At 41.5% G+C, this 111,478-nt stretch overlaps 2 protein-coding genes across 2 annotated transcripts; both read right to left on the reverse strand.

The window, feature by feature from the left end:
* Positions 1–13,985: 13,985 nt before the first annotated feature.
* Positions 13,986–52,345, reverse strand: LOC149323321 (stimulated by retinoic acid gene 6 protein-like). The gene is made up of 18 exons (XM_089510932.1): positions 52,278–52,345; positions 47,603–47,675; positions 47,410–47,510; positions 41,482–41,615; positions 38,638–38,758; positions 38,025–38,070; positions 32,592–32,720; positions 30,511–30,581; positions 28,229–28,340; positions 27,016–27,178; positions 25,582–25,657; positions 25,260–25,341; positions 22,984–23,032; positions 22,777–22,894; positions 21,287–21,406; positions 18,308–18,471; positions 16,121–16,267; positions 13,986–14,605 (listed from the first exon to the last, which is right to left on the reverse strand). Exons 1-18 carry the CDS (start codon positions 52,295–52,297, stop codon positions 14,511–14,513), a joined length of 1,821 nt encoding a protein of 606 aa, XP_089367058.1. The 5' UTR covers positions 52,298–52,345; the 3' UTR covers positions 13,986–14,510.
* A 2,927-nt stretch (positions 52,346–55,272) lies between these two features.
* LOC149323322 (stimulated by retinoic acid gene 6 protein-like) lies at positions 55,273–109,348 on the reverse strand. The gene is made up of 18 exons (XM_089510946.1): positions 109,288–109,348; positions 92,461–92,542; positions 91,490–91,590; positions 86,826–86,956; positions 83,012–83,132; positions 81,707–81,752; positions 74,954–75,082; positions 71,947–72,017; positions 70,320–70,431; positions 69,289–69,427; positions 65,835–65,910; positions 64,404–64,485; positions 62,696–62,744; positions 62,484–62,601; positions 61,373–61,492; positions 59,069–59,232; positions 58,742–58,894; positions 55,273–57,567 (listed from the first exon to the last, which is right to left on the reverse strand). The coding sequence occupies exons 1-18, from the start codon at positions 109,335–109,337 to the stop codon at positions 57,428–57,430; spliced, it is 1,884 nt and encodes a 627-aa protein (XP_089367072.1). The 5' UTR covers positions 109,338–109,348; the 3' UTR covers positions 55,273–57,427.
* Positions 109,349–111,478: the final 2,130 nt, after the last annotated feature.

A 111,478-nucleotide genomic window follows, 5' to 3' on the forward strand; every position in this document is an offset into this window, starting at 1 on the left:
AAACCATCTCTTACACCGTAATGCCCACTTGTGGCTGTCTACATTAATACAACCTTAGAATATTTTTCAAGGGATTGAGGAGGATACAGAGAATTACCCAGACCCATGACAAGTGTGGCATGTATATTAAATATTTGCAATTTTGTGGAACAGATCTCCATCTCACAGATTCAGAGAAGCATACAGGAGACTTTTCTGAGTTTTGATTTTCCCACTGTTTGAAAACAAACCCCAATGATCCAACACAACAGTGTACACAGCAGCCAAGTTTTAAATAGCCCTGTTCTGATGCCCTTGATAGCAAAAATTAAAATACCTGGAGCTAAACCTTATGCTTTCAATGGATCCATTCAGAACAGTGGGGCAAATCAGTGATTATTTCAGTCCTACTCAAACAAGTTGTCTGCTCTAAGCATAACTAAGGCCCATTACAGACGGGCCTTAAACTACGGACTCAGTCCGTACTAGGGTTAAAAAGGGGAGTTGCTTCAGGATGCCCCTAACCCTAGTACGGACTGAGTCCGTACAAAATGGCGGCACCCCTTCCACATGGGGGCCGCCATGACGACGTCACGAACGCGCCGCCTCCAAACGGGGCGGCACAGACATGACATCGTTGCGCTGTGCGAGGGCACTTAGTGCACCCTTTCGGCAAAGCAGGAAGGAGCTCCGAAATGGAGCTCCTTCCTGGTTTGCATCGCTGGCGCAGCCGTGTGAAGGCTGCACCAGCGACGCAAATCAGAAAGGGGCCGAGCGGCCCCTTTCTGAGAGTCCCCGCCGCCGTTGGCTTCAAGCCCCAAGGACACCTCTTTCCAGGCCGCTGGGAAGCGGCCTTTTGCAGCTTCCCCACGGCCTGGAAAGTGGTGGATCGGGGCCTCAGAGGCTGCTGTTCTGGCAGCTGAGGCTCCGATCCGGCAGGGAAAGGGCCGGTTACAGGCCGCCCCAAATGGGCAGTCTGTAACACGCCTAAGAGAGCATCTGAGGAAGTAGACTGAAGCCTATGAAAGCTCATGCTGCCAATTTCTTTCTTTCAGTTAGTCCCCAAAGTGCTATAAGATCTCTCTACGCACTGATGCTGCAGACTAACATGGCTAGAGCATCTGCGAAAGCAGGTGGTGTTCTGGGAGGCTAATACACATGCAAATCACTCCTGCATGCCCAGGCTCACACAGTATATATACACCCAATTTTTCCAAGCAAAGCATTCTCTGAAGATGCCAGCCACAGATGCTGGTGAAACGTCAGAAAGAAACTCTGCTAGAACATGGCCACATAGCCCAAAAAAACCACAAAAAACTATGGATGCCGGCCATGAAAGCCTTCGACTTTAAAATTGTGAATGTTTACCTCTCCTTTCCCCCATCATTACAGGTGTCTGCTATTATGAATGAAAGAATGTCCCCGTTGAGTTGGACTGCCAAACAAAATTTTGAAAAAAAGGAGCATGTTTTTTGATAGCCTCGGTTGCCCTTCCCCAGCATCTGCCATGAATAATGCACAATGGCAGTCACAGCAATCATTTGCTGTTTCTTGCTTTTGTGAACTGGAAAGGGAGGACAGGAGAAACTGGATAATCATATATGTTTGTTCTCAGAGACAATATTTTGTAGAGCTGTTAAGATATTCTAAATATCTCCAAGAGAAAAATGGATCTTTACTGCCCCCAAGTGGGCTGATGCAGTTTCCAGCAAGAGAAGACCTTTGATTCACAGCCTCTTCTGGATGGAAAGTCTCTTCATGTCAGAAAGTCCATTAACATGTTTCAGTGGCTGCATCTGCACTGCAGAATTAATGCAGTTTGACACCGCTTTAACTGTCATGGCTCCATGAGATGGAATTCTAGGGTTTGTAGTTTTACAAGATATTTCGCCTTCTGTGTCAGAGAGCTCTGAGGCCACAACAAACTACAAATCCCAAGATTCCATAGGATGGGACCATGACAGTTAAAGCAGTATCAAACGGCATTAATTCTGCAGTGTGGCAGCAGCCCAAGACATTACTGAAAGTGTTTGTAACAAAGGCCTGTTACAGACTGCCAAAATAAAGCTGCTTCGGGTCTCTTTGAAGGTATGCTATTTAAATGATGCATGGGTCCTAAGAGTCTGGAGGTCACGCCAAAGTCACACTCCATTCCTAAGCACTGGAGTGCAGCTTTGGTGAAGCTTCCGGATTCTTAGGATGCATGCATCATTTAAACAGCATTCCTCCAAAGAGACCCAAAGCAGATTTATTTTGGCAGTCTGTAACAGGCCAAAGTCAGCTTCAAATGAGAAGCAGGCTGAGTGACACTGAGAGATGCTTTCCTCTTTATCAGGGAGTCATTTTGCAGTTCATAGTTTCATAACTACTACTACTACTACTACTACTATCTTACCTGCCTCTCCCCATGGATGGAGATGGAGAACAACAACAATTAACAAACACACAACATCATTTTAAACACACATCAATTTAAAAGTACAAATAAAATATACACACATTAAAACAATCTGCATTTAAAACCAATCATTTAAATTAAAATAACATTTAAAAATAACATGGATAAGCCTGCCAGAAGAGACTGATCTATAATGCTATGTTAAATTCAGACAGCGTATTCAGCTGTTGAATCTCTTCTGGAAGGTCATGCCACAGTCTCAGGGCAGCCGAAGAAAAATGTAGGCCTTCAGCTACTCTCCATCACATGTGGCAGATATGGGGAACCTATGGCCTGTTACAGACAGGCCAAAATAAAGCTGCTTCGAGTCACTTTGGAGGTATGGTATTTCAATGATGCATGCATCCTAAGAGTCCAAACGCCGCACCAAAGCCACGCTCTGGTCCTAAGGACTGGAGTGCAGCTTTGGTGTGGCTTTTGGACTCTTAGGACTCATGCATCATTGAAATACCATACCTCCAAACTGACTCGAAGCAGCTTTATTTTGGCCTGTCTGTAACAGGCCTATAATTCTTAAATTGCTGGATTACAACTCCCATCATCCAAGTCATTTTTTTAAAACAATCCAAACATTAATGTGATCCTTAAGTAAAAATCAAAATCTGGGATGGATAATACCTTTTGTTAGAAGTATTAAAATCATGCCTAAGTGACCAGCAGATGTGTGTGTGCATTGTGTGCCTTCAAGTCATTTTTGACTTATGGAGACCTGAAGATGAAGTTAGCCATTAGGTTAGTTAGGCCTAGCAAAACAGTTGTTGTTGTTGTGTTCCCTCATGTCATTTCCCTCATGTCATATGGAGACCCTAAGGTTACCTGATCCTGGAGTCTTCTTGGCAAAATTGGTTCAGAGGAGCTTTGCCATAGCCTTTCTCTGAGGCTGAGAAGATGCGACTTGCCCAAGGTCACCCAGTGAGTTTCATGGCTGAGCCGAGAATTGGATCCTGGTCTCCAAAGTCATAATCCTGAACTCAAACCACTATGACACACTGTCTCACTAGATGTATGGAGTTTTTTAAATATAAGTTTTAACTATGTATGTTTTTCCCCTTTTATCTTGTATTCTTTGAAATGGTCTGGAGACTTATTCAATAAAGATGTACGTATGTACACACTAGATGTGATGAAACAACAATTAGGACATAATGAAACAAACAAAATTATTAAAAATCAAGAAGCAGGGACTGTAACACTGCTCTCCTTGCTTACTTTTAGACACCACAAACTTATATGCAACATGACTGTCCAAAACCCATGGATACCTGCTTAGACGTCAGTCCCATCAGGGCTTACCTACATGTGGGTAACCTAGAATTTCAGCCTTACATTGACATATGGAAGTTGCTAACCCAGAGCTTGGGATAGCTACCTTTTGGACTGCAGGTCCCCGAAACCCTGTGGGCCATGTCAGCCGAGGAATTCTTGGAAGTAGAAATTTTAAAAACCACAACTTTCCCATGCTTGAGGCAATCCATCATACATTGCTAAACAGCAGAAGGTGGAAACATTCCTATGTCAAAGGTAATGTATTTAAAGAAGGAGGGGACAGCTGTTCTGCCAGTGATATACCTGTAGCCTCCCATTTATTGCAGCAATATACCTGTTTGTTATATGGCAGCGTGACCCTTTAAAATTGCAGCATTGTGAGTCACACTGGCTACAGGTTTTACAGCACAAGCTTAGATTGCATGGCTGACATCTTTACTGCATAACACAAGGATTAGACAATCTCTCTGTTAGGGGACTCAGGGGTGGGAATCATATCACCCTCCAGATGCAGATGAACTGTAACCCCCATCAGTCCCAGTCAGCATAGCCAATAATGAGGAATCATGGGAATCACAATCCAATAACATTTGGACAAGAGTCATTCCCATCGCTTTTTAGCACACTCTGGAGCTTTTTTTTAAAAGGTTATTGCAATTAATCATAGTGGTCACAAATGCCAGATTTTGTATCAGAACGTCCTTTGTTCACAACTGGAACTTCAAATATAATTTTTGGGAAAATTCTTGTTTTGTTTTCCTGGGATCAGTTTGTTGTTGTAGTTTCTTTCTTTTATCTGGATTATGTAGGTATTTTGACAAAGGCAGAACTTGGAAAAGTAAATAAAAGTAAACAAAACAATTATTCTGTGTTAAAATTTCCATGTTCACCGAGAAATATAAATAAAATTTATTATCATCATCATCATCATCATCATCATCTTTTTGGTAAAACTTAGAAAAATAGCTTTACTTACACATTATTTATTCATACCAGGAGAGATAGAAGAGAGGCTTTAGAGTAGAGTCTTTGCATGAGTCTGCAAAGGTTGCCAACTCCAACAAGAGGAGGACCACAGTATTTAGTCAAACTGTTTTGTCAATGAAGCATGCATATTCAGGGAAGCCCAGTTGCCCAAACAGCAAAATAAACCAAAATCCAAAATCCAACAAAAGATGTAACACTCCTTTGTGTATTTTGGATCGTGTTTTATTTTGGAGTTAAGGGGATATGTGATCCTTCTGCATTTCAACCAGAGAGCATTATAAAAATGTTAACTCTGTTTGACTTTTAAGGAAGAACAGTCAGCCTAAAACCCAGTAACTACTAGCTGGTTATACTGTACCATCTGCTCTGCACTAGTGCTTGAAGACTGCCAAAACAAGTATGATATCCCCTCCAACTGTTCCAGTTTGGCAAGGAGAGTCCCGATTAATCTTCCATTGTCTCACTTTTATAGCTGTTTTTAAAATGCCCCAATTCCTGTGTAATTTTCACACTTTCTCCCCTCTGTCCTCATTTTACTTCATTGCTGTAAAGTGAGTTCAAAGTGGAAAAGTAATTTGCATTCAACTCTGGGCAAGCAGAGGAGGGGGCAAAATTTTGCCCTTCCAAGTAGGCTCTGGCAAAAACAAATTGCTACAGCCTTTCTTCTATCTTGTGTGTTCTTCCTCATGTATAACTTTTGCCATCCTGGCCACATTTTGAGGTTGCTGGGACGATCGATGTTCTGGTTTTCATCTGTGAAATGTCAGAGAGTATGATATAGAACAGAAATGGCCAATCATGGCTTATGAGATGCACACATCTCTTTTGACATATAATGTACGACTTGTGGAAATACGTTGGCTGAGCTCTTTTTTGCATTAAAGTTCTTTAAAAAGATACATAAAACATTTCAAGCTTTATCATTATTTACTGGGTCTAAATGGAGAGTCCACTGAATTAAATGTTCATTGCAACTAAATATATTTAAGAATTTAAATCCTAATTTCAATGCTAGATTTGAGTCTGGGATTAAAGAAATTTTGAATTAGCACGGATGACAGAGGAATTGCGCTAGAGAATCAGTAACTGTACAAGCCAGTGCTGACAATGCTAGTTTTAGCGGACATGGTTTGCAATCTCACGGCTATGGCAAGTGTAGTAGTGTTGCATGCAGTGAAATGAGTGGGGTGTAATAAAGTTTGTGAAGCCGACGCATTGTGCAACCCTTATAAATCAATATCTGATGGAGCCAATTTGTACAGCCTTAACAACATATCAGCCAGAATTTAAATGACTTGCAGCCAAGATGGAGGCCCACAAGACCTGTGCCAGCAGGAAACAGCCTGATAGTTGTAGAATGTGTTGTTGTGTCATAGACTACATAAGACTACAATTTTGTAAGGTGGTATCTGATTAAAATATCTCTAATTTTATTGGTTCACATATTCTTTCCTCTGTTTTGACCAGAAATTTACTCAACCAAATAAATATCATTTAAAATATATTTGAAAGAACCAAAAATTAGAAGAAATAAATCATAAAATAAAACTAAAAGAAGAAGAATTGAGGAAATACCCAAAAAGAAAAGGAATCTATGAAGAAATAAAAATTTTACAAACAGATTTAGCGGAAATAACATCTGAAGAAATACAAAGGAGAATAAAATATATGAAACAGAAATATTTTGAATCAGGAAATAAGATTGGAAAATTGTTATCCTACCAAACAAGGAAATTTAAAGAAAGTAAATCAGTATTAGAAATGAAAAAAGGTGATGAAATTATCACAAAACCTAAAGAAATTCAAACAATATTTCAAAAATATTTTCACTCTATATTTAATGAGGATCAAAAAGGAAGAAATTTCATAGAGGATTTACGAAAATATGTTAAAAATCAAGACCTTAAGAAATTAAACAAAATGCAATATGATATGTTAAATGCAAATATCACAATGGCGGAGATAGTGGAAGGCATAAAAGAAATGAAAACAGGAAAATCCCCCAGCCCCGACGGTTTCACATCAATATATTATAAAAAGTGCAGTGATGAAATAAGCCCTGTATTTCATACTTTAGTAAACACGATAAATCAAACGGGTATCCCCCTAAGTTGGACAAAAGCTTTCATTACAATAATTCCTAAACCAAATAAAACTCCTAACGAACCACAAAATTTCCGACCTATCTCTCTGCTAAATGTAGAGTATAAATTATACGCAGCAATTTTAGCAAAACGATTTTTAAAAGTCTTGAAAGAATTTATACATGAAGACCAATGTGGATTTTTACCACAAAGGAATTTGAGACAAAATATAAGAAATATGATTGATTTAATAGAATATTATGAGAAACACCCCAGTAAAATGCTATAATCATTTTCCTTGACGCTGAAAAAACGTTCGATGTTGTAAACTGGAAATTTATTGTACAAATAATGGAAGAAATGGAAATGGGCAACACTTTTATAAACTGGATATCTGCTATTTACAAAGTACAATCTGCACAAATAATGATAAATGGTGAAAAAACAAAGGAATTCCCTATTACACGAGGCACAAGACAAAGTTGTCCTTTATCTCCTTTGTTATTTATCCTGATTTTTTAAATTCTACTCAACAGAATAAGAGAAAACAAACAGATCAAAGGTACAACAATCAAAGGACAAGAATATAAAATCTGTGCATATGCGGATGACTTAGCCATAAATCTAGAAACCCCCAAGGACAGTATAAACATTTTATTAACAGAAATAAACGAATTTGGGAAATATGCAGGATTCAAAATTAACAACTGTAAAACAAATATACTGCCCATAAACTTGTGTAAAAAAGATGAAGAAGAGATTCAAAATACTACTGGCTTTTTAATCAGTAAAAGAATAAAATACTTAGGACTTACAATATTCAGGAAAAATTCGGAACTATTCAATAATAATTACATGCAAACATGGAACAAAATAAAAGAAGACTTAGATAGATGGAAAAATTTGAAATTGTCTATGCTAGGAAGAAAATCACTTATCAAGATGTCCACTCTACCAAAATTATTCTTCCTATTCCAAAATTTACCTATTATATACAACGAAAAAATATTCAAACAATGGGAAGCAGAACTGTCAAAATTTATATGGGAAAGGAAAAAACACAGAATTAAATGGAAAGTAATGAAAGATTCAAAGGAAAGAGGCGGTTTGGGAGTCCCAGATCTAAAGATTTATTATTATGCCTGTGCAACTGAATGGATCAGATCCTGGGTGAAATTAGAAGATAAGAAGATATTACATTTAGAAGGATTCAACGCAATTTATGGATGGCATGGCTACATGTGGTACAGACGAGCAGAAGTCAACAAAGAATTCAAGAACCACATAATAAGAAGATCATTATTAACAATTTGGGGAAAAATAAGATTTAAATTTTATAATAAGATTCCTAATTGGCTTTCTCCCAAGAAGCCTGGAAATTTAACTTAGCAACAAATTCAAAAGCACCTCTAAAATACAAAGACTTGATAAAATGGGTCAAAATGGAACCCATATTGAAATCCATTACTGAATTAGAGAAAGGATTCATTTGTTATTGGTTTCCGTTTAGACAAATCAGCAAAAGATTTAAACAAGACAAACTACAAGAAAGAAGATATGAAAGAAGATAATGAATTAGATAAAATTCTCATGATGTCAGAAAAATCAACGATATCTAAATTATATAAAATTTTCCTAAAAAGAGAATTTGAGCAAGAAATGATAAAAGAAAGTACCATTAGATGGGCCAAAAATTTTGGATATATCATCTTGCTGGTAAAATGGGAGAAATCTTGGGGACAAGACTTAAAATTTACACTTTCGGCTGACATAAAAGAAAATTACTACAAGATGTTACACAGGTGGTACCTCTCACCAAATAAATTGGCTAAAATGAGAAAAGACAAAGAAGGTAAATGTTGGAAATGTGGAAAAGAAATTGGCACTTTATATCATATATGGTGGACATGCTGTGAAGCAAATAAATATTGGAAAACAATACACAAAAATAAACAAAATATCTTACAAATACAGATCAGCTTCAGACCAGAAAGTTTTCTATTAAATATAATCGATGGAGAAGGAGAAAGGAAACATTTAAAATTTATTCTATATTTAATTACGGCTTCCAGAATGGTATACGCACATAAGTGAAAACTTAACGAAACACCAAAGGTGCAAGATTGGTTAAGGAAAAGTGTGGAGATGATCGAACTGGATAGAATGATGTTGATGTTAAAGGGTTGGAAAGAAGGTTGGAATAAAGATTGGAAATTATTAATAAATTTCATTGAAAGGAGAGAATAGTAAACATTTGTATGATAATGCGTAAGAAATATAAAGAGAAATGACAGCAGAAGTAAATACAACTCTCTGTGTCTTCCTTCCCTGGCACTGTTATCATACGCTTTTATTAATTTTATAAAAAATTAAAACTGTTATTAAAATGATCAAGAAATTAATACTATGTATAGGACAAACTCTTAGATAATCAGTTGGAAAGGTTAAGTGTAGGTATGTATGCATAATTTCATAACAAAATGATTATATTGCATGAATCTTGATAAGTAGTGATAAGTAAAGGTAAAGTTTGGATGCAGCAAGAGAATCTAATGCACATATGAAACGGTCTATGAAATGTAACGATAATTTTGATTATGGGAATAAGAATATTCTGAATATTAGTTCAAATATAAATTAAACCGGAGTAGAATAATAATGTATTTTATGATATGATAGTAGAGGGTTTGTTTACAGAAAGCATTTTTGAACAACAGAACTGTATTAATGTATGACACTATGTAACAATCCCTTCTCAAAATAAAAATAATAACCCCCCCCCCCCCCCAAATGAAAAACCTTCAAGAGCTGTGTTATCAGTTGTCCTGCTTAGGTCTTGCTGACTCAAGGCAGCTGTGGCTTCCTTGACTGAATCAATCCACCAAAGTAGAAGGCAGCCTTCCTTTTTCTCTACTGCCTTCTACTTTGCCAAGCATTTTAATCCTTTCCAGTATGTCAGGTTATCTTGTCATTTGTCCAAACTTAAGCCATCTTGGCTTCTAGTGAAAATTCAGGTTTGTTTTGTTCTAAAACCCATTAATATGTCTTTTTAGCAGCCCATGGCATTCATAAGTACTCTTTTCCATCACCATATTTCAAATGTGTTGATTTTCTTGCTTCCACCTTTCTTCAGTGTCCATTTTTCATAGCCATTGTTGTTGTGTGCCTTCAAATTGTTTCTGACTTACGGTGACCCTAAAGCTAACCTGTCATGGGATATTATCATGCTTTGTATTTTTTTTTAATTCAGTCAATGCTGGTCATTGACCGAATAAAATATGTATGTATGTATGTCATGGGGTTTTCTTGGCAAGAGTTGTTCAGAGAAGGTTTACCATTGCCTTCCCCTGAGGCTGAGAGAGTGTGACTTACCCAAGGTCACCCAGTGGATTTCATGGCTGAGCAAGGAATCAAATCTTGGTCTCCAGAATCATAGTCTGACACTCAAACCACTATGGCATGCTGGTTTTCTTTCGTAGCCATACTACTGAGTAAAATGTACAGCCCAAACCTATGCAGTAAATTCAGTGTCACTTGCTCTCAGATAAACATGCATAGAACTATCGTCATAATAGGCTTTATGACATAAAATGGATGAAAATTCCATAGGGAACACTATGTAGACTAAGGCCCCAATCCTGGATATAACCAGAGCTTGGAAATCTATCATTATTGCATTATAGTTCAAACAGGAACACTAACAACTTATTTTGTTACAGTTTTTAAAACTAAAAAGTTCTTGCCTATATCTCAAAAGTATTTAAAATACTAACTTTTAGTTACTGTTTAAAAATTTGAATGCAGCTGCATCAGACACAGCATAATAAGCCAACATTTGAGCTATTATCTTCTTCCATCATTTAATGAGGTCACACCTTTGCAACTATGCCAGTAACAAAAGCATCCCAATTAAAAGTTATCCCCATTAGGTTACTATCATAATGTAAATTAGTTACACCTTGACTACTTCAATAAAGAACTAATCACTCATCATGGCACTGCTTTTCCATGGTGGTGGGACTGTGTGTTCCTCTGAAGCAAGAGGCTATGCTGGTGCTACTGGCAGAGTCTAATGCCACTGTATTTATAACAGTGGAAGCTGGACAGTGAAGAAAGGTAATAGGAAGAGAAGGCATTTGAAATGTGATGCTGGAGGAGAGTTCTGGGAATCCCCTGGACTGTGAAAAGACAAAGCCTAGATGATTAAATTGAGACTGCCATAGTTTGAAGTATCATGAGAAGAATGTGTGTGAATGCCTTTAAATCACCCGTTGACTTATGATGACCCCATAAATTTCATACGAGTTTCTTAGGCAAGGAATATTAAGGGATGACTTTGCCATTTCCTTCCTCTGAAATATACCACCCTACAGCAACTGGTATTCATTGGCAGCCTCCCATCTCAGTACTAACTAGGGACAACCCTGCTTAGTTCCCATGTCAGATGGGATCTGGTGCCTTTAGAGTACAACTCACTAGAAAAGATAATAATGCATGCAAAGGTAGAAGGCAATAGGAAAATAGAAAGACCAGATTAAAGGTGAATAGACTCAATCAAGGAAGACACGGCCCTAAGTTTGCAAGATCTGAGCAGGGCTATAGTTTTTCGTGGGTTTTTCAAGCCATGAGGCCATTTGCTAGAACAGTTTATTCCTGACATTTCGCCAGCAGCTGTGGCTGGCATCTGAGCAGGGCTATTCAGCGGGGTGCCATAAGTTGACATTGACTTGACAGCAGTTAACAAACAACAAAAAGGAACTCCCTGCAAGTAATACATTGGCTGTAGGATGTCATGTCCATGTTTTTGATCTGTCCATGTTTATTCCTAGAATTCATTGAAACTTACAGGTAAGCATAAAACTACAGCTCTGTATGCTTCCAAAATCTCTCCCAAACCCAAGAATTAAGTGGTTCAAAACTACTATCTATAAGAACTTATAGATAATTCTGGATAATAGGTATATAGACGATAATTAAGCTCAAAAATTGAAGTGAATGGGAATGGACAAAAACAGATAAATAAGGATTAACAATCAAGTATATTGACTATATAATTAAGCTTCTGATGATAACAAGTTAGACAATGTTAAGAGTTTTTAAGTCTGAAATAGGCTCGTTGAGAATCATTTGTATAGTTTAGGAAGTTTTGATGTTTTGATGTGGTCTGTACAATTGTTCTGTGTGTGTTTGTATGATATGTGTTTTACTGAATTGTTAATAAAAAAAAATTATTTTTTAAACCTGCAGCCTGTAATCTTGGGCCACTTGAAATTAAGATTGTACCTGGAAATTTATGGTGATTCTTCAAACTGCTATTATTCCTAACCCAAGTGGGGCCTGCAGTGGTAGGATACTCCTCTTTCAGGTGCAGAATTATGTAGTGTGGGATGCTGCTGTTGCCAGGATGCTCCATTCCCCCCACATCACAAACACCCCAGTTTTCCATTTGTTCTGCAACAAACAACATTCTGTGGCCACTGATCATGCTATCATCACCACCATGATGTTTTCCCCTTCTTAGAATACTGATGCCTCCCACATGTATACGGATGGTACCAATTTGGCTATGTATATGCTGATGCCTGAAGACTTGAGATTGCTATTAACATACATGATTTCCAATAAGTAGAGGTTTATTACCACCAGCTGCAGACTACATGACAAACATCTGCAATGCCTATGTAAAACTGAGGCCAGAAATCAAGGCTGTGGGACAGGCTTCTCCCATCAGGCACCACTGTCCATGTCGACTGGGTCAAAACTAGGCCATCTTTAGTTTGCAGCTCTGTTGAGTTTTCCTATTGCTTCCTCCACTTTTCTTACTAGAGAACATCTGGGGGAAAGGTGGAATAAGTGCACAATGCCTTTTACTTGCAAATCATAAGGCAACTCTTTGACAGCACCCCACTATCTGCTTCAGATAACTGCTCTGCCCATAGATTAAAATTATAATCAGTGTTGACTGTCAAGATGTGTAGCCTTCCAGCTTTTCAGTTTCAGGACCTGCCTTTTATCTCAAATTTCAGCAAGAGCTCCCTTCCCTGACAGCTTTTAGGAAGGGGCTAGTGGGAATGTACAAGCCCTAAGATCTTTCGCCCTGTAGAGCAAAGACTGTGTAAGGAGTAATTTTGATTGGGGGGAAAAATAGCAGCAAGAACGGGAGTTAAACATATTTCTTCACCCATCCTCCCTCTGCTAACTGCAGCACTGAGAGCTTTTTTTCCTCCTCCCAAAAGTCTAGTATAAGAATTGTTCAGGACTCCATTTTATTAGTTATAAGGGCATATCATGAGAAGACATGGCTCATTAGAAATGATTACTATTCTTGGAAAGACAGCAGCAGAAAGAGAGGATGACCACATGCCAGATGAATAGACTTGATCATAGAGGACATGACCCTAAGTCTGCAGGGACTGAGCAGGGATGTTGAGGATAAGGTCTTTTGGAGATGCCTCATTCACAGAAACTGAAGTCAGCTTGCGGGCAGTTACCAACAACAACCCTAAATGCACCAGATCCCATCTGGTCTTAGAAACTAAGCAGGGCCAGCCCTCCTTAATATTTGGATAGAAGATCACCAACTAGGTGCTGTAGGCTATATTTCAGAGAAAGGAACTGGCAGAAACAGCATCTGAGAATTCCTTGCCTAAGAAAACCCTATGAAATTCATGGGTTGCCATACATGAACAGGTGACTTACATCCCATGCCAGTTTTAGTATAGTCCCAAGGGCTGATCCATGTATGAACAAGGACACAGCGACCAGGGACGTAGCTAGGATATTGGGAAGGGGGGGGGGGGGGTCCAGACTAAGTGCCACCATTATAATGGGGCTTGAGTGTGGCAGCGCAGCAGCACACACCATTCATTTTTCTAATGGAAGGGGGGGTCTGGACCCCAAGAACCCCCCCCCCTTGGCTACGTCCCTGCAGCAACAACAACCAATCCAGCAAAAGTATTATACAGAGATCTTCATCAGCATGCGCCCCATGGACTGGTACATCTCTAGTTCATTCTGTGTAGTGTAGAAATGTTTAGAAAATACATCAGTATTTTTATTTTATTTTAATTTTATGTCTATAAAGAGAGTTGCAATGATTTCTGGTTCTCTATTGTTTAATAATAGAAACAACAAATTGCTCTCACTCTCATTAAATTATTCTGCCAAATGGATAAAGCTTGGAAGGAAGTCAGAGTGGATTCTTCTTTGAAATGTATTTATTTATTATGGTATTTATACCCCGCCCTTCAGCCCTGTGAGCGGTTTACAATTATTATTTTTAATAAGACAGTTCCCTGCCCTCAGGCTTACAATCTAAAAAGACACGACACGAAAGGAGAAGGGAATGGTGGTGGAGAAGGGGATCAGGTCCAAAGGTTCTTCTTTCCCTCTGAGGCCTGGACCATGGCAGATGGACTGGAGGGAGGACTCTGAAATGCTTTGAAAGCCCTGTGAACTCTATTCAGTTCTGCTGTGCTAAACAAATTCCTGGGATCAGGTGTTGTTTTTTTAATAGTAAATATATATGATCCTTTGCACCAAGCTCCACCAGACAGTGAAGAGTGCTGGAAACTGCCATCCAACAACATTTGAAGGGAGACATTAGGTAAGTTAGATAATTGCATTCATATGATGGACGCTACAGTATCATCTCCAGGATTTTTATTTTGTTTCCAGTAAATCTGTAGAACTTTGCAGGCAACGTGACTCAGTGGTGCATCTATAGAGTAAAACCATCACTTTGGCTTCCTGAGTGCTGAGAGGCTAGGGTTATTTAGAAGGGTATATAGCAGCAGCCATCTTGTCCTGGCTTTATTTGATACTCTGAAATCTAAAAGAATGGAAGAAAGAAGAGGTTAATTTCCAGAATGTTTTACATCAGTATCCTCCAAATCTCTGTTCCCTTGATGGCACAGGCAACAGACAATCATCTGTTAAAATAATCTAGCCGTTGACTCCAGCTATGGGCTGAGCCAAGCACTCTTGGCACCATTATCCTTTCGCCCCCCTCCCCCCAGCACAATCTCTTACTTGTGACGCAACACACACACTCCCACACATCCTCTAATGTACATTTTAAAGATAGGACATTTCTTGATGCTGACATCTGCACAGGATGAAGCACCACACAGGACAAAATTTGATCACTTACCAAAAGCACTCACCTAGTTTGAAGGATTTACAGTAAATGATAGAATATTCTGACATTTCCTACTGCCAGCTTAAAACACTTAAACATTACTAGTAAATGTACATCTTTCATTTGTAATATTTGCTATCACATATGCATTAGGGATAAAAAGAATATTTAAAAATATTCAGATCATGCTCAAGAGGAACCAGATCCCAGCTGATCTTGGAAGCTAAGCAGGGTCACTCTTTGGTAGTACTTGGATGGGTGACCATCAATGAATACCAGGTGTTGTAGGCTATATAACCACTTCTGAGTATTCCTTGCCTAAGAAACCCCTATGAAATTCATGGGGTCACCATAATTCAACAGGCTACTAGAAGGCACACACACACAGGCGGGATACAAACCGCCGCTTTGCGGCGCTTCCCTGCCGGCGCCATTTGCTCCGCGCGGGAGCTGCAGCAGCCAAACCGCGCGGCTCCCGCGCGGAGCAAAAAAGAAGCTCCATTTCGGAGCTTCTTCTTGCAGCGCACTGATGATATCGCGAAGCGCCGCTGGCGCATTCACGACGTCATAGGCACCGCGACACGTCTGGACGCTATGCGTCCAGTACGTAAAGATGGCAGCGCCCATGTAGAAGGGGCGCCGCCATCTTGTACGTATTGTATACGTACTAGGGTTAGGGGGGTGCGGAAGCACCGCCCCTTCCTAACCCTAGTACGTATACAATACGTACTATATGGCGGTGTGTATCCCGCCACAGAGACTAAAAAAGAAGAGAATCCTGGATAGATGAGAATTTTTCCAAATTAAAACTTATTACATATACAATATGCATATGGACTTTTTTATACAAGAATCTGTATTTGCACAGAAAATGTATACAGCTTCCTGAACAGAAAATAATAATAATAATAATAATAATAATAATAATAATAATAATAATAATAATAATAAAGTTTTATTTATATGCCACCCTTCCAGTAGGATCAAGGCAGCTCACATCAGATAAAACACAACATGTGATTTTCTGTCTAACCCCGTCCTTGAAAAAAACCCAACACGTGTTGTTTGCATAAAGTCTTGATCTGTTCTTGAAAATTGAGCAGCTTTTAAAGGATTTTCTCACTGTGTGGAGAAAAACAGTTAAATTATTCATTATAAATGTACAAAGAGTTGCATCTCCAGTATGAATCAAATGCTAAGATCTACCTGTTAAATTATTGAAATGACAATAAGAGGTGCCTCTTTGTTGCTGCCTCCCTCTGGTTTTGGTCAGGAGGACATGGCAAAAGCAGATAATAGTAGGATTTGTGTGATAGTGGTCCATAAAGAGCATCCCAATCCATGTCTTGAATCCTGCAGTGACATAATAATTCTACTTGTTATCCTAGGTAGAACCAGAAATGGTCAACCCTACCTGTTCTTTTCAGAAAAGTGTCAGTACTTTCTGGAGTACATATGAACATTATTTTGAAAAGCTAACATTGACATTAATTTATATATAAGTAATACATTAATCATTACTTTCCTAATATGTTACTGGTATGTCCTATTCAATTACTTTAAAAAAATCTGAAAATATAAAAATGTCTACCAACTCATGCCCATTGATGCCCAAAACGACATTCAGAAAATTGCTTCTAAATTATGAATAAATTGTGAATCAACCTTACACCCCAAAACTGAACATTAAAATTAATGTGAAATATGTGAAAAGAGAACATTGTCAGGTCTTCATTACCCCAGAGCCACATTTTACAGATAACGCTATGCATTACTTCCAAGCAGTACCCATGTCAGTGGGTGTGATGAATCCATTCCAGGTTTTACTCCAAATTTTAAAAGAAGTATCCAATGTGCTGAACTCTGTACCTAAAATAGGCCCAGTCCCTTAAATAACTCCCTTTAATCTTCCAGGTATTTTGGACTTCACCTCCCAGAAGTGCCATACAGCTCGGCTGAAGTTCAAGGATTCTGAGAGCTAAAGTCCAAATCACCCGGAGGAATAAAGGGCCTGAACAGACAGGCCAAAATAAAGCTGCTTTGGGTCACTTTGGAGATATGCTGTTTAAATGATGCGTGCATCATAATTCTGGAAGCCACACCAAAGCCACGTTCCAGTCCTAAAGGACTGGAGCACAGCTTTGGCGCAGCTTCTGGATTCTTAAGATGTGTGTGTCGTTTAAACAGCATACCTCCAAAGTGACTCTAAGCAGCTTTATTTTGGCCTGTCTGTTCGGGCCCAAAGTTTGGAAACCACTACCTTAGATTAAAACCCAGAGTTGATTTAATATGCAATTTACATGGGAGAGTTCTCTAGAAAGCGAATGTACTATAGTATTTTAGGGTACTGACTTGGGTTGGGGGGAATTGAACACTGCAATTAGAAACCTGCTCTGTACAAACTTGCCAAGAAAGCCCCATGATAGGTTTGTCTTAGGATTGTCATAAGTGGGAAATGAATTGAAGGCACACAACAACAACAGCAATGAAGAAAAATAATTAAAACATTTGCAAGGGAGCAGGCAGTGCGGCCGCACTGAAGTGGTGCGCGCAGCAGCAAAGCGCGCGGAGGCACAGGAGGAGGTGCAGGAGGAGGAGCTGGCTGGCTGGCTGGCCGGCCGGCCACCCAGCCGGCCACATCAGCAGCTGGAGCGCCCAGCCAGCCACATCAGCAGGCCAGGCCCTGGAGCCAGCCCCAAACCCGGGAGTTGGCGGCAATCGGGACGGGACCGTCCTGGTGCTGCTAAAACCGTGAATGTCCCACCTGCTGGCAGGACATAACAACCCTACTTTGACTGAGAGTTCCTGCATGGCAGAATGGGGTTGGACTAGATGGCCCTTATGATCTCTTCAAACTCTGTGATTCTATCATTCTATGACATTGTAATTGAAATGTATAATTTTAGTGTAGCTAGTTGTTCATGCCACAACTATTGCCGTATCATTCTCTGATATACAGAAATTACGATTTATGAGTAATTTTAGTATACTGAACATTACTAACATTTCTGTATGGTGTGGGATGGAAGGAGGTAAATGTGTGGGGTGGCACCATGAGTTACCGCACCAGCTGTCTCCAACCCAAGTGATTGCCACTGGCACTCATCAGCAGTATTAAAGAAAAAAATAATTCAGTTGGCTTGAAGAGATAAGATGGAGTAGGGAGAAAATATCTTACTATTTGCCTCTGACAGCAATATTTTTACATCAAATCGGGGCCTCTTTCATTAGTCTGGTAAAGTGTTATGTGACTGTTCTTATCTATCAAATGGATAGAAGTGTGCAGCCATAGCTTTTTTCTTGTGTTTGTTTATGGGTCTACTCACTTACTCATTTACTTGTTTAATCAAGCATGTCTGAGAATCTTGGATCCTGAGGACCCTGGGCCCTTACCCATGTCAGCTGCTTCATAGCCTTTGGGCATGATTGTCCTGTCTATCCGTGCCACCAGCCAGGCTCCCACAGTGGCACTGCACAGCAGACGGAACAGGCAGGCACCCAGACCCAGCATCACATTGTAGAAGAACAGAAAGTAGTTGAAATTGTGGAACACTTTCCTGAAAACAATCAGTCCATCAATCAATGGTCAAACGCCACGGAGAGCTTAACATCAGTATACAAGCTTCAAGAAACAGGATGTAGTGTTGCAGTTTTAAATTCAATCAAATTGCTTCTAGTTTTCATGTGTACAATTAAATCCAGCTTGGGGGAATCAAGAGTGCCTCTTTAGCCAAACTTACATGGATTCCCCTCATGTAGCCATCATGTAAGGTACCTGCCTGACCTTATATAGGAGATACTGCTCCACCCCTCTCACTATGATTGTTTTGTAATCTTATTACTGTAGCTATTAATGATATTAGAGTTGATTTTCCAACTAAAATTTTTATTGTTGTCATGTTTTATTAATTGTTTTGGGATGTATTTTAGGCTGTAATCCCGCCTCGATCCAACTGGGAGAGGCAGGAAATATAAATAAACTATTTATTTTATTATTTTATTATTTAGCTCTACCAGTTCTTGATACTGTATGTGATCTAGGGTAAAATAAAATTAACAACATCCTAAATTCACTAGATACTCATTATTTTTTGTATCATCTTAAAAAAATTCTTTGAAAGTTTAGGGAACAGGATCACAGTTTGCATCTTTGTATATCTTATTACACACTGATCCCACCACTATAGCTATGTAATTTTGCAAATGCACTGCAGAAACAATGTAGTTTGACCATTTTAACTGCCATGGCTTAGTGCTATGGAATCCTGGGATATGTAGTCTTGTGAAATATTTAGCATTCCCTGTCACAAAGCTCTGGTGCGCTCTGGTGCCACAACAAACGACAAATCTCAAAATTCTATAGCATTGAGACATGGCAGTTAAAGTTGTGCCATACTGCATTATTTCTGCAGTGTAGATGTAGCCTCAGTCTGCTCTTGGAAGCACCAGCTAAACACATCCAGCTTTGCTCCCCTGCACTTTGCCTGTGCAACACACCTCTCTGTATCACAATGTCATCAGTCTGAGTGCTTCCAGGGAAAAGTAGAACATCAAAGCATCACAACATAGGTAAGTAAGTTTAAATGTCACCACAAAGGGAGGAGAAGTCTGTACAGGACTGCCATTTTCAGTAGCAATAGCTGGATTGAGTTAATGATCTAGTTTTATCACTGAGAGTCTACCAGACAACAAACACTTGTTGTAAGCCACTTTGAGTCCCATGCCAGGAAAGAGGGAGGACATGAATAAATATAAATAAACCTACTCTGATACCAGCAAACTGTATTTCAAAGGGCATTTCTAGTATGGAATTATAAGTGGGTTCGGTTATAAATCTGAACTAATCACAAAGCTGTTTAGATCAGGGCTACTAAAAGTGGTGATCACTGGCCTCAAGTGTATTGATTGCCAGTGCATTTCCTTCAGAACAGGTGTTACATGAAAAGAATCCCAGTGAACAATTTAGCTGCTGCATTTTCTAGCATTAGTCTCCTGTGGACATTCGGTGGACATTTTGCAGCATCTTGATCCCTTGGACAGCCAAAAAGACAAACAAATGGGCCGTAGAACAGATCAAGCCAGAAATCTCCCTGAAAGCCAAGATGATTAAACTGAGGTTGTCATACTTTGGCCACATCATGAGAAGGTACAACACATTGGAAAAAACAGTAATGCTAGAAAAGGTAAAAGGAAGCAGAAAGAGAGGAAGGTTGCATGCTAGATGAATCGACTCTATTAAGGACGCCATGGGTATGAATTCGCAGGAACTAAGTAGAACAGTGGAGGACAGGGAGTGTTGAAGATGTCTCATCCATGGGGTCACCAAAGGTCAGGATCGGCTCAAGGGTGGTAACCACCACCAACAACAATTTGCACTAGCTGAAGTTTCTGAGTCATTTTCAAGAGCAGTCCCATGTAGAGTATATTGCAGTAGTCTAATTGGGAGGTTACCAGTAAATGTGGCTAAGTTATCCCTGTCCAATAAAGTCCGTAGTTGGTGGAATAGTCGAAGTTTTGACCCCTAGCACTCTGAGCCACCAAGTCTATCTGCGTATCAGGTGACAAGAATGGATCTAGGAATACTCCCAGACTATGCACCTTCAGGGGCAGTGTAACCTCATCCGGGGCAGGCAACCTACCCAATTCCCAGATGCAAGAACCACCAATCCACAGAGTCTCCATCTTCTCAAGATTCAGTTTGTTTATCCACCCTCATTCAGTGCACTGCAGCATCCAGGCACTGCTCCAGCACCTACTTACCCCAGACAATTTCAATAACAAGGAGAAATAAGGGCTGGATGTCATCAGTATACGGATAACACCCAACACCCAAATTCCTAATGGCCTCTTCCAGCAGCCTCATATAGGTGCTGAACAACAAGGGAGACAAGACTGGATGCAGTGGCACCCTCCCAAGCATAACAGAGAAAAGAAAGGAAGGAAGAGTTATAGCTAATGTACTAGTCCTTGGCACATTAGGGGGAAAATGTAAGTCCCCCTCATCACATTGCATGATAAGCACTCGCTTAGAGACTAAATTAATCTTCAGTGTTATGTCTCCTTTCCCTCCCAACAGCAACAAAAACCCTTTCTATCTTCCATTTGAACATACGTTTTGCTATGGATCAAAACTTTAATTTGTCTCTTGTAGAAATAGCAACATTTTCTTTAGCATAGCGCTACAGTATATAGGCAGGAAGTCCTCAATAGAACTCAGAAAAACATACACACAGAGAGACAGACATAAAGGTACTGTACAGGGTTGAGAACAATTTCTCCTGCTTGTTTATGCAAGTTGAAAAAATGTGGAGTCTTTATGGAAAAATGGTGATACAACTTCCTGGTAAATAAAATAAACTAATAAATACTGACCTGTTATCAAGAGCCAGAGGTTTTTCCTTGTCATTCAGTAAAATCTTTGGCTGAAGGAAGAAGATGCTAGCGGTGGCAATCTGCAGTAGCATGAGCCCCACAACTATGCCAAGTGTGAGACTGAGACAGAAAAAGGAAGGGAAGTTAGCATTTTAAAAGACTAAATTGACAAAAATAAAGGCAACTGGAGACAAAGACTTGTCTTGAGTCAAAAGGGCTTCAGATATCTATATATTTCCTTCTGTTCCTCAGCTTCTCAGATAGAGTGCAGAAGCCTGCATAGCCAAAAGCAGCATGACACAGGCACAAGAGCATGTTCTACCCAAAGATTCACAGAAGTATAAATAAGGAGAATGAAATCTCAAAAGGGTAAATTCCTATCCAAACACACTGACAGAACTGCATGTGCATGAAAACCTTTTCAGTGAAATTTGCACAAGGTGCAATCGATACTCCAGAAAAGAAAAGAAAAAAGAAAAGAAACTGGACTTTTAGTCACCTGACAAAAATCCCCAAGAACATAATTCAGGCCAACACCTCACCTGGAAATGCCTTAAAATAGCCAATTGTACTCCTAGAGATTTTTGAGGACACAGTTGGACAGTTTTACGCCCCTCTAAAATGGGAGCTGGCCTCAATGGGCCACAAAAATGGCGTTAGGACTGTATATGACTCATGGGCTGAGCAATGGTACTCTTTTGGGCAACCCAGTGTATACTATTCCCATATCTGCCTCAACCTGCCCCTATTACCTGGCCTTCCATTCCTGCACTGTGTTGGCTATCTGCATGGGTGTCCTGCTGGGCCATCCCACGCATCTGCCGTTGCCACAGGTTGCCCACTTCTGAGGTCAGATCAAGGCACCTACCAGCAAGTACAAGGCTGGGTAGCTCATTCTGAACTCAGACATGAGTGACCTGTGGTGGCAGTGGATGTGCCGGGTGGCCCAGCAAGATGCCCATGCAAAAAGCCACCACAGAATGAGAATGAAGGGCTCCAAATCCGGAACATTAGGTACATTTTAAGGTTGTAATGCTCTGGTTCTGGTGTGGAACATGCTGGACATCATCCAGAATCAGTTTGGAAGATGTGTCATCCAAACAGGACAACACCAGTACCAAGGGAGAAACGGGCCTTTTGGCGCATGCAGACAAGGCCTAACATAGAAAGATTCACCATCAACCTTGGAGTGATAACTTTCAAGACAGCAAAGGCTCGGGGAGGGAGTCAAGCAAGAAAATATGATATGGAGGTGATCTGAATCAGTACATGAATAAAGTCATTTGTGTTCAAGATCAGGCAGATTCCAAACAGTGGCTCTTTCTAACAATAAAGCTTTCTACAGCACTATAAGCATTTCACCCATTGCAGGCTAAACAATACTGGTTTATCTAAAGCCCCCTAGAAAATTCACAGCTGAACAACATGCTGCTTCACAGCTCAACCACTAAAAGCCACTCAATAATTCAGCTAAAATGGAAGGCACTTACATCACCATTCCCCAGCTTTTTACCATTTTTATCCCCTGACCATTCATGATGGGCAAAACGAAACTGTACATGAGCATCACCCCCAAAAGGCACTGCACTGTGTGGATGATCAGGTACCCTAGAAATAAATCATGCAGCCAATTAAAAAGGAAATAAAAGGGCAACTCCAAGAGTGAATGATTGTTCACAACATAGATTGACACTTACCCCATAGGATGTATGCAATTTGCCAGCCAGAGTATCTTGCTATTGATGCCTGTTAGTGTTTCAAAAAAATAAAAAAGGAGAGACATTTATATATGATAGTTTCTCACCTGTGTAATGGCTAAGAAGAGCATATTGATAGCCTGACCTGCATTTCTAATGGAAATTCTTCATTGGGCCAATGTTGTTGTTTTTTAACTGAAGGCCCTAATAACAATGCTAAGCAATCATTAAAAAACTGATGTTTGAAATCCATGTATGTAAAAGCCTGTGCTGGCCAAATGGCTGTAATAAAGTTATTATTATTATATGTATGTAAAATCCAACAATTAACATTTCATCTCATTTTTCCAACATACTGTCATATTCCAGTTTGATCATAAAATCTGACAATTGTCTCCACTCCTGTGTGGAGGTAGGCAGAAAGAAGCTAACATTATTCTTTGCAATGACCAAACTCACTAGTATACAGAGCAAGGTCAGCCCCTATGCCAGTCTCATTCTCAATTTCACCCCTTTGTTTTCTGCAGTAGAAGTGAATAAAATAAAGGTAAAGGTTTTCCCTTTGACAAGGTTGTCAAATCATCGTTTTTTGTGGGTTTTTCGGGCTATGTGGCCATCTTCTAGAAGAGTTTCTTCCTGATGTTTCTCCAGCATCTGTGGATGGCATCTTCAGAGAGCCATCAAGTCTATCTGTGTATCAGGTGAAGATGCCAGCCACAGATGCTGGCAAAACGTCAGGAAGAAACTCTTCTAGAACATGGCCACATAGCCCCCAAAACCCACAAAAAACTATGAATGCTGGCCATGAAAGCCTTTGACTTCACATTGTCAAGTCATGTTTGACTGTAGGGGGTGGTAGAATTCAAAGATATAGCTGTGTTAGTCTCTGGAATCAGTATGTAGAGAAATTTTGTAGCACCTTTGAGACTAACTGAAAGAAGTAAGTTGGCAGCATGAGTTTTTGCAGACTTAGGTCTATTTCCAAAGAATGCATCTGAGAAAGTAGACCGAAGTCTACAAAAGTCCATGCTGCCAATTTCTTTCTTTCAGCTAGTCTCAAAGGTGCTACAAGATCTCTCTACATACTGTAGGAGGTGGTGCTCATCTCTGTTACTAAGCCAAAGGAGTCAGCATCGTCAAAGATGATCCCATGGTCATGTGACCAGCATGACTGCATGGAATGCTGTTACCTTCCCACCAAGGTGGTACCTATTTATCCACTTGCACTTTTACATGCTTTTGAACTGCTAGGTTGACAGAAGCTGGAAGAAGTGATGGGTGCTCACTCCGTCATGTGGTGCTTGGGTCTTGAACTGCTGACCTGCTGACCTTGTGATCATCAGAGTCAGCATCTGAACTGCTGAGCCACCATGTTTATGTTTTATTCCCTTGAGGAAAAGTAAAGCTCTTCATTTTAGGAATACAATTGCAAAGAAATACAGCCTTTCTGCACTCCTGGTACTTGGTGACAAGAAAGCTTAACAGATCCTCCTACATTGTTGCCGTGCCAGGTGTTAGGGTTAGATAAACAATATCTAACCATATTTAGTACAATGTGCCACCACCTATACTGCCTATACAGCAAGGATATGTCTATTCAGTGATTGTTGGACTCCAGTTCCCATCAGCTATAGCCAGCAGGCAGAGATGATGGATATTGTAGTCCAGCATCTGCAGGGCCACAGGTTCTCCACCCTACTATATATATCAGGCACCCAAAGATGTCAACTTATTAAAAACATATGGGTTGATAAATCAACTGGATTTTAGCTAATCAGTCAGTCAGTCAGTCAGTCAGTCAAGTGCACTGAAATAAAACTGTGTTTTACCAATGGAACATCCAAGTTAAGTGCCTTTCTGATACACTAAATGCGACAATGTAAAAAGGAAAGCTACCATCCCTATCCAAAAGGACACACACACACACACATTTGTTTGAATATTTTCTTTCCTTTTCTCAATCCATTGTATCAGAATGTGTGCTTTTAATTTATAGCCCAGTGAACTGAAATATTTCTTCACGAGTTAAAAGTTTCTTTCGGTCTTTTTCTCTCACACACACCCAAACACGCACACAAACATTTCAATCTATACTAGGTGTAGCAACAATTATGATATATTCAAAAATTCTTAACAATGAATTATACAAATGGGAGAGGAGAGGAGAGGAGAGTCAGGTAGCAGCAGAACAGTTATGATGAGATTACAAAGGCTGGTCCAAGGCATAGTTTCCTTACAGAAGTGAATCTTGAGGATCAGACAGAGTAAGGACTCACCACACTTTGAGAAGATGAAAGTTTTCTGAATACCAGTGGAAGGAATTCCTTCTGCCCTGCCCACAGTCGCTTCATGTGTTTTCTAGAAAAAGGGATTATTGTGCTTTGAAAATTGAGTCAGAATTTCAGCATTTCAAAAAAGTAAGCCTCCAGTCCTCATATCTGCAGAGACATGCACTATTTAGTGGAGTCATGTAAATGGAGGAAGGCTGGTTTGCAAACTGTTCTCAGATCATCCAGAAATTTGAACCCTCTTCCCCCCATGTCTATGCTCCAGCAGAAGTAAGGACTGTCACAAATACAGGCCTGAGTACATGCATACCTGTAGCAGGCTAAGATGTGGAACACATAGCTGATACATGTGAGACAGGCCGTGAAGGTGGTGAAAATCCAAACACCTATGGGACAAGGAACCATCATCTTTAGCCTCATCCTTTCCACAGAGTCCTAGTCCAAAGCTCAAACCACTACAGCACACTGAATCTTGGCCATTTCATTGCTCACCCCAATTTCATATCACTTCTGAACAACAGGGAGAGTTTCTCAAAGGAAAATTCCATTTAAACTCCACAACTTGCAAAAGTTACATTTTTACTACAATTCTCAGAATCTCCAAACAGCATGGAATGGCAATGCTGGCTCAGGGAAGTCTGAGAGTTTCAGACCAAAAAATGACGTTTCAAAACTCTGAACAACATCAGAAGAAAAGTGATTTCTCCCAGATTTAGCCCTGCAGTAACAAGAATTTGTATATCCTTTGTATATACAGTTTTGCATATAGCTCCAGCATCTAATCTGCCAATAAATAGGGAAAGACAAGTCGCCTTGACCAAAGTTCCAGACTCCTATCTCCTCAAGTGATATGCTCTTGTTATTCTTTTGTCACTACAGGAGTTTTTCTACATGGGAGTGACACAATGTCATGGGATGTGTGAACACATAAGATGGATACTAGTTGGAGGAAAGGAGGCAGTTTTAAGTGGAAGTACATTGTAGCACTTGTATCTCAATGACATACTATGGCCTCAATCCAACATCCCCTCTGGGTGAGATAAATATCTGTATGCAAAACCATGCTACATAGAGTCATGTGGCCCTTATTGTAAAGCCCCAGAGCCACCTCACATTGTCATTTCTTACTTCATGGCAAACAGGCAAGATTGGAGAAGCATCTGGCTACCTTCTCATGTGAGTGTGTGCTGTGTGCCTTCAAGTCATTTCCGACTTATGGTGACCCTAAAGCAAACCCATCATGGGATTTTCTTGCCAAGATTTGTTCAGAGGAGGTTTGCCTGTGCCTTCCCCTGATGCTACGAACCTGTGACTTGCCCAAGATCACCCAGTGGGTTTCATGGCTGTGCTGGGAATCAAATCCTGGTCTCCAGAGTCAAATTCCAACATTCAAATAACTGTGCCATGCTGGCTCTTACCTTCCCATAGCTGGATGCAAAATGATGACAGCAGAACTGATATTGGCCAGGGTCTTCCAGAGGTCTCAGCAGCACTATGATCATTGTACATCTGGCTATGGGAAGAATAGATCTGGGATTGTACAATAAATTGGGAGGATCGGCACTTCACAGAAAGGGAATACCAACCCATGCAGCAACCAAAAAAGGATACCCACACGTGTAAAAGACAGTTACGTGTACACATGTAATGGTCAGTTTGTTTGTATTCTTTTTTGTGGCCAATATCCATATATTCAGTACATCAGAAACTGGATTTAGAACTGGGAATCCCCCCAAACTGGTACCTTCTGTGGTGGCAATAAATTCTTTCAAATGTTGGACACTTGAAACTACTTCTGATGCATTGCTGGATGAGTTGCTGGAAGCAGTAAGTGCCTCAAAATCCAACTCCAAGGTTTCCAGTACATGTGAAACTTGCATGTAAACATAATGTTCCATCACAACAAACTGGAGGGAAAGTAGATTTAAAAAGGTTCTTAATTACCTTGCAGATAGCATGAGCTCTAAAATATTGCATGCTGCTAGTCCATCCATGAGTAGCTGATTGTGGTACAGTTTTTATTTGCTATGAAAATGACTTCCATTACCTGGTTGGAATAGATTTATCCACCAGAGGAAGAAGACTATCAGCATTCAAAAGGCCTGCACCAGAGTAATGATCCCAACAATCTCAGACCACTAGATAATGCCAATAATTTGGCTTCAATTCGCTTTTTCTAATTAGACTCCAGGCTTTGCATATGATATTGCTCTGTGCTTCTACTCTAAGCAGTTTCTGGGGTCTCTGGGCTTTAAAAAAAGGCAACTAACAATTCTCAGGGGATATGTCATCTCTGTGGTTGATGGAGATTGTAAAAAACCATTACCTGTACTTCCCAGCAAACTAAGAGCTGATACTTTAACACTTCTTCCCTTCTCTTAGGATACTGCCACACTGCAGAATTAAAGAATTTTGACAGTCCTTTAACTGCCATAGGCTCAATGCTATGGAATCCCAGGATTTGTAGTTTATTGTGGCACCAGAGGTCTCTGACAAAGAAGGTTAGATTTCTCACAAAACTACAAATCCCAGAATTCCATAGCATTGAGCCATGGCAATTAAAGTGGTATCAAACTGCATTACTTCTGCAGTGTAAGTGTGGCCACAGTCTGCAGTAACCATCATGCAGCAGAGACATACACAATGGCTACCAACCCAATAGACCAAATTTCTGGACTCTTCCTTGATGACATGGCAGATGCAACTGGGAATTACATCTGCATATGTACATTTTTATTATTATTTTGCAGAAGCAGGCATCAGTGGTCCTAATGAAAGATATTGCTCAATCCTTATTAAAAATATATTGCTGTTGAGACACATTAAACTGTCTTTCCCTGCCTTGGAGATATCATTTTTCTCCTAAAAGTTCTTGGATATATTGTACAGACAACAGAATCATCTTGAAAAAATGATGAAAACAAAAATCCCAAATAATATGCAGGCTCTCAGCTTACCATGTAAAGGCATATTATGGCCAGCACAGCCATGCTGATCATTCTGCTGGGAAACTGAAAGTAAGGGTCCCATTCATACACCTTCCGCTGGATCCAGGATTTCTCAGGCTGTCTGTTGGGTAGAAATAACACATAAACAACATGGAAGAGATGGGTCTCAATGGAAATAAGAAAGGAAGAGTGGTTTATGGTCTGGAAATGTTTTGTAGAAAACACTCTTTTAATCCCTAATTTTACTTCTGATAATGGGGTGTGGATCCAAATACAGGCATTTTCATCAGGTGCCTTCTCTCCATCGTGAACATTGGCCTGAAATCTATTATTAGTCTCAATTAGAGGAGATGCCTTGAATGAGTGGGATTTACCTACCAGTCTACTCATCATTCAACAATTGAATCAAATAATCTTCACTAGTTGGAAATAGCCAACAGGATTCAGGCCTATATCTCCTCATTGACCACTTGTTAAAGTTGACTATTAGTCAATGAATACTGTTTGCACCAGCTGGCCTACCAGTAAACACAAGTTTATTCATGAGTTCAGAAGCAAAGTCAAGGGGCACTGTCGATACAATCTGAGTTATGTTTCATCACTTCAGGACTAAAAGGCCTGTGGCAACTTGCCAACTATGGGTATAACACCTTTATCTAGGCATTTTTCTATGATGAGAGCATTTGATACTCCAGGTTTTCCCAGAGCAAAACAAACAATATATATACTTCTTCATGCCATGGATTGATGCTTTCCCTAATCTTCTTGACTTCCAGTATGCAATATGTATAATTCACATCAATCGCTGTTGCCTCCCCTGCCTTTTGAAACAGTATCTGTTTATAACTTTTTATAACCTTTTAAGAAGGTTAACTTCATAAAGTTAAACGTTAAGTTAGAGCATAATCATATCTTTGTGTGTGCTCTGTACTGCCAAGTTTATTTCTAGTTATAATGGCCTATGAATTTGTGATCTCCAAACTACCATATTGTTTAGCTCAGGATTATATTTTCCTTTATTAAAGTAAATCTATGTGTAATATGGAACAGGATCTTTTAGCATCCTTGAGACTGGCTGAAAGAAAGAAGCTTACCATGAGCTTTTGTAAACATGAGCCTACTTTAGTCTCCACCCCATGCAGCTTTGGAAGAAGGCTCAAGTCTACAAAAGCTCATACTACCAGCTTCCTTCTTTCAGTTAGTATTAAAGTGCTACAGGATTCATTGGAATACTGACTTTCCAGACTAATATAGCTATGTCTTTGAAGTCTACTACCCTTTTCTGTGGCCTTCAATTTTGCTCAGCATTATTGTCTTTTCCAGTGTGCCATGGTGTGTCCAAATTTCCCAGGGCATATCCAAAGTATGATCACCTTAATTTAGGTCATTTTTTTTCTTCTAGTGAAAATTCAGGGTTTTGTCCTCTAAAAAGCCATTTATTTGTACCTGCTTAATCATCAAATCATCTAATCATAGAGTTGGAAGAGACCTCAAGGGGCATTCATTTCAACCCCATTCTGCCATGCAGAAAGACACAGTCAAAGCATCCCCCCACACCCAACATCTGTTTAAAAACCTCCAAAGGAGACTCCACCACTATCTGAGGGAGTGTGTTCCACTATCAAACAGCTCTTACTGTCGGGAAGTTCTTCCCAATGTTGAGGTGGAATCTCTTTTCATGTGGTTTGCATCCATTGCTCCATGTCTAATCTTGGAAGTCACAGAAAACAAGCTTGCTATAATAGTAAATCCTACTGTGTTTAGGGGGATCTAGTTCTGGGTAATTGTGCTCAGACTTAATCACAGAAAGGATCTTCCTTCCAAGATGGCTTTATGCATCTCAGTCATACTGTGTGGACAGAAGGGATGGCAGATAAGTGGTAAACCAGAACTTCATGCCCATGGGCATTCATTTTCACACAGGCACAGTAGCATTGAGGTCAGTGCAGCAGTGAATTCATTCTGGGGTTTACCCTGAAAAGTACTAAACCTGTTTGGATTCAGCACTTTGGACAGCCCCATTAAAACCTAAACTGGATTAATCTTCCAACTGACAATGGAACTACCAGCCACCACTGCTAGCCAGCATTTGAAAGTCCTCCCCAAAGTGTAAAATACAGACAAAGTAGGTAGTTACAGTGGTTTACCAAGACAGAGACATATGAAAATAGGGAATGACACTGGAATCTAAGAATAGCAAGAATTTATGGCATGCTGTGAAGAAGATTCTGCAATTTTCTGTTCCAGTTTGAAAAATGAAAATGCCCCCAAATCAGAATGACCATCCTCACTGCAGTGGAGGCTTCCTCATCAATTGTTGGACATACTGAGCCTGATGTACCTCCAGGAAAGATGTCTCCTCCTGCAAGGAAGAAAGAGTGAGCTCCTGATTATTCCAGATTCCAGTTTTCAGCAGGCAGACTGAAATATATATATATATATATATATATATGCGCATACTACCATATTTTCTGGTGTATAAGAATACTTTTTAACCCAGGAAAATCTTCTCAAAAGTCGGGTTCATCTTATATGCCAGGTGTCGTCTTATGGGACAGGTGCTGAAACTTCTGAGCCAAGCTGGAGAATCTACGGTCGCCGCATATGGTGGGGGGAGCTCAAAAACGGCCATGGCCACATCCCCGCCATATGCGGCGACCGTATGAAAACAGCAAGGGTGGTGCTGTACAAGTACGATAGAAGATAATTCACTCACAAGGATTCGTGGAAAGAAGTGACTTGACGCAGCTCCAATGATGAGGTGAGAGGACGCCTCACCGGGAAGGTGTAAGTGAAGGGCAGAGCAAGCTGCAGGCGTCCGGGACGCCTGGGATATGGAAAAAAGAGCCGTGTTTGCAATACTGCTCTGATAGTCTTGGAGACAGGGAGGGCTGGGCAGACAGGGAGAGCTGATCAATCCAAGCAGGCTTTGTATACAACAAGTTTTCCTGCTAAGTACCTGCATGTCATAAGCATTTGAATTAAAATGACCATATTGAAATCAAATCTGATGGGTTTTTTTAATTTTTATTTGGTGTGCGTTGGAAGAGGGGTAGTCTTATACAGTGAGTATATCCCAAACTCTATATTTTAACTGGAAAAGTTGGCGGTCATCTTATATGCCCAGTCGTCTTATAAGGTGGAAAATACGATATATATATATATATATATATATATATATATATATATATGAGAGAGAGAGAGAAAGGGTTGATTCTCTGAACAATGATGAGTTTGGGAGATCATGTCCTGAAATCTAGAACACAATGATGCTTCATAGAACTAAGCAAATGTCTATTCATAGAGACATATGTGGCCCTTTTTTCATTGCAGAACTCTGTGGGAGAACATTTAAAAATTTTGAACGGTGTCTCCAAACTTATCAAACTTGAAGAAGCCTTGTTTCCAAGATAATGGGCACATATTTATAGAAGTGTCCAATATTTTCGTCTATTAACCCACTAGGATCCCTGAAGTACAACAGGTAAAAATATTTAAAACTTTAAATAGAACAGAAACGTTTAGAAGTGGACTAAACTCTTTTTTAAATTAGCTTTAAAAATATACATGTACCTAGCCCCCCAGGGTGGTGTAACATTCAATGGAGCCTCCAAATGAGGATCTTGAATTGCAAACAGGTTGATTTAGATAGAGGTAATCTTTCAGTTACACTGAACCCAAGCCATTTAGGTCTATTGTAGGCCAAACTCAGCACTTGAACGGAGCTCAGAAGCAAACCAGAAGCCAATGAAGCTCTTGCAGCATACCCAGAAACAGTTTGAATTCTCTTTTTGGACTAAATTTGACTTCTGAACACTTTTCAAGGGTAGTCTTACACAAAGCACTTTACCAATCACCAATGGTAAACTCCCATTTTTTTTTCTATAAGCACTTTTGCAAATAATTTTCCCCTAATAATAAATTAAATCAGAGGTTTCATCTATATATCTATATAAAAAAAGAGTGTGTGTGCATGCACATGCATTAAAAGAGAGTTCCTTGGGCAAGTCACATGCTCTCAGCCTCAGGGGAAGGCAATGACAAACTTTCTCTGAACAAATCTTGCCAAGAAAATCCCATAATAGGATCACCTTAAGTTCACCACAAGCTAGAAATGACTTGAATGCACACAACACACACACATTCCTGAAGCACAAAGGATAGACGAAGAGCTGATCCAACGGTCAGCTCACATGTATCTTCAAGGCAAACAGGAAAGCCAAAAGTATAGGCAAAGAATTTGCTATAAGCAATTAAGAATGTTGCACCTGTCTTCTGCCACACTTAGGTATAGGAAATGAGTACATGAAGACAGGTTGGAAATTTTCAACATGTGCAACAAAGGAAATATACGGTCAGCAAGAAAACTCACATTTCGATAAGCCGCCTGGAATTGGAAGCATGATACTTTCACAAATGTATGGGCAAATCTGCCTAGCAGAAATAATTGGCAGAGTAGCGAGGGCCAGTAAAAAATGATATTTTCATAGACTCCAACATTCTGTACAGGGAAAAAAAATGGATTTAAACAGTTACCAACTGGTGTAATTACTAGTAATTTCTATACCTCAGGCAGACTGTCAACTATTCCTCCCCCAAACTTCAGCACCACATAGCTTTCTCACAAAAAGAGTGATATGTACAAGTAAAAACTTAAAATGTTAAATCAAATTGTTGGGTCTCAGCCAACTGATAGTCCCAACTTGAGTAGACCCACTGAATCAGTGGGATTTACTTGTGTCTTGATGCACCAGTTAACAAATTGTGTCTACTCTAACCAGAGGACATTCATTAAATTAATAGGATTTACAAAGGTAGTAATTTAACAAGTCCTGTTGGAGTAGAGAGCAAGCATGGTGTAGTGGTTTGGATTTTGGACTAGGGACTTTATCACATGAGGAAAGTCAGGGGGTTAAATAGTCAATTATCCCATACAAAACACAATATCACATTTATGATTTTCACACACATCGTTATTAAAGAGGCAATAAAGAAGCAATAAACAGCAACAAAATCTTTTTGGGATTTCCCTGTGAATGATTTGTTGCTGTTTATTGCTTCTTTATTGTCTCTTTAATATTGATTTGAACATCTTAAATGCGATATCTCATTTTGCACTGGATAACTGGCTGTTTAAACCCTGATTTTGCCCAATTTCCTCTGTGTGGTAAAGTCCTAGGACTCTGGAGACCAGGAGTTTTTAAAAAAGGATTTTATATGTTTATTTTACATTTCTACAACAGAGTTAATTTAGTCTAAAATGCTACGAACAATACATGCTTTTCAGTTTTATCTTAAATGTGCAAAAGAAAAAAAATCTTGTGATTGCATTTAATATGGGACTGATTTCTTGCAAACAAATACCTTTATACTGTCATCACTGATACATTTAGCACAACAATGTATTACACATATATACACATCTATCACCAAGCAGAACTTTCAAACAATCCTTGAACAATGGAAAAGTGTAAGCTTCTTTGTTGTCTACATTTTATTGTACTTTACATAGTAAGTGTTCACTGAAAAAAATATTGCTTTATGAAAAATACAGAATTCATGTAGCCCTTTCATTTCCTTTTTTTTATAATTGAAATACATTTACTACAGTGATACTATCTTCCTGTATTCCTTACCAGGTGCTTTGGTATTAGTAAATGGATATAATATTGTCTACCATGACACAAAGCATTATGGTGCCGAATGTTGAGTTAGGACCTTACTAAGATTTAATCTGTAGAACTACAAAATTATCTTGGAGGGCAGGCTGTTACTGACAAAACAGAAATTACTAAATTGTCAAGTAGCCAAGCAAAAGAGGAAAAGGTCATTTCAAAATACATCTCCAGGTGCAGTATCAAAATTCAGTAATAGAAAATGGCTTAAATGACTGGTCACAGCATGGAGAAAATAGGATACATACTTAATGCAAACCAAGCATTATTCACATACTCGCACTGTTCAAACCCAACAAATCATAAGTGTACATTTTATGTTAGTTCAATATGCCATTTATCCTCAGTTGTAATACATGTACTATGTGTATCTGCACTAAATATAATCTAAGGACTGGCAATGGTAACATTCTTTCTTTAGGAAAGCACACGACTGATAACCCCCTGGCCACTGTGGGTAAACTGGTAACTTTTCGTATCATGGAGTACCTGCTTGTCTTTCAACAGCCCACCTATGATCATTTTGAAAGGGACTATAGATTTTCTGCAATCTAAGACAGTTATTCCCAGACTCTGGGCCTCCAGGTGCTTTTGATTTCAGCTCCCAGAAGCCTCAGCCATCTTGGCCAATGCTCTGGGGTTCTGAGAGCTGAAGTCCAAAACACGTGGAAGACTAGAGTTTGGGAACCACTGAACTAAGATACCCAGATGACAACATACTATTAGCAGAAAACAACAAAGACATGGAACAATTACTTTAAAAAAGTTTAAAAAGAACAAGCTCAAAGGCAGGCTTAATGGTGAACATTTAAAAAACCCAAAATAATGACCACAGAGGAATTACATAAATTCAATCTAGACAACAAAGAAATAGAAATGGTCAAAGATTTCTCATACATTAGATCCGTCATTGAACAAAACCGACTTTTATTTACAAATGTTTACCCCATGGCCAACCTATTTTACTGAGTTGACAACAAAATTTCCAAGGTAATAAATGCAGCATGGCTTATGTGCCCATGAGATGTTGTCACACACTGTATGCACACATGTTCAGATATCTGTGACTATCTGTATACTTGGGTTCATTCCTGAACTGTAGCTGGGTATAAAAATCCTCTTTAATGTAAACAGTTTTTTTGTACCAAGATACAAGTCAGGAATGGGTACATCTGAACATGTGCAAACACAGCATAATGTATAACTACTGCTCAGAAAATTACTCCACAAATGTAAAATGAGATTGGGCATAGTGCAGGCCTCCAGATGTTGCTAGATTACAACTCATAGCAGTATAGCCAGTAGTGAGGAATCCTGGATGATACAGTCCAACAATGCCTGGAAGGCTGCTCTTTACCCATCCCAGGCTACATTTGTTATTATATCATGGCAAGAGTAGGAGAGAAAGTACCCTTGTGTCCTACTTCATACAGGAAAGTCCTCTCTTTAAAGACCTCCATTGTTTGAATGGAACTGTTGAAGTTAGCCATCAGCACCTGGTCTGGAGGAAAGCAGACCAAGTGCTGAACTACAGACGAAGGTCCGAGACAGACGGGCAGGAAGCACCATGCCGGCACTGATTCTAGGATTCAGGAGTACGTACCAACTACACGCTCCCAAACCCTAGCACGTAACAGCAGTGCCATGATGGTGGCCTCCCGTCCACACGGGGGCCGCCATCATGACATAAGCAATGTGTAGCGTACAGATGCCACCGCATGTCGCTTACATCACTGATGCGCCACAGTGCACCAATGGTACACTCATGACATCCGCCGCGTGGACTTAAAAGAACCCAGTTTTTCCAGGTCCTTTTTGGGGCAGAGGGATGCCCCACAGTTTGGCATACAAACTGTATGAGAAATCTTTGACCATTTCTATTTATTTGTTGTCTAGATTGAATTTATGTAATGCAATTATTTCTAAATGTGCATCAGTACTCATAAATTAGCATATGCAAATTTTGTGCGATGGCACATTTCCTATTTTCTTATGACATGTAAGCAGCCATCATAAAATACATTAAGAGAAAATAATAGGTTTTAATTTCAATTGCCCTTAGTTTTCAAGATCCAAGTATTGAAGTTTAAATGACAGTCATCTTGGACCATCAAAAACAATCTGCAGTTCATCAGTATGCAAGAATTACGAGAATAAAGCTGGAAACAATATATGAAAGAGCTATGTAAAAGAGATGATACAAGGAATGACAAATAGGAAGAGAAATTATATGAAGATGAACTCCAAGTCTTGGAAAGTGAGTAAAAGCTGCCCTTAATGAATTTGAAAAGAATAAGTCACCAAGAACAGATGACATTCCATTAGAGCTGCTACAAGCCACACAGACAGGTTCAACTTTAATCCTCACTAAAATTTGCCAAAAAAATATGGAAAACAAAACAATGGCCCACAGTGGAAAAAATCAATATATATCCCAATTCACAAAAAAGAAGACATAGCATTATCTCCCATGCAAGCATAGTCATGCTCAAAATTCTGCAGCAGAGATTCCTACCAAATATGGGGTGAGAAATTCCAAATTTACAAGCTGGATTCAGAAAAAGATGAGGCACTAGGGATCAAATTGTAAAGACATTTTGGTTAATAGAGCACAAATGGAGAATTTCAGATTTACACATTACAGTAAAGCCTTTGATTGCATAGATCATGAAAAGTTATGGAATGCTCTCAAAGAAATGAGCGTGTCACTACACTCGATTGTCCTGATGAGAAACCTGGGCTCAGGACAAGACGCTACTGTTAGAACAGAATCTGGAAAAACACAGTGATTCCTAATCTGCAAAGGATTCAGACAAGGTTGTATTGACTCATCCTACTTGTTTGCTATGTATGCAGAAAACATCACAAACAGAGGAAGGTGGAGTAAAGATCAGAGGAAGGAATATTGGCAATCTAAGGTATGCTGATGGCATCATTCTATGAGCAGAAAACAAGGAAGACTTGGGACGATTACTAAAGAAGAAAGTACTAAGGCATGCTTAAAGTTGAACATTTAGGGGGGGAAATATGACTATGAGAAATTTACATAAATTCAATTTAGATGACAAAGAAATAGAAATAGTAAAAGAGTCCCCCTACCTTGAATCAATCATTGATCGGAATGGAGACTGCAGTCAAGAGATAAGAAGAAGACTAGGAGTGGGAAGGGCAACTATGAAGGAACTAGAGAAGATCCAACACTAAAGTTAGGATTGTCCAAGCCATTGTATTTCCCCATCGTCATGTACAGTTGTGAGAGCTGGACAGTGAAAAAGGCTGACAGAATAAACTCATTTGAGATGTGGTGCTAGAGAAGAGTGCTGATGATACTGTGGATAGCCAAAAAGACAAACAAATGGGTCCTAGAACAGATTAGGCTTGAACATTTCCTGGAAGCCAAGATGTCTAAATTGTTGTAGGGAAGGCAAGGCTCATTGGAAAAGCCAATAATGCCAGGAAAGGTAGAAGGCAGTAAAAAGAGAGGAAGACCTCATGCCAGATGGTTAGACTTAATTAGGGAGGTCACAGGTATGAAGTTGCAGGACCTAAGCAAAGCAGTGGAGGATAGGGAGTCTCGAATATGTCTCAGACATAGGGTTGCCAAGAATCAAAGTTGAGTTGCGTCTAAGAACAACAACCACACAGCCAGAAGGAGGATGCATGAATGTTCCTCCACACCACCTAACCTGTATGCATGAATGTTCCTCCACACCATCTAAACTGAGAACAGCTACATCTTGGCAGACGTGTAACTCACATGATCATAATTTTCTTTCTCCTATATAATTTGAGAGAGGAAAATCACATATTAGGCGGGGGATACACTCAATCAAGTCAGCCACAGCCCTGGGCCTGCAGGACCTAAGCAGTGAGGTTGAGGACAGGTGGATCTTGGAGATGTCTCACTCATGGCATTGCCATGAGTAAACTTAAGGACAGTTAACTACAAGGGGGCTCTTCCTTGCCCAAATCAATCTGTATTGATTACAGTGTCAGAAAGGCACTTTTGCATGTACACACAGAACATTTTTCGTATACAAATGAATTCCTGGAAAAGGGCTAAAGGTGTATCCTAGATAAATATACACAACATCATACATTTTAGCATTATTACCCAAGAATACACTCACTTGTCCATGGGGACACATTGTAATGTGCAGGAACATGACCACAAACCTGAAAAAAGAGGAAGAGAAGCAGAGGTTATACAATAGCCGTAGAAGCCCAGAGGTTAGTTATGAAAAGTCAATTATAATTCAGTTATAATGGCCTAAGTCTTAGCAGCCCAGAGTTTTGCAATTGCATCCAATATGGGTGTTCATTTGGACTATGCAGTGCAGTGCAATGGGAGGACCCATGTTCTACAGGAATTCACTAGCCCCAGCCAGATGGCTGCATCCCTTAAGCCTTGATAGAGGTATCTTTGATGCTCCATCCAAAGAGCAGGTTAGCTTTTTCAGATATAATGGTTTGTTTCACTTTTGTCCTCTCTTTGTGCAGCCCATCATTTTAGCAACGTCAGAAGGATGCCAAGTCGAGTTGCCCTTGAGCCCCTGGCTGGTATTGAACTCAGAACCTTGTGGTTTGTGAGTAATTGGCTGCAATACAGGCATTTAACCACTGCACTACTAGGGCTCTTTAGGAGAATATAGGAGAACCTTTGAGCAACACAGCTTATCTCGGGTTTTCTTCATCCCATCGTTCCCATGAATGCCACTGAGGCCCATTTCTCAGGCTGCTCACCAAGTTGCTGTGTAAAGAAATCCAAGTGTGGCCCCTACAATCCGGGAATGAGTTGAAAGGCAAGCAAAGTGAGGATACGAAGAAAGACCAATTTCCAGGGCACCTATAAGAACCGCAATGGCTGCAAAAAAGAAAGAAAGAAAGAAAGAAAGAAAGAAAGAAAGAAAGAAAGAAAGTTCATCCTGAACTCCTCAGATTCATCATTTTGGTTTTCTGAAGTCTTCTCTATATAAGCAAAGTTATTTCATAATTTATTGTGACCTTCAACTGAGAAGGTTAGGTAAACCATGGAAGTAATTTCTTTATTTTTATTATTATAGAGAGTGTGTGTGTGTGTGTGTGTGTGTGTGTGTGTGTGTGTGTGTGTATATATCCTCGCAACATGTGGCAAATGACAAAAATACATGTATATATTTCTTTTTAATAAATCTCAATTTTTACAATGATAATTATGGTTTTGTTCTACTGGAGGGAGGTCTGAGGCCATATGCTTAGGGAGGATCCCAGAATCAATTCATCACATTCTGAGGTTACAGTTCAGTTCAACAACAGGGGACTTGAATCTCTCTCACACACACATCCCTTTTATCTTCCATCTTGCAAAGGAGGCATAAAACTTTGGGGACTCCTTATAGAAAGCTGCGCAATTACAGCATACTGTATCTGAGAGAACACACATTTCTACCTTGCAGTGTTCCAGGAGCTGCACAGACTCTGGTCCTCCTGCCAATAAATCCTAGAGGTGGCCAGAAATCCATTTTTTTGGTTTTTGCAAAACTGGTATTGTTACACTGAACAGTGCAAGGCAACCCTGCAACCTATTGAAAATGTGAACTGCCCTTCCAGGAGGTTTCAAGGGGAGGCAATTCACTACCTGTACCCATGGGAAAATGGCAGATAAAAAGCAGTCAGGATAGTCAGGAAAGACTGAGGGCCACAAAAACAGCCATGTGGACTTATATCTGCATTGTGCACACCTCTAACTTCCAGAGAAGAGGACCACAGAGTTTTACTTCTTATTTCTAAAGCAATAGTTTTAAAATTTGGAGTCAATGTAGGATAATGGCTTGAATATTCAACTAGGACTATGGGAGGGAGACCAGGGTTCAAATTCCCCTCCATCATGGAAACTACTCAGTCATGGTAGCCTTGGAAAAATCTCTCTCTCTCTCTCTCTCTCTCTCTCTCTCTGTTTCAGCCTCAGGGAAAGGCCCTCTCTCCACAAACGTTGCCTAGAAAACGACCTTATCACACATGGTAGGGGTTGCAGCTCAGATCCACAGTCACTCCTGTTCTAGCAATGCAAAGCGTGAATTTTTTTACACCAGATCCAGAGTCACTCCTCTCTAGCAATGCGGATTGAGGTTAAAACGTCATGTTTTTCCACACCTGGTTGCCTTTCTGTTGTCCTTCCGAAGTGAGGTGCAAGGGAAGTCAGATCGATTCCAAGCATGTCACGTGATGCGGACTCAAGCAAAGGGGAGTGAGTGCACATTGTATTACCACACCAGAGCATACTTTGAGGGCTGAACAATTCGAATCGGCACCCTTACACATGCTCAGTGGGGCTATGGACGCTGTCCTCCTTCCCTGCACCCTCCTTAGCTGTCATCCTTCATCGAGGCAAAGGAGGAGGCAGGGGATGATGGGATCGGTGGCAGGTTGAAGGAGAGGAGCAGATCGGGGTCTAGGAGAAAGCAGGGGATGATGAGATAGGTCGCTATGGGTCCCTGGGACAAGGATCGGGATGCAGGAGCAATCAGGGGATGATGGGTTAGCTCACTGGGGGTCCCTGGGGCCAGGATCGGGATGCAGGAGCAGTCAGGGGATGATGGGTTAGCTCACTGGGGTCTCTGGGGCCAGGATCAGGATGCAGGAGCAGTCAGGGGATGATGCGTTAGCTTGCTGGGGTCCCTGGGGCCAGGATCAGGATGCAGGAGTAGTCAGAGGATGATGGGATTGGTGGCAGGCTGAAGGAGGGGATCAGATCAGGGTCTAGGAGGACGCAGGGGATGATGGGATCAGCTGGTTGGCAGAGAGGAGGAGATGGCATGAAGGAGGAGGAGGGGGATGACAGAGCAGAACGCAGAGGCCAAGGGGGGTGGCATTGGAGTGCTTTTCCACACCAGACCAAATCGCAGTGCAATCAAAGGGAGCCTGGAAGCGATTTCTGTGAAGTCACTTTTTTCCCGTTTTTACCAAAATGAGGGGTGACTTCACAAACACTGCTGAAGCAATTCGCAAGCAGCTCCCATAGAAATCAATGGCGTCTGATAAAACAGTTTATGACATGAAACCACATCATGGGAAGTGCAGTCACTTCGGAAGTGAGCTGGAACTGAGCCACAAAACCACCGAAAAGCTCCGTGTGATATACTCCTAGGATAGGGTCATCCTATGTCAGAGTGAACTTGAAGGCACATAACAACAAGAAAGATTATAAGTTGGGGTGGCAGCAACAAGCAAAGCAAGAGAGGTTCTATACCTTAGGGAAGTCATACCCAAGTCTCAGAAACCAAAAATCAAAGTTGGAAGGTTTTTAAGACCTCTCACCCAGCTTCTGCACCCAGAGAGCATACTGGGGAATTAGACTTAAGGATATCCCCCCCAAAAAAAAACCTCTTCCACCCTGCCAAAAAAACAAAAAACAACAACACTAAAACCATCATTCTACCTAATACTCACTCTTTCCAAGACGGAAAAAAAATAGCTAAAAGCACATACACATTCCTCCATTTGCACTATTCCTTACTGTTTAAACCCAGCTCCTGTGTGAACTGGAGACTCCCTCAGGGTCAGGCCTGATTCATTCACTAGACTGAAGTTTCTGACTGAGCAATTTACCTCGAGCCCATTGGGGCACTACTTGCAGTAGAAAATAGCCCTCAGAAAACAGAATCATGACTTTGTTGGCTGTCGCTCCAAAGGCAAAGGCTAGTGACCAACGGTTACTGAATGCTCCTGCAAAATCCATGGGTCTGAGAGAAGGGGGGAAAGACATTTAGAGTCTATGGAATCAAGATATAAGAAAAGAATTTGTGATTAAACATTAGGAAGAACATTCTTTTCTTTTTTAAAAATCTTTTCATTTACTTTAATGCAGAGATAAAAATACAGAAAGCCCAGTCGACAAATACATCCCTTCATTACAGAATTCATATTGTACTATACATTCCTTATTGGTCGGATATGCTTTGAGTGAAAGTTCCTGCATGGCAGGGGGTTGGACTGGATGGCCCTTGTGGTCTCTTCCAACTCTGTGATCCTATGATTCTATTGTATTATATATTATATTATATTATTTTTGTAATATTACTAAGTTTTTAAAGTCTTCCCCTTGTATACTTTCTTTCTTTTCTTTAATTTTCTAAATTGAAATTATACAAAATCCATCTTTTCATCTTTTCATGTTTTATCTTCTTATCTTGTTTCCCCACAATTTTGACACTCCTTTCCATTTATCTAGATATTGTTGAGTTGTTCTTTTATTTTCGTACATTGAAAAATTAGCTACTATGGCTTGATCATTATGGTATATTTTATAATCCACTCGTCTATGATGGTACTGTGTTTGATTTCCAATGTTTTGCATAAGTCATATGGACAGCAGTTACCATATAGAGTAATGTAGTTATCTCATCCTGTACAAGATTATCTGCTATTATATCAGTTATATTTAGCAATTACAGTTCTGGTCTCAGTGGGATGTTTTTCTTTAACACTTCTTTAATCTTTTTATGAATTTCTTCCCAGAATTTTTTGGCTTTTTTACACTGCCACCGCATATGATATAGCATTCCCATTCTATCATCATATTTCCATCAGTTACTTTTCTCTTGTTTGTTTATTTTTGCTAGTTTTGTTAGGGTCATGTACAATCTGTAAATAGCTTTGTAGTCATTTTCTTTTAAAATACTACATTTTGTGAACTTTAAGTTTTTCTTCCATACATTTTCCCCACCATGTTAGAGATATTTCGTTTCCAATGCGCCCACTTAATCATGTTAGTTTTAACTTTGTGCCCACTTAATCATGTTAGTTTTAACTTTGTGCCCACTTAATCATGTTAGTTTTAACTTTGTGCCCACTTAATCATGTTAGTTTTAACTTTGTGCCCACTTAATCATGTTAGTTTTAACTTTGTGCCCACTTAATCATGTTAGTTTTAACTTTGTGCCCACTTAATCATGTTAGTTTTAATTGGTTTTTTGTGGGGTTTTCGAGCTATGCGGCCATGTTCTAGAAGAGTTTCTTCCTGACGTTTCACCAGCATCTGTGGCTGGCATCTAGAAGACGGAGGAGGAGGAGGAGGATGAAGGAACCATGGGAAGAAGGGAGCCATGGAGGGCATTCTATAATGGAGCAGGAGGAGGAGGATGAAGAAGCCAAGGCAGCTCAGTGGGAGGGGAGAGTTGGAAGGAAGGAGGAGGAGGAGGATTACCAAGGGAAATTGGGCTGTGGGGCCAAGCCGGAGGAGGGATGTAGGGAAATCTTTTGATTTTTGACAGTCTATGCGCATGATTTTTTGGGTGACATAGAATGTGTGTGTGCTTGCTTGTGCTACTTTCATTTCTTCTTGTTCCTGGAACTTAAGAGCCTTTATTATTATTATTATTATTATTATTATTATTATTTGTGTTATATGTGGGTGCTACAATCAGAATGCCTCCGCTGCGTTTCCCTTTTATTCCCAATTGATTCCATGGGTCTACTTTAGTTGGAACTGACGGGTCACTCTCTCTCAGCCTCAGTGGAAGGCAATGGCAAACCTCCTCTGAAGAGAATGTAAGCAGGAGGAAAAGGGTCAGGTCAGGTCAGAGGCACGAACAGAGTTCGCATCAGGCACCTTCCCCCCCCTTTTTTTTATTTTTTTAAAATTATTTTTGGCGAAAAAATGCGCACGTTTTTTGCTTGAGGTAGAGGTATAGATAGATAGGACGTGGCTAGCTGCTTATTCCCTTTCCCTTTCATTTCCCCGCTTCCAGCAAAGGGAAAATGTTGCAGAGTACTTTGCAGCAAAAAACTTTTTTTCTTTTGCGAATGAATGCTACAATTCAAATGTTACAAAAGTTTCTCTTTCCAATTTGGGCAAATTGGCAAATTGATACATGCTACTGTCTCTAAGGAATTCAGGGGTAGCCTAAAGAATGTATGGCATGACATCTTTTTCATGCATTCCGAGGTGAGGAATTTATTATTATTATTATTATTATTATTATCATTATCATTATTACATGTGTATGAGGTATTCTGGGGTGGCAAGGAGGGGGGATACAGGATGCAGAGATGGCATTAGCTTGCATTTTGGGGTTGAAAATAGAGCCAAGAGCAGATCATAACCTGCACTGACCCAAATGCCCACAACACACACACAAACACAGGAGGTTTTTAAATTTGACAAGTGGTGCCTGGTCCTTTAAAAAAAAAGGAGGGGAGAAGCACACTTCCAATGTCCCAATGAGTGGTGGAAACGTCACCTATGATGATCGCTTGATTGACAGCAGGCGCCTTCATGTTAAACCCGATTTCCCCAAGAGGGCATTCGGGTTAAAATGCCCCTGATTTGTAGTGGGCACTTGCTAACGGAGAGATTCGGGAGGGGGCCCCCCAAATCTGCCCAGTTCCTTCCTGGGCAAATCCACCAGTGGGAATGGGGCCTGAATCAATTGTTTACTCCCTCCATTTATTATTTATCAAAGTCCGTCCTTTCTTTTTCTATTCCACACATATCCATATCTTTTTAAAAGTCTTCTCTTCATTGCCAATATTTTAGCCAATTAATTCTCAAATCTTCCTGTTTGATTTCTTCCCTTGTTTTAAGTTTATCTACTCCTTCTGATCTTAATAAGATTTCCTCATATCTTAACCATTTTCTTGTTTCCACTTTTTCTTTCTTATGAAATGCCTCTTGTGTAGATGGCCACCTTGGAACCTTATTATAAAGATATTTTTTGTATTTATTTTCGGAAGAACATTCTTATGGTACAGACTGTTTGACACTAGAACGTGGTGCTTCAGAAGGCAGTGGGCTCTCCTTTGCTAAGAGCTTTGAAAAGAGAATGGACAGGTACCTTGCAGAGATGTTGTAGCAGGGGTTTCCTACATCTTCAAGAAGTTGGAGTAGATTATCTGTAAGAATGTTTCTACTGGTAATCTATGTTTCTAGCAAGCCAAGGTGTACGCTATCTTCAGGATAGTTGAAACAGTTTACTTTAGAAAGGTGAAAATAGAATAAATTGCCCAGCAGTGAATTCAAGATGGTGAAACCATAAGTCAGAGGGGAGATCGGTGTTTGTTCTAGGTAATACACTGGGGTTCTGGGAATGGAAAATCTATGTTCTGATTTGCATACATACATCCAGGTGAAAAGATGTATACAGCAGAAATCTGAGGACCATACGTTAGCTTATATAAAACAGTGTGGTTCTCAATGGTGCTCAGTTAAGTTACTGAATAAAATGGAAAATATAAAGTCAATGGTTTGGTTTACATTTCATGATGGTCCAAGGCATGATGGCACATGATGCAGCCACCTTGCAGAAACTGAAGCTGCAAGACCTGAGCAAGGCTGTTGATAGCAGAGAGCTTTAGAGGTCTCTCCTTTGTAGGGTCACTGTAAGTCTAAGGACCTTATCACACGTGGGGGGGGGGGGGGGTTGCAGCTCAGATCCACAGTCACTCCTGTTCTAGCAATGTAAAGTGTGATGTTTTTTTATACCAGATCCAGAGTCACTCCTGTCTAGCAATGCAAATTAAGGTTAAAATGTGATGTTTTACCACACCTGGTTGCCTTTCTGTTGCCCTTCTGAATGGAGGGGGAAGCTAAGTCAGTTGTATTCCAAGCAAGTCACGTGATGCGGATTCAAGCAAAGCAGAGTGAGTGCACATTGTATTACCATACTGGAGGGTTCAACAATTCGAATCGGCACCCACATGCTCAGTGGGGCTCTGGATGCTGTCCTCCTTCCCTACCCCCTCCTTAGCTGTCATCCTTCATCAGGGTGAAGAAGCAGTCAGGAGATGATGGGATAGGTGGCAGGTTGGCAGAGAGGGTGAAATGGGGATGCAGGAGCAGTCGGAGGATGATGGGATGGGTGGCAGGGGGTCACTGGGGCCAGGATCAGGATGCAGGAGAAGGCAGGGGATGATGGGATAGGTCACTGGGGGTCACTGAAGCCAGGATTGGGATGCAGGAGAAGGCAGGGGATGATGGGATGGGCAGCAGGGTGGCAGAGGAGGTGAGATGGGGTGAAGGAGGAGGAGGGGAATGACAGAGCAGGATGCAGGGGGCCAAGGGGGGCGACATCAGAGTGGTTTTCCACACCAGACCAATTCAAAGTGACATTGAAGTGAGCTTGAATGCGAATTCTGTGAATTCACTTTTTTTCTGAATTCATCAAAATGGGGAGTCACTTTGGAATCACTGTGGAAGCGCCACAGAAGGAGTGCCTATAGAAAGGAATGGCGTCTGATAACACATTCACATTGTGACATGAATCCGCATCATTGGATCCGCAGTCACATCGGATCTGAGCTGCAAAAGCTCTAAAAATCTCTGTGTGATAAACCTCTAAGTCAATTTTATATCAAGTAACAACAATCGTTTCTAAACAAGTATCTATCCAGGGATAGGCAACCTTTTTGAGCCAGGGGCCGGGTTGCTGACCCTCAGACAACTGGTGGGCCGAAGCCAAAAAATAAATAATTAAATTGGAGGGAGGAGGCCGCCGGCAATCGCAGCAATCTCTGGTGGCCCCGTGCGCTCCTTCTCGGCCACTGCAGAGGCTTCGGCCTCCACAGAGGCTGAGACGGAGGGAGGAGGCTGCCGGCGGAGGCCCCGCGTGCCCCTTCTCAGCCTCTGCGGAGGCTTCAGCCTCCACAGAGGCTGAGAAGGAGGGAGGAGGCCGCGGGGAGGCGGGGAGGGTGGAGCAGCCGCGTGCAGGAGACGCCACCTCTACCTTCACCTCCTCTGCCCCAGGCCTCGCTGCCCTCCTCTTCCTCTGCCTCCTCTGTGCGGCCATGCACGGTGGAGAAGGAGGAGGGCAGCGAGGCCCCGCGGGCGCCCAGAGCGGCGCGGAAGCTGTGGCGGGGGCGGCAATCAGTGGCAGGACCAGGCCGGGGCCGGTCCCAAGGCCTCGGCGGGCCGGATCCGGCCTGTGGGCTGTAGGTTGCCGACCCCTGATCTATACAAATAAGTCGGTATATGCAAATGTTATGCAAACCCAGTGTTCTCTCTTCTCTTTGGTGGGGGGGGGGATGTCAAGGTAGCTACATTCTTTAAAAGCCTTTTTCATAAGCTCTGCAAAAGCATCTGGCTAGCCAATGTTGAAAACAGGATGCTGGAGGAGATATTAGACAAGTTACTATTTAAAACTCCCATGCTGCCGTTCTGAGGCTTGTAGTCTCAAAAAGTGACTTGTCCCAGCTCTCTGCTAGACTACATTAATTTCTGGGCTGATCCAGCAAGCCAGCCCTACAATTTTTGATATTCTGGAACATGGAATATACCTTAGCAGACATCTCTATACTATTGGATAATTTGTTACATGGCTCCAATTCATTCCAGAACTGACATATACATCTATCCCAATGCACAATGTCTTCCCCAATATGTTATGTAAGAATGAGCTGGAGGGTGGCTCATCTATTTCATTAAAACATTCTCCTGACAGGCATACTGTACTCATGGGTTCTCCTCCAGTCAAAAGCCTAGTACTAGAAACCAAGGATCAAAGGAATAGAGGCTACAAGAAGGCAGCTGTCACAACTCACATCACAACCCCAAACCTTCTGTTGAGAAGAGGCCATTTTTCATCCACTGGACTTTTACTGGCTCTTCTTTCCAAGCAGGACAGTATCATAACTATGCCAACCTACAGGAAGATGAGAAAAGGGTTGAATGCAGACACATCAAGCAATATCCCTCTCAGCCATGACAAGCTATCTATCAAATCAGTCTACTTACTGAGGGCAGAAGTGAATAATGCAGAAAATGTTCCAGCTGTATGGACCCAGTGCAGGTTTCATTTTTTGACAGCCTGTTCAGGAAACATGAATGCAGATAAACATATTTATCTGAACACTGTATGAAAATTTCCAGTTCTCTAAAGGCTGCCTCAGAATAAAACTCGGTGTGTCAGCTCACATCACTGCTTTTGGAAAAGTCTGGAAAATGGCTCTGTGAGACAAATTAATAAAAACATTGTATATTACAAACACTACCAAATCATACTTGTGGCAGTTTCTCTGAGTTGCAGCTCAGTAGCAGAGAACCTTTTCTGCATGTAGACAGCCACAGGCATCTCCATGCAGGGCAGAAAAACACCAACGTTGGAAAATGAGAGCAGCAGCCAGTCAGGCATAGGCAATAATGAGCTAGAGACAGAGTGAATATAAGACAGATTTCTTTCAAAAAGACAAAAAGGAATCCAGCAGCACCTTTGGGACTGACTGTTTTTGGCATTAAGAAGATGTTTACCGGTACTTCTTGATTTTATGGAGTGAGTCCATGAAAGCTTATGCCAGAAATTACTTCTTCCTATCCAGTCTGTTAAGTCTTTTTATGCTAAAACAGACTAACACTTCTATTGCTTTCAATACTGCCTATGCAAGTTCAGTGTGTTGCTTTGGACAGTTGCCTAAAACAGTTTACAGAAGTATTCCAGAAGAGCCTCCACTGGGGGGGGGGGGGTCCAAAGAGAGACAGTGTGGTGTGCTAAAGGGATAGGGAGTTCAAGGGCTGTACACACCGGCTTGAAGCGCTGGCGTGGGGGGGGGGGGGACTTGGTGTTTGGATGAAGCATGCCCCCATGCTGGCATCATGCCATCCGCCCAACCACACAGTGGGCAGCATCACAGCACTCTTTTGGCATGGCGTTTATACGTCGCATGCCAAAAGTGTCACCACAGTGGCAAAGGCATCTTTTTACTGGCTCTAAAAGGAGTGGCATTTTAACATTTCTTTTACAGCTGGCAAAACGCCAGATTGGGGCCACGACATACAGTTGCCACGGCTCCAATCCGGTGCTGAAAGCGGCAGCATCAAACCGCCACTTCAGAGCCATCTGTTTTATCTCTAAATCTCCCTCCAGACATTGTTAACTCATTCTAAATAAGCTAAATGCACCAGATCCCAATTGATCTTGGAAGCTAAGCAGGGTTAGCCCTGGCTAGTACTTGAATGGAAGACTGCCATAGAATACCATCCCATGGGCTGTATTTCAGAGGAAGAAACTGCCAAAACCATCTCTAAGTATTCATTGCCTAAGAAAACCTGAAATTCATGGGGTCATCATAAGTCAACAGGCAACTTGAAGGCACATATATAGACACCAGATGTTGTTGGACCAAATTGCCATCAGCTCTAACAGCATAGCAAATAGTGAGGGATGGTGGGGATACTGTCCAACATCTGGTGTACAGGATAAGGACTTCATGCTGTAGAAACCTAAATTCAAATATTCAACTGAGTTATTCAGTTCATGATGTTACTTTGGACTTGAGCATTATCATTTTTAAGTCCTACCTACCTCAAAGGCAGTAGTGTAATATGATGTACATTATTCAGAACTAGGAAGCTAATTTGATCTGCTACTACCTGAAGTGTTGTTTTTTTAAAGTAACTCATTATCATTACACATTACAATGTTGAAGGCAAGTAGTTGGCTATATTACTTGTTGCACTGCTTGTAACTTTGCCATTATTTTCTGTCAGGATTCTTAAACTCAAAATGAGTAAAGATTGGTAAAAGAATGCCATAAAACTTTGAAAATTAATGTCAAAATGCTTTTAAAGATGCCTGTAAAATAACACTTGAAAGTAACAAGAAATGATTACCTGTTACACTAATGCAACAATTTTGCTATTTCTTGTTATGCTAGTTTTGGACTGTGGCTTCAGTAATCATAGAATCATAGAATCCTAGAGTTGGAAGAGACCACAAGGGCCATCCAGTCCAAACCCATTCTGCTATGCAGGAAATCTCAATCAAAGCATCCCCGTCAGATGGCCATCTAGCCTCTGCTTAAAGACCTCCAAAGAAGGAGATTCCACTACTTTCTGAGGGAGTTTGTTCCACTGTCGAACAGCCCTTACTCTCAGGAGGTTCCTCCTAAAGTTGAGTTGGAATCTCTTTTCCTGCAGCTTGCATCCATTGTTCCAGGTCCGGTTTTCATCTTTCTGAGAATACACCCCCATTACCCCCAAAAAAGTTGCTACTTGCATGTAATGATGTAACTTGTCAATTCAAAAGTATCTAATGTCTGCAAAGTACCTCTGTTACTGCCATTAATCCCCAATAAATATTTCATATTAATGTAGCTGACTATCCAGACATTTATAATAGTGGAAAGTCAAGCCTTCATAATAGAAGTTACGCCCTTTCAACAAGCAAACTGAAGCAGTTGCTTCAGGCAGCAGATACTAGCAGGCCTCATCAAGGCATAATCTTGGGTCATAAGACTGCAGCCTGAGATTGCCATCTGTGTCCAACCCCAGAATATCCTAAATTTCTGGCTATGAAAGGCAGAGAACATGGTATTCTATAATGGTCCTGCCCTCTCATTTAATAACATGATTATTTTTCCCTTTCTCTAAGAAACTCAGAGTAGTATGCATGGGGTCATCTGGTTTTGTCTTTGAGGCAACCCTTGAGCCGGTTAGGCTGATAGGTATTGTCTCATTCAAAGCTACCTGTTAAGTTTCATGACTGAACAGTGATTTATTCTCTGATCTACCAGGTGTTTTGCATTTTCCGCTCCCAGAATGCCTAACCATCAGCCACACGAGCTGAAGCTTCTGGATGCTGATGTCCAAAATATCTGAAGGATCGAACATAGGGAGATCTTGTAGCACCTTTGAGACTAACTGAAAGAAGTTGGCAGCACAAGCTTTCGTAGACTCTAGCGTACTTCCTCAGATGCCTTTGGTGGAGTGGACGTTTGAGAAGACTGACCTAGCTGATCATTGTGTCTTCTACCCCACCCCACCCCCACCCCATGTATTTTATAATTTTACTTTAAAAAAGAAACTTCTGTGAACTGTTTGCATCTTTTTTCCTCTTCTGTCATCTCTTTCACCAAGTCAGCCATTATTTTATACATATATGTTCATGTTAATGATGCCACACCAACATTTCTATATAGCTGAACAGCTGCAAAATGTACAGCAGAGACAAGCAGAGGTCATGCTAATAAAACGATAATTTTATTGACAGTATTCACAAAGGTACCTGGCACCATTGTGTTCACCCAGAATTAGGTCCAATGTTCTCTGTACCTGGGCAGCTTCTATTTCATTTCACCCTTGCATAGTATGGAAGGATCAACAGATGTTGCTGTGTATGGAGAATAACCCAGATCCATGAAAGGCAATGCAGCTCCAGACAAGACATGGGATGGAGGGATGTTTTTCCTGGCTAGCCCAGAGCAAACATGGTGCAGTAGTTTGAGCATGACTATAAGTAAGCAACCTGAGAAATGGGCCTGAATGGTATTCATAGGAATGATGAGGCAAAGATAACCTGAAATAACTTGGGTTGTGCAAAGTGTGCATTGTGTAGTGGTTTGAGCACTGGCCATTGCTTAAGTGTGTAAATAAGTAAGTAAATAAGTACCAGCAGCTTAAGTGAGCAGTGGTAGAGCAGTGGTAGAGCAGTGAGTAGTGCAATGGTTTGAGCACTGGACTAGGACTTTGGAGACCAGGGTTTGGATTCCCCTTTGTCTATGGAAACCCAGTGGATGACCTTAGACAAGTCACATTCTCTGAGAAGAAGGACAAGGCAAAGCCCTACTGAACAAATCTTGCCAAGAAAACCTAGTAATAAGTATGCGTTAGGGTCATCATAAGTTGGAAATGACTTCAAGGCACACAGCAACAACAACATCAGGAGGTGGATTTGAGAGTGGATAGGGAGCAATGTAGAACAGAAATGGTGGCGGGGGGGAGGGTCATAGCATTCCCTTTTGCTTTGTCTGTGGCAATGACAGCTGCCTCCTCTTCTCCCCAAACCTATGGCTGGCTTCCACCAGCAGCCATCTCATTCAGCCTAATGGTAAGGATGGAAAAGGTCTTGGTGCTCACCCTTCCTTTCTTTGCCTTCTGCCACACCCATCAGACTAGTCAAGCCCTCAACTGCTTGAAAATGGAAAGGGTCTTAGTGTTGTGGATGTGTCATTCAAGAGCTACAACATGCTTAGAACAACCTGTTGAGGGGTCCTAGATGTAGACTTTCAACAATCCCTGGCAACACCAGTAGATACAAGACATCGTAAAGCAGTCTCATCAAATCAATGTGATTCTTAAAGCAAAACCGAAGCTTACCTTTCCAGAGTAACAAAAGTATGGCAAGACAATCAACAGTGAAGGATTGCCTTTCAAATGACCCACACCTCAATTTGTTCTCTGTCTCAGTTAATTGTGGGGAAAATGGGAGGGGGAGGAAAAGTAAGTGCCCAGCTCCACCAGCTACTAGTTGCAAAAGATTAGGCACACCATGGTTACGTTTAGGAACAACACAATTACACCCTTACTTCCATAGTGAGCTTTTGATTCAGTTAAATAAGGAAATCCAGATTGGATTGTACAATAACCTTCCCAATGAAAGTCTCCCATGTGTTGCAGCTTCACTGTTTAAACTTACCACATCTTGTAGAAGGCCATTGGTTTAAATGCTTAGTGGGAATGAGCCCATAGTCATGTCGAGAAAGTCTTCACCAGTTAGATAGAAGTCCATGCACACCAAGGCAGCAATGAACATGCCGGAGATTTGAGGGTCTTTATGTCTCTTTGTTCCCTGTTGAGAGTTCCGCATTTTTATCTTTTACCTTTGACCATTTGGGATTGCAAAGGTAAATGTGTGGCATTTCTCAGCTTCCACAGAGCAAACCATGAACAGCAAGCAAACATTTGGTTAATTATTCACCTCAGCCATAGGAATGTAAAGAGGAAACTAAGCATTGATTGGGAGGTTTCCTGGTTATTTACAGATGTATCTGCAATAAAGAATTATTAATGAAGAGCCCTCTCCAAGAAACTATCATGAAAATGAAATGACAACAGGACAAGGTTAAGGGAAAAGTGTTCACAAAATGCAAAGCTCTGTGGCTTAAATTGCAAAGGTAGTTGCGTTTGCAACAACAAATGATTATGCGTGAACAGATTATTTACAGAAAGAATATCCTTATTATCTTCAGAACCTTCAAATTAGTGAAGCCAATTTATTGTACACAGCCAACGACAATGAAATCCATTAAATGTATGGTGAAAAATTTGCACATGAGAAAAAGAATGAGGAGCCTTACCCTTTCCATGGTATACCTGTGTCAAGGACAACACTTCTAGATTTGGCTGTATATCTATTTCAAGGTTTCCCAGATTTCCAGATTTTGGTCTGTCTTTGTTGTCTAACCAAAGTTGGAGGTTCACTTTACTCTTGGTGATAAAGTATACAGGGAGAAAATGGTAAACCAAGAAGTAAACCAGTATGAGATATCAATAGAAAATCCCATGCCAATAGAATAGAATAGAAAATTGAATGCAGCAAGAGGGGTTATAGAGCTGATAAAACTACAAGGCCTAATGCAAACATGGTTGATAAAGGGACACATAGCTATGCCTAGTTATGGCTGATGCCTGCACAGCTTGGATGCTTTCCGGGGTCATAGAGTTCTTGAACTCTGGGTGCTTTATTGATGTCACAAGCCCTAAAACACACCTTCCTGCCCAAACATTTTTGTTGTTGTTAACTACCTTCGAGTTGATCTTGATCCATGGCAACCCTGTGGATGAGACATATCCAAGACTTCCTATCCTCCATTACTCTGCTTAGCTCCTCTAAATTCATACCCTGACCTCTTTAGCAGAGTTTATTCACCTGACATGTGGGCTTCCTCTCTTTCTACTACTTTCTACATTTCCTAGCATTATGGTATTTTCTAATGAGTCGTGACTTCTCATGTTGTGGCCAAAGAATGAGAGCTTCAGTTTAATCATCTTGCTTCCAGAGAAATTTCAGGTTTGAACTGTTCTAGGACCCAAAGGGTACCCTCCTCTATTTTTGAGTTGTCAGGTAATGTAGAGGTATTTATGGGACAGTCGTATGTGATCTGTTTAATATACTGTACATGCTCTAGAAATGTGACTTGCTAATTAATGACGCTATAGCTATATAGCTATGTAGAGTTAGGATGCTCTGTAATTATCATATGGAAAAGTATATATGCATGAATATATGAATCTTTCTGTTGTCTCAGGCACTAAACAGACCAACACTTTGTGCCGCCCTAGGCCCAAAAGTAGAGCTAGATAGGCCTGAGCAGTTACATGAGCCGATCGCTACTTTTGCTGCCCATGCACCATCTTGGCACACGCATATCCATACGGGGTGCACCATGACACATGGGCATCAGAGCGCCTAAACAGCTCTGGCTAGAAGGGGCATCATCATGACGTGTGGGCGCCATAATGCCACCCTTTACAGGAAGCTGCTTATAGCAGCTTGTTTTTGCTCCCGAGAGGGAGCGGATCGTTGCCGTGGTGTGCGTTTGCCATGGCAACGATCCGGGACAGAAAGGGGCTTCCTGCCCATCTGTCAAGCCCCTTTGCCTTTTGGGTCACGAGACATCTATTCACTATAGCAAATAAAACTACAAATTCTCCTTCTCCCTGTGTGGACATTGGCTTAATCACCCTAGGGAAAGGAACTCATATTTTACAGACATCATTAGTTCACCTCAAAATAGTTATCTGTTAGATACCTCCATCCAAATCCAGTTACATTAAGTTATAGATTACTAGTTTTGCCAGAACATGGAAAGCAATAAGTAACACTTGCAAATTGTTGCTATTCATTGTTGAAGAAAGATCATCTTCTAGACTTCTTCATGCTCTCCCATTCCCCCTCCCCTCTGCCCCATTTCATGTCTCTTCTGCACCTACCATAATGTCAGGACCACGTGGCACACTTGGCCTGGAAATGACATGGATGTGGCCACTAGGTGGAACTGGAATAGAGGTAACCACAGTTCAAGTGGCAGATGTGCATGAGTCAGCATTTGGAAACTGTGCATCATGGGACATCTCATGCAACATGCACAGCAGTTGAAGTCAGTCAAGGGTTGCATCATGGGAAATGGTATGATGCAACTGGCACTGGGGATGAAACCAGCAAGGTTTCATTGGTGGAAAGACACCACATGACTTCACACAAGACACAAAAGGGAGAAGATGTTTATCTCCGATGTTGGGTTGTTGTGGTTGGTAACTGGCGGTGCACTTTGTCTATTTGTATATAGAGATGCAAGTATCCAGACGGCTGTTTGGTACTCTGTGCAATCCTGTAAATAGTTTGTAACAAGTGAATTAAAGCCCTCTTGTTTGAGTGAGAGCCTTGCTGTTCATGTTTATTTCTGCAAGCCGGGAGCTCAAAGCTGAAGCCTGCATGGGAGGAATTTTTCCTTCTCTGCCTGAAGCCTTTGCAGACGTCTCTCCAAGAGCCTTCTCGTAGCATCCTGCCTGCTTGGATCAACTCTGCACGTGGTTGTAGTGGACACTGCATGTTTCTCTATGCCCCAACACATATAATGTCCTGTGGCTAGTGAAGATGCTCAGTCTTTAGTGGGCCGTTGGGGCTCATCTAGATTATTTATTTATTCATCACTTACAGACAAATATTTCAAAGCAGTATACAACATTGTGAAACATCCAATGTAAAACACTCAATATACAATATTTACCCAATCTTCATGAGCAAAATATATGGTAGATTGAAATATACCAGGAAGGCTTCAATTTTTTGCTTAAAGACTGGTCAGGGCATTACTGAAAAGAGTATTCTCTATGGTGGGTGCCCCCATGCTAAACATCAGACTCTAAACGACTGTGGGGCAGACCTCAAGGCTATGTGGCACCAATTTTTTAAAAAGCAGCCAAATGGAAGGATCAGAAGTCCCAGAAAACAGACCTCATCCCCTCACATGTACACCAAAGTTACCTATCACTCAAGCTTTAGTAGTTACACAGTCAGTAAAAAAATCTCTGTGGATCCATCTTGGTCAAGAGAATCGTATGTCAGTTAAGAGAATCTTCAGCCTTTTCATTGGAACAGCTACCTTGTACAGAAATAGACCAGAATAGACTAGAAAGCTGGGCCAAAACTAACAAAATGAAATTCAACACAGAGAAATGTAAGGTACTGCACTTAGGGTGGAAAAATGAAATGAAAAGAAATAGGATGGGGGACACCTGGCTGAATGAGACTACGTGTGAAAGGGATCTGGGAGTTCAAGTAGACTACAAGTTGAGCATGAGTCAACAGTGCGATGTGGCAGATAAAAAGGCCAATTCAATTTTAGGCTGCATCAGTAAAAGTATAGTATCTACATCAAGGGACATATAGTGCCACTGTATTTTTCTTTGGTCAGGCCCCACTTGGAATACTGCATCCAGTTCTGGGCACCACAATTCAAAAAGGATGTTCAGAAACTGGAACTTGTCCAAAGGAGGGGGACTAAAATGGTGAAGAATCTGGAAAGCATGCCCTATGAGGAATGACCTAGGGCTCGAACTAGGGTTGCCCAAGGTCTGAACGTTTACACACTCCAAATCCTTCTCTTGGCACAAATAGTGCATGCCATGATGATATTGCTCACGTACAGCATCCAAATGGCGCTACCCACATGAGGCATCATAAGGCTGCACTTATGGTGCCCCTGTAGTGCTGGGAATTTCGAGTGGGTTGGGGGCATGGCATTTGGTTGTCACGTCCCCAACCCAGTGCTTCCAGGAGTGGCACAGAGCCACCCGTCGAGCTGTCTGTCTAGCCCCTTAGGGAGCTGGGTATGTTTAGCCTGGAGAAGATAAGGTTAAGAGGTGATATGATAGACCTGTTTAAACATCTGAAAGGATGTCATATTGAGGAGGGAGCAAGCTTGTTTTCTGCTGCTCCAGAGATTAGAACGCAGAACAATGGATGCAAGCTCCAGGAAAAGAGATTCCACCTCAACATTAGGAGGAACTTCCTGACAGTAAGGACTGTTCGACAGTGGAACAAACTCCCTTGGAGTGTAGTGGAGTCTCCTTCCTTAGAGGTCTTCAAACAGAGGCTGGATGGCCATCTGTAGGGGATGATTTTATTGTGATTTCCTGCATGGCAGGGGGGGTGGACTGGATGGCCTTTGTGGTCTCTTCCAACTCTATGATTCTATGAAATGTTGAGGACAAATAACCTGACAGCACTTTTGAGTCAAACCACCGGTCAGAAAAAAACAACAATCTTCCAAATTTGGTGTTTTCTGGAAAGCTTGTCCCTCTCTTCAAACAATATATTTCTTTGGCTTCTCACCTCAGAGGTGATTGAGCTTTGAATACTGGATGGCTTTCTATGTTGGATGTGACTCCATGCCAGATCAACCTGGCCTGGTACGTTGCAGAAGACACCCAACTGTGGAAGAAGAAAACGTGCCTTCTTAGATGGTCTTAAATGACATTTTAGTCTACTGAAAGGTAATGCCTCGTATACAATTTTGTTAGCAATCCAACCAGACAAGCTAAAGTGTCTTGGGGACAGAACCTGGAGAGTTTCATAGCATATAAAATACTGTAAACACAGCGGATGCCAATTTGCAGGAACTGTAAGCAAGCAGCAAGCAAATAAAACTTGGGCATCTTTGTCACAGAAAAGCCACTTTGTAGCACCATAGTCAGATTGTCTATAGTTCAAATTCTTCACAGTCCGTGGAAATAACATTTACTCTGTGACCTTACTATATAGCTCTGCCTTTGCAGCAGAGATCATCTGGCAACACAGTTCTGAGGTGAATCCATTGAATGAGGATCTGATCTTGGTTTCCTGAATTTCTGCAGACTCGGGTTATTCAAAAGTGTGTAGAATAGCAGCCATCTGGTCCTGGCTCTACCTGTGGCCTTTGAACCTAAAATAAAGTTATCAGAACTTACTTTGTTACAAATTTGGCATCCACACTCCTCCCTACACTGCATCTCTTTCTTTTTCTTCATTTTAATTCCATACCAACAGTCAGCTCCAGGACTTTATATCCAGAAAATGCTTTCCAAAATAATATATTCTGGCTGTACTGATTAGTCCTACATATCAATCTCAATCTAGTACCAACAAACATCAAAAGTCAGAATACAGCTGGGGTAAGGGAGAGGGTTTCTGTATACTGTACACATTTATCTGTTCTCTTATAATAGGATTTGCCCAGTGCTGTGAGTAACTTGAGTTTGGACACTCTTACAAGAAGTATGTAGGGCTGCCAGTAGATGGGGGGGGGGGATAGCCTGGCCTACTTCCATTAACTGAAGCAGCTGCCATTGAAGCAGGGTTGGGTCTTGGGTGGGCATGCTCTGAGGGTCACTTTTAGCTCCTCCATGAGCAGAATACATTGCTCCTATTTTCCAGAACTGGAAATTATGTTCCACCCACCTGAAGTCACTTCTGGATAATATGTAGGGAGTGATTCTCTTCTCTTAAAGGCTAGGGGAGCAATAATAATAATAATAATAATAATAATAATAATAGTAATAATTTATATCTCTCACTTCTCCCTTCGGATTGAAATATAATAGAACAGTAAAATATTACAGAAAATTGTGCCTCTAGGGTAATTTATTGATCCAAGATTACATTTTTAATTGCTTTGGGATGTTTGTGGGGTCTATTGGGACCAGGGGTCACACAAGATTGCAGGCATCCCAAAGGTTCCATGATTTCCACACATACATTGCTGGCACATAAGAAGCCTAATTTTAGGGGGAAAGAGTTGGGAAGAATTATGGTTGTGCTCTGAGGCTACTTTGTCAGATATTTTGCATGGCATTTCACTTTGTCCCTTGCTCTTCGTGCAGTGCATTTTTGTCATTTAGTTCACATGTTTTAAAAACTCTCTGTTCTTACTCCAGAAAGAGCCAAACTGCCACATGATGAAATGCTTAGTTCCAAGATTTTCTGATACCCCTTTATATCAGGATTGAGGATTGAGGACAGGAAGATCTGCAGTATGTTGAGCTTCCTTACCAGTAGATGAACCCAAATCCTATCCTGCCCCACACCCTTATTTGCCCCAACATCTGTTTTCCATTTACCTGTTTCTGTTAGTTCAGTGATGGAATATTTGGAACTGGATTTCCAATGTTGCCTTTCTTTGTTTCCAGTATCAAGAATATGGCAAAAGCAGACAAGGATAGGATTCGTGTGATAGTGGTCTAGGAACAGCATCTGAACCCAGGTATTGAACCCTGCAGTGAAACAAGGACTAATTGTTTTGCATGTGCCAAATGCAGTCAGGACTGAAGCCAGAGTTAGTTTCTGGCCAATATGTTGAAATGGGAAAGTTTTATATCAGGAAGCCTTCCCTATAAAGATTTTGTAAACAACCCCTGTAAAGTTTTCAGCAAATCCCAGGTGCTCACCATTGTCACGTGTTTCAAAGCCCCGTGGCATCACTGGCCGATCTACTCGTCCAATCAACCAGGTTCCTATGATGATGCTGTAGAGCAGTCTCATGAGACAAGAAGTAAAACCCACCACCACAGAGTGAAAAAATAAGAAGTAGCTGAAGTTGATGAATGCTCTCCTGCAGAAGAAAAGAGGCATGATTTAACATTTACTAATCTCACCACCATCCCTCAGCAAAAAACAAAACTGGATTGTTAACTTGCGTTCCGACAGAATTGAACATAGCTATAGCTGAGGTTTGAAGTAGAACGCTTTGGCTTGTGACTATTAAAACAAGCATAGTTAAAAAATTATAGCATACAAAGGTTTAAAAGCAATCAAACTTTCAAAAAAGGAAGACCAATTAAAACACAAAATATATATTACAAAAATGTCTAGACGTTATATAGGAACTATTTACCCTAAAAACCAAGTCTAGAGCATGGGAGTAGCCACTGAGAAGGCCCTCTCCCACCAAATGGACCTGTAAGGGTGGTGGGGCAGAGAGAAAGTCTACCCCAGAACATGGGCAGGTTCATATAGCAGAATACAATTCTTCAGATGATCTGGATGTGAGCCATATTGAGCTTTGTAAGCTATAACCAGTACTTTGAATTGTACTCGGAAACCAGTGGAGCTATTGTATAACTGAGTTGTGTGCTACCTGTAGCCAACCCCTCTTAACAACCTGGCTGCAGCACTTTGGATCAGCTGATGTTTCTGAACACTCTACAAAAGCAGTCCCACGTAGAGCACATTGTCTATAATTAAGGCCAGATCTGGTATCTCAAGAAATGAGCACAGCTGGCATACAAGCCTAAAATGTGCAAATGCACTCCTGGTCACCACCTATATGTGAGTTTCCAAGAGATAATCGAAGGAGTGGACCTGTGTCTTCAGGGGGAGTATAAATACTATAAAGTGCATTTAACTGCATGCAGCAATGACTGAATCCCTATTATTCCCTGATCCGTTTTTAAATGCACTTTATAGTATTTGCCTGCAAGTGTATCAATTCATTAGAAATAATCTAATGGTTATAACAAACACTATGACACATAAAGATACAAAAAGGTGTTCTGAAACTAGATTGCCCTTTCTACTTCCTTTGATGAACCTTTCCTCCTAAGCCCACCCTTCAACACTCCTTTTCTGTCTCTGTGGACAACATTTCTATTCAACCAGTCCAGCAAGCCCACAGTCTTGGTTTCATCTTTGATTCTTCTCTGTCGTGTATCCCTCAGATCCAGACCACAGCCAAGGCTTGTCGATTCTTTTTGTACAATATTGCTAAAATCCGACCTTATCTCTCCGCCTCTACTGCCAAGATCCTGGTGCATGCCCTAGTGATCTCACGACTTGATTACTGTAACGTCCTCCTGGCTGGGCTTCCTCTTTCTCACCTCCATCCTTTAATCTCTGTCCAGCATTCAGCTGCACGCATTATCACATCCGCCCACTGCTCTGACCACATATCTCCTGTGTTGGCATCCCTTCACTGGCTCCCCCTCCCTTTCCGCATTCAGTATAAGCTCCTGCTGTCAACATTTAAAGCCCTCCATGGGCTGGCCCCTCCTTACTTATCAGACCTTTTTTCTCCTCACCTTCCCACCAGGGCCCTCCGTTCTGGTAGTCAAGGTCTGCTGTCCCAGCCCAGGATTTCCTCTGCCCCATCTCGGATTCGCCCCTTTTCACTTGCTACCCCTCTCTCCTGGAACCTTCTTCCCCCGCGAGCAAGAGCCATCACTTCTTTAACCAGCTTCAAAACAGAGTTGAAGACCATCCTGTTCAGAGAAGTGTTCCCAGGCATTGCATAATTGTCGCTTGCTATTTGATGTTCTTTTGATGCCTGTTTTATTGAACCATTTCCTGTATTGCTATGTACTTTATATGTATTAGCCTACTAGCCCCACCACCTTTCCCTTCTCCTTTTATGTCATGTCTTTTTAGATTGTAAGCCTGAGGGCAGGGAACCATCTAATTAAAAAGATTGTATGTACAGTGCTGTGTAAATTTACAGTGCTTTATAAATAAAGGTTAATAATAATAATAATAACCTTGTGTTTCTTTTATATGAGGAGGGTAAAAGCAAACAAAACTAATAAGCAGATAGCTTAGGATGTCTGTGGGGAAACAGAAAGGGTGAGAGAGAGTGAGAAAAGAAGAAGAGAGAGAGGTACAGCCTTCCTCGGTGTCTTTCAACAGTGTGTTGCCATGCAGTGGAAAAACTTTATTCAAGGAACTGAATGACAGGAAGACTCTCACTTCCTGGCACTAACCTGTTATCGAGTGCCAAAGGTTTTTGCTTATCTTTTGGTGAAATCTTTGGTTGAAGAAAAAAAATGCCAGCCAGAATAACTTGCAGCTTCTTGATAACCATAACGATGACAATAGAAAGGCTGAAAGACAGAAGATAAAAAAGGCACAGCTAAATAAATAAAATATAAAGACAGTGGCACTGTGAAAACCCAGGTTCTGTCCCAAGAATAGCAAGGGAAACTGAAGTCATGTTCTCATTTGGTTGAGTGGATGTGTGCATTCCTTCTTTGGAACCTGACCTACTGTTTTACCTTGTCAGAATAAATTAATAAACAAATCAACAAATGTTTTATGGCATGAATTTGTGGGATCAGATGGTGTAACCCCAATCTGTCAAAGTTCATGCCATAGTAACAGTGGGTTTCTACACTGTAGGAGGATAGAATTGATGACCCTTGGAATCCTTTCCAGCTCTATAGCTTGTAATAAATATATTCATTTTTAAAATGTAAAAAGACTTTGTAGTTTCTGATGAAAGAAACTAACACAGGTATCATTCCGGGTGCTTACCATATAAAATCTCAATATAGTATTCATTGTAATTCACACATTTTTACAAGTCATAGTTTAAGGAGAGGCAATCATTATACAAAGGTTCCCATTCCATGCAAGCGTGCCTTTGTGCCATCAAGCCGCCTATCGACTTATGGTGACCCCATGAATTTCATAGGCTTTTCTTACCCAAGGAATACACAAAGGTGGTTTTGTCAATTCCTTCCTCTGAAATATAGCCTACGGCACCTGATATTCATTAGCTCCCATCCAAGTACTAACCAGGGCTTCCCTGCTTAGATTCCAAGATGAGAAGGGATGTGGTACCTACAGGGTATTTACACCCTTTCCATACTGATTGGGAATTATATTCTGTGCAATTACTCTCTAGCAAGACTACCCTGCTGACAACAGCAGAGATAAACTGGTCCAGACCTTTCCTTTCCTTTCATGTGTATCAATTACTCTCTAGCAAGACTACCTTGCTGACAACAGCAGAGATAAACTGGTCCAGAACTTTCCTTTCCTTTCATGTGCATCAGGAAGAGCAACATGGTTATTATAGCTGCTATCACTTACATCACGGTTCCCCATTCATCAAGAAGTTCGTGCCATCGACCTTCCTTCATTGGCAAAATTGCAATGTACATGATAACCATACCGAATGCTATTAGCACAAAGTGCATGACTAGAAATCCTAGCAAAGAAAACACAAGTTGTCAAAAAGGGGAGAAAATGATAAACAAATGCACGAATCACACCACATGTCTGTAGCATAGATGTTCACATACCCCATATTATATACGCAACTTGCCAAGAAGTGAACTTTCCTAATGAAACCTGTTAGAACAAATAAACAAAAGAACAGTTCTTTTATGCAAGTGTCCCAAAAATGCCACCAGGAAACACATTAATAAGAAATATAAAGGGTAAACATGATAATACAAAAGCATATTGGTATGTCAGAATTAGGTCACAGAAATGTTTTGTAAAGCAGGAAGGCAGAACTTGGAGAACTGCAAACAGAGTTCCTGTACTCCTCCTCATAGAACATTTCTTTGCCCCAGACATTTTTCTTAACGCACTAGATACTCAGTGTGCAATCCAGCTAGGTGAGCTAGGTGAGCCTCAAGCTCCCAGGATGTCCATCAGAACTAAAAGGATCACACTATCATTATATGATCCCTAGTCATCCATCAAAGTAACCAAAGTGAATTCAAGGTCTATATCTCCCTTGGAAGACTGAGTCCAGATAACCAGTATCACTCAGATCTGCTTGGAGTTATAACACCAGTACTATCATCTTGATCACTTTAGCCAGAGATGATATATAGGAGATTGTCCTAGAATTAGTCAAAATTACGAGGCGTGTGCATGTGTGTGCACACATGTATGTCTTCACGTCCCGTGTTAATCTATGGCAACTCCATAAATTCCCAGATTTCTGCAACACTGAGACAGGAAAGCTAAAACAGTGTGAAACCAGATTATTTCTGCAGTGGATGCAGCTGAAGACTCCCCTAAGAGACATTTCCTCCTCTTAGTAGTGGTGAGAAAGAGACACAGACAGTAGGAACCTTTGCTACATTTTGGAGAAGAGTTGGGTGAGTGGTGGTATATATCAGCAAATCAGTTCATTCTTTGGGGCATGGGAAGCAATCTGGAAGGTGAGCTGTGAGCTTCTTTAGTCCTGTCCTTTGTGAGATTCAGGGCTGTCTAAGAAACAAGGTCTAAAGGCTTTAGGAAAGTCTCATACTATAATTTTGTCTGTGATGCTATACAAATTGGCATGCTTAATGACAGAAGTCACCAATAATTCAGGATGTCTTAAGTCCTTTGAACAGAACTTGTGTTTTCTAATGAAATCAAGACAAAGGCCAAACTAGGATTTTAGATCCTTTTTACATTGAGGAAAGGGCAAGCTAGCCACTGCCATGGCTCTTCAGCATCTCTTTGGTGCAGCATGTGTAAACGCTGTGCCAAAGATGTGGCATAATGCCTCTTGCCATATGGTGGGGTACGCGGCAGCACAATGGCATGGGGGTGGAGTTGGGGTGTGCAGCATGCAGTCGCCATGCCCCCACTCTGCCCCAGTGCCAGAGTTTAGGCCCTTAGGTTCACATCCCAAACATTTTTGTGCAAGTTCAGGAATGACTGGAGGTTTCAAAAGAAAATTATAGGGTTTGTCCATTTTGCATCAGCAGTAGAAACCCAGGCAATGCCAGATAAATTTCCTAGTATTTTATGAGGTAAAATAATGAGGTAAAATTAGCTCCATGCTTTCTATTCATGGAATGTTATGCTTTTGCACTTTGTCGTCATAGTACTTGCAGATACCTATATCAATGTGTGATTTTATTAACAGGAAAAGTCTCCTGCAGCCTTGAATCAGGAGGCTTTGTGGTAGTAAAATGCCAGCTAGCTGTCAACACAAACAAAACTCTAAGTATGCAAGATCAGTTGTGGTAAAATTCTTGAGGACATAAAACAAAAACTCACCACACTATGAGAAGGCGACACCTTAAAATCTATTGACAGAAAGTGAAGCCTCTTCCCTGCACGGAGCAGCTTTATTTGTCTTCTAGGATAGAAAACATAAAAAGACCATTTTTAAAATTAGCTCATTGGAACACATGAAAGACGCCACACTTTTCATGGTCACTTTCACACTTCCTGTATGCTTGAAAGGTACTAGAAAGAGGGATGCCAGAGTGCTAACATCAACAATAAAATACCTTAAAACATTATTAAGCCCTGACAAAGGGAAATAGCCACTCAGAACCACTTTATGGTCTTTTATGGGCCAAAAAAAATGTAACACTGCTACATGGAAAAGCCCTCCAGGCCTTCATTGCACTTGCACTGCAACTATAGCACCTTATAGTCTGCTATTTTGGAGGTGGGCAATTGTTTGCAAAGGTGGAAAGTTTCCATTCCACCTGAAGACTAAGGGTAAACTATAATCCAGATCTTGGAAAAGTTGCTTTGGGAGTTGCATCTCCTAGACTACATGGCCAGTGGCTATGTTTGCTGGGAGTCTGTGGAAGTTATGTTCAAAGTAGTAACTTCTCCAAACTCCGGTTCAATTGCTGATATAGCAAATTTGCTGGATTGCAATGTTGCAGAAAAGGTACCGTTCAGCTGAGTAAGCACTGGGCCTAACATATGTTCCTGGGCGGCTTCCCGCCATTTTGTGGAATTACCAAAGTTTGGTGACATTTTAAAGAGGACCCACATGCCAAAGGGCATCCATTTATAATCTGGCAAAGTTTCCAGAGAATTGCTTCCAGCTTCTCCTAGGCGAAAAACTTCACCTTTTCTGAGAACAGGGAACAGTCCACTATTTGCCAGAGGTGTAAATACCCTTAGCAGTACTGTTATGCCTCTTTAAAAAAGTGGTATGGTATTTTCTATGGACATGGATCTAGCAGGCAAGTTTGCCTCACATGGTTCAGTGCACATTTAGTGTAAGTTTTTCAGTTGGTACCATTTTAATCACCACTTTTGAAAATTAGGCTTTTCAGTAGCATAGCTATAATTTTTAAACAACACAGAAAACCCCCAAAACAGAAGTCAACTGCCATCTAATGAATGAACTATAGAACTACAGTTCTTTAATGTGTAATAAAATGTATACTATTTCAAATGATGGAGTGGGGAAAAAACCTCCAGCAATAATTAGATCAAAAAATCAGTGAGTAAACTCCCTATTAACCATGTTTGGGAACTGTGACTTGTCATTAGCCATGGTTAGCAAACCTGATAGCAAGAGCATCATGCCTAATACATTTTCTCTAAAACTGAAAGAGTGGTGGGGATGCCCAGGAAGTGGCAAGGAGAAGAGGCAGCATTCCCAACCACCCAATCAAGACCGGACAATAATTAATGTCATTTCTACACCATGCTCCTGTGATCAAGAGGATATCTTACCTGTAGCAGACTAAGAGGTGAAATATGTAACTGAAGCACGTGAAACTGGAAAGAAACAGGCTGACCCTCCAAACACCTGTGGAGGAAGCAGTTCCCATCATTATTCAGTGGTATTTCCTTCCAGCCCCCCCCCCCCCCCCAGCAAAAAAGTTACCCTTTGCTAGTGTTGTCATGTGCCTTCAAGTAGTTTCCAACTCATGGTAACTGTAAATAAAACCTATCATGAGGCTTTCTTGGCAAGATTTGTTCAGAATAGGTTTGCCATTGCCTTCTCCTGAGCCTCAGACAGTGTGACTTGCACAACGTCACTCAGTGGGTTTCATGGCCAAACAGGGAATCAAACTCTGGTCTCCAGAGTCGTATTCCAACACTTAAACCACTATGCCATGCTGGCTCTCCAACTTTATCCTGACAATATTGAAATTTCTCAATCACTTAGAAACATAGATATTTTCTATATATTCTAGAAACATTTTCTGGAACTATTCACCCACATGGGAAGTAAATATTAATCATTATTACCCTAAAATGCAGCCTTTGCTCTATTTAATTATTTGGATATAAAGATATTAGCAAGGGAATCTTTCATTATGATTCCATTTTAACTGCCATGTGTGCGTCCTATGGATTCCTTGGGTTTGTAGTTTGGTGAGGCACCAAAGTAGCTCTCTGGCTGAGAATTCCTGGTACCACACCCTAAACTGCAAATCCCAGGATTCCATGGGACAGACCCATGGTGCTTAAAAGAAAACACAACAATATAATTGGTTGACGTGAAAGGGCCCCTGGGTTTCAGTCATCAGTCTTTATGATTCAAGGCAGATTTAAAAGAAGCTGCATTACATGTTGCACAGAATGCAATTTGGCTATGTCAAAGTGATAGGGTTATTAATGTCATTTCTTCGTGATATCATCAGGGAAAACAGAAAGTGTCTGAGTAATATGTCGTAGAAAGGCAGTGGTCAAAAATGTCCTTTAACTTGGTAAGAAAGGCTTTGTGGTTGTTGCTGCTGTTCTTGTGTGCCTTAAAGTTGTTTCTGACTTATGTGATCCTAACCTATCATGGGTTTTTCTTGGCAAGATTTCATAGAATCATAGAGTTGGAAAAGACCACAGAGACCATCCAGTCCAACCCCCTGCCATGCAGGAACAGTAATCAAAGCACCCCCAACAGATGGCCATCCAGCCTCTGTTTAAAAACCTCCAAATAAAGAGACTCCAGCACCGTCCAAGGGAGTGTGTTCCATTGTCAAACAGCTCTTACTGTCAGGAAGAGATTTAGCAGTGACGTAGCCGGGGGGGGGGGGGGGTCCATGGGGTCCGCCCCTCCTTCCATTAATTCCGTTAACAAATTTCCCATGTAAGGCAAGGGTCCACTTAGGAAGGACTATTGAGAAAAAGGAGATCAGTTTCGTGTTTTTTGTGTTTATAACCAGTAAAGCTTTTGGAAACTTAAGAAATTTGTGGACAAGTCTTTTGTTCTGGCTGTGTTCCCAAGAGCCAGTGGCCTTACTACACACAAAGTCCATAGTATTGCTCTTGGGACAAAACAGTGGCACTTAGTCTGGATCCCCCCTTCCCAAAATCCTGGCTAACCCTGGATTTAGCTGGACCTCTGAGATTTAGGTGGAATCTCTTGTTTGAGTCCAAAGCTCCCTCCATGACCTAGTCTCTGGAGTCGTGGAAAACAAGCCTTGTCCCTCTTTAATATGACATTCCTTCAAATATTTAAACATGACAGTCATGTCACCTCTTAACCGTCTTTTCATCAGGCTAAACATTCCAAACTCCCTAAGTTGCTCCTCATAGGGCATGGCTTTCAGACCTTTCACCATTTTGGTTGCCCTCCTCTGGACATATTCCGGCTTGTCAACATCTTTCTTGAACTGAGGTGGCCAGAACTGGACACAATATTCCAGATAATGCCTGATCAAAGCAGAATACACTGGCACTACCACTTCCCTTGATCTAGACATTACACTCCTATTGCTGAAACCAAGAATTGTGTTGGCTTTCTTGGCTGCTGAATCACACTGCTGACTCATGTACATCTTGTACTCTACTAAGACTCCTAGATCCCTTTCACAAGAACTGTTGACTATCCAGGTGTCTCCCATCCTGTATCTGTGCATTTCATTTATTCTGCTTAGGTGTAGGACCTTAGATTTCTCTCTGTTGAAATGCATCTTGTTAGCTTTTGCCCACCCCTCTAATCAGTTATTTTGAATTTTAATCCTGTCCTCTGGGAAATTAGTAACCTCCCTCAGTTTGGTATCATCTGTAATTTTAATCAGCATGCTCTCTATTCCTTCATCCAAGTCATTGATAAAGATTTTGAATAGCACAATGTCCAGTACAGATCACTGTGGCACTCCACTAGTCACCTCTCCCCAGGATGGAGAGAAGCCATTGGTGAGTACCCTTTGGGTTCGGTCAGTTAGCCAATTGCAAATAACAGAGCACTGTCTAGGCCACATTTTACTAGCTTCTTTGCAAGGCTATTATGGGGAACTTAGTCAAATAGCTTACTGAAATCAAGATACACTATATCCACAGCATTCCTTTCATCTATCAAGCCTGTGACTCTATATGCAAAAAAAGATCAAATTAGTCTTGCATGCCTTGTTTTTGAGCAACCCATGTTGTACCAAGGAGGTTTGTCGTTGCCTTCGCCTGAAGCTGAGAGAATGTGACTTGCCCAAGGTTACCCATGGCCAAATGTGGATTTGAACACTGGTCTCCAGAATCATAGTCCAGTGCTCAACCACTGTGCCATACTAGCTCCGGTAAGAAAGGCTAGAGGAATGGAATTCCCTTACTCTCCCAGTGGCTATAGCTTGTGCCACTGAAAATCAGAGCAGGTCTTCAGCAGAGACACCTATTTTTCTGCATGGTTAAGACTATTTTTTTTTATTTTGGTTGAACTTAGTGATCAGTTCAAAGCACATCTAATGCCACCCTTTTTTTTTTAATGTGGCTAAAGGAAATCAGAATCCCAGGAAGTGGCCAAAAATACCAGTGCAATAGCAAAGGCTGTTGTTTACGGTGTGGGGAAGGTGCCTCATTTAAGGCATTTAGGGCTCAGGAGAAGTGGATCAAGGTGAGTCGGTGAAGAAAGGAGAAGCAACATGCCAAGGGGATACCACTCTGTTCGGACCAAGAAATCATTGCTTTTTAGCTTTATCTTTTTCTGTGGGTTTAAATGGGGTGGGGGTGGAATCTGAGAAAGAAATCTGTAAGAGAAAAAGCTCTTCCTTCTCTGGTTTAAGTCTGATAGATCCTCAAGGGAAACAAAGAAGCATGAAGATGAACAAATGTGTATCAACCACAGGCAAGCACTATCACATTTATGTCTCAGAATTATAGTGCTAAATAATTTCTGAGCATTCTTTTACACCAAAGCTTCTGCCAGATCCCAGAACCACACATAATAAACCTGGAACACAGAGTCTACCTCCTAAGGTGCTTAAAAATTCTTGGAAATAATAGAAGAGTGATGGTGTTTTATCATCAGAAATAAGTCCATCGGATGTGAAGTCCTTATTGATCTCTTCAAAAATTGGGTTCAGTGTAATAAATTCAGATGTGATAAACTGGAGGTCAAAAGAAAGCAACAATGGTTAGTCTGAATATATGAAAGTCAAAAACATACTATTTAAAAATGCATTACATTTTCTAGGCTAAATTTAACAGTAAAACAGCAAGGTATTTGTAAATATGGAAAGAAAAAAGCCCCAACCTGCACTCGCACACACTTAAATCCAGACTGCTTCTGCTTCTCTAATGAATAAAGGAGTGGATCAACTAGCCCACCAAATCTCCCTAACTGCAAATCACAGTGGGCCTAACCAGGAGAGCCAAAATGGAGGGATCATGGAAGACATGATCCAGCAACACCGGGAGGGTTGCATTGTTCCCATCCCTGATATAAAGATTATATTTGCAGCCTTCCTCAACCAGGTGCCCCCTTGATTTGAGAGTCCCATCAACTCCAGTCAGCTTGGCTAGCAGCCAGGAAAGATGGATATTATATTCCAAAGTATTTGGAGAGTCTCCGGGGGGGGGGGGGGGGGGGGGGCTGTACCACAGGATATCTATCAGCTGACATTGTCTTTAATTGCTACAGTTAATGCCACAAAAGTATTAATGAATTGTTTACAGCAAGAATCTATAAACTGTTTAAGGTGGAGGAGGAACAGTTACAGTAGCCGTATTTTTATTTTACATCCACCATGAGAAACCTGGGCTATATCAAGCATTAAAATTATGCTAGGCACACACTTATTAACTTCAATAATCAAGCATCCACGGCTTAATCTGCCACCACTACACTGGAAATAAGTCCTGACAAACTGCTGATCAGACTCCAGTGACAAGAGATTGCCTTCATTCAAGCTGTGGTTAGAATGGTCTTCAGTCTAGCAACTGATATACCAGACAATTGTTTTTGTTTTGTTTTTTCTGAGAAGACAGGAGTTCCCTTACCATGTAAAGGCAGATGGCAACTAGCACAACGGTACTGATTATTCTGCTTGGGAACAGAAAGTGAGGATCCCATTCATACAGCCTCCTTCGGATCCAGGATTTCTGAGTCTGCCTGTCAGTAGACAAAATATATGGGGAAAGAATTACATTTAAAAAAACAATGATCCAATGCTTTTCTTACAATGCTAATATCTCTACATGCTAGTTCTTTCCTTTTCCTCCTTCAGAATTTTAAATACCCAAAGGAAGATTCACATTCTGGTCTTGTTCACTGTGTGAACTGAACCTTCCTGTTGTGAGAGTCCTTCTCAGCCAGTAGAGAGGGGATGGAGTGGGTAGAACAAGATTAAATCCTTCTTCTTTCAGTGATGGAGCCAAACTGATAGTGCTTTTCCAGAAGGGGAGGAAGCAGGGTGAAGTCACGGTTCCCCAACCAAGCACAAACATATGTAGCCCTTAGGCTTTCTTCCATTTATTTCATCTTGCTGTATTTATTTACTCTGCTGTCACCATCTTTACATATGGGACCAACAGGTCTTCTAGTGCTTCATGTTCACAGCAAGAATAAGCTAGACAGCTCTTCCCCATTACCCCAAAATGTGGATGGCTCTATCCTGCTAACTATAAGAAATTTGTTCAAGGCAAAAATTGTTCTTTGAGTGTGTGTGGGGGGGGGGGGTTGAAACAGAGAGAAAAATAGGGTCTTAATAGGGCAATCCTTTATGCAAACCTTTCCTCCTTCATCAGGTAGAATTGAATAGATCAATTTGACTAGCAGAGACTGCCTTTGGGCACAGAGTCCTGCAGTAAATTGTGTATGAATGTGACTCAACCCTGGAGCCACCAGGATCCTTCTATCTTGGACGTCCCTTCCTTGCATGCTCCACTCTCTTGCTGGCTGAGGGTAGAAGGTTGAACTTATCATGAAGTCCTCTTCTGGCCAGAAGGAGTGGAGCAGGTAGCCCTAACTGTGGCTTCATCCATTTTGCAGAACTGATGGAGGCAACATGGGCACTGTGTTTGGGCAGTACCCTCAATCTAATTAAACTTTCTGCTCTATAGTCAGTTGGTTTCTTCTGGATGATATCACATGGTTGTATTTTGTTTCCCAATGTTCAGTTTGTTCTGCAGTAAGGTAAGCTTAGTCCAGGTCCTCAGACTAACAGGATTCCTCTGCTTCCATATGGGCAGAAGCTATCTACCAATTGGGAACCACTTGCCACAAAAGAAGGCGCTAACCCTTTTTGTATGCTTCTCTCTTCATTGATAAGTAAATGCTTTCCAATAAATCCAGTATTCTCTTTTCTCTCTGTCTGGGCAGGTGACAGGTGAAAAGAGGAGCAACCCATAAACACAAAACAGTGATAGAGTTATGATGTGCCCAATGTCTCCATCTTTTTCCAAAACCTCTGCATAAAATATTGAAAGCCTGTGGAATAGACCCATCCTTGGCAGCTAGACAGTAAGACTTTCATCCAACCTCCTCTGAATAAGTCCATCCACTCCCAACAGTTATCAAGGCGGCATGCTCAGTTGGGAGAGTATTATCACACTGGACATGAAACTACTACAAGGCTTCTTTTTGAGCTTGAAAAGGAAAATGCTTCAAGAACAGAATGATTCTCACTGTAGTGGAGGTTTCCTCAACAGACGGTGGACATACTGTGCCTGATGATCCTCCAGGAAAGAAATCTCCTCCTGTACAGAGTGGAGAGAGGAGAAAGATCATGTGCAAAGCCCAGAAATAACACTTTACAGCTGCAAAACTCAGCAGGTACTCATTCTCATTATTCTAATTTAGGAAACTCATTTTTTAAAATTTATTACAGTACTTATTTTTTAAAACCTTTACTTCTAGTACACATTCTTCAACATATCTGATGTGATGAAATCAAACATAAAAGGTTGGTTATCCTGGAACTGTCTTTGCTGGTCCACACAGCTGATGGGAAATGTAGACATTCCCAGCTGGTGCTTTTCTCAGGGCCCACCAATGACCTGGGACAACTGCCACACTCTCCCTTGTGTGCTGTGGTAACTTTCACAGAACACAAGAAACAGATCTAAAATGAGCTCATCAAGGGGTGGAAGCCACATGTCATTGGCATGCCAGTGACTCCCACATCATCAGGTCAGCTAAAATTCAAAAGAGGCATGGAAAAGAAATGGAAGATAGGAGAAGCCATCAAAGAGGAATAAAAACAAAAAGCCAGTACTTGTAGGGATAAAGTCAGAGAAGCTAATGCTTTTAAAAAGAATAAAAAGATGTGTGTGCTTTGGCTATGTTTGGCGCAAGAGGACGAACAAGGAAACAGTAGAGTCGCTGCATGGGGACGATGTTAAAATGAGAACTAGGAACAGAGGGAAGGAGGAATTGCTCATCACTTTCTTTGCCTCAGTCTTCTCTCAAAAGAAAAACAGCTCCACTTGGTGAAAACAGAGCAAATGACTCAGTGATAGGACTTCAGCTCAGAACAAAGAGGTAATATGAGAATACCTAGCTACTCTAAATGAATACAATCTTCAAGGGTGGGTAAACTGCATCCAAGGGTAGTAAAGGAATTTACAGATGTAATCTCAGAAGTATTGTTAGTCATGTTTGGGTATTTGCTGAGAACAAGGAAGATCCCAGCAGCCTGGAGGGGAAAAAAGGACCTGAGCAACTATAGACTAGTTTGTCATCAGTAAATAGGAAAGATTCGGGAACAGATAATTAAACAATCAGAAAGAAATTATGTGATTCGTAAGAGTCAGTATGGGTTTCTCAAAAGTAAGATTTGCCAAATTTATCTTATCCTTTTATATACAGTTGGCCCTCCACATTTGCAGCTTTGACTTTTGAGGATTTGAGTATTTGTGGTGTTTTGTGGTCCTTTCGAGGAATCTCTTGGTCCTCAGCACAACTCTGCCAGACGTTGACTATAGAGTTGTGCTCGAGAAGATAAAAATTCCTAGAGAAAACACTTCACTAGGCATTTGTAGGTCCTCCAGCATGATTCTGTTCTCATCTTCTGGCAGATGTTGACCACAGAGTTGCACTGGAGAACCTGAAGATTCATAGAGAGGTGTTCTTTCAGGTAAAAAGAATAGTGCTTTTTTAATTTGCAGTTTTTCCACATTCATTGGGAGTTCTTCATCCCTAATCCCAGCGAAGGTGGGGGGACCACTGTGTGTCTGTGAACAAGCTTTACAAGCTTGGTAAATGAGGATGATAATGAGACATAGGTGGGTTACAGACTGCCTGTTTGGGGCGGCCTGCACCCGCCCCTTTCCCCGCTGTATTGGGGCCTCAGCTGCCAGACCGGCAGCCTCCGAGGCCCTGATCCGCCGCTTTGCTGCCCGCGGCCTGGAAAGGGGTGTCCTTGGGGCTTCAAGCTCCAAGGACATCCGGCGACGGCGGAGAGGAGGAGAAAGGGGCCACTTGGCCCCTTTCTCCTCTGCGTCGCTGGGCACAGCCATGTAAAGGCTGTGCCCAGCGACGCAAACCCCAGAAGGAGCTCCGTTTTGGACCTCCTTCTTGCACTGCAGAAAGGGCGCTCTAGCCGCCCTCATGCGGCACAAAGACATCACGTCTGCGCCGCCTCGTTTGGAGGTGGTGCAGTCGTGACGTCGTAATGGCAGCGGCCGTGTCGAACGGCCGCCGCCATTTTTTACAGACTGGGTCCGTATTAGGGTTAGGGGCGTCAGGAAGTGACGCCCCTTTCTAACCCTAATACGGACCCAGTCCGTATTTTCAGGCCCGTCTGTAACGGGCATAGTATATCTTGATTTAAGTCATGGTTTTGACAAGTTATCTATTAAAGTCTTAAAGAGCATCTGATAAAATGTAGATTATGCGATGCTTTCATTAGATGGATTTGTTAATCGAGGACTGGCCAAACACAAAGAGTGCTCACCAACTGTTCCTCTTCATCCTGGAGAAAGGTGACTAATGGAACAAAGTTCTGGCCTGGCCAGTGTTGTTCAACACCTTCATAAATTAGTTGGATGATGAATCACAGGGCACACTGATCAAATTTGCAGATGGCACCAAATTGTAATGGTAGCTACTGACCCAGAGAGGTTCAGAGTTCAAAATGGCCTTAACAGATTACAGAGCTGGATAAAACTATAAAAAGAGTTTCAAAAGGGCTAAATGTAAGGTACTACATTCGTTGTTGTTGTTGTGTACCTTCAAGTCATTTCTAATTTATGGGAACCCTAAAGAGAACCTATCATGGGGGGGGGGGGAGGGGGGGTTTGACAAGATTTGTACAGAGGAAGTTTGTCATTGTCTTCCCCTGAGGCTGAGAGCATATGACATGCCCAAAGTCACCCATGGCCCATGTAGTGTGCCTCCAGTGACATTTGATTTTGGAAAATGACTGTCTTCTTTCCCGCAAATTATTTCACACCAGATTTGGGACATTACAGTTTTGTACCTAAAACCGCTGATTTTAAACACAGAAAGGCCAAATAAGTAACCATCAAACTGATAAAAATTGAACTTGCTTCTCAGAGCAGTTCTTTGTTCATTTTCAGTTTACAAGACCGTCCGGTTCAGTTCAGTTGCTGAGTCAGAATTAAGACAGCAAGCGTCAGATTTTAAAAAGAGAGAGATTGAAATCACTGGTGCATTATCAGAATATACTCACCCTTATAGATTCTAGGCCAAGCAGATCTCTCACTGCTTTCACAAATATAAATGCAAATCTTCCAAGCAGGAAAAGGTAACATAGCAGGGAAGGCCATATTAGAATTATGTTGTTATATCCTCTGATTGTCTAGACAAAGAAAGCAGAATTATCAATGACACTTGAACACTGTCTATTATGTTCCCTTATACCCAGTTGTGTAGGAAACAGATCAGATCATGTTAAAGTGGGGGGGGAGGGGGGAGAAAAAGAGAGGAAGGGAGGCAAGGAAGGAGGAGGGTTTTTCTGCTTGGCCCCAGGCCCTCTCTTTGCTTTCTCCTCTTTCGCTCCCTCTCTTCTTCTCTCCTCTTTTCTCTTTAAGACTGGGGTTGCTGATGGGGGGGGGGGGGAGACTGTTAAAGAAAGGAGACTTTTTCAAAGCCTGGCTTCCCACCCCCACTCCAATTCAATGCTGAATTTAGAAAATCCTCTCTCACTCTCTTTTTTTCCCTCCTTCTAAAACAGTTGCTTTCCTCTCGACAACCACAGAAGGCTTGGAGTACCAGAAGCAAAATCGCAACAAAGGATCCATGGGAATTGTAGTTTGTTTCTAATGGGGGGGGGAAATCCCATGGCCAAACTGGAGTAGCATTTCATACTAACGCAAATGCGAATTGACTGCATATTCACAGTGACACAGGATTTATAAATTCAATAGTTTTCCGAATTAAGCTATTCCTGGTATGTCTCATGACTGCGTTTTGATTGGGTCCTGATTGTGGGCGACATCGTTTGAAATTCTCTTGCGAAATTACGCGAAATACCTTGGATGACTCCAGATTAACCTTCCAATTTTCTCCGTGTGATAAAGTCCTAAACCTAATCTTACTAGCAGCTATTGGAGATAATGTATATATAATTACCCGCCAAAAGAATACAGATCTGCTGACAACAAAATATGTCAGAAATCCACATACCAATCAATTTTCAAGAGTTTGTGAACTTCCAGCCACCTCTGTTTTTCCTATTTTGGCATTTTTGCAATCCTTTTAACCCCTGGCAGGTTTCAGGGGAAGCAATTGGCCCCTAGACCTGTGCCTGTTGCTCAGCTCTGAATTAAAGGATGACTGAAAAACAGAGCAAAAGGGAGACTATAAATGAATGCAATGACCTGAATGTAAAAATACATTCAGACAAAGGAATAACAAGATTCACGTGTTACTATGAGGATCTACTTCATTATTGTCTTGTAGTATAAGTATAATGTGTATAGAAATGCTACACACATACAAGGAGGGGGGATATGCAGGGTCCTAAGCAGGGAGCTAAGTGTAAGTGGAATTATGTCCTTGCACCAGTTTCACAGCCAGGTTTCTTTTGTTCAGCCAAGTTTGTTTTTTCACAGCCAAGCCTTTTGGTTAGAATCGTTCACTTGATAAGGAAGTAATGAATGCTGATGTGTAGATAAATAGTTTATATTATTTGTAATATTTGTGATATGTATAGATGTTTTTATGTTCAATGTTATATGTTGTAGGTTTTATGTTGTATGTTGTTTAATGCTGAAAGTATGAGATTATTGTGATTTGTAATAAATAAGAATCAAAGTAGAATCAAACCGGGTATTGGGCTGCAACCTCCAATCCTAGAGGGGCTCATGCTCTCCTCGAAGGACTGTGTTCGCAGTCTGGGGGTGCTTCTTGTCCCATCGATTCAGATGAAGAATCAGGTGAATGCGACGGTCAAGAGTGCCTGTTATCAGCTTTAGCTGTGCCCTTTCCTGGAACAGGGTGACCTCGAAACTGTAGTACATGCGCTGGTAACCTCAAGACTTGATTTTTGCAATGCGCTCTACATGGGGCTACCCTTGTGCCTAGTCCAGAAACTCCAGTTGGTACAGAATATGGCAGCCAGCATGGTCACAGGAACAGCAAGGAATGACCATATAACACCAATATTGAAGTCACTCCACTGGCTGCCTATCAGTTTCCAGGCACAATACAAGGTGTTGGTTATCACCTTTAACACCCTACATGGCTTGGGCCCAACCTATCTAAGGGATTGCCTGCTTCCATATAATCTGCCCCGTACACTCAGGTCCTCAGGGAGGAATTTATTACAGCCCTTAAAGACCAGGTTGACAGCAACCTCCCAGAGGACATTTTCTGCAGGCGCTCCCAACTTATGGAATGGCCTGCTGGACGAGATCCAGCAAATTACCAATCTAGAGAGCTTTAAGAAAGCCATTAAGATGGATCTCCTTCAGCAGGCCTTCCCAGAATAAAATACTCGGCCACGAATAAGACTTCTCATCTAGTGAACTCTGCCCACGATGATTTTATTTGGATTAGTTGGTTTTTAATATGTAGTTTTTAATCTTATACTGTTTAATCTTGTTTTAAGGGGGGGCATTATATATATATGGATGTATTTTAACTTGTTGTATGCCACTTTGATTGCCTGGCAAAAAGCGGGATAGAAATAAAAATGTTATTTATTATTTATTAAAATATAAATAAATAAAAAAAGAATCTTTCACTTGGAACTATCAATAGCAATAGCAATAGCAGCTTCAGTAACAGACCCAAGTTACCAAGATTCTGTACTGCATCTGAGAGAGGCAATAACTGTCATGGACCACACACTGTGCATGAAAAATATATTTATTTGAATTCTTATTATTTTGACGTGGGACTAGGAAAGAGCCCTACTTGAAACCCTGGAGAATTTTGTTCTATGATTGTATCTCTCATTCTGATGTTCGTGAAACTTATGATTACATCTTCCAGCACTTTATTTTCCTTTACATATGCAGAATTAATTCTAAATACTTTTTTGATTTGTGCATCCATTGCTTCCTCTGATATGCCTAAAGCAGGGGTAGGCAACCTTTTTGAGCCAGGGGCCGGCTTGCTGTCCCTCAGACAACTGGGGGGCCGAAGCCAATAAATAAATAAATAAATAAATAAATAAATAATATAGGACAACATTTTCAAATGTAGGACACATTTTTTAAATGGAGGACATGCAGGGGAAAATGATGATTTTTTTAAAATGTTAATATGCATGTTACTTAGGCATGATCAAAATGGAGGACATTTGGGCATTATTCCTAGACAGATGACAGAAATGGACTTCCCTTTCTGGCCAACCCCCCCCCCCCCATTCCAAACAGCACATTTGGGCATTGAACATGGCTTTACTTAAGATGGCCTCTTGCATATTTCAGAGGCTTACTGCATAAACAAACTCTTTGGGTTTCACACTGAACATGGGTTCACATGGCTATGCATATTGAGCATGTCAAGCTGGTTTAACAAGAAGTGATTTGCCCTCGGTTTCACGTGTCTTGCACCAACTATACTTCTCAGAAGTGTGTACTTGGTCAAGGGATTTTGGTTTTTCTTCACTGCGCATGAGTTTGTAAAAATCAGAGCAACTTGCTTTGGCCGTACCTCAGAAGCTGGCTCATATCAATATCACCATCATCACCACCACCAACATTGTCACAACAAGGCAGCATTAAAAGGACAAAAAACGCACAGAAAGACACTTTGGAAAGTCACACTCTCTCGGCTTCAGAAAGAGTGGGCCCATATCTCATATTTTTAAGATATACAAATTCCCAAAAACAGTCCTTGATTTTGCCATTTTATATAAGGGAGACTATTTTACTATTCATCATCTTTAATGGGACTTGAATATCTACAGATTTTGGTATCCATGGGGGGTTCTGGAATCCATGGGGAGGTTTCAGTGGATACCAAGAGCCCACAGTATAAGTATACAATGATCTACAATCAAACAGTCCCATAATAGCAATAGCAAGTACATTTTTATACCACTTTATAGTGCTAAGCACTCTCTAATCAGTTTAAAATGTGTAAGCCAATTGCCCCCAACAAGCTGGGTACTCATTTTACCAACCTATGAAAGGATGGAAGGCTGAGTCAACCTTGGAGCCCTGCCTGGTCGAACTCACCTATCGAACTCACAACTTTGTGGCTTCAGTACTTGCATTTAACCACTGTGGCACCAGGACTCCCTGGTAATAATTTTCTGAAAAGAGTGTGTCCCCTGCTCCCAGAAAGAGTCCAATGTCCTTTCATATGGGCTCATGGGAGGGAGTATCTACTTTTCAGTCCTTAAAATCTAAAAGGCCTTTCTGAAAGCAACCAAATAACATTATTTAATACTTCTATATTATCTCATTATGTATAATGGAAGCCAGTTCAGAACATATTCAAAAGAAGAAAAGAAGATACTGAACATAATCATAATGCAGCCCAACTACCAGAAAGACATCAACTGCTTTCCTTTCTTAGAGGTCAGTGGGGAGGAGGTGGGTAAAACAGCCTGACATTCTGAAATGGCCCAGACTGCTTGAGGGCCTTGGACTGGCCCCAGACTAACCACAATGGTGATCACACACACCAGGCCAGATTCAGTGAGGTGACACATTGTTGTGCATATGGGTCAGCTAAGCCAATATCTCACTGGCCTGTCTACTGTTTTTAGAGCTGCTTCCACCACTTGTTTGCAGGTAGGAGCTCTGTGTATTAGTGTGTCTGATGTGCTACCTCTTCTGCTGAAGGCACAGATGGCCACCCAAACATGTGATCAACAAGGAACCCAGGCAGTCATTTCTGCCCTCAGCAGAAGTGGTAGTGCACCAGGAAGCTACAGAGCTCCTGTTCATGAGGAAGCAGGGTAGTAGCGATTTAGAAAATAAGCCATTCCCTTCCCCTGCATTGCTCAATGAGAGAAAGATGAGCAATAATAAAAATGGGCAGAGGGAACTGGTTGCTTAACAAAAGACGAAGAACTTGTCTACAACAGTGAAAAATGCCATACTCACCCTGAAGCCAGTGCTGGTAGTCCCTTGGTGTGTAGACAACTGGATTGGGCTGAATCGGACCTGATCCAGCTGTCTACATACCAAAAGAACTTGAGATTTCTCCAGGGTTTTTGGAAAATACCAGGATTTCCCACAACTTTGCTTAGTTCAGAGCAAAGTAAGGTTAAGGGCTAAAAACATGGATCCTTTGGCGAGGGGGGGGGGATCGGGCTATATGGCCATGTTCTAGAAGCCTTCCACTTCACAGCGTGGATCCTCCTTGGAAGTACTGTAGCTGTACATCATCAGGACTACCAGCACTGGCTTCAGAGTGCTGGTATTTTTCAGAGCATTTTTCACTCGTATAGACAAGTCCTTGATCTTCTGCTAAGCAACCAATCCCCCACCCCCTACATTTCATTATAACTCTCATTTTTCTCTTCTTTCCAATACCTAGCTATTCTTCCATTTCACAACTCATTATCATACCTAGGCTCCAGAAAGTTCTCTCTGTCCCTACAGTCTTCTCAAAGAAATCACACTGTCTCTTGTTAGTCTTACTAACAACAAAGCAATGTGAGGTATTTCCTCTAATTCTAATATTTCTTCTCCCAAGGCAGAAGGCCATCCTGTTGTCCTGAATGTTATAAGGACCAAATTCTAACAAACGCTGTTACAGACAGCCAAAATAAAGCTGCTTTGAGTCACAGTGGAGGTATGGTGTTTCAATGATGCACGTGTCCTTTGAGTCCAGAAGCCACACCAAAGCCACGCTCCAGTCCTTAGGGCTGGAGTGTGGCTTTGGTGCGACTTCTGGACTCTTAGGACGCATGCATCATTGAAACACCATACCTCCACTGTGACTCGAAGCAGCTTTATTTTGGCTGTCTGTAACAGGCCTTAATGCCTATTTTTAACTTCAGTGTTAAATTGGGGAATCTAGAAAATCAGGTAAAATCATTAGGAAAATAACTTGTTGACTTAGGGACTCAACAGACTGGCATAAAGAGCTGGCATGGGGGCAGAGTGGTGGCATGGTGACCGCATGCTGGTCGGCTCAACTCCGCCCCCATGCCCACCTGAAGACGTGGCATGATGCTGCCAGTCTAGAGGGTAGCATCATGCCGCGTCTTCAGCGCACCGTTTACTAATGCTGCACTGAAGAAGCAGAGAACAGCCACTACCATGGCAAGGACACCCTTTCCGTGGTACAAAAAGGAGCTACTTTTTGTGGCTTATTGTTTGTGCTGAGGAAAGGCCAGATCAGGACCGCAGCATGTAGTTGCCAAAAGCCCCGATCCAGTGAGGAAAGGAGCGGTCTGTTGAGCCCCTTAATCATTCAACAAGTTGAGTCCAAACTCACTAAACTCACTGTTTTAGCATAATGTGAGCTTGAGGAAAAAGCTCCAAGGTGGTAGAATGTAGGTGTGCATATTTGCAAGAGCACACACTGCATGTTGTGGATGCTGCACATGTGACCAAAACAAATTGTTGCATTTGTGTGAAGCAGAATCCCATTCTGTTTGGACTCAGATTATGTGTCTCTCTGTGTGTGTCATGGTTGAAGCCCTCTAGACTGGCAATACTGCTGCAACTCTGGATCAGTTTGGAGTTCTTGATTCTTGAAACATTTTTTCAGTCTTTCTACCTCCCCAAAACTGTTGAATCCATTTCCATACTGGAGTAAAGAATATTTTCAAGACTGTCTCTCTCAACTGTACATACATGCAGGAAAATTCTGCCATAGTTTTCCACCTTATTTGGGCACATTAAATCTATCTGTGTCGTTCATAGATGGTTACCCTGACAGTCATGACCCAAACCCAGGCTTGTGAAGCTTTAATAAGACTCCTGTGTTATGCACCTTCACACTAGTATCGAGCCCACTATGTTCATTATTCAATAAATACTCTTAATAATTGCAAATACGTACTTACATCTAACTCAGGACACTGCAAAATATCTAGGATTGTGATAGTCAACCTACCCAAAAAAAAAAAAGGAAGAACAACATCAGTTACTGCATCCCTAAGGCAGGGATAGGCACATAGTACATTCTATGTCAAAGTGAGTCTTCATGAATGACAATAAAATTGCAACACAATGCATTGTTACACTTTTTAGTACTATTTATTTTATGTATATGCTGCCTTTCTCCCGGAGTAGGACCCCAGGTAGCTCACAAGAGGAAATCAATTAAAATCTACCAATGCAAATTTAAAATCAAACTATTAAAATCATCACAATTAAAACAATATTAAAATGTTTTAAAACATACAAAAGATTAAAATTAAATAAAACACACCGCAGTTACATATTAAAAGCCTGATTAAACTGAAAGGCTTTCCCACTTGTCCCTTTTCTTCAGAAGCATAGATGTGTGATCTCCAGCTAGATTTTCTTATATAGAAACCCAAACCATCCACACTCCAGAATATTTCATCTGTTTCCACAATAAGGAGAGGAAACTAGAGAAGCTACAAGACTAGCTCCCTCATGTCCCCCAAATTACTTGTTTTTTAAAAAGGGGAAACATGCCAAACATGTGGTAGGATGGTAGTTTTAGCACTACTACTGCTTTATTAGGGAGTCCAGGTGGCACAGTGGTTAAATGCCTGTACTAAAGAATTTAACAAGGTTGTGACTTCAGTACCAGCCAGGGGCTCTGGATCAATTCAGCCTGGCATCCTTCTGTAGGTTGCTAAAATGAGTACCCAGCTTGTTGGGTGCAATTAGCTTACACTTTAAAAACTGCTTAGTACATTGGCAAGGGGTATAGAAATGCACTCGCTATTACTACTGCTATTAAGGGTCACTGTAGTTATTTAGTGTTCACATAATTATTTAGTGTTCACATAATTCTTACTGTCTGTTCTTTGTAAACTGTCTCCTCTCTGAATCATGTGTATAATATGCCTGCAGGTTTCAGATTACACTTCATTCATGATGACAATAAACTGCTTCACCAAAACTTAGACCATTAAAATGTGTTGGTCTTTAAAGTGCTGCAAGACTCTTCTGGTTTAGAACCCAATCAACAACCCATCCACCTTACACTGAAAGATGTCAGTGAAAATCTCCTTATAACTTTACACATTCAAGTATTTTGTGGAGCCTGTGAACATAAATTGCTTTCAGACATGATCACAATGCTCTCAGGCTCTCTGAAGACATCTGCCAGAATCCCAGATGTTCCTGTAAGTGGCACTCAGGCCATTATCTCCAACTAATCATCTACTCACCATGCTGTTGTGTAAAGAAATCCTAATATTGCTCCTGCAATCGGCTGTCTGGTTGCAAGACAAACAAAGAAAGGGTACATGGCGAGGCCCACTACAATGGCCATGAGTATAACCCAAAAAACTGCAAAAAGACAGAAAGTGACCATGGTTTTATTCTGTTCTCTAAAAGCTTTTTTCTAAACACAAACAAAAAGAAACAGTTATTCCATACTGAGACCCAACATTTTTGATAGGATAGCTACTGTCGCACTGGAAGAAGTTAGGCCTTGAGCACAGGTTTATGTCCTTGTTCTTTCAAGGCTTTGACAATTGGTGGAGAAGATATGGCCAACTTCTGGCCCTTCAGATGATGACAAGCTGCAGTCCCCCCCCCCTGCCCCCCCCAAAAACCCGGCTTTAGTGGAGGCGCTGGATAGAGCTGAAGGTATATGCAGTCCAAGACCATCAGGAGTACCACATCATATCCTGCCTTGTATCATTTTGCCTTCCATATTGGAAGAAAAGAGGGATATAAATGAAATTAAATGAATTGATATGAATATGAATATGCTAGAGAGAAGGAACAGACAACCAATGATCTGTGAGAAACTACCATATTCCTGCAGTTAATTTTCCCCCCACCACCAATCATTTAAAAGAGGCAGCAGGAGCTCCTGCTTCCAGTTCAAATGCACCATCAACTGTACAACATATGGCCCATGGGCCACTTGCAGCCCACCAAAGGATTTCTGGAGGTCTGCAGGCAAAAGCCAGAATGAGGAAAAGGAGGAAAGGTGATTGTTTGCCTTTCAAGGCCAGATTAACCAAGCATTCTCCTTTTCCCAATCCTACATTTTAACCTTGGCTCTGAGGGGTCTGGGAAGAATTGCAAAGCATCTTCCATTTTTATAAGGGTCAACTTCCACTGAAACCCTTCCCCCACCAGGCTGCCTGTCCTAGGGCAGCTGCACCGGAATGGAAAGAAAGGGAGGGAAGGAGATACGAAAGACAGGGAGGTAGAGTCCTGGCTCGGCACCATGTGCAAAACGGAGCAGCTGAAACAGGCAAAGAGAGGAAACAGCGGGGGGGGGGGGGGAAGGCACCCAGCTGGGATAGGCTGCTGGGGCTGGTTGGAAAGACAGGTGAGCCTTGCCTCTGTCTGGGCCTTGTCTGGGCCAAGGGACAAGAAGGGAAAGACGGGGCATCGACACCACCTGAGCCCCCTCTACTGTTGCCTCCATCTCAGAGATGTGAGCCAGGCAGGCCAGTTGGGGCCGGAGAGTGTAAAGGCAGGACTGCCTGCCTCAGGGGCACCGTCTGAAGGAGGGCTCCTCCTCTGCCCTTTCCTCCTTGTCATGTTCAGGGGGCTCCAGAGAGGGCGACAATCTGCTCCAGAGTGCTTCCCCAGCTGCCTCCTCATGCATGGGTTGGGGTGTGCAGTGACAGCCAGCGTTTCACTCCCACCCCATTCCCATGTTTTTGTTGTTGCATGTCTTCAAGTGATTCCTGACTTATGGTGTTCCTAAAGTGATCCTATCATGGGGGTTTTTTTTGGCAAGATTTGTTCAGAGGAGGTTTGCCATTGCCATCCCCTGAGGCTGAAAGAGTGTGACTTGCTCAAGGCCACCCCGTGGGTTTCATGGCTGAGCTGGAAATCGAATCCTGGCCTCCAGAATTGTAGTCCAACACTCAAACCACTATGCCACGCTGGCTCTTATATGGGTCCCTACCTCCAAACACTTTTTCATTTTCTCCCCAATCATCTCAGAACTGGGAGACAGAAAGATTTTTTAAAGCAGCATTTAAACATACTGTTTTTTTAAAAAAATAAATGGTCCATTTGCTATTACCATTAATCAGTTTTGTAGGTATTATTATAGAAAGACATAGAATGCAAACTGCTCAAATATATTTGCCTTCTGGAGTGAGATGCACTTTTCCAACTGACTCACCTATCAGCAAAGAGGGAGTTTCCAGCGGGGTAAGAGGGTTGGAGCACAATGGAATCAGGGGTGGGGGGATCACGAGGATTTTTTGTGCATTTATACAGTGAGCCCTAGGTATCTTCAGGGGATCTGTTCTGGATCCCCCTGAAGATGCCAAAAAACACGGGACCTCAAATTCCATTTGTTTGCAATGGCCGTGCGGTCCTGTCAGTGCCAGCACCAGTGCATGCAGGAGCACACACCCATTACAACAGCCAGGGCTTGCCGTCCATGGAGACTCAAATCCGCAAATGATAAGCCTGTGCTTGGCACAGGCATGCTGTATTTATGCTGTATTTATAATTTTTTTATAATTTATATTATTGTTTTATTTTGCAATGTCCTACATTTTTCTTGAATACCCTACATTTTGAGGTGCCTTGCCCTCCATTCTGGTTATGACACCTGGTCACCCTGCTCAAGGTTCCTCTGCCACGCAGCTTTCTCCCGAGAAAGAGCTGGGCAGTGGTGGAGACAGATTATCAATTATTGAAATTAATTAATTATAATTAATATAATTAATGAATGAATTGTTATTATCATTATTTGTAATAATTAATTATAATTATTAATTAAAACTTATCTGTGACTTGAAGAAATTTAGCTGATTTTAATTTTGGTCCTTACCCAAAGCCAAGATGTGCAGGTCTGAACTAGACCAATCTTCCGTTTCCTAACATGGTTTCCCCTCCACCCATGTAGTTAAGCAGAAGTGACTGCACATCAGGCTCACACAGTGCTCCACACTACCATTAGGCTGCCAAAATATATCAATAGTACAAAACAATCTAGTTTGATTTTTGTTGTGTTCCTCCCTTTCAAAACTGGAGTTCTAGATTCAGAAGTAGGTGGTTTGTGGCTTCTCCAAAAAGCACCACAGCACCAGCACGGGAGAATAACTGAGGTTTGCACTGTTTGCTTGTAATGCTGCCCCTACAAGAAGGCTTCAGAGGGGTTGAGCAGACAGACCAGCATAGCATTGACTGACTCCATCCTAATTTGGCCCCAGTACTATCCAGGCCAGTCCCTGGGTCGTCACAGGGATGACTGAGTGTTTACACACCTGTTCCTGTGCTGACTCAGGACCCGCTACCAATGCACACTCCTTACCTTGCCACACAACCCCTGGTACTGTGAACCCCAGTCGCCATTTCTGATGTGGAAACAGGGCATCTAACTGCACCCACATGGCCAGACACCCCATTTCCATGTCAGACATGGTAACTGTGAGTTTCTCAGTATCAGTAACTGTGCAGTAAGGTAAGGAGCATGGGGGGAGGCTTGTAAACTGCAGGGATTTGCTGTAGAGTATCCAGGAAACCCCACAACAAACCAGAAGTCAAATTGACCCAAGATAAAAGGCTGTTTATCCCGGAATTTGGCTAAATCCCCCAGATCCATGTCCAGTCTACCAGAATTTGGCCCAATCCTATCCCCAGAGTTTTAGCTTTCATTGTCTGAACTAGATGACACAAGGCTGGGGGGAACATGGGGCTTTTGGCCAATGCAGACAACCCCAAAGAAACAAAGATGCTCTTGCACTGTCTCATCAGATCATGAAAGAAGGAAGAGTGGTGAGAGAAGACAGGTTTCTCAACCACAGCGAAGTTGCAGGATGGGCATTTGCTGATTATTAGCCATCTTAGAAAATCTGGTTTTGGACTCTGAAACTGCCCCTGAATGAGAACGTGTACTCTTACAAACAGCCTTAGGTATACCAAACAGTTCAGAAGATGGCTTGCAGCATGGCAATGAACTGTGTAGTATAGACCCACCAAAACATCCAAGAAGACAAAGACATGGTTCAGCTCCCCTGCCCTCTGCCCCAAGGGCCAAACTATGTAGTTTACCAATAGCCCAGCGAGGAAGTTCATTTGGGATGTATTCCTTATCAAACAGGAACAACACTTTATTAGCAGTAACTCCAAATGCAAATCCAAGGGACCACCGGTTGCTGTACACGTTGAGAGAATCAAAGGGCCTGTGAAATAACAAAATAATTCTTAGTGACACGATATTGAAACACTACATCAGGATTGGAAATTTGGGGGTCACAAATGTTGTACTGCAACTCTTATCATCCCTGATCACTGCCCATGCTGGCCAGAAAGAATGGAAGGAGGAGTCACAGGAGGTTCAAGTCTACAGGATTCTGAGGGCCAGTGTTCAGGACCTAGGACACTATAGAAAAGCACACAAGTCTCTCCAAAAGGTCACTTGCTTTAAAACAAAAAACAAAACACTTCTGAGTTCTTTTAAAATGGATTTCAAAACAAAGTGTGGGGACATGCTTCATTGTAAAAGAGATTCCTCCCTCCAGAGTGCAATTTTCCTCCTTTTAAATGAGAATGGTTTTTCCCCCCTGGGTAGCTCCTAGAGACATATAGGCTCGTTACAGACGGGCCTGAAAATAAGGACTGGGTCCGTATTAGGGTTAGAAAGAGGCGTCACTTCCTGACGCCCATAACCCTAATACAGACCCAGTCCGTACAAAATGGCGGTGGCTGTTCCACACGGCTGCCGCCATTACGTCACGACTGCGCCGCCTCCAAATGAGGCGGCATGCACGTGACATCTTTGCGCCTCACGAGGGCACCTAGAGCGCCCTTTCCACGGTGCAAGAAGGAGCTCCGAAACGGAGCTCCTTCTGGGGTTTGCGGTGCTGGGCGCAGCCTTTACATGGCTGCGCCCAGCAACGCAGAGGAGAAAGGGACCAAGCGGCTCCTTTCTCCTCCTCCTCACCATCACCGGGTGTCCTTGGGGCTTGAAGCCCCAAGGACACCCCTTTCCAGGCCGCGGGGAAGCGGCCTTTTGCCCCTTCCCAGCGGCCTGCAAAGCAGTGGATCAGGGCCTCGGAGGCTGCTGGTCTGGCAGCTGAGGCCCCAATACAGCGGGGAAAGGGGCGGGTGCAGGCTGCCCCAAACGGGTGGTCTGTAACCCGCCATAATTTCCTTCCCTGATCTAGAGACAATAAGGCCTCTTTCCCTGAATAAGCAAACACTTTTCCCTTATTTTGAGACAACTTAAATAATTTTTCCCTACTAAATGCAGAAGTGTGGACTGTTAGGAAGGGTTCTTTGACGTGCCAAGTTTATTGCATGCAAGCAAAACCCCACAGTATCATTTACATATTGCAGTACATGTTTTCCTGGGATTACAGATTCTGAAGTTGAAACCTATTCAGAGTTTCTTTAACTTGGAAATAAACCAGCATGTTTTTGAGAATATTTTTTTCAAAGAGATAATGCCATTCCAGATCAAGGCCTTGTACTGGGTGGGGAAACTACACTAAGTTGCAGGAACAGGTCAAAAGATGGCAAATTTCTCATTTTTTTCTAAATATAATATACTTGATTTGGGTATGGGGCTGGAAATTTTTGAGCTTCTTCTTACCCTGGGGCTGCCATACTACCTCAGGGGATTGTTTGCTCCACCCTTTCCTTTTTGATCCTTCTATTATTTTATGAACCAGCAGGAAGGGCGTGTCTGAATATTCAATATTTGCACAGGTTTCAGAAAGGTTTACATATTTCTCAAACAATAATAATATAAACAATGTAATACCGCAACTCAAACAATTCTTGCTTAATATGCTGCAGAAACATTCCCAAAATAAAACAGGAGCTCAAATCTTATATAGAGACAAAGTGTTAGGTGAGATAGTTCTCAGGTTTGCAAAACTGAATACACTTGTCTGTCCACATTTGCTGGGGTAACGGCTGAAGGCCCCCGTGAATGTGGAAAAACCACAAATACCAAAAACACTGTTTTTACCTGAGAGAAAGGTAAAAACTCTAGGAATCTTTAGTTCCTCCAGTGCTACTCTGTGGTCAACATCTGCCAGACACTGACAATAGAACTGCGCTGGAGGAGCTACAAGTTTCTAGTGGAGTGTTCTCTCTAAGAATCTCTAGGTATTTCAGTGCAACTTGGTTAAAATTGACCATAGAGTTGCCCTGGAGGACCTAGATATTCCTAGAGAGAACATATTAATAAAATCTGTGAATAATTACATCTGAGAAAGTCAAAGCCACAAATGTGGAGGGATGAGTGTACTTGAAAATTACTTTTTGGACAGAGGGTAACCTTTGGTTTCTGCAACACTGTACTCCAGAAGCTTTAATCTGGACAAAGGCAAGGCTCCTTTTAACTGTTGCTTGTGTACAGGATGCCTCTCTGGGAACCACAGCTTGTTTTTTCCAAACTGTGTTATAAAAAGGACTTCAAAAATTGGGTCAGCAGATGCCATGATGTTCTCCAGTCTATTCCAGTAGACCTTCAGAGACTTTCTTCAAAATGGGATTAAAATGTGAGGCCAGATCTCTGATCAAAACATCTTAACTGAAATGAAAATGGCTTTAAACATTTTTTTCTAGGCAGTGTAAAAATGATTGCAGGAGAGTTTTTGTTTAACTGCTATTATTGTCCCCCATGTTTCGACACGTTTTCACAGATGTTTTCTTTCAGACTGTGCCAAGCTGTCAGCTGCCTTAATCTATGGCAGGCATCATCCAATTGCATTGGCACAGCAAATCTCCATTTGTAGAGGCTCCAAACTGGGAGGCCTTCTGCGTTATATCCTATTCTGCCCTTTGTATTCCCAACCATGTTCTAAATTTCTCAGTGCTGTTTCAGCCCAGTTAGTGCTGAGTCTTGTTCTCAAAACATTATTTGCTGTCCAGACACAGCTGCTCATGTGAACTACAGCATTTCCTTTGATATCCTGACATCTTTGAGAATCCCAGCAAAAATTATTTCAGTATGGGGAATGAACAGTCATGGTAAGATTTAAGAAAGTGAAATCTATCAAACATAATGGTTATAAATCTGTTTATTGTTTCTACATTTACCCATTTTTTAATTCTGAATTTGAACTTCTCGGATAGTCTTCCCCACCCCATTCTCATTGCCTGGAACATCTCTTGTATTTCTTGGAAACCTGTAATGGCCATTAGCCAAAAGCAATAAGAGTTTTCTGCTGACAACAGGCAGCTTGCTCCATGCTATTTGCCCTCTCTCTGAGTCATGGCTTTTCTGAAAAGCAGAATCCAGCATACACCCCACATTATGCTGCCTGCTTCACTCCATCTCTGTAAAAGAAACTCCCTTCTCCTTATCCCTTACATTTACTCTTTTATTTGACCAAGAGACAGGAATCAAATACCCTTTGAACAGGACTATCCTAGAACTTTTTGCTTATTGTAGCATGGAGGACATGGCATTACCGATCCACTTAAGTCAAGATATATAATATCGAAACCTAGCCAAGTTATGTTACATAAGGTAGAAAATCCAAAACCCTCTTGTCATCTCTGGCAGAAGAAATTAAATAAGAAGAAATCAAATAATTAACCCTTTGCTGCCCTTCCATGACACCATGCTACTTAACATGGTTGCTTCCCTCTGCCTAATAGCAGAGCTGGTCCATTCTCTGATAATTCTTTAGATCAATATATGGAAACTCTTTAAGAATTTGGAAAAGCGCTGTTCTTATGCCAGAAATATCTGTTTTACAATAACCAAGAGAAACATGCACACATAGACATTTACACCAAGACAAATGCATATCTACATACATAAAAGGGAGAACCTTTTCTTGTTGTTGTTATTGTGTGCCTTCAAGTAGTTTCCAAGTTATGACAATCCTAAGACGAACCTATCCTGTGGTTTTCTTGCCAAGAGTTGTTCAGAGGAGGTTTACCATTGCCTTCTTTTGAGGCTGAGAGAGTGTGACTTGCCCAAGGTCACCCAGTGGGTTTCATGGCTGAGCAGGGAATCAAACCCTGATCTCCAGAGAAAGAGTCCAACACTCAAGCCATTATGCCACACTGGCTATGTAGAACCTTTTCTCCCTCTCACGTAATATTAGAAACCAAAGTCATCCACTTAAGCTAAACTGAGAGATAAAAGATAAAATAAATATTTCTTCACACAGCACACAAACTGCAGAATTCACTACTAGAAGCCAGCTTGGACAGCTTTAAGCACATCCACACTGGTTCAACTTGCAAAAGTAATGCAAGAGAACAGTGTAATGTAGCAGAACTAAGAGAAGGTAACTCTAATGTCAGCGGTCCAAGGAATCTACTCTGGAGGTAATTCCAGGTTTTAAAAAAGCTATCCAAAGTGCTGAACCTATTTTGTGGACAAGTCTCCAAACCCTGGATAGCTCCATTAAAATCAAGTCTAAAACCAGAGTGGACTCACCATACCAGTGACACATGGGAGCCAGCAATCACCACTTGTTGGGAACTGGCAGATTTAGGGAGATTGAAGGCAAAGGCTGTGGCCAAAGTCAACATAGGCATTTTCTTCCCCTGGAAGAGCATGAAGAGGTTGACCTACTTGGCTGAGAAAGATAGTAACTTAAGTCTTTTCAACTGCAATGGGGGCGAAACCAGACTGTCACTTTAGCTGAACATTGAAACAGATATGGAAAGATAACATAGGGATAATGCCCCCCAGCTAATGGGGCATTTTTCTTTTTCACAGCAAGAGAGATTTTCCAACTTACGTCAAGACACCAATATATCCACTAAGTCCAGGACATTTTTCATCAAAACAACACCTTCTTGCTCTCCTTTCAAGGCAGGTCAGCACTAAGATAATGAAAGCCTGCAAGAACAAAATCACCACAATAATAGTAATTAAATCTTCAGTAAATAGTAGTAAATCTTCAGAAAATATAGCAGAATAACAAGACCCAAGAATGGCCATGGATAATGGGAGTTGTAGCCCAGCACATCTGCAGACTATCAAGGAGGGGAGAACTGCACAAGCCAATAAGCAAAACAGGCCAGAACCCCTCTGGCAGTACACAGCCTTCAAGTCCCCACCATGACAAGCAAAACTCAATATATTTCCATCTTTCACATTGTTTTGGTCCAAAACACACTGCAGAAATAATCCATCTTGAGAGACCAATCCTGGATCCTGGGAATTGTAGTTTATTGTGGCACCAGAGTTCTCTGACAGAAAAGGCTAAATGTCTCACAAATACAGTTCCTGGAATTCCCTAGCAGTGAGCCAGGGCAGTTAAAGTGGTCTCAAACTGGATTATTTTTGCAGTGTGTTTTGGACTGTAGCTACTTTGAGGAATAAGTACAGCTGTCCCCCACCACCCTGATATTGTTGGCAAGATATTCCCCATGTATACCTTGTAGTCCCTCTGCATCCGGGGCAAATATGGCTTGTCCCTCTGGGTGCTGTTGAACTATAATTCCCAACAGATCAAGTCAGCTAAATCAATGGTGAAAATTGCTGGGATTTTCAGTCCAAACCATCTGAAGGGCCACCCTATCCCTGCACTACATGAATCCCAACTCAAGCCTAATTTTTCCCACCACAACTGCATCCTTCAGACAAGCCAAGGAATTTGAGTAATTAGCAAGGGTTGGCTTATCCCAAACAGGATCCTTGAGGAATGCATGGACTGATCTGAGAACATGAGTTCGTCAAGAACTGTCAGATTGTAGGTCCACTTACTGATGGAATAAGTGAATAATACAGAAAAACCTCAGTTTCCAGGAAGTTGTTGCAGGTGTTATTTCGGTCTGTGTCTGTATCCCTGTTAAAAAAAAAATCAGAATGAAGGATAACACATTATTTAAAATATGTATGGTGTTTGAAAAATGCAGATATGGTACAGCAATGGTGACAAGATAAGTAGCCTTACAATTATTCGGTGAACACTTCTTTAGTCAATTAAAAATAAGATGTTGGCACAGATTACAACACTCTCAAAAAAGACCAGAACTACCGCTGCTCATGATGTCTCTGGGAGCAACATTTCTCAAACTAAATGAAGCACAGTCCCCTCCGTCACAATTAAAATCAGAAACACATGCACACTTAAAAATTAAAAAGTTAACTTTTTGAAATAGAGAAGAAGTACAAATTCCCTTTCCATGCATGACTACATGTTCCACCTGATTCAAAGAGGGCAAGCCAAGAGCAGCCATTCAAGGAGAGACATAATGTTCAGCCTCCATCTGAAGGTGCCCAATTCTATCATACTTTTTTATCAGTGAACAAATTGATCCAACTATGTTGAATACAGAAAATGAATGGGGGGGGGGGATTCAATAGAAACTGGTGGGGGGAAAACAAAACCAAAACACAGCAGGCAGGCTCCTTTATATTTATTCATAATGATTTTATATATTTATCTCTTTCGTACCCCTCTTATCTGCTTTTGGTATTCATAATGAAAACGTCTGTGGAGAGCAAGAATGGGCAACTGCAAAACTAGATGTACTTGGATTGCTGTTTCCATCATTCCTAGCTAACATAGCCAACAGTGGGGATTTGAGCAAGGTTGGTGGCTGTCTCTGCCCAGTGCTGCAGCCAAACAGGTCAGCTGGCATAGGGTGGTTTGATATGTGTCCTGGGATCCTGTGTCCCCTTCATTAGGTTTTAAACATCAGACAGGGAGGACAGAAGCAGGAGGAGCCATGCAAAGATAGCAGAAGCATCACCTTGCAAAGAGAGTCACAAACAAACCAATGGGAAGAAGCTGTAGGTAAGTAACTGAGCAACTATTTTGCACAGGGAAAGTGTCTGGTTCAATGCCCAGCATCTCCCAATAGAGCTAAAATTCTGTCTAAAACTCTGGAGATGCCAGAGTTGACAAGACTGGACTAGACAGACCAATAGTATTATTTATTATTTTTTATTTTATGTGACACCTGTCTCCTAACATGGAACCAAGAATACTGACCATATGGCTTTTTAAATTTACATATTAAAAACATAATGACAAAAAAATTTTTTTACAAAACAGTTAAATAAAAGTACTATTAAAACATCAGTAATAATTAAATAATTAAATAATATAGGACAACATTTTCAAATGTAGGGCACATTTTTAAAAAATTGAGGACATGCGAAAAAAATTGATGATTTTTAAAAAATGTTAATATAAATTCATGTTTCTTAGGCATGATCAAAATGGAGGACATTTGGGCATTATTCCTAGACAGATGGCAGAAATGTACTTCCCTTTCTGGCCAACCCCCCCCCTCCCCCCATTCCAAACAGCACATTTGGGCATTGAACATGGCTTTACTTAAGATGGCCTCTTGCATATTTCAGAGGCTTATTGCATAACCAAACTCTGTGATTTTCACATTGAACATGGGTTCACATGGCTATGCATATTGAACATGTCAAGGTGGTTTCACAGTTCTTGCACCAAGTGTACTTCTCAGAAGTGTGTACTTGGTCAAGGGACTTTGGTTTTTCTTCACTGCGCATGAGTTTGTAAAAATCACAGCAATTTACATTGGCCTTGCCTCAGAGGCTTTCTGATATCAATATCACCATTAAAGAACCAAAAACACACAGAAAAGGCACTTTGGAAAGTCACACTCTCTTGGCTTCAGAAACAGTGCGTGCATGCCACTCAAGCTGACTCCTATCATCATCATCATCATCATCATCATCATCACACTATCACTGTCAAAACAAGGGAGACTTGTTAGCATTAAAAGCACCCAAAACACACTTTGGAAGGTGACACTCTCTCGGCTTAAGAAACAGTGCCTGCATGCCTCTCAAGCTGACTCATATCATCATCATCATCATCATCATCATCATCACACTATCATTGTCAAACCAAGGGAGACTTGTTAGCATTAAAAGCACCCAAAACACACTTTGGAAGGTGACACTCTCTCGGCGCAAGAAACAGTGCCTGCATGCCTCTCAAGCTGACTCATATCATCATCATCATCATCATCACACTATCATTGTCAAACCAAGGGAGACTTGTTAGCATTAAAAGCACCCAAAATAAAAATTGAAAAAACCTTGAGGCTTCTGGCCACTCACCACCTCTTCCTTCTTTCTCTTCCTCCTCCTCCTTCTGCTCCCCCCTCCTCCTCTTCCTCCTCCTCCTTCTGCTCCCCTCCTCCTCCTCTTCCTCCTCCTCCTGCTGCTCCTTCTGCTCCCCCCTCCTCTTCCTCCTCTTCTTTCTTCTCCTCCTCCTCCTCCTCTTCCTCCTGCCCCCTCCTCCATGCGCCACGTGGCCTGGGGGCGGGGCGGAAGAGGCAGAGGAGAAGGAGGTGGGCAGCGCGGGCCCACGCAGGGAGGGCGGCGCGGGCCCGCGCAGGGAGGCGGGGAGGGCAGCATGAGGCTTCCCCCTTTGACTCCTCTGCCCCAGACCACGCAGCCCTCCTCTTCCTGCTCCGCACGGGGGGGGCAGCACGGTCAAGCGGCCTAGGAGGAGGAGGAGGTGGAGGTGGAGGCGGCGGCAGGACCAGGCTGGGGCCGGTCCTGCCGCCTCCGCGGGCCGCCTCCGGCCCACGGGCCAGGGGTTGCCGACCCCTGGTGTAGTGGTCTGAGTGTTGACTGTGACTCTGGAGACCAGGGTTAGATTCCCTGCTTGGCCATGAAACCCACTGGGTGGCCTTGAACAAGTCACACCCTTTCAGCTTCAGGGGAAGGCAAAGGCAAACCTCTCTGAACAAATCTTGCCAAGAAAAGCCCAAGATAGGTTCACCTTAGGGTTGCTATAAGTCGGAAATGACCTGAAGGCACACAATAATAACAACAACAACATTATTTCACATAATTCAAAATGTGGTCATCCAGCCCTATCGATTTAGGGTTCTCCTGCTCACTCAGCTGAATGGACACCTGAACATGATCCTCAGGATCTTCCTTTGATGGCTCCTCAGCTCATCCTTCATTCATGTGCAGTTCAACATGTGCATAGATTTGCCCATTACAGAATTATAATTTTTGATTTTATATAGTGTGCATGCTGCTCCTTGATATCAGCCCTGGATGGGCGGAATGCAGATGCTTAAGAATTTATGGGATATTCCAAACAAAATACAAAGAGACATAATGTTTCTGTGTTGCCTTTCTCTCTCCACTTTTAAAAATAAATACACTCCTTGTTGGTAGTAAAGAAATGAAACTGTAGGGCAGGTTTTCTTTTTAAATGCCTTGATTATGGTCCATATAGCTTTGGGTTCTATTTCCAATAACCAGTAAATATTTGAGTACATCCGTGATGGTTTCTGTAGAGACAGGTCAGTAAAACTGAAAAACATATAGTTTGTTTTGAACTAATTTGCAATGTAACCACAGTCCAGTGTTTCAAGAGCTCATGTTCGGTTCCAGGTTGGGACCAACAAATAGCTGTTGTTTTTGCAGTTTGTTTGTAGATACTGACTGAGGCACTAAGATCTAGACAATGCTGATCTGAACATAAAGAAAGCCACACCAGCAGGAAGATAGTAAATGGATATAGGGTGCTATGGGAGCAACCTTATCCTCTCAGGTGTGTCTTTGTATCCAATGCACAATTAGTCATCATGCAGAATTACCAAACGGTGTTTAAGGGCTGAGATGAGGGCTGGGAGTCCCAGCTCTAAGGATTTCTTCAGGTGCTGGAGCCAGAAGAAAGTATGAGTTATGTAAGATTCTGCTGGCTCACACATTACGGTATGTTTAGACAACTTTTGGGACTCACCAGATCCAAGGGAGAGTTTTTGGCATTTATAAGGAATGTACAGCCATTGGAATTTCAGTAGTTGTGGGTTTTGGCCCTTAGGCACAACAAGCTGCACCTTCAAGTGTCCTTTTCTACACATTTGCAAAAAATACAAATTCATCAGACCCCTTTGGATACCACCACCCTGTACATTTTGTACCTGAAGTTGAGCGGTCAGTACCCACCATAGCAAAGAAGACATCAAGGCTGAGTATCTTCCATACCATATCTGCAGTGGTGTCACTAGGTTTGACATCACCTGGTGCAGTAACATATGGTGTCACTCCCCTCATTGACTTCCCCCCCATAGCACACCATGCAGAATCCTTAGTAATGTTTTTGTGTATTAATTCTACCCATTCATCATAATTCCTGCATATTACTGAATGTTATGGTAATAGTTGTGACATTAAAAAACCTGTTGGTTTGTTGTTGTGTGCCTTCAAGTCATTTCAAACTTATGGCAACTGTAAGGGTTTGTTTGTTTGTTTGTTTGTTTGTTTGTTGATAAGATTTGTTCAGAGGAGGTTTGCTATTGTTTTCCCTTGAGGCTGAGAGAATGTGACTTCCCCAAGGTCACCTGGGGGTTTCATGACCAAGCTAGGAATTGAACCCAGATTTCCAGGGTTGCAGTCCAGCACTCAGAATACAGTGGTCCCCCGGGTTACGAAATTAATTCGTTCCGCTGCCCTTTTCGTAACCCGGAAACTTTCGCTAGCCGAAATGCCCATAGGCGCTAATAGCGAAAGCCGCTTTTTGGTGCGAAATCGCGCCGAAAAGCACCAAAAGTTTTTTCGTAACCCGAAAAAACTTTCGTAACGCGGAACAGTTTTTTAAAATAAATTTATTTCGTAACCCGGAAATTTCGTATCCTGGCGCATTCGTATCCCGGGGTACCACTGTATGTCATGGATCCAGTGGTCTCTGGTGTGACAAGAGAGGACAGCAGACCAAATTTGCAGGATGAAGGTTAATCACTGAACCTCAAACCCCCAGGGGCCATTGAAAGTAAAATATGTCATGGATCCAGTGGTCTCTGGTATGACAAGACTTTCCCATTGAAGACTTCCTAACTCCCATCTCAAGCAGCATTGTTAAAGATAAAATTAGGCACAAAATAGACACAATGGCAACACAGGTGGTATTGGGAAGGAGTCAACTGAATGAACTAAAGGCACCAGATTATGTCTGATCTTGGAAGCTAAGCAGGATTTAGAGTTTAAGAAAGCAGATTTCAGTAAATTTAGGGAATAACTGTGAGGAATCTCATGGTCTAAGATATATAGATGACACCATACTATTAGAAGAAAACATTGCAGACCTAGAGCAGGTGCTGAGGAAGATCAAGGAAGAAAGTGCAAAGGCAGGCTTACTGTTGAACATAAAGAAAGTAAAAATGATGACCATGGAGGATCTTAACAAGCACAATCTAGACAAAGAAATAGTAAAAGAGTTCCTATACCTTGGATTAAATATAGATGGGAATGGGGACTGCAGTCAAGAAATCAGAAGAAGACTAAGAATGGGGAAAGCAGCTATGAAAGAACAGAAAAGATCCTAAAGAGCAAAGATATACTAAACAAAGGGCCAAAACAGACAGCGCAAATGCGTCATGCTGGCGCTGATTTTAGGGCTAGGGACTGTGCGGCAACTGCATGGTCCCGAACCCTAGCACGGTGCAGTGGTGCTATAATGGTGGTGTCCCATCCATACGGGCGCCGCCGTTGTGACATAAGTGATGGCAGCATCTGCATGTCACTGCGCATTGTTTACATCATGAGTGTGCCAATGGTGCACTCATGACATCCCTCCAGCGCCCGAAAAAGAACCTGGAAACATCAAGGAATCAGTTACTCCAGTGATAGCATGTGGTTTGGGGGCTGCACCGTTCATCTGGAGTGAAAACAGGTGCCTGCAGACCGTCGTTTCACGGCAGTTTGTACTAGGCTAAAGATAAACTAAACATAAAAGTTAGAATCATACAAGCAATTGTATTCCCCATCACTATGTATGGCTGCAAGAACTGGACAGTTAAGAAAATGGATAAAAAGGGAATAAATTCATTTGAGATGTGGTCCTGGAGAAGAGTGCTGAGGATACTGTGGACAGCCAAAAGAACAAATAGATGTGTCCAAGAACAGATCAAGCCTGAAATTTCCCTGGAGGCAAAGATGACTAAACTGAGGCTATCATACTTTGGTCACATCATGAGAAGACATGACTCACCAGGAAAGACAATAATGCTAGGAAAAGTGGAAGGAATTAGAAAGAGAGGAAGACCACATGCTAGATAGATGGACTCAATTAAGGAGGTCATGGGTATGAACCTGTAGATACTGGGAAGAACAGTGGAAGATAGGGAGTTTTGGAGATGTCTCATCCACAGGGTCGCCATGAGTCAAAACTGAGTAGAGGGTGGTTAACAACAACAAATCTCATGGTTAGGAATATTAATAGAGAAGGGGGTTCACAGGGGATGGCAGTTTCTTAAAAGTCAGTTATTGAAGGCACCATTTCAAACAGTTCCAATGAGGAGGAAAAATGGGAAGTGTCTAAAGAAATTAGAGTGAATGGAGTTTATCAGACAAGGGGAATTGGAAGTATAATCCGATGGCAATCTGAATGCAATCATTGGGTTTAATGTTATTGCATAACCCATTACACACAAATTCAGGTAATGGGAAGTCAGTCCGAACGCAATCATGTGGTTTCACGTTATTGCGTGATAGACTGTCACACGCAAATTCAGGCAATGGCATGCTATTTTCGGGCACTGGGGAGCCAGTTTGAATGCAATGCGTATTCACGTAATTGCGTGACACTAGCGATTTTAAGTGAATGCGTTTTGGCCCCACTTTCTTTTCATTCGAATTTAAGAGAAATTGCTCCTGTTTGATAAACTCCAATGTCTAAAGAACTTTCAGCTGAACTAAGACTCAAAAGTGACATGAACAAGCAATGGAAAAGGGGGGCAATCACCAAATAAGAATTCAAACAAATAGCCAGCTCATGTAGGGAGAAAAGCTAAAGCACAGAACGAACGCACACTCGCTAGAATGGATGTTGACTAGATAGGTGTTCTCTGATGCCTTCAGCTCATTCAATTAACTCCTTAGTGGTTTTTGTGAGTTTTCCACTTTCGAGGGGGTCCTGAGGCCCAAACCACAGCAAATGTGGAGGGCCCACTGTATTGTATTTCTTTTCTGTCCAACAGATGGAATGAAATACTTGGCTCCAGAAATTTCTGCAGTTAGATTTCATATTCATAGGAATAGGCTTTAAGCAGTATACAAAGATTAGAAGGCTATATTATTATGTGTTCTATAATTGTGTGTTTTCCTTTTAATTTTAAGTTGATATTTATAATGTTTTTATGATTTTTGGTACCCCCTGAAGAAGGCCACTGAAATATATATAGGTCAAAAAGCACTAGGCTTTTTCCAAAATAAAAACAAACATCCACGGAGCACGTCTGGCCCCATGTTAAGTGCTTAAATCAAGTGCTCATCTATTACATGTTGTATTAAAGACCAACATCTACCCCAGCAGAAGGTCCAAATTAGCAGAAACAATGGGAGCAAGGTGTAGGGAAAAGGCAAGGTTTATTTCTGCAACAGAAGCAGGTGCGTATTCCAGATGTCCAAAGTGAGACAACGGAATCTTTTTCCGGGCCGGGCTTATATACACTTTTACAGCTTGTAAACAAATAGATGAACATTAACATGTTAGATCAAAGCATATCCTCTCTGTCTACCATTCATCAACACCTTTGAGCTATCCCGGAGATGGCTGTTTGTTCTAATTTGTTTATCAAAGCAAATAGTATATGAAATCCAATCAACGGGAATTCTGGGTGTTTACAACAAAGAGTCTGTCACTTAAGCTAGGAAATGTGATGAGCACTTGTAAATTGAGGAGGAAGTTCCTCTTCCATCTGTATGTTAAACCAAAAGACAAAGAGAAGGGTGCGTGTGATGTCCTGCCAGGGCTATTTGAACCTCCCCCTGCATTTTCTTTCGTGTTGATTCAGGCCATAGAATATTTTAGCGTAGGAAAGTTCATTGTATTAGTTTGGGAGGAGCTGTAGGATCCCCTGCATTTTTCCAGGTTTGGTTTGCCCTTTCCCAGTATGCTCTGTTTTTTGCTAGAGGCTTTTAGTTTGGAGCAGTCTTTGCTGTGAGCTGGCAGAGAGCTGTCTTTTGGTGGCAAACAGGCCCAGGCAGCCGGAAAGGGCATTTCTTACACTTTAGCCATTTCAGTTACCAACAGCAAGTGAGTAAAGGAATTCAGGAGCTGAAAGACCCTGCACCAGCTCCACTGAGAGAGGAGATCAAGCCAAGATCAGACCCAGAAAGATGACACCCTGAAGATTACAAAAGGCAAAATTGTAAAGTATCTTTGATCTAGAGCTGGGGAGGAGAAAACTTTTTATTTTTGTTCTTTAAATTAAACTTCCCCCTTTTTGAACTTTACATTCAGCATAAGAGCCTTTTTGGGTAGAAGAGTTTGATCTCACCAGGGTACCGGCGTTGCACACCCAAATCTGCCACCACCTTTAGTTGGGTGTGTCTTCACAGTGTGAGAGACAAAAGGTCATCTGCGTGACCCTCTCACTTTGCACTCATGGATACATCTGGGGTATGAGTACAAAGGAGTTGCAAATTTCTAACTAAGAGTGAGAACTTCAATTTTATTATTTTTCCACATTTGTACACTGCTTAGTTATATTTTCTTATATACACAATAAACACAGTGTGCTGCCACACCTGGAACACAGTCTTCTTCTCAGCTTCTCATGATGAGAAGCTGGAGGGTATTTCCAGTCTCCCCAGTGTTGTGTCATAGACAGATAGGTTTATTAGTATCAGTAGGCTGGTAGTTCCCAACCTTGGGTCTTTAGTTCTATTATAATTCTCATCATACCATTCACCATACCATTCATCCAGGCAAGGATGATGGGAGTTATACTTGAACGATATCTGGGAACCAGGTGTTGTAAATGCTGTAGATGGCATGGATGATCCTGACTTTGGTATTCAGTTATATGCCTTTACATTTCTGTCTTCCCAGTATTGATAATTCATTAATATTCTCCTTTCCAACTATTTTTGATCACAAATAAATTTTAAAGTCTGATGCTCCAGGTCCTGAAAACTGAACTGGATTGAGGTCTGAAACACAATGCAAAAATGATCCCCATTGAGACTGCTTTAACTGCTCTGGCTCAGTGCTAGGGAATCCTGGGAATTGTAGTTTACTGTGGCACCAAAGCTCTCTGATAGAGAAGGCCAAATGTCTCACAAAACTACAATTCAGAATTCCCCAGCATTGTGCCAAGTGGTCTCAGACTGGATTATATCTGCAGTGTGTTTTGGACTTCAGTTCTTATTTAAGTAGCTGGAAATGTGGTGTTGGGTTTTATTATTATTATTATTATTATTTGATTGGTTTTGATTAATTCAGCAAACATGAATAAGAAGCAATAGAACCATACAATTAATGCCATAGTACCAATATATCTTATTATGAATAATGACTGATCACAAGTATTCACATCTCCAGCTTTTATCATCAATTTCAACTATAACTAAGGAAATTTCACTCAAAAGTATACAAAGGTAACAGTTTACATCAGCAAAAGTTAATAAAATAAACAGTGCTCTCTGTACAATGCACCGGAGGGCATTTGGAGAAAGGTTTTTTATTTTATAGTTTTATAGTTTATTTTAAAACTATAAAATTAAACATATTTAAATCCAAGCCTTAAATATAAGGTTTATACCTATCATTTAAATGTACCAGAGTATGTGATTATTGCCTACAAATTGCAGCTTTTATAACAAAAATAATCAACCAAATGACCATATCATGCGGCAAATTATTTTTACTTTCTATCTTTGCTCAAGTAAAAATTTGAAACATCAAAATTTAATTTCTAAATTATGAATAACAGCTCATTCTGATACTGCAAAAACTGGGAAGATTTAAGATTAACTATGAGGAGCTGATGGTCTGAAGTGTGGTAGATTGTGCTAACAGAAAGACTAATTGATACTGTACCTTCAAGAAATCAGAAAAACAAAGAAACAAAGAAAACTACTTCAACAATTGGTTTGCATTCAGTACAGCAAGGAACACAGAGAAGTAAACACATCAATAGAAGAAGCACAACTGCATTTCTGGACTTCATTTGTTTAGTATGGCCAGCCATTCAACAAGGCAAACCTACTGTGAAAAAGATGGAGTACTAGACTAGTTTTCTTCACTCATTTTCTTAATGGGATAAATCAGTGGGTTATACCACTTACCCTGCTCCCAGTGTTTGGGAGTCAAAAGAGTGTATTTTTTAGCTCAGAAAAACTGGTTGGCTAATTACAGAGGACCCTCCACATTTGCTGGGGTTAGGAGTGAAGAACCCCCATGAATGTGGAAAAACCACAGATAAGAAAATGCTATTCTTTTTACGTAAGAGAACCTCTCTCGAGGAATCTCCAGGTCCTCCAGTGCAACTCAATGGTCAACATCTGCCAGAGGTTGATCATAGAATCATGCCGCAGGACCTACAAATGCCAAAAGAAGTCCTTTCTCTAGGAACTTGTAGGTCCTCCAGCACAACTTTATGGTCAACTTCTGGCAGAAGTTGTGTTGGAGGACTTCTTGAGATTCCTCGAGAGAACATATTAATCAAACCCACAAATACTCAAATCTGAAAAAGTCAAAGCCGTAAATGTGGAGGGCCAACTGTTGGAGTTTATCACACTGGGGCTGATTTTGACATTAAAGAGAGATTAAAGCGCATTTAAGCATCCTGCAAATGAAGTGGACATGGCAAGTAATTGCACGGATGATTATCACATGCAATTGTGCAAATAAAGTGATATCGGAAATGCATTGTCACTGAAATCCCAAAAGTAAAAAGATGGGCACTTTAAAGACAGGTTTTGTGGGACGTTGTGTGAAATCATTTTGCGTAATTACACGATTTGTCCAGGATATTCACGAGATAAACTCCCGATCTCCTTCATGTGACAAACTCCGTAGTCTCTTTTGAAAACAACTACTGAACTATAGCTTTATGCAAATCTCTCTCTTAAAAAGTTATGCTAAGCACCAAATGGAGGGGAATAAAACACAGAAGTGTAAACCACAACTCTAGAGAGACAAATGAACAGGTAGGGATGAATCTTGAAAACCACCAGAGGTGTTTTGACATTCATTTATTTTTCTACCACCAACAACTGCCTGTCTGAACAGAAAAGTAGCTGTATATTTCAATGTCTGGGTGCAACAAAAACATTCAGGGTCACTTTTCCCCATTCCATGCATCCAACTTCCCATTGTTTTTAGAACTTCGGATCAGCCATGCCTTCCTTATCTCTGAATCATAGGAGTAATCTGATTCCTGCTGCTTCCAGCACTAACCAATTCAATCAGTCAACAATATCCATTTTAAGACAGACCCTAAATGGAATGGTAGGCAGCACAGCCACTACATCCAGTCTAATATTAGATACCCCCTTACTTTTCTAACTCCCTTCTTTTACATCTCCCAACCTGATGGCAAAAACTGGAGATATTAAAATTTGCACACTTATGTTGTGACCTTTACACTGGTCCTAAGAATGGCATTGCCCTATTATAGCAATAACTGCCATCAACCACCATCAACCAACACGGGTCTCTTTGTTTTTTTAAGTGCAATAAATGACATACATAAAAGGACTGAACCATTCTCAAAACAAAATGAGATAGCCTAAAATCACAGTATGGTAGGCTAGTGAATGTTTTTATAGGTGACCTCTTGAAAGGGAAAACAAAACATGCTTTTTCCTTTGGGGGGGGGGCTTTATTGTGTATTAGCTGCATAAAAATAAATGCTCCTTATCTAAATAGCTACAAAGACCTAATGGAAGACACTTGGGATTAAGCTATTTAAAAATATTTCAGTTTCCTTGTGATCTACTGTGGTGAGACAATAATGAAATTGTTAAATTACATGTATAATTAGATGAGGAATTATTCCACCTCAATTGACTTAAAAATGTTTGTCTTAATGTTTGTCTTCACATCTCTCAGAAGGGCTGAAGAAAACATCAACCTCTCCAGGGAGGAAGTCAAGTTGATCTGTTCCTGCAAAAATAACAGAGCCTTGAGCTCCTTAAAGACCAACAGGCTTATTATGGCACAAGGTTTCATGGAGCAAACTCCACTTCATCAGAAACTAACCTGTTTCTTTGCAGAAAACTTAACAGAGCATCAACATTTGAAACCAACACTATGCTAACTATTTAGCATGAACGTTAAGATTTAAAAAATGCACATCCTCTGTCTAAAGTCAGAGTGCCGTGCATGGAAAAGAGGACATTTTAATCTTTCCTCCAGATGTTTTTGATTTCTAAATCCCACCCCCAGCTCATTTGCACAAAGGCTAAAAAAGGAGAAAGATATTTGGTGGCAATAAAAGTTTATTTTTGATTTTTTAGGCCCCCAAATCAGAGAAGATACGGGGGCGAGGGTTTCAGCTGGTGGAAAGTTTCTTTTCTTCTCATTATAATGGCTTGGGATACAGCCACACACAAATACTTGAACAAAAGAAAGAAGGTGACCCTAACTTCCATGCAGTTTATTAAACATTCCATTGAGTTCAGCACTGAACAGGATTTTGCTTTAGGACTGACGAATATATATCAGGTTACTGTAAAGAATTTCTGGATGGAATTCTCCCTGTTTAACAGAACTATCATGTGAATTACCACAAAACCAAATATTTTGCATTTTTATTCTTATCATAGATACTACTTTAATTAAGGAGTCTCCCTTATCCAGAATTCCAAAATACGCCCAAATCCAAAATTATCCACATGGGTGACTGAGATAGTGACACCTTTTGCTTTCTGGTGTTTTAGGGCCTGAACAGACAGGCCAAAATAAAGCTGCTTCGGGTCACTTTGGAGGTATCCTGTTTAAATGAGGCACTCCTCATCTTAAAAGGCCAGAAGCGGCGCTAAAGCTGTACTCCAGTCCAGAGTGGCTTTGGCATGGCTTCTGACCTCTTAGGATATATGCATCATTTAAACAGCATACCTCCAAAGTGACCCAAAGCAGCTTTATTTTGGCCTGTCTGTTTGGGCCCATAATGTACATTTGTTTCATGCACAAAAAAATTACCTTCAGGTTATGTGTATAAGATGCATCCAGAACATAAATGAATGACATGTTTAGACTTGGGTCCCATCTCCAAGATATTTCATTATGTATATGCAAATATTCCAAAACCAAAATAGTAATAATAAGAATAGTAAGAATAATCTGAAATCCCAAACACTTCTGGTCCCAAGCATTTTGGATAGGGGAGACTCAACCTGTATCACCATCAACTTAATTGATGTTTTTTCTCAAAGCAGCTTATAAACTATATCAAATACAATATAGTTGAAATATCTGAGGGTAATATAGTGGCTTAAGAACATGTGTTTGTACCATTCTCTGCTCATTCAGCCATTTGGAATGAGATATTCATTAATGAACTTGATTTCATTACTATGCAATTAATGTTTTCTGCTTGAACATCAGTAAATCGCATTTTGTCTGGACTTTGGCTGCAGCAATCAAAATTAAAGTTAATTTAATCGTTAGAATAATGAAATGGAAGGATATAAAACCTTTATGTCAACAAATGGTACCGTCATTTCTTTTTATTTCTTTTTCATCCTTTGATTCTGTAAGAAACCACTGGCTATTGTATATTAACCATATGAACAAATTGAACAATACTGTATAATATATGAACAAATTAATTTAAATTCTAAATCTTCAAGCTGGATGTTGGTAGCAATTTTTTAAAAATCGATATTATGATAAATTATTGTTTTTATAATTGATATCCTGCCTTTCTGTACAGAATTATGTAGAATATAAGCAAAAAGAATTATTTACAAAAATATAGGTTGAGTAACCAATATCCAAAATGTCATGATCCAAAACTGTCCACATAGTGGCTCAAATGCTTTCTGAAGGTTCAGTGTGTACAAACTGTGTTTCATGCACAAATTTATTTTAAAATATTGTGTATCAAATTGACTTCAGGCTATGTATGCATTGTATCTCAAAATAATTGAATTTCATGTGTACACTTGAGCCCTATTTTCAAGATATTTCATTATGGTTATGCAAAAATGCCAAAATCCAAAAAAATAAAATAATTGAAAATTCAAAACACTTCTGGTCCCAAGCATTTCAATCTATGCAAAGAATTCCTAAATATAATTACAAAATAAATAATAACCCAACTGCAAAATGAACAAAAGGCAACTATTGTATATACCATAATATAATGTAATACAATATTGCCGCTAAGTAAAGATCAGCTGCTAATGAATATGATACTTTCAAACATTAATTATATCCTGGTGGTCTGAAAAACAGCATCAATACTAAGTCCTTGCTTAGCACAATCCAGTTTTTAAGATATAACCATAAACCCTAGCTTTCCTAGAAAACAACCTTTTCCTATGGCTGCATCCACACTGCAGAAATAATACAGTTTGACTCCGCTTTTAACTGCCATGGCTCCATGCTATGAAATTCTGGGAACTGTAGTTTGTTGTGACACCAGAGCTCTCAGAGAATGCTAAATGTCTCACAAAACTACAGTTCCCAGAATTCCATAGCCTCGAGCCATGGCAGTTAAAGTGTGTGTCAAACTGGATTATTTCTGCAGTGTGGATGCAACCAATGTTTCCTGATACAGATATCCCAAACAAGCTCTAATAAGCTGTCCTAACAACTCCATTCCGTCTTCTCATTTTCCTAGGGAAATCATGGTTTGCCATCAAATTGGTCCTGAAAATTAATTTGAGTATGGAAGCAAACGGCCTTCTGAAAGGCTCCAAGACCTGATTGATTCAGGAGTTAGATTTGGAAAGATAAAACAAGTTTCCTTGAATTCAGTTTAATTTCATTCTGTCTGGAACAATAGAGTTTGTTACATGCTCTGAACCATCAAGATAGCACACACTAACATGTGTAGCTCAACTTTTGCAAATGGCACATTTTGCAAATGCAAAAATTTTTCATAGGCTTTAGCACTGGTTTGACATAGGGACATCATGAGCAACATGTGTAAAAGCAATAACCTGGCCTGAATATGATGCTAGAAGATCTCTCAGTGCAGTGGCCCTCTAGATGTTTTACACTTTACTTCTCAGAAGCCACAGCCAACATAGTCAATGGTCGGGATTCTGGGAACTGAATTACAAAACTTCTAGAAGTTGAGAACTGTTGCCCTCAAGAACAGCCTCATGCTGTCTCATGCTCAAGTTTATTTAGGGGCTTGTTGTTGTTGTGTGCCTTCAAGTCGTTTCTGCCTTATGGCGACCCTAAGGTGAACCTATCATGGGGTTTTCTTTGCAGCTTTCTTCAGAGGGTGGTTGCCATTGCCATCCTCTGAGACTGAAAATGTCTGACTTGCCCAAGGTCACACAGTGGGTTTCTATGGCCAAACTGGGGTTCGAATCCTGGTCTCCAGAGTCCTATGCTCCGTCACATAACAGTTCCTTGCTCCTCTTCCTCCTTGCCACCAGGAGTTGCCTCCTACAACTCTACTACTCAGTGTTGGTCCATGGTCTGGTCCCATTCCCTGAAGAAGTGGTTGCTGGTCCTTTAGGAGTTTCCAGGAAAGAAAGAGGACACTGTACTCAGTGGACACCAACATGGCATGGGTACAGCATGGCTTGAGTGTTGACCCTGGAGACCTGGGTTTGATTCCCAGCTCGGACATGAAAGCCACTGGGTGACCTTGGGCAAGTCACACACTCTCAGCCCCAGGGGGAGGCAAAGGCAAACTCCCTCTGAACAAAACTTGCCAAGAAAACCCCAGGATAGCTTGCCATAGGAAGCGTCTTGAAGACACATGTGGGGTTTGAGAACAATTGCCAGTTCCCCATGTCAGGCAGCTTGGGAATCCCAGTCCTGCAAGACAACCCCCGATTTGAATTTCATACAAGGGGCTTTCACATATCTTTTCCCCAAACACACAATCCTGAAAGTCTGGTTGGCCGCCTGTTCTGCCTTTCCTGCCCCATGCCTGGTCCAAATCCTTCGACACAGGGCCATCCAAAAAAGGGTGGCACTGTCCTCTTGCCTTGCCAATGTAGCACAGTAAGTGGACTTCTCTGGCTTGAAATACACTTTGGGCTAGCCACCAATCTGGAGGCCAGTGTGGCGCAGTGGTTTGAGCACTGGTCTAGGATGCTGGAAGACCAGGGTTCGAATCCCTGTTTGGCCATGGAAACCTACTGAGTGACCTTGGGTGAGTCACACTCTCTCAGCCTCAGAGGATGGCTATGGCAAAAAAAAAACAACCCCGAAAACCCCTCTGGACAACAACAAGAAGAAGTTCCTTAACCCAAACTGCTGCTCCATCTCTGCAGGCAAAGAAAAGGAACCAACAGAAGAAGCCTTGTGAATTCCCTCCCATGGAGCCCTGGCAGTTAAAGCGGGGGTCAAACCGGGTTATTTCTGCAGTGAGGATGCAGCCTAAAGCTAGATCTACCCCTCGCTGCCAAGGTAGCACAAAATGGAGGACTTTTAAAGAGAGGAAAAACAAAATCATGGGAGGACATGAAGACATTCAAGCTCCAAAACAGAGATGAAAAGGCATGCATGCAAGTGGAGGACTTTTTGCAATGCCTCCTGGAGCAGAAGGCTGGAGTGGAGGACAGGTCCTGGAAAAGGAGGATGTCTGCTCCCCCTGGTACTACTAGATCTCTTTGTCTAGGGATGTCCCCTTGCTTTCTTCTCTGACTTACCCATTGTAGTTATAGTCCTCCTCGATGCCCTTGGCTGTCTCGTTGCCCATCCTTTGCAAGCCAGGGCTTCTGCCCAAGACTGGCAGCCAGCAAAACAAGGCAGAAACACACTGCCTGCTCCGCCCAGAGGGGCTCACTTTCTGCCTCCCTCCTTCCCTCCCTTGAAGGGTGTTTCCCCGACAGCTGAGGCTTCAGAGAGGAGAGAGGTGCCAAGAGGGCGGGCGTTGGCATCTTTGGGCATGGCCAGCTCCCTCTCCAGTCCACGCCCCTCAGGGCTTTAGACAGCTGACCTGGATTGCCCCCCAACCAAAAGAGGTCCTGAAGCCAGAAAGGATCTACAAAAAGTACAAGGAGAATACAGGAATTAAAGCCATTCAAATGCCAAGAGAAATGCCAGGGCAACAAAAGGGCTGCAACACGTGGTCCCCTTTCCAGGCCACTGCTGATGCTTTGAGACACTTGCTGCTCCTGCCAAGTGTACTAGATCTGGAGGGATCCCAAATAATGCCAGGCCCAGGCCAACCTGCCCTCACTTTCAAAAAGTCTCCCAGGAGATGGTTCCTAGGGAGCTCCGAAGCCACTCTTCCCATGACATCCACACTTGCAGCTATGGCCTGTTACAGACTGCCAAAATCAAGCTGCTTCGGGTCTCTTTGGAGGTATGCTGTTTAAATGATGCATGCATCCTAAGAATCTGGAAGCTGCACCAAAGCTGCCCTCCAGTGCTTAGGAATGGAGTGTGGCTTTGGCGCAACCTCCGGACTCTTAGGACCCAGGCATCATTTAAATAGCATACCTCCAAAGAGACCTGAAGCAGCTTTATTTTGGCAGTCTGTAACAGGCCTATAATCCATTTTGAGAACACTTTGGCTGCCATGGCTCCATGCTATGGAGTTCTGGGCATGGGGGGTTTGTGGTGGCACCAGAGCTCCAAGCTTCTTGGCAGTAAGAGCTGTTCAACAGTGGAAGACACTTCCTTGGAGGGTGGTGGAGTCTCCTTCTTTGGAAGTGTTTTCATAGAATCCTAGAGTTGGAAGAGACCCTAAGGGCCATCCAGTTCAAACCTTGCACAAATCACATGCTCTCAGCCTCAGGGAAAGGCAATGACAAACTTATTCTGAACAAACCTTACCAAGAAAACCCCATTATATAGTCGCCATTAAGTCAGAAACGACTTGAAGGTACAAACAACAAAATCATCTGGAGTGCTATGCTTTCCCCACCCCTGATGTAGGTTGTTCACACCTGTATGTAGCTACTTTGGCATTACAAGATAGAAAGGAATCACTGAGAAAGAAAAAGACATTTCTAGCATGAGCTTTCACGGGATCTAGTCAATTTCTTCAGATGTCTGTGACTGAAGACAAGTGTGAGAAATCATGTTTCTCATGCTGTCGGACAGGAATTCCCAGCATTCCTACATCAGCTAGGGCTGCTGGGAATTGCAGTCTAATTCTAACCTCAGTCTATATGTTATGGTTGCTGTGATAAACATAAGGGTAACACCAATGCTTCCTGCAGCAACTGAAACATGTAACACAGCTGTTAAGAGTTAAGATTATCCAACCATTACCTCATCCTACAGGAGCCAGCATGGTGTAGTGGTTTGAGCATTGGACTATGACTCTGGAGACCAGGACTGGAATCCTGGCTCAGCCATGTAAACCTATTGGGTAACCTTAGGTAAGCCACACTCTCTCAGCCTCAGAGGAAGGCACGGGCAAGCCCCCTCGGACCAAATCTTGCCATGATAGGTTTGCCTTACTGTTGCCATAGACTGGAAATGATTTGAAGGCACACAACAACAGCAACAACTCTCACCTCGCATTTCTCCAGAATTAATGGAGAAATTTAAGACAGCAATTTAGCAGCCTTTGCTAGCTAAGGGTGGGGCTAGTCATTCTTTTTGCATTGATTCTTGGACATAGGCCAGATCTCTGTGGCAATTAAATCCATTCCAATCAAAGGAGTATCTTCTGTTATCTAAAAATCAATAAAAGGGCAGAAAAACAGTAAACACCAGGATGCATGTCCAAAATGTGTTTTTTTTTAAAATCCTCTAATAGGGAAAATGCTGAAAATCGTTGCATTGCAAATTCTACATGCCATACAGTAAAGAACACCAGATTATCCCAGTGCACATTTACTCATGTGACCGATATATACCTTGCTACTTGCATCCTGAATTTGT

The sequence above is a fragment of the Sceloporus occidentalis genome, unplaced genomic scaffold (genome assembly GCF_023333645.1).
Source record: "Sceloporus occidentalis isolate IW3139 unplaced genomic scaffold, rSceOcc1.0.p SCAF_1, whole genome shotgun sequence".
Lineage (NCBI taxonomy): Eukaryota > Metazoa > Chordata > Lepidosauria > Squamata > Phrynosomatidae > Sceloporus > Sceloporus occidentalis.

Bases quoted from the DNA above. Each gene is read 5' to 3' on its own strand.
- LOC149323321 (XM_089510932.1), bottom strand. From the start codon at position 52,297: ATGGCCTTCTACAAGATGTG. The intron at 38,071-38,637 runs GTGAGCAGCCTG...CTCTTTTTTCAG, and splicing joins TTTCTTTACACAGCAACTTG to GTTTGTGGTCATGTTCCTGC. The intron at 25,342-25,581 runs GTATGCATGTAC...CCCTTTTTCTAG, and splicing joins CACATCTTAGCCTGCTACAG to AAAACACATGAAGCGACTGT.
- LOC149323322 (XM_089510946.1), bottom strand. From the start codon at position 109,337: ATGGGCAACGAGACAGCCAAGGGCATCGAGGAGGACTATAACTACAAT. The intron at 69,428-70,319 runs GTAAGGGAACTC...TTTGACCTCCAG, and splicing joins TTGCCATCTGCCTTTACATG to TTTATCACATCTGAATTTAT. The intron at 57,568-58,741 runs GTAAATGGAAAA...ACTTTATTTTAG, and splicing joins CACTGAACTAACAGAAACAG to GTTCAAAGGCCACAGGTAGA.